Source organism: Pseudopodoces humilis, chromosome 4, assembly GCF_049639895.1.
Source record: "Pseudopodoces humilis isolate 2021_Gansu_Grassland_sample_001 chromosome 4, ASM4963989v1, whole genome shotgun sequence".
In the NCBI taxonomy this organism is placed as follows: domain Eukaryota; kingdom Metazoa; phylum Chordata; class Aves; order Passeriformes; family Paridae; genus Pseudopodoces; species Pseudopodoces humilis.
The window spans coordinates 19,378,998-19,514,399 of NC_142203.1; the positions used below are offsets into that span (position 1 = coordinate 19,378,998).

The 135,402-nt window shown below is 39.2% G+C and overlaps 5 protein-coding genes across 10 annotated transcripts; 3 read left to right on the forward strand and 2 right to left on the reverse strand.

Annotated features, from left to right (window-relative positions):
• Positions 1 to 1,241: 1,241 nt before the first annotated feature.
• On the reverse strand, positions 1,242 to 11,190 carry CDO1 (cysteine dioxygenase type 1). The gene is made up of 5 exons (XM_005528136.3): positions 10,968 to 11,190; positions 8,760 to 8,837; positions 6,691 to 6,848; positions 4,153 to 4,322; positions 1,242 to 2,005 (listed from the first exon to the last, which is right to left on the reverse strand). The coding sequence occupies exons 1-5, from the start codon at positions 11,147 to 11,149 to the stop codon at positions 1,976 to 1,978; spliced, it is 618 nt and encodes a 205-aa protein (XP_005528193.1). The 5' UTR covers positions 11,150 to 11,190; the 3' UTR covers positions 1,242 to 1,975.
• Positions 11,191 to 19,635: 8,445 nt separating this feature from the next.
• ATG12 (autophagy related 12) lies at positions 19,636 to 22,399 on the reverse strand. The gene is made up of 4 exons (XM_005528134.3): positions 22,197 to 22,399; positions 21,921 to 22,057; positions 20,411 to 20,473; positions 19,636 to 20,064 (listed from the first exon to the last, which is right to left on the reverse strand). Exons 1-4 carry the CDS (start codon positions 22,366 to 22,368, stop codon positions 20,005 to 20,007), a joined length of 432 nt encoding a protein of 143 aa, XP_005528191.1. The 5' UTR covers positions 22,369 to 22,399; the 3' UTR covers positions 19,636 to 20,004.
• A 109-nt stretch (positions 22,400 to 22,508) lies between these two features.
• AP3S1 (adaptor related protein complex 3 subunit sigma 1) lies at positions 22,509 to 78,413 on the forward strand. 6 transcript variants are annotated; one of them, XM_088054413.1, is made up of 7 exons: positions 22,511 to 22,746; positions 24,780 to 24,871; positions 27,429 to 27,540; positions 35,816 to 35,887; positions 41,013 to 41,120; positions 44,058 to 44,099; positions 50,222 to 50,340. In XM_088054413.1, the coding sequence occupies exons 1-6, from the start codon at positions 22,678 to 22,680 to the stop codon at positions 44,091 to 44,093; spliced, it is 489 nt and encodes a 162-aa protein (XP_087910539.1). In that variant the 5' UTR covers positions 22,511 to 22,677; the 3' UTR covers positions 44,094 to 44,099; positions 50,222 to 50,340. The 6 variants fall into 6 exon arrangements, with proteins under 6 accessions (XP_087910540.1, XP_087910539.1, XP_014112564.1 ...); XM_014257088.2 differs by lacking the exon at positions 44,058 to 44,099 and adding an exon at positions 78,264 to 78,413 and having other exon boundaries at positions 22,513 to 22,746; positions 50,222 to 50,364; XM_088054414.1 differs by lacking the exon at positions 35,816 to 35,887 and having other exon boundaries at positions 22,509 to 22,746.
• Positions 78,414 to 82,237: 3,824 nt separating this feature from the next.
• Positions 82,238 to 116,221, forward strand: LVRN (laeverin). The gene is made up of 20 exons (XM_005528133.3): positions 82,238 to 82,833; positions 88,265 to 88,407; positions 89,495 to 89,634; positions 91,723 to 91,849; positions 94,020 to 94,174; positions 95,602 to 95,715; positions 97,828 to 97,968; positions 98,277 to 98,342; positions 98,452 to 98,517; positions 99,505 to 99,674; positions 101,075 to 101,151; positions 103,302 to 103,441; positions 105,186 to 105,241; positions 106,556 to 106,709; positions 107,596 to 107,690; positions 108,371 to 108,478; positions 112,225 to 112,395; positions 113,931 to 114,071; positions 115,253 to 115,328; positions 115,988 to 116,221. The coding sequence occupies exons 1-20, from the start codon at positions 82,238 to 82,240 to the stop codon at positions 116,132 to 116,134; spliced, it is 2,883 nt and encodes a 960-aa protein (XP_005528190.2). The 3' UTR covers positions 116,135 to 116,221.
• Positions 116,222 to 125,227: 9,006 nt separating this feature from the next.
• ARL14EPL (ARF like GTPase 14 effector protein like) lies at positions 125,228 to 127,439 on the forward strand. Its single transcript, XM_014257083.2, has 3 exons — positions 125,228 to 125,338; positions 126,719 to 126,858; positions 127,217 to 127,439. Exons 1-3 carry the CDS (start codon positions 125,228 to 125,230, stop codon positions 127,437 to 127,439), a joined length of 474 nt encoding a protein of 157 aa, XP_014112558.2.
• The last annotated feature ends 7,963 nt before the right edge of the window (positions 127,440 to 135,402 follow it).

Genomic DNA, 135,402 nt, shown 5'->3' on the forward strand with positions numbered 1-135,402 from the left:
GGCAGGTTAGCTCCCATATGTTGAGGTGTGGAGGACACAAATACCTGGTAGGCACCTTCTTCTGAAACACTTGAATTCCTGTATTATTCTATGCAGTGTACAATATCATGCTTACTGTGGCTAAATGGTATTTGGGACAATTCATGTAGATTGTTGTTATCACTTCTGCCTGTATTTCCTCTGTCTCACTTACTAGGCATATGAGCGGTTAGCTGGAGTACTATCTGGGGTTCTGTGTGTATGCATCCCAGAACAGCTAGCTGCTCTCATCACTACTGTGCCCTCTTGGCTGTCTCTCTCATTGCCATTCCCCCTGGCCTGACTGAACACGTGGTCTACAAACTATAGAGTTTGCTCTTTAATTCTACCTAGTAAGCAAAAGCCTGATGTAACTGAAATTAGTTAAGTGAATCTGCTAATTTTCTGCAAGAAGGATGAGGAGAACAAGAGGCATTGGGAGCAAACAGAAAGGCAGGACATTTTGTCTAAATGTAAGCCTTTTTTACCATGAGGGTGATAGAACACCAAAAACCCAGAGAGGCTGTAGTGCCTTGGTTCTTGTAGATACTCAAAATCCAACTGGACATAGTCCTGAGCTGTAGGTGACTCTGCACGATCCTGACAGCCAGACTGCCAGCCTCAGCTCATCTCTCATGCTGCCACACTCACAACAAGGCGTAAGTTCATTCAAAAACAGTTACACTGCTCAAACATATTTTAAAAATTTGACATGGTCTCTCTGGAAATGGGGTCACATAAAATAAACATTTCCTGGGCTTGTCAATACAGAGGGAAATATGTGATTCATCTTAACCCAATATGGATACAATTTAAACTGCTGTCTGACTAACCAGCAGTCACCTACCAGACTGGGAGAATTGCTACACATTCCCTGCTTGAGAATATGCTATTAACTGCTTTAAATGAATGGGATAGCCTCCATGCAGGCAGCTTTGCTGATTTTTATGTGTTTAATTGCAGTTAACTCTTTTCAAGATGATTCTTTCCCTGTGACTAAATCTGGAGCATAAAACTAAACATCAGTGCGCTCAGTAACAGAACTCCCCCAAACTTAATTTGAGTCAGGATTCTTTGCATTTTTTACATACTGACAGCTTTTAAAAGTCTTTCCTAATGGTGTATTACTTGGAAAAGGTTTAGAAGTTCATGAGGAATGTGGATTTTGGTAAAGTGTGATGAGTATTTTAGTTACCATGAAAAAAATGCTGAAAACTCTGAAATCTGTGCAGAAATACAGTTTTATTTCAATTTTCTTCTTCATTAGCTACAAAGAATACTTTGGGAACTGGACATTAGCTGAATTCCATATGATTAGTCTTCTTAAAAGTCAAATCTCTGTGCAGTTTTGAAAAATCATCATGCATGAAGCATTTCTCTGTTCTTATTTAAAAGAGGATCTGACAAATTAAATTGTAAAAAAAAAAAAAAAAGATAAAAAATGCACAAAACTATAAAGATGGCCTAAAGCATTAAAACCTAAAAGACTTAATTAAAAAAAAAAGGCACTGCTGTTAGTTGTATCTACTGTACTACCCATAGGTACAAGTGACTGGAAGCGTAGAAGTTTATATATTTACTAATTACATTGAGAGCATACATCCCCATAGGTCTATTGAGAAGAATCAGGTGATGTTTAATAACCCTATTTCTGATATTCAGATGGAAATATCCAAGGTGGAGTTTAAAAGGCGTTAGAATTAGAAAACAAACTAATTAATTCTAACAGAAGCCTAAGAAAAGGCATCTAGCCTCTGAAGCAGGTTATGGCACTAGTTAGCTTACTGTCCCATAACTGACACTTGCTCGAGGAAACTGCGTGCAGTCTGGAGGCTGCCCTAGTGTACTCCAATGTACAAGGAATTGAAATAAATCTGGCTGTCAGCCTTAGCCATGCAAGTCTTCTGTCCCTGGTTAAACATTCAGCAGGTCTTATGCAAATGTGTGCTGATGCTTCTCAGTTGTTCTCCTGCAGCGCTCCTGTAGCCTAAAAGGAAAGAGGAGAGGTTGCTTTAAGGAAAGAGACTGTCACTGCCTATTTTGTGGTCTCCTTGTGGACCTTTGTTCTCAGAATAGCTCAGCATCTAAAAAAACTTGGAGCTTGTATTTTCAGTGCACCTTGCCAGAGTTTTGTAGAAGGCATTATGTGCCTGACAAAGTTACCCTGTCTATGGTGGGTCTGGGGGACAATGAGTAAGCCCAAGGCAGAAGGGACTGCTGAGGAGCACTTCCTCCTCAGGCTATCTTCTCTCTCTGATAGCTTTCTCTACTTCATTTAAGAGAAACTGCTTGAATGTCCAGCTTGGAAGGTAGGCTGCAAAGAGATACTGCCTTCCCCTGCAAAACTCCTGGCAGAAGGAACTGGTATGCTGTGACACCCAAGACAAAATCAGTTTTCTGTCAGTAAACTTTCATTATTTTCATGGTTTGTACTTGAACCATGCAGTTACTCCCATAGGCAAGTCCTTTGACACACATACTATTTTTATTATTAAACCTATATAACTTATTCTGTATTTCCTGGAGAGTACATTAATCAAGACTTCATCATGGCCAGAGGCCAGAAATCTCAAGGGATTTACATGTGTGTTTTACCTATAAAATTATTAAGACAAAGAGGAAGAACTGAATGTGCTTTTGCTAGGCTGATCTTCTCGTGCATAAAAGATACACAAATATGCTTTACACTACTCTCTTGGTATTTGTAAAATATAGATCTCTGCCTCACTATGTCCTTCTGTGATCTGGTAAGCAGAAGAAAGTTTGCTTTTCCAGTCTGTTCTCCAGAAACCAAGTCATTGAGACCAGAAGGTTTTTGTAGCATGAAGTCATTTTAGGCAGCTGAATGGTCCAGACTTGCTATCACCTTCTTCTTTAATGGAATTCCATTTACAGGAATTCATGAAAGAGACCCAGTGATTAAGATTTAGCTCTTTCCTGTAAGCCAGATCCACTTTCCCACAAGTGGTGAAAACACTGCCAGACAGTTACAGGTCAGAGTAAGGAAACACTCCAAGCCAAAACATCTAGTTTCACTTACTATGTTATGTACTTAATATTCAATAAAGACTTAAAACAAAAAGAAAGCAAACAAACACTGAATCCTTGCATTTATTTTGTTCATAATTCTTCCACATTAATTACCCTTTAAAATCTGAACTATAAATTCAAATTTATTTCTCAAGGACTTTTCAAACTTGGGAAGGTCAAAATTTGTGTATCAGCTGTTTGATAATGTGACAGGCTTCAGAGAAATCATTTACATGGTACTTTTTAACTATATAAAACTTTAAATTGATCTGACTAAGGACTCACTCTAGGAAACTCCTGAGCACTGAATTTCTGGCTTCAAGGAAAACAAAAGTGTTCAGTATCAAACAAAATTAAATAGTGTTTGAACATCTGTAGCTGAACATCCAGAATCAGCCCTTTCTCCACAGCTAACTAGTTATGTTTCCCAGTCCATGGAATAGTGCTGAAACCCTATTAACCTCTCCCACATGTCCTAGCTTGGTTGCTCCAAAAATGGTCATAAAATTTCTTTCCTATCCAAATAAAATCTCACACCATTGCCCAGGAATCCAGACAACAGACAATCGACCTACTCTTACCCTCAGAGCAAGTCTCACTTGTGAACATTGTGATTCTGAAGAATTGCATTGATTAAAGAGGTATTTATAATAATAAGCTACAAGGTTTAAAACCTGAAATGTGATCTTTTTTGGCAGAACAGTTTAGACAGGAAATGTTACACCTGACTAATGCTGGCCAAAACAATGTAGCTACTTCACACTTTCCATTGACTAGATTGTATTTACCATAATTTGCTTCCTGAAGGTACTTAACTAGTAGCAGATGTCTCATTAATCCTCTCTGCTCAGAAAGAGAGGTAGGCTACAGAACCGGGAACTTCACACAAGGGAAGTGCAGCTTGACAAATCAAACAGTATTTGGAAACAGGTTTTATCTGATCCCAGACGGGGATGGCCCAGGAAGGGCAGAGGTGCTGACCCTTCTGCCTGTCCTGGGGCAGAGTCACTGTAGCCTGTGCAGGCAGCAGGGCAGCCCCTTGCACCCATCCCCACAGGGCTCAGAGCCCAGGGCCAAGTGGGGAGCGCTTCATCTCCTACTTACGCAGACAGTCCTTTCTCCAAACTGGCTGTAGAAGGTCATTGTGACTTTGTGCTTGTGCCCAGTCCTCTGATCAAAGGTGTTACAGGTATCGAAGGGTGGGCTGTACAAATGCAGGCTAACAGCAGGCTCTGTGTGGCTTATGTTCTCCACACGGTGCAGGCCAATGGAGTCTTCACCAGCAAAGACACAAAATGAGAAGGCATGTTAGCAGGAAGATCCAATGAGATCTCAGTTGCCTGGAAAAAATGCTTTAAAAACTGTAACTCATGAGCAAGTAGGCATGCTCACACTTCTATGGGCAACGAGTAACTCAGTAGAGAGAATTTGACTGTTGTTCCCTAGCACAGATTCTTAAATACACTCGTAATTCAAAAAGCGTTGTTGCCTTCCACAGTCCATGTAATTTCTAGATTATCTGCCACAGGAAAAAGGCCAACAGAAATCCCAAGAAAATTAAGGAAGACCATGCCATAGGTATTTTTCTAGCTCTCATTCCCAAAGAACTTCAAGTGCATTTTCTCTCCTAGGAGAGCTGCAAAGGGGGCAAAAGCTTTTGTGTTGTTAATTCTTTGCAAGTAACAAGGATATCAGTCACATTAAAATAAGTCAGCTATGTGCATTTGGGGCATAGGCTTACAGGCAGAGATATGCTGTCTTCTACTGCAGTCATCTGTTTCCTAATTAATCCTTCCAAGAATATTGGTTTGGAGAACACATTTTTCTCTTGTTTTCTCTTTCCAATAAGGTGACTAATCAATAGTGACTGGCATACTTCCAGTCATGACTGAATAGTAAGCACCATCAAGCTATTACATAACAATGTAAGGTATGAAGAATCAAATCAATGAAACAAACCACGTCCATTCTACACTAAAATGGAGGCTTTGAGTTACTTAAGAGAGACCTTGAATTTAATTTATGACCTTGCTGTAAAAACAACTCAGGCCTTTGTACTTGAATTTGTTATATAATACCTGGACTGGTATTGAGCAACATAGCCATGGTACCCTGAGAGTCATGAGTACACTTATAACTCTGATTGGAAGCCCTAAATGTTGTTAACATACTTTATCTAACTAGAGGATGTAGCAGTTGGGGGGGAAAGTCCTAAATCTGTGCTCATCTAACGGAGAACTCAAATAAACACAGTCTAACCATTATGTATAAGAGCAAACAAGAAGCACACAGTGGTATCATGAAGGCATTTGCTATTGATGCAATTGTGGCAATCAACACACTGTCAATGTTTTCCTTCTGCTTGCTTAACGTGTTAGTTTTAAACCAAAACATCTGTTATGAAACATGGCAGAGATCCAAAAAGCCTCAGTGAAATGGATACCAAACTTGTTTTAAACAACCGAGGAAGCTTGGGATAAGATGCACAGAGTCTGCAATTGTTTGCATTGGAAAGAACTGCCTATGTAGGAAAACCTGACTGAGATGGAGAACCCATGTCTCTGCCATGGGAGCATAGCAGATGTGTCAAGCCACTTCATGCATTTTGTACCCTATCAGTTTAGTGTTTTCATTTAGCATGGCAAAGCTTCAACAGAGGGCTGCAGAACACCAGTCTTTATCCCCAGTACCCTCAAGCCAGCTAAGTTCATAAACAAACCAACATGATGCTCCCTCTAGCTGGGAAGTTCCCAAGGTCAGCCCCACAAGGTGTATTCTCCAGTGTTTAACCCATGACATATGAAGCAGATGACCTGCTTGTCTGCTGCTTCACTCTTGCTCTGTTGAACTCAAGGTGGTCCAGCACAATGTGCAGTGTCTTTCATAGCACCAGCACACATTACACCAGAATGGCAGCTCCAGATTGGTCTCCAGCAAAGCACCAGGTGGTAATAATTACAGATATATGTGATGATGGCATGGATAGATTCGGGTATTTAAAGAATCTTATTGATGGAGTCATAGTCACTCTCAAGACTGTGTATTTTTTTTTTTGTCTACTGGGAATTTCAGTTTTGCTCACAGTGCACTTCAGCACTACAGTCCTTTGTTAATTTGGACAAGAGGTAGCAGTGTTATAGGTTTCTGTTCCTGGCTGGTCATTTTATTTCATAGACAGCTTTTACATTTTCAATATGAATTTTCTATGACTCAGTAAAAGGATTACTTCTTCAGGCACAAAAAAAAAAAAAAAACCAACAAAAAAAAAATGGTGATCAAGCTATCTAAACTTTGCTTCTCTTATTTCTTAAAAAATGCTATTCAAGTACAAGTAATTTCAGATAATCATCAGGGGCACAATAGTAAAGGCTGCTTGGGCTAGAGGAGATACCAAATATATTGGATTTTCAAACAATTGCTACAATGTTTTAAGAGTGAGTGAAAGGCACTTTTTTTGGTGTTCTTTTATTTTACTGAATGTACATACAGGCTTGTGCAGAGTCTAAAGAGTCACATTCTTAAAGTGTGCATAAAGCCATAGGTATTATACTGTTAAAGGTAGGAGACTAATAAGCAGATGAACTTTTCAGTTAGGAATAAGACTCATGGACAATAATTGTCAAAACGAGCTTAATACCTTACCATTAATGTAGGCACATTGATTTTCCCTCAAAACTCGTTCTGATTTCTTAGTCATTTCACCATTTCCTTTTTTCCCAGGCCATTCAAACAGAGTCTCCTTTAGATTTCCCTGGAGGATCTTCATAAAGCAGTGTGAGTCAGTGTGATCATGGATACTGCTATATATGTAAAAAGAATAACCAAACTCAGTGTGATATGCATACTTAATTTCAGTGCAAGACAGACGATGTAGCATATTGTATGGGGACAAAACCTGAGAATGAAATTCCATTGGACAAGGGACATGCATTAAGGGATATCTACTTAAAACTGCTACTACAGAAATATATTGAGATAAGGTCACATACATCAGGATTTGGAGAAAAGTCAGATACTGGTCAACCTATGACTTTGATATGAAGAAATACAAGGAGAGTCTGGAGAAAGGAGTAGGGCTGAAAATTTCTTCAGAATGCAAAAACTCCTCTGGGCCAAGAAACAAAACAATGTTTCTACCACCATCCCAGGCAGAGGGCAGTGTAAGAATTGCATGTGTACCTGTTCTTTGCAAATCCACCATTCTCGCTACCAAAATATGAAGAAACAAGCTAACTCTGCTTAATTTCTATAGCCCCTTTACTGCTGGGATTCACATACATTGTTGAAAAAAAAAAGCTGTACTTCTCACTCTGATAGTACTAAATACAATCAGGTATACTAAGGTGTTAATTTCACTGGCATTTTCATGTATAAAAACTGAACAGAATATGGTAGGACTTGTTTGCTTTCTTGATCTCTCTTCTTGCTCTGAAGCGGGTTTTGTTTGCCACATTTAGAGATTACATATGGTTTAGGTATTTAGTTTAGTATTGGGTTAGTTTGTTTAAGTACAGGGCTAACTGTTCTAGAAGTAAATAGGATCAGGACAAAGGGAGGGCTCTCCACTCATCAGGGGCAAAGGAGAAGGGGGAATTTAACCCTCCAAAGTACAGCACTAATGAGTTTCAATCAAAAACTTGGTACTTTTACATTACTGTTTCTAGCCAACAAACATTAGGATTTCTTGCAAATTGAGATGCTGAGAGAGCAGAGCTTGCTTCAGGCACAGAGCACTTCACAAATGCCACATTGTCATGGTCTTTCCAAAAAACTTGAGAAAATCTGGCCTTCTTGTAGGAAGCAAGAACAACTTGTCTCAGTCTAGCTGTAACAAATACCCACACAACTTAAACACAGTTTAACATAAATTACAGGCTGTGTGGGAATAGCCCAGAAGGAATAGAGGTGGTGAGCTCAGTTCCTATATTGCTCTGAGAATCATGTTATGGCATCCCCTAAAGAATACTGTACATGCCACAAGCAAAAAAACCTGTTCCAACATCTCCTTAAGTTTTCTATTTAGATGTGAGAATATTCAGTCAAAACCTTCATATTTTGCTATTGCATTTTTGCTTTAGCCCACACTTTGTGAAAGACCTCCAAGAGACAGATCCTGCCCTGGCATTGTGTAGGACAACACAACCAAGCGTATGGCACATAACTTAGGAGGCCACATCAGCATTATGATGCATTTTGAGGGAAGAGATGGGATGCAGGAACCTAGAGAAAGCAAAGCAGTTCTGGAGAGGGGCTCCCTCATTATCTGCAGTTCTAATCCAAATCTACTTTTCTCATTGTGCCACAAAGGCAGATTTAAACACCCTGAGAGAGCAAAGACTATTTAAACTGCATGGAGTCCTGCTTCTGAGGTTGGGTGTTTTATGGGTCTGTTGTATGGGACAGGTTGAACAGGGTAATATAAATCACTGTAACTCTGGGACAAAAAACTTTCTCTGACAGTAGAGAAGTGTAGCTTTTGTAGAAAACCAATGCATTTTTAAAAGACTGCTTTAAAAATGGCCATGAAGTACAAACTTGAAAAAGTTACAGCAGATATTCAGGACTGCTGGACTAATAGGAGCTCTGCACTGCTCACTTTCCAGACATCTTCTGATAGCTCCCATAGGACTGATTTCTTTTTCCTCTATTGTATGACAGTGAAAGATATGGGGAATTTATGTTTGCTAAAGTCATAGTCTTTGAATACAAACCTGCCATGACCTTCACCCCAACACAAGATCATCAAGTTGAACTTTCCATTTCCACTGTCCACAAGATTTCTTGTATACCTGAAATACAAAGTGTTTGCTCTTTACTTTACTAATATGTCTATAAAAGAGAAAATTATATGAACATGTACATGAAAAAAGGCTGTGACATACAAAAACTCTTTTTCTTCTGTTTTCTTGAAATCCAAGTTTTAATTAGGAAAAAATGAAATTGTATTTATAAGTTTGCCTTTTTTTGGTTAGAATTCTTTTTCTGGGAAGAAAAATGAATATTTAATATTTTAGAATCATGTTTCTTTTAAATCACATAGGTGACTGGAGTGATTTGGAACTGTGAGTCAGACTAGAATGGTAGACAGGATCAAATCAAAATGGTTATTGAATGAAGTCACTTTAGCAGCTGGCTTATAATTAGAAACAGAGGACTGCAATGAAATAAGAAAAATACATAGTTACATTCTTCTGCAGTTCCTTTTCTGATATTCTTGGCTTTCCTTCTCTTACACAGAACTCATCTGTGTAAAGCCAAAATAACAAAGAATGAAGATGTCAGACTTCCTGTACATGGTCCTTCCACTCTGTTCCTGAAGCTTCCATGTCTTGTATTTTAGCATTTTTGTGTGGATAAAGCACCTGTGAGGGACATTTTGCCAGCATCTACTTTTAAACAAAATTTATTAGAGCAAAATTTCTTTTACAGTAACATCTTATATTTGTTTCCTTTTACTCTCCTATAAGCCTCCCCTGGACTGCTGATCATCTTGTTCTATTGAGAAGTTCAGTAGAGAAGGGATTTGGATTTTGCTGTATTGCTTCCAATAGTGTGACCCTTCTCATCTGCGGCTGATGCTGCGGTACAAGTAGCTCAGCAGACCTAATTTAATTTTAGCTATAGTCATGAGTATTTGCACTTCATCAAGTAAAGAAAATATTTATGACTACCATGGTACACCTCATTCTCACCTGAAAAATGCAAGCAAGGGCACACAGAAAGTGCACTGATATCAATTAAATACTTTCAAATTAGTATTTTACTCAAGCAAGGATGCCCATAGAGAACTACTTTCAAAGCAAACATGTGTATCTGTACACTGTCTCTCACTGCATTCACAACCTGTACATATATTATGTAGACATATGTATTTCTTATGATGTCAGAAATCAAGTAATCAATGCTGGCATTTGACAGAACTTTTCAAGTGCTGTTATTTCTGTACAGGTCTGGCTGGACAAAAAATAATTTATAAATAACTAATAATAAATAGATAAATAAAAGCTTGCCATGCATACTTCCAATGTTAACACACTTTGTTTTACTGATTCGCGGTTTCCTGTATGTTCTGTTACAAATGTCATGATTTATTCTGAATGCAAGATAGTCACAGAGAGGTGAAAGGAGGCTAAAAAAAGTCAAGTTGGAATGACGCTTTCCCAAATGGCACAGTTAAAAGGAAAAGTTTTGGAGTTTGGGGTGATCGAGTTGGTTTTTTTTTAAAGAAAACACTCGAATAAAATGTATTTATCTTGAAATTTAAGACAGCGAACAGACACAACAGTGGCAGAGATAAATCAGGTGCTAGCAGAGCGAGTTAAAACCCTAACAGGTATTTTCCTTCCAGCCGGTGAGCAGCAGAAAGCCTCTATCTGCACTACGCCGGAGCACGGGGCAGGCGGCTCCCGGCCCGCCGATGAGGCACCGGCTCCGCCACAGACACCGAGCACGCCCTGTGCGTGGTCCCTCTGCGCGCCCTCCTCGGCGCCCCGCGCAAAACCCGCTCCGCCGGCGTGCTTCTCTCGCTCTTTCTCCCAACTGTCTTTACGTCTTTAGTCGCTTATGTCGGTGGCTCCGGCACGCTGCTGTGTCTCCCTGGGCCGTCGCAGCGGCCGGAGCGGGAGCGGCGGGGCCGGGGGACCGTGTGGGGGCCGCCGCGTGCCGGCGCCCCGGGGCCGCCATTGGCCGCAGCCGCCCCGCCCGCTCCCCGCCCCCGGCCCCACCGCGGCCCCCCTGCGACCCCCGCCCCCCCGCCGCGCCATTCGGCCCCTCAGCGCCGCCGGAGGGGCTGTCGGCTGGGCCCAGGCGGGGGCGGGAGGGGCTCGCCCTGCGCCTCTGCTGGTCCCAGTCCCCGTCCGCGGCTCTGCCTCGCCGCCGCTTGCGCGGCCGGGGGCTCCCTGCTCCGTGGTGTTCTCTACCTGTACTGGTCGAACTTGGCGTACTGCAGCCACTCCTCGGGGTTGCTCTCGTACGACTCCATCAGCGTTTGGACCTCCTCCACGCTGACTTTGTCCTCGGCGAATATCTGATGGAGGATACGGACCAGCTCCTCCAGGCTCCGCGCCTTCCACGTCTCCGTCTGCACCGGCTGCTCCATCATCGCCGGCCGCTCCCCTGCCGCCGCCAGCCGCTGCCCCTGGCCGGCCCCCGCCGCCTCCCTTTATGCGCCGGGAGGCACGGCGGGAGCCTACCACCGCCTCGGCGGGCGGGCCCGCGGCCAGCTGCCCGTCCCCGTCCCCGTGAGCGCGGCCACCGACCTCGGCGGGCGGGGGCAGCCGGGGGCGGCTGCAGAGGCTCCTCGCACCGCCCGCTGCTGCTGCCCCTCTGGAGCCCGCGCGAAGCGGGGAATGTCGGGCCGGCGGGCGTCTGTCGCTCCGGTATCCCCGGCGGGGGAAAAAGGAGAAGCGGCTATTGCTGCCGGGCGGAAAGCATCTCTCTCGCTCTGCCAAGGGAGCGCGGCCTGCCGCTGCCTCCGTTACTTACTCGTTGGCTTGAAAACATACATCTAAAAGCTCTACTGAAAAGCAAAACAAGACACACAGCTATTTAAAACACACAGAAGATTGCTGCTGGAGATTGCCTACAAACAGCCTGCCCGTTGAAAGTGCTGTTTCTTGAAAGCCAGTGCACTCTGCAGGAACATTTAGGGCTGCCGTAACCATTAGGACTCAGAATGACACCCAGAAACACATGAATAGGACAAGAGACCGTGTTAACACAACAGACTGTCCCTGGGCTCCTCAGCCTATCCAACCTATATACTGGCACCAGAGCAAGCAGATGCCACACCAGCCGTCTTCCTTCCACTTCAGCTGTTAATTCAATGTTTATTAGTCGTGAATTCTGGCAACAGAATTCACTATACACTATAGAACAGTGCTTTAAAAAAATCCATCTATTCTTTTTTAAAAAGAAATAAGGGTTCAGCTCTTTAGGTCTGCCTTATGATTGTGGAAGTAAGCAGCCCGGTGGTGTTGGCTGCTCTAGCTCTGAGGCTTGAAGGTGCTAGCAACACCAGCAGCTTGTGGTTTCCCTTACAGTAACACTGGGGGTGTTTTAGCACACCTGCTTTCTCTTCCCTCTCCCTGACCTGTACATGAAAATACAGGTATGACAAAAAGAAGCACCATTAATAAAGTAGATACAGCTTGAGAGGCTGAATGAATTTCTGGCTTCACTGCAGTAGGGAATACTTTCCCCGTTTTAAATAAGGCTGGAATCTAGCACACTGGAGTGAAACACAAATCAATGCACTGAATGGGTACATTTTCATCCATCACTCCAGAACCTCTCCTGGCACACAGAAAGCAGACCTTGCCTTATCGGTATTTTGTGAAGTACTGTTGCTATGTGTGTGTTTGTGCGTGTGTGTGAGAGAGGGGGACAGAGAACTGCAATGATTTCAAGACTTTTTAAGGTCTGAGAGAACCTAAGTCTCTCCCTAATCTCTTAAACACAACCCTGATCTCAGCACTGCCACTGATCTCAGCAGCCATGCCCAGTCTTCCTGGGCCAAATGCAGGTAATGAACAAACAAATCACCTTCCTTGGTAGCTTTTTCAAAGTCACAAGTAAGAATGACTTCTTAATGAAATTTGCCTCTGGTCTTTTTTACCTATTGGTTTGTATTCTCAAAAGACTGAATGGGAAAGTAGCACCTTTTTTCAGTAGTTACCTGAGTAGTCTTGTACAGCACCATTAAAACTGCTGTAGGTTACAAAGAATTAGAATTATTGTGAAATATCCTGTCATTTATTTCAAAGGCAGAATTCACATTCTTTTGGCAGCTGTTGGAAGCACCGCCCAAAAGAATAAAACATCTCTCAAGAATAAATTGCAAGGATCACGATAATGGGTTGTGAAATGAAGAGTGAGGTAAGTTTTCAAGTATTTTTTTGTCTTACTCTGATATTCACAGGATCTGACAGAAACTAATTTCCAGCAACTATATTTCTCTGCTTATTTGTACACCTGTCCTTGAAAGTATTTTCCCTGGTATTTAAATCCAGGGGAAAAAATACCTTATAATACCTAAATTGTTATACCACTGCCATTAATCCCTGACACCTTAGTACTTTGATTCCTTGGCAACAATGTTGATGAGATCATTAGTTAAAATACTGCTAGTAAAGGTAAAAGGACATTTTATATCTACCTCTATTACAAGTAAGGGATCAGGCCTACTACCTACTACCGTTTCCAACTGCGGCTGTTTATTGCAGTTTATACAGTTATACTTTTCATTTGTTCTTGTTCAAGTGTTTACAGCTTTTAATTTGGAATTGTTCAACATACTTTTTGATCCCCAAAACTTCTACAGGAGGTGACTACTTAACTGCCTGAACACCATTAGGAACAATATTTATGTCTCTCCAACTTGAGCTTTTGTTTATGCCCTGTTGACAAAAATGGCACAAGGGGGGTCTGAGCACGTACAGCAGTTAACTGTCACTGAAAATTCAATATAAAAAAAGAGAACATTGAAATCCACACAGCATGGAAATTGTTTTTACATTCTCAGTTGTGATTCTGCACAAGGAGACTGCAGGACTTTATACACTTTTATTGCTGGAAATCATACACCTGCAAAAATTAACTATTACATGTATTTCTCAAGTATCCTATTAAAAACTTGTCTTGGAGAATAGGAGTTTGGGCTTTAACCACAAAAACTCTGCTTTATATACAAATGCTGAAGTACTCCACTCCCAGAATTATAGGTGTAAGAAAATCAAGCAATCATTTGACATTACATCTAACTCCAACAGACACTTGACAGCTGAAGTGCTCAAGCACTTACTGGCATGTCATCTCCTACTGGGGTGCAGCTCACAAGGTTTCTCTCATGCTTTATTGAGGAAAATCTTCAAGTCAAATGTTCAATGCAATTATCAAACTGCAGCATTAGAGATTTTGCACCATCTACTGGGCCTGTAAATGTAGCTTGTGACAGTACTTTATTTTACATCTTGTAACTCCAAATAAAAATTGTGAGCTATTTGAAGGTGGGATCCAAAGTGTTTGAATGACCAGACTCTTGTGGCAAACAACTATGCTGTCTCTTGGTCTGTTAGCCTGGCCAGGTGATAGCACTTCAACACCATAATGCATACATACACCTCCTCCTTCAGACTGAATGATTTGCAGCCCTTTTACTAAGTCACCTCTTTGTTAAGTCTCTGTTCACATAAGTTTCTGCTGTTTGTAGAGGGCTCTAAAGAGAAAATCCAGAGCTGCAATTGTAGTGGAATTTTTGAGACTACATGACTTCATGTAGACGTGAATCAATGTATCAGTGCAGCTGCTCCTCAGTCATAGAACCTGTGATTGATCACTCAGTACGTGAAACTGCTGCATGCACAGTGATTCTCAAAAAAAGCTTGAGAACAAACTGTATCAAACATCACAGTTGAACACCATCTTCAGACTAAAAACAGGCAGTAAAACCTGAGTGAAATGTGGACACCACATACAAAATCATGGCATACATTGAAAACACCATCAACTACTAAATGGCATGAGCATTGCTGAAGGTAAAAACACTCGAAACAATGCAGTGAAGAGCTGTGTGGCATTAAACCACACAGCACAGAAAGAACTCTTGGAAGAATCAGTCTGATCCATTTCTGGAGGGACATTAGTACACCATGTGTGTGCTATAAATAAATACAAAATATTGAAATTTTCCTCTGTAAGAAAGACACTTAAAAATAAGTTTGCAGGTTTTTTTCAGTTTATGATACTTATATGAGAAAGCCAAAGTGCTGGCTAGCCTCTGCATTAGGAATATTACTGTGTAGTCTTGCTTGGAGGTCTTTTTTCTTTCTTTGAGGTTTCCCATTAAGAGCTCTTTAGGGCTATTAGTTCTGTTACCAAACAGAGTTCAAGGGAAACATTTTTATCCGCTTTAAATCACATACCCATTTTTAAAATTGGAACATGTTAACTTAAACAATTTTTTTTAAGGTTAGGTTCTCAATGCAATTGTATTTTAAGTCTACATTGTGTCTAACTGATAGGTACACATTAGATAAATAATTTACACGTGGAATCACTGCATGGAAAAGTACAGAGGAAGGACTCCAAGACTCCTACACTTCAAAAAATGAAACAAAATGCTCATCATCTGCTTTTAATAAAGAAAGCTATTGATTGAACCAAGACATACAGCTAGTACTTCACCACCATCTATAATCTGCATACTTAACAAAAAATGTTGCTGAATGTGGCTATTGATAGGCTATTGATATATCAATAAATATTGATATATTTAGAGCCTATCAGTTTAGTCATTTACAGATGACTGCATGGAGGCAATGCAAGGGAATGTTTTTTAAAAGTTTCTAGATTGCTCCTGAAGTTTAACTCTTCTCGTTGTGCATAGAAGGGATCAAATCTCACCTGAAATTTCACCTGTGTACCTAGCAACAAGAATCCCAAGGACTGATCCCTGGGAGAGGGGCCAGCTTGCAAAGAACTGATTACATCAATGTTATTTACTTTCTGAACTCCCTAACATGCTGGTCACATCCAAAGTGCCCACTAGAAATGGTACCTTGCCAGCTCCTGAACAGGCCAAAATCTGTGCCAGCAACTGTTCTAACAAGCAACTGTACAGATGACTGAGCTACAGTGTCCCAGAAAATTTCCTGGCACTGCCAAGTTTAGTGACACAGATGTAGTGTGACAGGCATAACATTAAGCCTTTAACATACTCATTTTGGTCTCAGCTAGAAATGTGATTCAACTTTTTTTAACCACCTATTTTAGGATGAAACAATCTTTCAATTAGCTTTTGTTGCTCTAACTCTGACTAAAAGAGGCATCTGACATCTCACAGCATTGTGGCTATTAAAGTAAGAGCAAAGCATGGATTTTTAAGCCGTTTAGCCTTGGAAGCATACTAAATATAGTACTAACAAACTGAAGCATCATCTTTGCAAATAAATAACATATTTTACATGTTTTCTTGTCAAGTGCTTTTCTTCTCTTGATGATCCAATACAAAACAAGGTTGAAAACTCTTATTTTTTAATGCACACTGAATTTTATACCGTCTTGTAACAGTAATAATCCTTATGAAAAACCCTGGAGTTAAAGGAATTTTTGCTCCCCCTTTTTTTTCCTCACTCCCAAGATGAAGATGTTGCAGTATGATAATACCTTGAATAACCTTTGTATAATATTCCTGAAGAGTAACTGAGACTTCAGGGTAGTAAAGAATAATGTAAGCCAAAAAGTTGTGCAAACAGGCAGAATTTGACTTGCCAAATGAGCATGAACAGTAACGACAGGTAAACATAAACTGCTTTGGAGCTGGAAGGAGTTTGAAGAATGGATGTATGGATTTCCAACACCTCCACATGAATTTACTGTGTGTCAGCACATTCAAGATTAAGTTGTGGGGATAATTAACACAGACACAGCTTCCATTAAGGTTTTAACAGTAGTTTTCCCAAGACTTTAAAGTCCTGGAAATGATGGCAATTGCTCAGTATGCACATAGGTGGCACAACTATGTATTTTAAAATTTCACTCTTGAGGTAACTTTAGTTTCATTTAGCTCCTTCAGGTTTCCATGGGCATTTAGGACTAGTTCAAGCTACCAACTACAAATCTAGCACTAATGGTAGTCCCTAAACTATTATAGTAATTAATAAAAATAGTGCCTCACAGTTTAAAGGGTTTGCATCTTGTAATTATTAACTTGAAACAGGGTAACTGAATTTTGCATAGCATTATTTTTTAGTATCAGGATGTTGTGAAGTACTAGGTCTTTCATAAAAACAGTGCGACTTCCCTTTCCAATACTTATTTCTCAGTCTGAGAATTTTTTTCAATTTGCCTTTTCTGTTAATTCAATTACATTAAATCAAGTGAATTAAAGTACGTTACAAATATTGGCAGTTCAGTATAGTGTATCAGTATAGTAAAATATTGGTTGAACACAATACTCTAAATAAATCTAGAATTTTTTTTTTTTTTGTTTATTTTGTACAACTCTCACTGATCTGTACAAGAGTCAGCTCTTACTTTCATACCCTTTTTCTCCAACTCTAGCAACAGAAGTCACTTAAATGACACAGTCACCACTTTTGGTCAATGCACACCAAATGCAGAAAACACAGCTCATGTTATAGTTGGGCATCTGATGTTTCCAATTTACTGGAAATCTTCTCAAAGAGATAAGCATTTCAGGATAATCTCTGATTTTAAAAGCTGTAACTGTCCCTTTTTAAAATAGGAGATTTAACATGTCTTTTGCAAATTCTACAAGCAATGTACTAGGAATCACTTATTTGTTCACCTGACAAATCATCTACTTGACACATTTGCAGTCTAGTTTGTTACTTAAGAATATGAACAAAGAAAATTTTCTGCCACCTAAAGGTCACACTTCAGCTCCAGACAGAAAGAGTCCATGGTCCTTAAAGAGCTACCAGAGGTAAGTACTAACCACCTCCCTGATGGAAGTGGAGTGGTGAAAGGGGAGGAAGTGGCAAAAAGGAGGACTTCTCCCTGTAAAGAAGGTACAGAAGTCCCATAGGGGAATTAGCAGAACTGGAGCTGGCAGTCATTAGAAGTAACAGAATAAAGGCAACCACTTAGGAGCAGTGAGGAAACAGAAAGCAAGGGCTAGATCAGGTAAGTACTTACTGTATACTAATAAACTAGAGACCAGAAAAATTACTTGGGGTTGGAGAAAAATTAAGAGCAGAAAAATGCTGAAGCAAACAATAACAAGTAAGTATTGTTCAGGGAACAAGTGGCATCTTAGATTAATGAATGATTCAAAGCTTCATGATTCGTTTATCCAGGTCCAAAAATGCATGTGGTAAAGAAGGAAATCCAGACCATTACTGTGGTTTTTAGATTATTGGATCATCACATTTTGAGGAAGTGAGGCAAACTATTTTTTAAATTCAACTTCAGAGGATAAAAAATATTTAGATTCAGCATAAATGACATTCTATAATTAGTTGGCAGATAGAACAACCTACAGTTCTTCTTCAAGATCTTAATGTGCTTTTACTTTTTAAAATCAAAACACAACGCCCCCAATACATACACACACACACCCCACAACCTTCTTGCATCACTTCTGAAAAGCACATTTGCAGTTTATCAGTAGTTTCATTTGTTAAGATCAAGTGAGGTGAAAGGCACCAATAGAACATTCTTTTAAGAGAACCAGACTAGTAGCTTATCTTAGGTAAACAACTGTCACACGGGAGAACAAACAACTTATATTTGTAAGGCCAGCATGTGGACATACTACAAAAAAGATTGAAAAAGCCCTCGATAAAACTATGCAAATAACTTTGTCCTTGTGTACCCTCTAGCGGCTGCCCAGGCTGTGCTGGCCCCACAGTAACTAAGCAGGAAATTTCCTCAACCAGACAAAATAAGAGTGCTTCCCTCTGTAACAGGTCTTCTAAATAGATGAAGATTCGTGAGATTAGGGTTCTGAGCAGGCAAAAGTATGAATTATTTGGAGTTTTAAGTTTACAACAAATTCTGCCTTGTTAGTTTAATGAAGTGAACCCAAGTTTTCCACTGATACATCAAGCAGATGATACATCACGCAGCAAGATACATGAAGCTATTTACATAGCAATCATTCAGGGCACGTACCTGCATAACTGTGGTATATGTGCATGCTGCACACAAACTGCAGCAACGTCAGTAAATTAAGCTGGGTATTACTCTTCCAGAAGTCCTCTGAGGTGGGGAAAAAATCCAATACACAGGTTGCAGACACTACCTAAGAGCCATTTCTGTATGGAATGGCAGTTCAATATTATTGAAAAAACCTGCTTTAAACTAGAACTGGCTGTTTTGGCTGTATGTGCTAAACTGGATTATGTCAGAGAGAAAAACTGTCATCCAGCTTAAGAACATTCTGCAAGCACACAACTAATGTTTAATTTGTTTCATCTTAAACAAACATAGAAGACTGTACAACAGACATTTCAAATAACTCCACTAAAAATCTCCATCCCTCACACCCAAACTCCCAATACATAAAAGCAAAGGTCAGCACCCTAGCCAAGGCACCAAGTTCTCTCCATAATGAAAAAAAACTCAACTCAATCCTCACTGCTATGATTTGGCAAAAGAATATAAATTGCATTCTACACAGCTAGTGAAACATGAAAATTAACAACAGTCAGAAAGAGAATATACAGACTTTTTAACACCTCATATATACTTCTTCATGAACTCTAGATGCTACAGCTAGTTGCATCATTCAGTTAAAGATGCAAGTCATTAAATAGCATCAGAAGAAACACCTTAAAAACTGCTAAGTGTTGACCCTTCAAAAAAATCACTACAAAATTTGTGCACGAGGGAAGTATTCTGAGACCTCTCCTGATGCTGTGCCACTATAAACGAGGCACTCACATTGCCAACATAATGAAGGCAAAGGGTAATTAGACTATATACCAATTCCTATATATTACACGAAAAAAAAATCAAAATACTGTCTTGAAATGATATGAGATAATGCACATTCAAGATGAAAATTTCAAAAAGGACAGAACACACAACACCTCAGAAGTAAATGGCATCCCAGGCTACATGTACAACAGACATTACTTTTAATAAAAAGGTTCTCATATCTTCAGTACAGCATATAGTCAGTGCTGTCCAGTCAGTCCTGCAGACAACTGAAACAGTTTCCCTTCAGATACAGCAATTAAGTAGTCAGCAGCAAAAGTGCTGGCTCTACCCTGCATGGCAGATACAGGTGTTTTTTCTGCACCCCAAATGTACATCAGAAAAAAAACCTGATCATACAGCATAGCCAGCTCTTTGTGTATGCTATTCACCTGCATCATATGTTCATAGGCAGCAATGCAAAAATTCCTCTTTCTGTGTGTTTATAGCTTGAGTTTAAGTTAGTTCTCTCTCCATTTTTGAGAACACCTGACCAACTGTGTTGCCAGTCATTCATCCCCAAGCCTGAGTTTTGCAATAATGCAGTACAAGCTTGCCATCACTTCCAAAACACTGCAAGAAAAACAAAAAACAAAAGCTGTTAAAATTATTCATTGGCTAGCATATACATGAAGCAAAACAAAAAGTCTTCCCATCAGATAAATGTGTCATGGAATATTGCCATGAGAAAGCTCCCCATTAAAATGAGAGGTGTGACAATACACTGAAAACAAAGGGATGCATTTCCAGAGGCTGTGTGAACTCTTTGGATCACATTCATACAGATCAGTGAATATCAACTACACTACAGTAAATGCAAACTATTAATGCTAGGGGAAGTAACAGATTTCAAGTGCCTGAGGTGTGCTGGAAAATCCTGCTAAATACATTTGGAAAGGATATTTAAGATGAAAGTTACCTCATAGAGGGTCCCCACTTCTTGGTCTGGAGATGGAGCAAAAGACTGGTTAACATATATGAACTGCAAGAAAATGAGAAAGGAGATGGAGATCTCACATTGATCTCACTGGAAACACAGAAGAAACATTCTGCAGTCAAAAGTTCTATTATAATCTTTAAGCATATAACAGAATACAACCAGCTACTACCACCTCCACTTCAGCATGGAGGGGCAACGTGACCATGAGTCACCTGTCACTCTGTCTGGCCAGCCAGACCAAACCAAAGTAAGCGTGCTGACTTCCTTTTACTGCAAGCTGACCCGTTATTCTCCCATACAGCAGCACAAAGTGAACTCACTGGTTTAGCTCTTGCTCTTATTTCACCCTAACCACTCACACTATTCCAGATTTGCTCAATTATGGCCATCACAGAAATTAGAAACATCTTGTTCTATTTTGAAGCCATCCTCACTTCTTGCTCCAAAAAATGCAATTACACATGTAAGATCTAATCCACAAGGACAAAGAGGTCCTTGGGATCTGCCATGTGAGGCAGCAGTGGGTACTGAGGTACCACATGCTATCTGCAAATAAAAGATATAAAATTCCTAGGTCTTTGTTCTTGAAGTCTAGCCTTAGGCTTCAGCCACACTGGAAGGCTCTGTGCTCCCATTTTTTTTTTGTCCAGAGATAATCATATGATAGTCACTAAATCAAACTGTTGAGAATGTCCTTAGTTAATATTACTTACCAATCTTCTTTGAGATATAAAACCATGGAAAAGCAGACCCTTCATGATTTCCAGGTGAATGAGAAGGCCAGTGCATTTATGCCTATACACTTAAATATGATCCTCCAAACCAAGAACAGAATGGATTCAGCTACAATTTAGTTGACTGCTTTAATGAGTATTGCTTTAACTGTGTATCTTAAAAAAAAATTTTGGACTGTATGGATGTTGAGAGTTCACTGCAGAGCAACAAAATCAGTGCAGTTGTATTTCTAGCTCTTCCAGTGTTATCACGAGGCCGCTTTGGCTAGTCACTTCCGCAGGAAGGAACCCATAAATAACACCAACAATCTGCTCCCCAAGGGCAAACACTTCCCAACTACCCATTTGAAAAGTAAAATCAGTCCTATGACAGTAACTAAATTATTTTAGATGTGAGTTCTAAAGGAAACAGACACTCAGATTCAGAAAGCTGATCCCAAAAATTCTGGTCTGTTTTGCAAATACTGGGGCTCCACATCCAGTTCCTCCAGGTACCTAGTGGCTAGGAATGTTTCCTTTTGGCTGTCCAGGGTGCCCACAGCTCTGTCTGGCAGAGAAATATAGAAAGAAATACAGACCCTGCAAAAATTCCAAAGATCAGTGCCAAGCACACCGCTCTGCTACAGCTCGCTCAATATCACATCCTGAGGTCCACTTGGAATAGTTCTCTCCAAGTGTCATACAGGCAGCTGTAGCTTTGCAGGGTTGACAGCGGGGACCCAGCCCGCAGCCCCCCGCCCGGTGCCCGCCCGTACCAGCTGTTCGGAGGCCATCAGCTTGAGGAACTTCTTGATGAAGTCCACGAGGCCCTGGATGGTCCGGGTCCGCTCCACCGCCCATTTCTTGGTCCTCATGATGGGGGTGTCGCCCACAGCCTTCAGCAGCACGTCAACTGTAGGAAACTGCGCGTCACAGAGGGCCCGCCCCCCGCCGCTCATTGGCCCACACCGTCCGTCCCCGCCGCCCATTGGCCGCCTCGCCTGCCCGTCACCATCCCCGCCCGCCACGGCGGAGGCCTCTCATCCCATTACTTTTCTTTTTAGCGTCTCCCGCGGGCTCCTCGGTGCCTGGCGACCCGGCCGGGGGCGGGCCTGGTTCGGGGGGGCTCGTCGCGGCCCCGCCCTCCGAGGTCTCCTCTCCGCCGTCGCTCCGGCTGGCGCTCTGCACCGCGGCGGGCGGCGGCTGCTCCTCGAGCTCCGCCATAATGCCGGTTCTGCGCGGGCCGCAGGAAGTGACGCCACGCGAGGGGCGGCCTCCCCTCCGCGAAGCGTTTTGTCCCTCGTGGGACACCGCCTTCCCGTCACGTGACGCCCCAGGAGCGTCACGTGCGGCACGAGCCGTCCCGCCGGTCACGTGGTGCGCGCGCTCGGCCGCCACCGGCCCGAGAGTGGGACGGGGGTGGGCAGAGGAAAGGAGGGGGAGAGGAAGAGGAAGGAAAGAGAAGAGGAAAAGGAAGAGGACGGGGACACAGCTCGTCAGGCTGCCGCCTCCACTCCCTGCCGCCGCCCCACCATGATCAAAGCCATCCTTATCTTCAACAATCACGGCAAGCCGCGGCTCTCCAAGTTCTACCAGCGCTATGTACGGACGGGCCGGGGCTCGGCGGGGCGTGCGGGGGCCGTGCGATGGCCGGGCGGCGGGGTTGTACGCGAGGCCCCCCGGCCTGGCCCTGCCGGCTGCGCCGGGGCCAGGGCACCGCCGTGGGGAAAGGGATGGTGCTGAGACCGTGTACGTGAGGCTTCGAAGAAAGCCGATGTTGTTTTCGCTGGGATTTGCTTTTTAGGAGCTCCAAAGGTGAAGGAGGGAGGGAGGGGAACTTGTCCAGCGGCAGGCTTGGCTCTCCCGAGTTGTCGTGTGGACGGGTTGCTCTAAGCTCCGCTGTCCGGCGCGGTGCTGCGTGTCTGTGCTACGGCAGGGCTGGCAGAGTGGGGCAGATGAGTTCTTAAGTAGAACCTTTTATTTTGGAAAGTCTCAGTGTGCTATAAAATTGCAGTTGACATGAAAACGTAGCGAAGTAGAAAAGAGCATTCTTTTACATGGTAGGAGGCAAGCAGCAAAGCAGCTCTGAGAATGCAGCAGAAGCGTTCAGTCTGAATGGAAAGTGCAGTGGAAACTCGTGATTTAGTTCAAGGATAAGAGATTTTAAGATAATGTTTTGAACGTAGTCTATTTCCTAGCAGATCTGCTGGGGTCTGCTTGGGCATTAAAATACGAGGAAACGATTGGTATTTCTTAAAGTTATTTAAGCTAATAACTTTTTTTAGCAGTGCAGTTATTTGGATTTGTATCCCATTTCTTGCAGTTCTGGCTATTACAGGACTCAGAGCACATTGGAAGGGATGTACCTTACTTGCACACCTCAGAGCAGAAATGATGACTCTGACACTTTAGTTTGCACGGCCAGGTTTTGAATTAGATGAGTGTAAGTGATACAGCTCCTTCTTATGTGTGACTGAAAGGGGAAGGAGAGGATCAAATGGCCAGAGGATACCAGATTTTTCTTGTAAAATCATTCTGATGTACTAGTTTCATAACAGGACTTACAACAAATTCTCAATGCTTAATGTAGGGTAACACGTTTATATAAACAGAATGCTTTGAACTTTTGAAAATGTGAATAGCAAATTAAACTAAGAAACTTTCTGCTGCACAGAAACAGGTGCATTTGTATAGACTGTATTTTTATGTATGATATCAATAACACAAATTTGTTTGTAGACCTTTTGAAGCTTATGCATTCTTTAGTGTCAATTGAACCAGTACTGGAGGCAAATCTCTCAGCTTTTTTCTTCAAGGGGATGCATGTCCTGTTTTCTAGAGAGATTAATTTTTTTCAGATCTGTGAAAGAGGTACTTATTTCTTTCATAATACTAATGCTTATAAAATGGGTCTGACTTTTAGCTGATATATATGAGAATGGAAACTGCATAAAATTAAGTTAATAATATTTTGCTGTTAGGTAGAAAATTAATAATTTATGGCAATTAAAATATATGTCATCATTTTGTCTTTCAGAATATAGACGTGTGGCCATAATTTCAAAATTAACTTAAAAATTAAGTTTCTAAAGCGCCAGAAGAATTTATTCTCAGAAGTGGTGTTTCTGATCTGCCAAGAGTTAAGGTTATAGCCTAGGAGAACCTGCTGCTCATGGTGCCCTTGTATTTTAAGCTGGTTTTGGAAGTGTTACATATTGTGGGATTTGTAGCTTCCCTAATACCTTTAAGCTTTGAGGACTTCATTTTACTCATTGTTTATGGGTAAAACTAGTTTCAAAGCATGCCTCTAGCTGTTTAAGCTATATTGGCAATAAAAAAAAAATCAAGCTACTTGAGAACACTTCTGGTTTACTTTAAAAAAACTATTTTTAGGTTAATTTTTTTTACAGAAGTTCCCTTAAAAGATCACTTTTCCACATTTCTCAGTAATACCTTCTTCTGCAACTTGTAAATGATGGCCTTTTGTGTTGAAATGATACAAGTGATAGATGTTAACTGGTAGATTTGAGACTTCAGAAGTAGGTAGTTTGAGAGTGCTGATATGCTTAGAGTTTTACAATCTTGTGTGCTGTGCATTGTCAATGCTTTTTAACAAAGTGTATTTTCTTTCACAGAGTGAAGACACGCAGCAACAAATTATCAGAGAAACTTTCCATTTAGTATCAAAACGTGATGAAAATGTCTGTAATTTTCTAGAAGGAGGACTGTAAGTATCGAGTTTGAAATAAACACCCAATACTGACTTTCAAGTATTAGTACTTCTGATACTACAATTTTTCACAGCTATTATGTAAATGCCATGTCATTTGAGATTTGTTGACACACAAGGAATGATATTCTGCACCAGGTGTACATATTCTTCACTAATGAATCATAGCTTATATGTACCAAAATGTCTTAGGCTATAATTTTTTATTTTTTTTTACATTCTTGTGGCACAAGATATGTGAAATGGCCACAGTGCCGTATCTTGTGCCATGATTGTTTCAGATACAAAGATGGGGAAGGAACAGGCAGATGTTGTTTTGCTATAATCAAGCTAAAGATTTCTGGTCACATTTTAAGAGGCATTGGCATTTTCTGTACCCACTGAATCACAGAATATTCTGAAGGGACCCACAAGGTCTCTGAAGTGAATGGCCCATTCAGGAATCCACAGCCCAGCCTTGGTGTTTTTACCACCATGCTGTGACCAACTGAGAAAAATCTCTAGAAAATCAGTAGAAAAAATCTGTAGAAAAATCTGTAGTAGAAAATTAAATACTTTGGAGCTGTTATTTGGCTTGAATTCCTAAAATTTGAGCAGACAGCCTTTTTATCAGGATTTGCACTTGTTGTATGAACTAGGAAGAAAAAAAATAGGTTTTAAAAGTGCTATTACAGTTTTGACCAAAATATTTTATTAATAAAGGAAAAACAGTGTAGGGGGAAAGTGAGGCTTATGTGTCTCTGTAATACACAAAGTAATATTTTTGATGCACCTTCATTGTTTTTGAAAATCATATTGCTTTAGCTGAAGAAGTTCTGAAATGGAGATGTGTTTGAAGAATTTATTAGCCATCAAGTTAAAAAGCCACTTTCTAGAAGAAGGGGTCGGAAATGATGGAATAAGCTCATGATCTCCAGTCTATGACATAAAGATTGTTACAGTCTGTTAAATATTATATTTATGGGAATTTCTGGTTAGTGAAAGTTGGTCTGCTAAAAGCTAGATTTTCTGTGTGCAGAGTCAATTAAATGCTTAGCTGTACCATATCAGCTAGGATGTCTTATTTCCTCATCAAAATGATTCTGGATTCCTTTTATTACTGTTTTTTAAATTTAAATTATTCTTTTCTGACTCCTGAACTGGTGATTCTATCATTAGGTTCTTGGAGATGATCTCAGGTTGGGAACATTCTAGCTTCAATTCTGTAAGTGAAAGGCAGAAGACATTTGGAGCTTTTTAAAAAATCACAGCTGCTTAACAAGAATAAACTGAGACAGAGAACACAATCCTACTACTCAGTGGAATTTTTTTCAGTATTTTTTTTTTCAGGACAGGGTTCCCTTTATAGTTTGCGTTTTATCCAAAGGCCTCAACAGTTTATGTGTAGAACTATGTGTACTTCAAGTATGAAGTATTTGAAAGAATTGGATAAATAGATCACAAAAGAAGAAACCTTAATTGCTATGTCTTTCCACTGTCCTATTTGCTTGTTACAGTGTTTTCTGATAAATGCAATTCCTACTCTTCAGAAACAAAGGGCTCTTCCCTACCCCCATTCCTGCTCTCTGCCAAGCATTAATGCAGAGCACAATGCTTAAGCAGAAATGACCTTAAAAGATTTTTATTTTTTTTATTTACTTATTTTTTTTAATTGTGTATTCCTACCCTGTGATAAATACAGAAACTAAAGGGATGAGTTATAGTGCACCAAATTCAGTTCTGGTCCAGAATTAAGGGAAAATTGCTATAGTCTTGTCCATGTAGGTTCAACCTAAAAAATACTTTTATTTCTGTAGGAACAGGTGTTTTATAACTCAAAGCAGATGTCAGTGATCTGATGTAGATCTCCTGTGCTTTATGTGCCGTTTTTTGGAAGGCCATAGCAGAAGAGTGGAAGAACCTACCTCTTTAGACTCTTCTCATTCAGTGCCATGATGATTAGTGAGTCCATAAAGATATAATTGCTTCTGTGACTGTAACATTGCATCATTAACTATTGCTTGAAGTATGGTCCTATTTCTCAAGATATCATGAGTGTTAGCATGATTGTTACATGTTCTTGGTTATTAAATGGATCATAAACCTAATTTAAGGCTTTTTATGTAATCCAAATGCCATTCTTCGTTACAGTTTTTTTTCCTCCTGATGCTCCTCTGAGAAGGTGAGGGAAGGATTCATAGGTATACACCGTTAATCCGTAAAGCAGATTAATCCCTGTGCAGTGCCTTCCTGCTAGTGTGGAATGGAAGTACATTTAATATCTGCTTTTTTGTGATCTGTTTGAATAGATTTTAATAAAAAGCTGTGCAGGTTGATGTCATTTTTACCCATATGGATAACAATAACTTGTGCTTGTGTGGTAAATGTAAATTGGTCTGTCTTGTTACTTAATTTTCCATTGGAATTATATCACAAAATAGAAGTTGCAATATAGTTGGATTTGGGAGAACTCCAGCTGTTAATAATAAGCCTCCTATTAACTGGAATAACTGAGGATTTGCTAAGCTTATCCTGAGATGCTACCTAAGTTTTCCATGTTTTATTTCCTCTTTAGATTAATAGGTGGATCCGATAACAAACTAATTTACCGACACTATGCCACCTTGTATTTTGTCTTCTGTGTGGATTCCTCAGAAAGTGAGCTTGGTATTTTAGACCTCATACAAGTAAGTTATTTTTGCTGCTTTGTGTTTTTTTTTGGTTTTGTTTTTGTTTTTTTATTTATTTTTATTCTAAAGAACTGTAATTCAACTTTGAAGTATCTTAGAAATTAAATATTTTGCTTGCATTTTTTTGGAAGTATTTGGAAGGTTGATTTTATACTGTGAACATACTGAGAAATGCTGAGTATTATTTTCAGATTGTTTGTAGTTTTCTGGGCTGTCTTTGAAATAGTAATTTATCAAGTTGACAGGAAAGTGAGGAAACTATTTGGAGCCTCCTGAACAAAAACTATTTTTTGTTTTAGCTTTTCGAGACCTCTTTTGGCTGCAGGTAATAATGGCACAGTTAAAACATTGGCTGTACAAATGTAGATTATGAGAACTTCGACAGGCAATGCTCTGTATGTGTATATATATATATATTTTTATGTATATTAATATATACCCAGACTCACACACGCATGCATGTGTGTATACATATATTCACTATAAATGTATAATACATAAATATGTCCAAAACATCTTTGGATTAAATTTTCCTTGTGGGTTATGATCTTTTGACAGGTATGCCTTAGAAAAGAAGGGCAAATGCTCCCCTAGGTATGTGTTCTGCACCAGGGAAATTGGGATGAGTAGAGTGGGGATTGGTCAGGAGGGAGAAGATCCTTAAGCCTAGGTACTTTATCTCAGTAAGAAAGGCTCAACAGCACAAATGGTTTGATAACTGCTTAATAGAGCAGAGTAAGAAGATGAATGTAGATGGTAAATCTTAAACCCCTTCAGGTGCTGGCCACTTTTATGTAACACCCAATGGAGACCAGGTGGATTTTCCCACAGTGTGCAGGGCAGAGCAGATCCTATGGAGAGAAGCTCTTCTTTTTTTGATTCTTTGAGCTATTATATAATTCCCTCACAGGAAAACAACTTCTGCTAAAGAATATTTTCAGAACTTCCTGCTGCAATTTGAGGTCATGGCTAGGCCGTGCAGGTGGCATGTTCACTGGTACCATGTAGGAGCTGCTTGCTGGCTCCTGTGTTGCAGTGAACTGGCTGAGTTTATCCCTTAGCCGAGGAATTTCTGCAGCACAGCACAGACCTCTGTGTCTATTTAGGTTGTGTTATGTGGATGACTAACCCCTAAACATGCAACCGTCTCTTAGTCAGAATCAGTACAATCCATTCCTACAGTTCATTTTTGCCAAGGATATCATAGGTTATAGATTATCTTAAGAAGATCCAGGCTGCTCAGCCCAGCAGAGCAGACAGGGCCTGTTCAAGATCACTGACTCCTCAAATATAATGTCTTCTGCAAGGCTTCCAGGTATGATTTCCTTCCAACACAGAGACCCATCAGGACCATTGAATTCAGCTCCTGACCTTGCCCAGGACACCCCAAGAATCACGCCATGTACCTTAAAGCATTTTTCAAATGCTTCTTAAACTCAGACAGGCTTGGTGCTGTGACCAGTATTTAAACTGCTAAATATGTCCTTGTCAACCTAGTAACAAATATCTTGTCTGGCAAGATGAACACTCCTAGGTCAAGAGGCCTCTGACTAAATCAGTGATTTTTTTCAACTTAAAACTTGCAAATAAGCAATTTCACTGATGATCATTATTTTCAAACAGAAAATAGTTTCACACCGTGAAGTGATTTATGTCATTCTGTAAAATGGATCTCATATATGTATATTTATACATACTTATAAAACAGTAAGTATGACTTACTGTCAGGCCTTTCAAAAGCTTGCACATCAAGAGAATTGATTTGTTGCATAATGAAATCTGTCCTGAGACATGGGACTGTATCAGTTATTTCACTGTAGAAGCACTGTGAGTCTCTAAAGCCCTACAATTCCCTGCAGACCTTTCATGAAGCTGCATAGCTTCCCACAGACACCTCCTGCTGTTCAGAACAGTTGTTCCAGTGCTGCTCTTCTGGACAGTAGATCCAGAAGAGTGCCTGTGTGTGTAGCAGGGAAGGAAACTCTGTTCTGGATTCTTACATCATCTTTGGTCATGGAACATTCTGCAATATCTGAACAGTGCAGCATTAACAAGGTACACAGTAGCTGTACTTGTTCATAGCAGTTTGTTGTACAGGGTTGCTTAGTTGCCTGTTGCATAGTGTGTCTACTTACTTGGAAGTGCCAAAATATTTATGAACAGAGGAAAGAAGTATATTCACATAGACAGTGCAACCTAAATAGTAATTTCAGGTGTTGAAGCACATTTCTTGAGCTTACTACTACTCATAATTATACAGCCCCCAAAAGTTTTTGAAGTAGAGAATTTAAGCGTTTCTCTAAAATGTTTTGCTTCTTGTACCAAAAATATTTCAATAGATTTTAATCTCCTAGTCTTTGTATTTCACATTTTTTCCGAAAATGCCCTTACATTTAATTACATGTCAACATAACTGTTTAGAGGAAACTGAAATAATAAAAATGCTATTTCCATCTGTAGAAATACTTTGGTTTTCTGACCTGTCTGATTTTGTTTATAAATCATACATTCTCACCACAGTACCTACAGCTGTTGAGGAGTCCAATTTTTCTTAATCATTGCAGTTCAACCATTTGATTATAATATAGAGTATTAGAGATTAATATTCAATATTCAATATTAATTAATATTTAATATTAAATATTTAAAGTATAGATATTAATTAAATATTTTAAATTTCTAGACAGGCTTAGAAGAAGGATCTGTTTAATCTTCTTAGCAGTAGCAGTCAGAATTAAATGGATCTTTTACTGAAAGAGGGCTCTCAGAAAGTTTATTACTTGTCAGTCCCACATGCAGTGTAGACTAACGATATATTCACATGCATATTTAATTGAGAAAATAAGCTTTATTTTTTCCTGAAAAGTGGTGAACCATTTTTGTACATCTTTTTTTATTGTAGTTCAGAGATAATACAGGTAGGAGTAAGACATCTGGACTTTGTTAGGAGTCATACATACAATGAATTGTCTAAGCAAGTGGATATGTAAGGGACCAGTTTATGATGGAAAGTAAACTGGTGAAATTAACCTAGAACTCAGTATAGCAACTTGGAGATTTTTGTCGTGCAAACTGAATAAATATGTAGGAGATTAGATTATATATGGCATTCTGCAGTTCTTTCCAGCAGAAAGTTTTTGTTGTGATCCTTAGGATACTTTCATGAATGCTACTTATCTCCCCATGAGATCCAGAGCTGTTTCACAGGTTAGTCTTGACTCAGGCTTAATGAATATGCTATATGTATTACAAATCCTAGACCCTGCCTGGGGTTTGACACCATCTTCAGCTTGGGTTTCTTTGTTTGAACACCTAAGACAAATTCAGATTATTAATTTTTGACCATTTTCTTCCCTTTTTTTTCTAAATGTAAACACCAGTTTCTTTTTATTATATTTGCTTACTTGGATTAGGAGATTGATCAGCATCTGCAGTGCTTAGGTTTTACAGTCTTCTGGATACAAAAAATTCTTGTCATGCTGTTTTAGCATCTTCGTGTTAGCCTGTGAAGCATAAGGTGGAAGGTTTTAGTGGATGGAAGGAAAATACGTGGGAAAACGCAACTAGCTGCAGACTGCCATAAAGAAGAAATGTGTGTTTTCAGTGGTACTTTAACTATCCTATGGACCTAAGAGCCCTGTGTCAGCTCTAAGAATTTGTGAGTGTCTTGGCCCGTTGCTGTACTTCAAAAACATGAGTCAGCAAGCAGTGAAGTTTGTGAGGTCAGTCTTCTATGGGAAATTCAATAGAGCCTTTCAGTGTAATGGTGTTCAGTGAGATGCACGTGGGAAGCAGTGCAGCTTATGTAACACGTTCTCCTCAGTTCTTAACAATAAAGTATCCTGACCAGAGATGCTTTTGTGCTGATGAAATGGAAAACAGAGAGGCATGTGACGGGGATAAGAGCTCTTCATGGGCAGATTGAATTACTTCTGTCCTCAGTTTTACCATTGCTGTTTGGTAAGCTAAGGAAGAAGGGGATAATCTTGGTATAAATTACTCTTGTTTTTAGTTCATCTTTTGTACTTGCTTTTGTTAGTATTTGACATTATCCATGCTCAGATACATTTAATTGGTTAGATGTTCTGAGTTTTCTGCTGCCCTTGTTATCTTCCTCCAAATGTATGATATATTCCTTTTTTGTTTTATTTGTTTGTTTTAAAAATAAGCCCTTCATTGTAATGGTTGTATGTTTTGACATATGGCTGAGTAGAAGGGGCTCCTGGCTTGCAAATATTCAATAAAAATTTAGTATTTTGTTTCATATAATTTATGCTACCAGTGTGCATCTGTCTTTATTAAAGCATATTTCTTACAAAAGAAAGGATAGGGGTTTTCCTTTTTTTTTCTTTTCACATTTTCTGTTTATATACATGGAGTTGTGCATGTTTTTTTCTTTTTACTGTAAAAGATAGTAATTTCAAAAATGAAGCACAAGGGGGAGCTAGTAATTAATTGTGCATGCACCCTTATTTTCCTGCTATTTCACTAATTTATTTATGTTTACTCTTCCAGTAACATCGCAAAATGCATCTGAACTGATGTATGTGAAGGGTGTGTGTGTCCCAAAACAATTGATGTGTTTTCTCTTCTGGTTATTGATCTACAGGTCTGCAGCATCTGAACTGCTTGCCACAGTGGGCAGTTCATGATTAAATTAAAATTCTGATGGAAGTGACTCTGATTTTATTTACCATTTTAGTTATTGAAGGCATCTTAAAAGAGGTCAAGAAATGTTAGTGTAAAAAATCTAGTTTACCTTTCAGACCAGTGTTTTAAATGACCATTTATAATAGATGTAGACCTTGTCATTTCTGGCATTATTGTAAGTGAGCTCACCATCATGAATGGAAGATGTGGGAAATTTCCGAAGTTTCTATGGGAGATCTGTAGTCAGTTAAAAATCTCTGTGAAGGAATAGTCAAGGCCAGCTGATTTCCCTTAGATTAAAAAATGTTTATTGCACATTACTGGTCATGCATTGTAAGCAGATTTGTGAGTTTATTTAGTGTAAGGGGGGTTGCTGTGTGGTAGAGAGAAGTTTAAAAGTAACCACTCCAGCAGTGAATCAAATGTTGCTATAGAATCTACCTGGAAGAATGTCACAAAAATTAAACTTTTGCGTTGTTGTTGTGTGAGCATGTGTGCTGCTGCTCAATATATGCATCTGGGGGGATGTTTTTAGGATTCTTGAGTTGCCTTTGTTTTTAATGGGTTCCTTTGTTTTCCAAGGAACTAGACAGATGTCGGAGTGTGTGAATCATGTGTGAAGTTGGTGACTTATATGAGGAATAGTGTCAAACTCTTCGCTCTTGTAACTAAAACCATTAGACAAAGGTTGCATTTACACTGTTTCCAATCTTCTTCTTGCAGCTAATATCAAACAGCACTGTCCTTGTAACTGCATTCTCCTAAGGTGCAAGGAAAGTAAGAGAATATCTTTGGTGATTTGTTTTGCTGCACATGGCTGCAAATGTGTAGTTTTTTCTGCTTAACATACAAGTTTTTTTGTTTGCTCACATCTCTTCTTTATAGAAAACTGTTATTATCATAATGAATTAACAACTGGTTGAAGAAAAGATCCCTGCTTTGCTTAGCTTCAGTATAATTTAACAGGAGAATATTCATTTTCTTAGTTAACTTGTCACCAAACCTTATTGTCTTGAGTCTGCCTCTGAATAAGCTCTATGTTCCTAGTTTAAGTGACAGATTTGTATTTTGTTATTAAAGAATAGTGCTTATTCTAAATTCATGGATCATCAGTTAATTTGTAGTTTGACTTCAACATTTTAAAGACTTCAGTAATAGTAGTAATAGTGAAGGCAAGATGTGGTTGCCCTCTCTTTTACAGTGTGAGCAGGATCTGAAGGCCAGCGATTAAGATGTAAAAGTAATCTTTGTTGGTAATGGCTACTGTTGGAGATGGCTAATGTCATGCGTATCTGTTTCACTGGGTCTGTAGATATAAATAAATGTCTGTAGAAGCAGGACTTTAATCCACAAAGAGTGGAGGTGACTGGGGTTACATGCAGGTGGCATCTGGTCAGCAGTGGCGTTCCTCAGGGCTCAGTATTGGGGCCAGGTCTCTTTAATATCTTTATCAGTGATCTAGACGAGGGGTTCAAGTGTTCCTTCATCCAGTTTGCAGATGAGTTTGTGCTGGTTAGAAGTGTTGATCTGCTGGAGGGAATCAGACAGGCTGGAGTGATGGGCCAAGGTCAAATTGTATGACGTTCGACAGAGACAAATGCCCTTGGGTCACAAAAATCCCTCAGTGCTACAGGCTGGGGCAGAGTGGCTGGAAAGCTGCCCAGTGGAAAAGGACCTGGTGGTGCTGGTTGACAGTGTCTGAACATGAGCCAGCTATCCTCAGGCAGCCAGGAAGGCCAATGGCATCTTGGCTTAGATCAGCAATAGTGAGGCCGGTGACTGTCCCTCTGTACTGGGCACTGGTGAGGCCATGCCTCAAATACTGTGTCCAAGTTTGGGCTCCTCAGTACTAGAAAGACATTGAGGGGCTGGAGCAAGCCCAGAGAAAGCCAGTGGAGCCAGTGAAGGGGCACAAGTCTTACAAGGAGTGGCTGGGAGAGCTGCGTATGTTAACCTGGAGAAAAGGACTGCGGGTTCCTAATCTTTCTCTACAGCTATGTGAAAGGGGCTTATAGAAATGCTTCAATCTCTTCTCCCAAGAAAGAAGAAATAGGACAAGAGGAAAGAGCCTTAATTTGTGCTAAGGGAGGTTTAGACTGGCTGTTAGAAAAAGTTTCACTGAAAGGGTTGTCAGACATTGGAATGGGCTGCCCATGTAAGTGGTGGAGTCACCATGCCTAGGGTTTTAAAAACATCTAGATGTGGCACTCAGGGACATAGGTTAGAGCTGGATTTGGCAGTGCTAGCTTACCTGTTCGACTCATCCATCTTTAGGTTTCCAACCTAAACAATTCTGTGATCTGTGTCAGGACATGGTTTCTCATTCCTATTTTTCTGGGCCTAGGCAGTTTGAAATCTGGTGCCTCTCAAATACTAAGATGGGGTTCATAAATCATGTGGAACAGAGAATCAAAATGAGTTTTTTGTCTCCCATATTGCTTCTTTAGGATGTTTGAGTTTAGAATTGAATAAAAAATTGCATACAGTGATATCTTAATAAATAATATTTAATAGATATTGTGACAAAATGGCCTTGAAACATATAAACCTGATTAAAATTTCCAAGAAGCTGCAATTTATTTTCTTGCCATTAATAAAAGATCAATAAATTTTTACATAAATTCTTTTTAACTTTGAAGACCCTAAGCTCAATCTTACATTTAACTTAGAGAGGTCTTGACATAACCTGTGTCCATAGGAGTTATCCATTGGACAGAAGGAACTGTGCATACAGCTGTCTAAGATTGGAGTCTTTGACAGCACTCACCACAAGCACATGGTGATTGGCATTCAGGAACTTCAGGACTGCAAGTACAATCATCATTTCATAATCTGGACTAATTCTGGATTGGGTGCTCTTGGTGTACCAAACTACAAGTATAAATGCCAAAGAATCTGTTTCAGAAACACCTAGAGCAAGGTGATGTACAGGCTGTGTCTGGCAGGGAGCATCAGTGGCTGGAGGTCAGCACTGCTTGGATTTTTCTACTGTATGCTTTTATATTCTGGATTCATAAAGGACTTCTTTGCCTGTTTATAAAGAGCTAGGCTTTTCTAACTTTGTATGGTGATATGCCTGACAGGATCAGGAGGTGTAACATTTAAGACAGATGCCCTTTTCATCCTCTATTCAGTGTGTCTAAGTCAGGTGAAAGCTGCTGTACTGCTGCTGGAAGGATGCTTCTGACAGCAGAGTTAGCAGTCTGGATAACTAGGAGATGTCTACAATGTAGTAATTATTAAAAATAGTGATGGGAAAAACTGAATTTTTTTTTTATTCATGATTGAGTTCTAATGAAATGGGAAAGAGTACTTTGAATTACAACTGAGAAAATTATAGTATAGGTTATGTTACTGGTTTTTCAAGATGTATCTGTTTTTTAAAACAGTGTGCCTTTAAGCAGTTTTAACCTAAATTGGCTTGTGCATACAGTTTTGCCCTCTACATAGATAACATATTTTGACATAATGTTAACCTCATAATTTCTGTAGATGCCTTTAATGCCTTAAGATCTGACCAGTGTTTAATTTCTGTATTTGTTTTTCTCAAGGCTCACACCTAATGGAACTGTAGAGTTTTTGTTAAAGATTGACCTTTGGTGCTTTTTTTCCCTTTTTGCAGGTATTTGTGGAAACACTTGACAAATGTTTTGAAAATGTCTGTGAGCTGGATTTAATCTTCCATGTAGACAAGGTACTGTGATGACATCCTTCATGGATGTGATGACGTCCATATTTTTGTGAATGTTTGGTTCAGCTGATACTTGGTATTAAGCTCTGTCTTACTTTCCAGAGAAGGGTAACAAAGTGATAAAGGGTCTAGAGAGTAAGTCTTGTGAGGTGTGGCTGAGAGAGCTGGGGAGTGTTCAGGCTGGAGAGAGGAGGCTCAGTGGGAGCAGCACTGTCCTCTGCAACCACTTGAAAGGACATTGTAACAGGATGGCGGTTGGTCGCTTCTCCCAAATAAACAGTCAGTCAAGAGGAAACGGCCTCAAGCTGGATACCAGGAAGAATTTCTTCCTTGAAAGAGTTGTCAGGCATTGAAACGGGCTGCCTGGGGAGTGGTGGAGGCATCATAACCAGAAGTGTTCAAGTAACAACTGGAGGCTTAGTGATGTCACTTAATTGACATGATGGTGTTTGGTCAAAGGTTGGACTTGAGGATCTTGGAGGTGTTTTCCAACCTTACTGATTCCATGATTCTGTTATATCCGTGATATCAGTGAAATCTAGATTGTTTCTCCTAAAATATTTCTTCTTTTACTTGAAAGCTGTTAGGGAGCATGCCTTTCTGAGGAACAATGAAATAGTACAGGAGATTTCCATAGTAATACTGTACATAAAATTGTAAAACCTAAGACATCTAAATATTCTTAGAGTAGGAACTGCTTCAAGAAATAATGTGTTCAATTTTGTTCATGGTTAGGTTTATATAACTCAGAACTGAAGCTGTTAATTGTTTTCCAGTTAGGATTGGAAGTTGCCTTTCATATGCTATAATCATGTAATTTAAATGCTGTGTAGATCTTTATATTTAAAATCTCAAATAGGCTTTGTCTTTTTTCAAGCATTTAGAAATAATCTTGTTTGAATATTCCCATCTATAAGAAACAAGTGTTTTACTTATTAATCTAGTTTAGATAAACATCACCTTTAATTTAAAAGGACTTTGATGTTTTTTGATGCGATACATAAAATGCTGGGAATTTAACATACAGAATTTATTCCTTCAGTTGCATTTTGTGCCTACTATTGCTTTCTGCGCAGTCACCTTTCCCCATCTATGAACATCTTGCTGCATCAGCAGCAAAAGATGCCAAAGAAAAGTAAGATAGAAAAAGTCGACTGAAAATAATACCAAGACAGGTATCTGAAAGAACTATTTCAGATTGACTCAGTTTGTTTCAAAATCAGAAAGTTCTTTTGGAAGAAACACTTGCACCTTGACCAGAGAGTGAGATGCAGATTACCTAGAGTGAGTGTATAACCAGTACTTGGGTCGTGAAAAGTCATTAGGTTTTCTAGTAATTTCCATGAGTGAAACATGTAGGATGTTTCCAAATCAGCAGATTAAAGTACAGAAGAGTTTATGAATAGTTTATACATTGGCTTCTGAGCTTAAAGAACGAAAGTACTGCAGTCGTTTTGTGCGAAGGAGCTTGATCTTTAGCTGAAGAATGCTTTGGCTGATACGTACTCCAAGCTGTTGCTCTGTAGCATGTTTCATTAAAGAGTATTGCTTAACATAACTTGACAGACAAAATATTTCTAATAATATGTGGAGAACTTAAGTGCTTCAAAATGTTGAATTTCTCAAAGACTATTTTACTTTAATTGGATACGAGATTATATTCCTCCTTTAAAATTACATATCAAATGGACATTAGAAGTTAACTGTTTCATTTGTTCTACTAAAAATCTAAAAATCTGCTGAGAATCCCATTAAATTATTAAATGACTAGAATATTTAAACTCTGAGGAGAATGGGAACTGTAAATACTAATTAGATAGTTTAGTAAAAATCCATTTTCACAACAGAAGTCAGTGAAACCTTGAGTTAAAAAACTTGGAATGTGACATTAACCAGTACAGTGATTTTTAACTTGAGTGTAAATGAACAAAATAATTCAATATAAAGACATGAACTTCTGTAGTAATGCAAGGCTGCCACCAGCTGTACAGTAGTATTAGTTGTGCAGCTGTGACTAATTTGATGTCCTCTCCATTCTTCCTTTTTTTTTTCCCCCTCCAGTTTAAGTTCAATCAGTATTATTGTAGGTCTGAGTACAAAATAGGAAGATGCATCTGTGAGAATTTAGACTGCTAAATTGTCTTTAAACTGCTGATAAGGTAACCTTGTCAAGAAGCATAATGCACTGAGCCTTCACAGTTAATGTATGAACTTTCTCTTGCCAGATATTTGTGGCCTGGCTTGTTAATATATTGCAAGTGTGCAAAAGGGAAAAACAACAACTGCTCCTGTTTGATCTTGACAGTTATATTGGGTGCTTATTTGTGTGTGCTGTTTGGAGTGAAACCTTTGAAATATTTGTATTTTGTCTGGTCTGGTATTGAGAAAAGTGAGGATTGGCTAAGTTATTTGAATGAGAGCTGTTTTGTGTCTTCACTTCTTGGTGGAGCTGTGGGAGGTTGCTTTCTTGCAATTCTTTTGTGAGAGCTGCCTAAACATTTTTTTCTTGTAAAAAGATGATGTGAAATGTAGAATAGTTAACCTATGTAATCTCAACAGCTGTTGCCTCCTTAGTAACATTTTATGTGGTATTTCTGTAAGGAAATATTTATGTTCATCAGGTATTTATAATCATGCAGGACTCAGCAGTGACTATAGTAACCTGGAGCCAAGACAGATGCTTATTCAAGAATATTGATACAGTATGATAAATTCCTTTGGAGAGTAGAATATAGATGGGAATGAGTGTTCCTAATATGCTGTAGCAGATGAGGACTTGGGGTGTCATTGGAGTGTAGTTTGTACAGGAGAGAATTTAACTTCTCCTTTAAAAGATCATCTGTACTACAAGCAGACAAAAAACTTGATGTAGCTGGAGCAGGACATTTTTACATGTCTTGTGAGGAGGAGGTGCAGGTTTGTTTTAGTCTTGCACTGGTTCCCACACTGAATCCAAGAGTCTAATGCTTTCTGATGGAAAAGGCATCACTGAAAGCTATTATACAACTAAAATAATAGAATGCATTCAGCTAGGGATGTAAGGGAATACTTTTGTGTTTTTTCATGAGTTTTTGGCACCTATTGGAATAGCTCTGGGAGTATCATGATCTCTTGCAAGAGTTTATTATCTAACCAGAACAGTGAACTATCCAGAATCAAATTTCTTGAAGACAAGAAAATGTGTTTGACAAATTTTCTTGAGAGAATTTTTCCTTGATACATTCCTTCCTTGAGACATTCTTCTTCATGGTTTTAGAGAGTGCATCAAACATAAATAGGAAACACTCTTGATTTTTGTAAAAACACTTCAGAATTGTTACTGCAAAACAGCAGTTTCAGGTTTTTTAAAAAGTTGGTGTTCTCAGCAGTCAGATCCCTTTTGGAATATAAGATGTCCATTTGTTGTGCCTTCAGTCCTTCACTTAAGTACTATTTTGAATACACTATTGGCGTGTCTTTTGCACTTCATTGCTACTTAATGTGTTTTTATTTAAGATGCTTTTGTTGTTGTTTCATTAGGAAAATAATCAGTGATTTTTTTAAATAAGAAAAGATAGAGACAGTAATGTGTATTTGTACTTTTAATATATATATTTGCAGTGAATTTGCAATTTGAAAAGAAAAACAGTTACTGTTTATTTTTGTCTTGCTGCTGCTTGCATACAAGCAAATATATATTTAAGAGGAGGGAATCAATGGATTACAATAGTTGCATAACTTACTTAGTCAAAGCAGTGATTTCCTTTCATATGCAGATTACCAATTAAAGTTAATGATATGCTGTTATTAAGAAAACCATGCCCTTTAGAGGAAAAGTGGGGCAACACAGAATAGTCAAGTTTCTTTAAAGCCATCTGTACTTTGAACATTTTTAAATACTGTGTGTTGGACTTCATTATTGCATCCTGAAAGTACAAAAATATTCAGAGAAAGGTAAGAAGCATGACCCAAGGTATAGCTAAAGGAAGAAGTTCAATATTCTAGAGAGGCAAAGGAGTAAGAAGTATATAGAAAGAAAGGTTTTGGAAGAGCCCAAAGGGGCCTGAAGAAGAGCTGTTTTCAGCCTTTCTAGATTCATTAATTTAATATTTGTACAGAAATGCACTTAAAATTTATCAGGGAAACAAATTCAACTTTGTTTTTGAGGTATGGCACAAAACCAAGAACTCTGTTGGATTTTGATGTACTACCTCTGGGTTATTTGAGATTTACTTCTATCCTTGATCCACAGGGAAACTGGGACAATGTCCAAACTAGTAGTTAGAATTACATTTTGAGATACCAGATTCCACATGTTTATTTCTGAAAAGCAGAAAAATGCTCCTTGTCTTCAGATTTAAATAGTAATATGGGATTAAAATATTATACATTGCATAGTAACTCTGGACTTTTACTAGTAAGTGTGCAGACGAATGCCTTTTAAAAAAGAAAAGAAAACCAAAACAAGTCTTTAATACGCTTTGAATGCAGACTCTGAAGCAGTGGTTCATGAACCAGGGCTTTCAAGGGAAGAGACATCCTCAAGTCAGGGCTTCAGGGAAGAGGGATATTTAAACATACCCATTTCAGTGATGTCCTCAGCTGGTTTATGTGCTCCTGCAGTTTGAGTCCTAGCTGTCGGTCTTAGCTGTAGATGCTGAAGACTCCATATTTATCAGGTATCACACAAATGTCAATTTTACTTCTGAGCCAAATCTTGGGATCTGTGCTGGGTGAGCATCAGAATCTCTTTCTTCTCAGTTGTAGTCCAAAGTAGCGTTTAGACATCTACTTGTGAGCAATTTGTTTAGTCTTGCAGGACCTGTTTCCTAGAGGTGTTACTGCTGTTGATGCTACTTCGAACTTTAAAAATTGGATGGAAAATGGGAACAAAGAAAGAGGAATGTGGAAGTTGCTTAGTATTGATGAGTGGTAGAGCAGATGAGTTTGTAACAGAGCTGTGAGCAAAGAAGGTACCGGAGAGAGAAACATGAAATTATGAGCTTTGTTCCCAACTGGCTTTAGATTAAATGCTAACATTAACTGACTTACAGCATACATGTTTCCCTGTATTGAGGTACCTAGACTATCTTTCCAGATTGTATGGAGGATATTTTGCATTTTTGAATTCTCTTTTGGTCTCTTTTAGGTCCATAATATATTGGCTGAAATGGTCATGGGTGGAATGGTTTTGGAGACCAATATGAATGAAATTGTCACTCAGATTGATGCTCAAAATAAACTGGAGAAATCTGAGGTAAGAGTGATGCAGTGTGTAGTTTCTAAACTGAAAAAAGGGTTGTAGTAAATGCATGCTATATAACACTCTTAGTCCGATATAGCAAAATAAATAGTGTAAGCTGCCTGCTTATAGTGCCAAAAATTTGCAGTGTATCTGAGGGTGTTGTACCTCTCATCATAAGTAATAACTGCTTAGTCGCTGCTGATGAGATTTTGCATTTTGTATCTAATAGCATTGTGCACCATTGCTATTAAGATACTTCTGTAGTTCTCTAAGTTTCTCTTGTAGAAAACCTTTTATTTCCAGCCTACTGGTTATGCTGGGCTAGTGACTTCATCAGTTAGATAAAATTAGATAAAGAAACAAAGTGTGTCTTCAAAGACTACATACTTCTATCTGATAGTATGCTTATAAGCACCTGAAATAAATAGCAGCAGTAATACTGCAATACAAGAAAATAAATTGGACTGAAATGAACTAGATAGAATTTAAAGCCCAGTTTTAAACATTTCAAAGTAAATATGAATTAAGAAATTTTGATAATCTGAGCCTTTGGTCTTTAGTGAGTGAGAAAATGATATTGTGTATTTGCCCATAACAGGCTGAGTGAGGGATCACACATGAGTTGTGGGAATCCTTTTTCAATTCAACGGTTATTGAATTTGTGTTTAGTAAAGACATTTAGATCAAGAAAGGATCTTAGAGCTACTTTATATTTGATACAGAATATTACTGTCCCTTTAATGTCACCATATGTGCCTTGTAAGCCAAAACGCTGCTAATAAATGTTAGCTAAGTCTGTGCTGGATTCTAAATGATGAGAGTAATTCCACAGAGTACATCAAACAGTAGTATCCAAGTTTCTGAACAAGCCTTTGCTTGAATTGGAGACTTTCTTAAGGTGAGGTCAGCTGAGTAGACTGAAATCTTCCAGGTGGCATAAATATGAGCTAAACGGCATTTTAGGAGAGGACCTAGAGAACTTCTTCATTCTAACTGAAGTGCAATAAAGAGAGAAATTAATTTTTCAGGGTTTTTTTTTTTTGTGGTACAGCGTGTACTATTCTTCTGATTCTGCAGTCTCAAGCTGTGCCACCTCCATTATTTAAATACATTTAATTGTTTTGCACAACTCCCAAACAATATCTAAGAATAGGACAACAATATGTGAAAAACAAGAAAAAGCTAGGTATGATATTACACAGTACATAGCAATATACATCTGAAAGGATTCTGTGCAGACTTTGAAGATGTCCAAAGTGTTAATTTTAATGTTTTTCTCACACTCAGAATGAAGCACTGATCACAGAGATGAATATTTGGAGTTATTCTCATAAATTTTTACTATGTTTGAATAACTTCTGTATACATACATTTTTCCTTATTTGATAGAAAAGCAGCCGTGTTCCCAAAAAGTGAACTTCCTGAGCAGCTGTGTTCTACCATGTATTGTGTATGTATTGGCTTAATCTGAAAGCATTTAATTATGTAAATTCTGTTACCAAATCAACTTTGGACTAATCTCTGACTAGTCTTCTGAAACACATCAATTCAGTGCACCCAGCAGCAATACTCGCTGTCTTCCATTGTTCATCAGTAAGTCATTCTTTCTGTTAAGAGCTTTTAGTATAAAAGTAGATGGTAGATGATCTGAAAAAAACACATAGAACTTGAAGTATATGCAAAGCAAATAGAAACTTGTTCCTTTACATTCAGCAGTGAATTATAGAAGATAAAGAAGTAGCAGTGATAAATTAAAACACTTGGTGACTGGGATGAAGCAGAACATTTCACAGTCTGCTCACCATAAACACTTTCTTTTTCCTTAGTTCAGTGACTGTTTTCAAATTTAACAGTTACTGTAATGCTGAGATGCATCACAATACCTGGTAGTTATTTCCTTACATGATTAATAATTCGTTTCATGTATATCCACAGAGATTTCCTGATTGCTATTTCTTTTTCTTTTGTCTTCTTTGATAAAGATTGTAAATCTTTCAGTATGTCTTTCCTGAACACATATTTTCAAGACACAAGCAAATCCATGTAAATCAAAATAAGTAATAGCTTAATAAATTTTGAATTCTGGTCACTGAGAAATCAAAACTATTGGATCTTCTTAGTTTCCTTTAATTTAAAAAAAAAAAATAGAAATTATTATTGATGTAGTCCCTAGTTTATAGGAGTGCCACCTGTGCCCACAACACTGTTGTGTTTTAAAGCTTTAGTCCCTTTGGCTTTTAGACCACTATCATACCTCTTGCATTTACAAAGCAACTATCTTAAGGTTAAATTTCCTTTTCTTTTATAGCTGAAACAATGAAGCAAATAAAGCTGTAACTGGGTTATATTTTCAGAAATACTTCAGTTTGTATTTTGCCTATCTGGCTTTCAGTAATATACAAAAATGTAGCTATTTAGTATCAGGTATTTGTTCAGCTTTGCACTAGGTTTCTAAACAGGCTTTCTGTTAGAATTTAGTGAAAAAGACTGAATGTATTTATTAAGTTCACATATATTTGAGCAAAGTTATCAGCTCAAGGAATTTGTTCATATTTTCAACAGAGATTAATTAAACCAGTATAAGGGAGTCCCTAGCTTTGATTTGTGATTCAGCTAATATTGTTTGGATGGGCTGCAAAGGAAACTATTTGTACCCTGAGCAATGTTGTCTTGTATGCCTTATTTCCCTGCCTTTCAGTTTAGTGTTATTCTGTGGGTTTCTGGTCAATCCTAAAACCAAAGAATTATGGTGATAAAGGGAGGGAATTCTTTGGGAGAGGGGTCATGGGGGTTTTATTCAGAGCTTCTGGAAGTATTATAGGTAAACCTGGGCTACCTCTTCTCTATTTGGAGTGTTCAACTGCGTGTGATTTAGACTTTTAAGTTGGGCCTCATTTTTTTCTGAACCTCCTGATCTTTTCTGGCTCTTTCCATTCTTCTCTCTTACAGACCTTTATCTTTCAGTCTCCCAGACAGGACAGGTAGACAAAGGTATTGCTGACTTTTAGAAAAAAATGTACTTTTAACAAAAAGGGAAAGCAAAATGATGTCAAAGGCAATAAATTATGTAGGCCAGACTCAAAAATTATGTGTAAAAATACCCATACTAGTCCTTGTAGCCTACTTTTTGTGCTAGTTTCTTGTAGTTCCCTCATCTTTTTATTGGCTATAGTGTATTTTACTAGCTTTTCATTGACATCATATTTTTTATTTTATTTCTCTTCCTGCATTTTAGAATTTAACTTTTCTTTGATTCATTGTTAACAAGTAAGGGAGTATGAACTTGCATGAATATTAGCCAAAAACCCTGCTAAATTATTGTCAATAAAATATGAACACACAGATAACAAGATCTGATGATATTATACAAATAACTTCTTTGTTGGAAGAATTTTGTCCCTGATAATCTAAAATATGTGAAATGTAAAATGTGAACTCTTTTGCTTCACCATTTAGTATTTCCTGATAAAAGTGATTTTACCTGCTTGCAAAGAGAAGTTCCAAAATAAACTTAATGAAACATTAAAAATCCCACCACCAAAACCAACTGAAATAGTTCTGTATAGAGAGAATGAAATTATCAGTGCAATTTGTAAAGATGATGTAGAAATTCTGAAGTTGATCATCCAGCCTTAAGTATGTTGAACATAGAATGAGAAGGACTGTCAGCATGTACTCAACTTCAGATGTACATTTGCTGTCAGTATAATCTGAATGTTTGGATTTTGCTCTAAGATATCCTGGTAACTGCAGTCCCCGAACATGAATGTTAACAAAGAACAGAAAAAGGAGAAGGAAATTGTATGTTTGAAATTCAGTTTATGGTCAATGTCACCTGGCATTTGTTGTTTGAAACATTTAGTTTAGCTCAATAGTTTGAATGTCAGTCAGTGTTAATGGCAATTCTTCAAAATTAATTTCCACTTGTTTTAAGTCTGTGTACTCAAATTGCAGGTATTTTAAACAGGTGGAATCTTAAGCAGTTGAAACTTATTTAATTTATGAGTAGCTTTGCTCTTTACATTTCATGTGATCTTCCTAGGATATAGTGTACTGCAATACCATTAAGATTTAACTATAACTCCGCAATTGGATTTAGTAACACTGAGTTGTAAAAGCATTAGCTAGAAATAGTTTTTTGGTAACATGCAACATTTTAACCTAAATTTGAGGTATGCTACAGCGCATGAAGAACATCAAGGACGTGGCCTTCCTCTGCCTAGTATGTTAACTAACACTTGTAACATATAGTCTGTGTTTCATTGGTAACACTAGGGAGCTTGAGCTCAGATTTTTGGTTTGTTTTGGTTTTTTGTTTTTCTTTTTCTTTTTGTCCAAAGCTACTTTTCTTTTTCTGTGTTCTGCTCACACATATTGTTTTTATTTTTGGGTCTGGCAATGAAAAACAAACAAAGTAATAATTAATCATTCCCATCCATTACTCCTTTTGTGATTCAAGTGCTTAAAATTTCTAAGAGTATGTCTTAAGTCTTCTTATCTGTTTGGCCTCATTTTGATATACTTGCAGACTTCATTTTGGTTTTTCTCTAATTATGTTCATTTATTTAACCTCATGAGCAGGGGACATGATCATTCCTTTATATTATGTATTGCATCCTTTCATGATTTCATATCCCTGCTGCTTTGAAGTCATACTTGTTCTGAAAAAAAGCATTGCTGTGAAATATCAGCAGCAGAGAGGTCCTAATACCTCTGAAGTATCTGGAAAAGGGTGGCTTATTTTGCAGTGTTAGCCTTCATTATTTTGTTTTCCAGTAGGCTGTGTTTTTTCTATATATTTATTTTAGTGCTAGCTAGCTCTGTGTAGTTATTTGGGATGACAGTTGGAACATTTTTATTTGTATATGCATATTAACAGTTTGTGTGATGTGCAAGACTTTTCCCGAATAATCTGCATTTCTTTTCAAAGAGTGAAACAAGGTTGCTGGGATCACTTTGAAATGAAGTTACCAGTTGGGCTTTCTAAGAAAGGGTGATGATAAGAACAAAGAAAATAGATTTCTATAGTGATTAATTATGACCAAAGTAAATTAATGACAGCTTATGTTTCTCACATGATAGATTAGGACCAGGAGAGTAAAAGTCCTTTTATTAAATGTGTCCATTTCAATCTATGAAATCGTGTCTTTTTTGCATATATAGTATTGCTCTTTAGAAGTATATGAACATGTTTACAAGCATTTTTTGCAATAATGGAACCTAAAATTTTAATATGCAGTATTTCAACATTAAAGCACATCCTTCAACAAGAAATGAAATTTGAGAGTACAAAGGAGCTGCAGCAAAACTGTGTTGTATTGGCTTATTGTTATACCAACTGTATGCAATTCATATTGTCTTTCTGAAATTGCATTTATTATGTCTTAAGAAGTTTTAGTTTCACTTTGCTTCAGTCATTTGCTTGCTGTGATAGACAATTCATCATTCACTGCATGTTTAAAGCTTGCTACATGTTTTGTTTTTTCAAGTGGAACAGTTTTTTCTTTGCACATCACCAATTTACCTGCTGAAATATATGATAAATAAGGCAGGTGTAACTTGTTGAGTATTACAGTGAAAGCAGTATTAATCTGGTGCCTCTAGAAAATGCCTCGAAAGCACATGGGGCTGATAGTATTTACTTGCTGTACTTTTTGTGTTTGTAAATACAGTTCACTTCCAGGAAAAGAAATGGAAGGACTGCCTACTAGTTCACTGCCTAACATGCTAATTAGTTATCCAGCTTTGGAGTTAATGTGCTTTTCAGTCACTTTATCTATTAGACAATTTTTTATGAACTGTTTGCTCTCTTAGAAATGCTGTGTAACTGTATTGTGCTTGGTAGGGTGGACATTAATTGTGCTAAATAACATCCTGCTATGCATTTTATGTATCCACTATTCTACAAACCTGCTTAATACAGAGGATTACAGGAGAAGAGAATGTAATAATTTGAAAATCTCTACTCCTGCATCTGATAGTGAAAGATAATGTCTGTAAAAAAAATAGGTAATCTGATAATCACAGCAGTTTTGTCAGGGATCTTCACTGATTTTGATCCAGAATGGTCCTCATGAAACATGACTCCAAGCTGGGAGCTGTGACTGTGTAGTGGGGTGGAAGGGCAGTGGTCATGTCAATTGTGGTATTTTTAATAATTCTCAATTGTGTCTCCATTGTATCCTATGCCATTGGGGCGGGAGGCAGGGACTGTAGGTCTGTATAAAGAGGATAGTAGCAGGTAGGTAAAAATAATGACCAGTTATACTAAAAATGTTATTTTTCCATTAAGAATAAATAACTTCCCTTAAATTAATGTAAAGAATCTCCATCCAAATCACCCAGAAGACGCCTCTCCTTTGAATTGCCAAGCATGTGCTACCATGTCATTACTTACTATATTTTTCTGATTTCCCTTTCAGTTGTAAATTGTATAATTCATTGCTTTTAATTAGTATTTTCATCTCAATGGAAGACAGTTTACATTGCCCCATTTTGCTTAGTGAATTTTTATTCCATTGCTGCAAATAGAATTTAAAGGATTAAAAGCATTTTTTGTTTTATCCAATATGACTTTGCTGGTAGTTACCTCTTGATTTAAAATTAGTATTTCCAAGTTCTTAGATGTAAAAGGACAGTGTTGGGCATCTTCATGCCATGTATGCTGTTTTTTTAATAAATAGAAAGAAATTGCAAAGTCTAATACTGCTCCTTTAATTTATTGCAGATTCAAGGATGCAGATTTTGGATACTTGCATTTCTTAATATTGCTAGTGTTAGGTCCAGGTTTTCCCCTTTAAGAATATACTGCTATTGAAAAAGCCTCTGAACTGAATGACCTGATAGACTTGGTGATGTTAAAGGAAATGAAGGAAAAAGAGGGTTTAAAAATACTTCTTTGCACCTTTTGAGTTTTAGTTAGTCTGTACTTCTGAGAACTGATGATTTGGGTTATGTCAGGACGAAAGTGAGAGCAAATCTGGTTACATTAGAGATTCAGTTTTCTGAGCTTTTTTCTCTGCCCCCACATTCTTTTCCCAACTTTGGCATGTCTCACAGAGGAGGGTTTGACAGGGAAGATACTGTTAATAGATGACTCAGTTTTCTGGTCTCTGTTTCTTCTTCTGGGAATCATCCCATGACTAAAATATAGGGATTTGAGATGCTTTAGCCTTTCCACATAGATGGTTAGTTCAAAATCAGAAACTTTAATCTGTTTATTTTGGCTTGGGTTATTTTTCTGAAGAGAGAAAGAACAGTAGGTAGGATTTTAAGTGAAAGATCTTACATTAACTTGACTTCATGTTTATTTCTTATAAGAGAGCAGTAAAAGGGAGAAAATATTTTTTTTCATATCCTTCCAGAAGGAGAGTTGGTATCTCTAGATACAGCTCTATGGTTGTGTGTGGGGTGTCTCTCTCCTTTTGTGTAGTAGACCAGATGGACACTGTGGAAGTCAGATATACTCCTCAATAGTTTTGCCCTACACTTGTAATGGATCTCAGTGAAAACCAAGGTTATACTTGGAGTGGTATATACATACCAACACTTTTTAATAATCAAATATGACACAAACTTCTCAAAGTTTTTCTTCCTTCATTTGCTGTATTTCTTGTTCAGAAATACTTTATGTGCAAATAGGCTGGTTTTTTCAGTCTTTGACAAACCTAAAGACCTTCCATTTCTACAGGTTTAGTCTTTTTAAAAAAACAATTCCTAGCATCTTGCTTTGTTTCTCATAGATTGCTCCTTTTTACTGGACCTGCAAGACGCCACACTCAAACTAGTAGTTGTGGAACTCACATGGTGATTTTTATTGATTTTGAATGTTTTTGATCTTACTTTTAAATCATCAAAATAAAAGTTAATTATTTTTACATACTCAGAGGATTTGGAATATGATGTCTTTTTTTCCTAATAAGTGCTCTTCTTTTGAAAATCTTCTGTGCCTTTTTTTTTTCCCTTGCAAAAATAAAAATTATTTTTACTCTTGTGGCAAGCCTGAAGTAAAACCACAGTTCAAATTCTAAATCTACATAGAGAATCTGAACTTTTAGGAGGAACATTTCTGTACCTAAAGTGAATAGCATGCTTTTTTCACAACATCAGTTATAGTAGTAACACTTACTAGTCTTGTTTTAATAGTTCTTAAAATAACAAGGTTTTGAATAGGTGTTTTCAGAAGCAATATGGAAAGATGAATTTTGGTATGTCTTCAGGCCTCTCAGCTGTAAATGGTTAGCATTCCATAATATACCTCAGTGTATGTGTAAACTTGGCAGCTACTTTATCTAAAAGCACAACTAAACACAAGTCAGTAATTCTCTATTGTAAAACTTGCATGTTTATACAGAAACGCTCTAGTTTTGTGTGCAAAGAGACTGCAGTAGAGGGCTTTAATGAAAAATAGGTGCTATTTAATTTTATAGTTTAATTTGGCATAATTTTGTTATGTAATGCTCAAGGGGATGCAGATATGTTAGTTACTGTGGAACAACAGATTATTCTAGTTTTTCCATAGAAATTATCTGTCTGCCTGCTCTTTATCACCCACAAATGCAGGGTGTTTATCCTTTTCATCTTAGTCTAAGCCACCTTGAAATACATGTGTGTATATATATATATATGTATATTTGTATGTGCATATAGATACACACGTGTGTGTGTCCATTGATTTGACTGACATTCAGCGCCTTGTTACTTTGAGGCTACTTCTTCTGAATCTGTAACCAATGTTAGTCAAGTGTGAACCATGTGAACTTTTAGAATAGGTAAGAGGCAAAGGCAGCACATAGGACACTCAACACCTCAAGACTGTCAGTTCTATAACATGCACATTACATGTGCTCAGATAAGCCTCCTGTTCCTTCCTCTCATACTTTTCCATCCATTTGACATTACATGTTTTACCATATAAAAAGGAGTATGTGAACTGTTTTCTCTTTCTGGTTTAATATTTCCAAGTAACCCATTTCATTCCAAACACAATTACCATGTGGTTTTTCTAATTGTGTAACCATGGAAATACTTGAAAAATTAGTTGTGTATATTGCTGGTGAATCTTCTTGTGACAAACTTTGCCTGACTTGCATTTTTCCTCACTTTATATGCAGGCTGGTTTAGCAGGAGCTCCAGCCCGGGCTGTTTCAGCTGTAAAGAATATGAATCTGCCAGAGATCCCAAGAAATATTAATATTGGTGACATCAGTATAAAAGTACCAAACCTACCCACTTTTAAATAACATGGCTACTCCAGGTAATACCAAGGAAGAAATGTAATAGAGATTTACTGCATAATTGTTTACTAAATAAACATGTCTAACTTTTACTGTTCAGATAAAACTCAAGGTACTGCATAGACATAACCTGAAAAATCAGTGTGTGGAGTTGAATGTTGCTTTTGTCTTGTTTGTGAAATTAAAGGAAAGGGGTAGTTCCCACGTGATTTCTAAATTACATTCCTATGCCCTTGCAAGGCATATCACTGTGTCTCAGCTGCTGCAGTATTTTGGGGAAGTATTGAAGATATTCTTTACTTTGTATAAACTATAATGCTGAGGTTTTTTGTATATTCACCAAAGTCTCTAATTAGTGCGTTCTTTACTTCTGTTTGTGATGATTATTTAATACTTAAGTGCAGATGTTGCATGAAAACATTTAACTCATGTTTTGTTTAAATAAAATCATAACAAACTGGACTTCGAAACACCTGTTTTTTGAAGTCTACTGTTTGCAATAAACCATGTTATTTCCTAATCATGGAGCCAATTGACTATATATAAGTACTGTTGTAGCAGACATTGATGTTGTAGTTTAATCTCTGAAGGGCTTACACAGGGGTATTGTGCTGAACATGTTGGCTCTTTACATTTCACACAAAAGCTGATCATTATTATACTAAAGGAAAAAACTGCCTTTACCGAAGATCTGATGACTTTTGTTTACATATACATGTTGATACTTACACAATCTGATAGACTTTTGCTGATGGTCTGACTTTGTTTTGGGGAAAAATGGGCCCTGTGATTGCTCTGTGTTGTGAGAAGCACAAAATGGGCTGAGGAGATTATATTTGGGCAGTTCAAACCTGTACATGAAAGTCTATCAAATAATGTGATAAAGAAAAGCACTCTGGAAAGATAAATGGGGATACTTTAATAGGGCCTCTGTGCCTGGTGACATTTGTGATTCTCTGCATTGAATTGGATTTGAGAGACATATAGAATTGTCAGGACCTCAGAGAAATCTAAGTGCTATCACCTCTGCGTAAGTTGCTCAGCTCTTAAACTCTTCTGTGATTTAAAAAACATAAAAGGGGGATAGTGATTGTTTTTTATAATCATGCTGTTAAGCTCTGTGTGATGTACAAGTATGTTTAAATAAATAATAAAAACATCATTGGGATATTTAAGAATACCTTCAAAGCCTTTTTTTTCTCCAAAAAACTACTTAGTCAATACTGTATATGAAAATGCAATAATATCAAGAACAACAGATTTCAGGACGAGTCTGAGAGGGACTGCACTACTTCAGGGATTTGGATTTGATGTAAACTGAATGTTCTTTTCCTTTAGTTGAATGTTAAGACATAGTCTATAGGATAAGCTTTGAAGCACGTCACGTTTTCTGTTTGATCAACAGTAACTAACATATTTTGGGAGCATTTGAGAGAGAAAAGGAGAAAGAGAAATTACTTTTGAGGTGGAAAATCTGATACAATCCAAGGAATTTTAATGTATTTCTTAAGCGGAGAATAACTACTTCATGTATATTCTTTGTATTACATTTAATAAACATTAAACATTTAAAAAATGCTTTTGAAAACAGAGTTGCTCTCTCCAAACCTCTCAAAAAGAATATTTATTCTTCCAAATCAACTTTCTTAGTTTGAGGCTTCAAAAAATTTCAGGTGCCATTTAAGTAATTAACTGCCTCTTTATCATTTGGACCAAAGAAATTGAGAGAGTAAAACATGCCAGCCATTTTTGTTTTCTCCCTGTGAGGTATTCCTTAGTATTCCCAAATTGGACACCTTAGCTAGTACAAAACTGAAACTTATCATTTCACCTGCCTACTTTTGTTTATCTTCTTAATGCTTGGCACATGCGACATTCAAAGTAAAGATGATGAAAGCTTTTTCATTATTGCCCCTGTGATGATATGGTTAGTTGTCCTGCCAAAGGAGGAATAGGACATTTTGAAACATTTGGTACTCTGACCTGCAGAATGTTCTTTTAGCTATTTGTTAAAGCAACTCAAAATTTCAGAAATTCTTCTGAGTCCTCTATTTTTGTCTCTTTCTTCTCTCTAGTTCTTATTCAGATTTGTAAGCTTATGTAGTTAAAACATTTTTCATTCCTTGCTGATAAATATTTTCTGTATTTATTTGGATGAAATACCCAAAAGAAAGTGTATCTGAGATGCATCTTGACATGAAACATACTTGGGATTACCTTCTCACCTGCCAATAGCCAGCCTGTCTTTTGTTTTAGTGAGCTAGGTCTTCACTTTTAACAATTATATGGCTATTTTAAACTCTTTTGTTTTAGTTTAAGCGGTTTTAATAATGTTGTCTGTGCTGATTTTCTCTGACTTGATGTGTCTTCTTCCAAAAGGCTTTTTCTTTGGACAGCTCTCCTTTAGATACCAGGCTTTTCATGAAGCTTCTCTGTGACTAGCCAGCAAAAATTTAATGTGAGGCTGTAGCTCAGAGCTGGTGCTCTCTTACTCAGGAAATCTTCAGATAAGAAGAAATGCTTTATCAGATTTTTCACACTCCTTTCAAAGAGAAATTCTTATCCATAGAAAGGCCTCAATGGTAGGTAGCACTTTCCCCTTAAGTACACACAGATGCTGTGACCATGTCAGCTTCCTCAGGGTAGCTGAACCTGTCTGCATGCCACCCCTTTGCCAGAGGAGTATCTTTACTTTGCCTGGGGAGGTACTGTACTGCTGGGAAAGGGGATACTTGCTTAGTAGAAATTATGGAGGTAGTATCCTTTTCCTTTACCATCTAAGGCTTGCCTTGTGCTACATTCAGATATTCATGGGCTTGCCACAATATTTATCTGCTTTTGTTCTTCACCTTCATGAGAATGATGTGCCTTTTGAATTCTTTCTCTTATTTCATCAGTTTGCTCTCAGCTGCTGCTTACAATTTAAAATGGAAGCAAAATGTGGGTTCTAGATGATTAAACTCTTGATTGTGAATTTAAATGTTTTTAATGCTTTTATAACAGAAAAAACCCCACCCTTAGCAGATACAGGTGAGAAGATATAGGTGTTCGTGTGTGGGTATTTGTATGTTTATGCATGTATAAATATATAAATATATTTTACATATATGTGTGTGTGTGTGTAGATATATAAATATATATAATATCAGTCTTTTGCAGGTTGTTAAAAAGGGGAGAAGGTCCTCTTGAGTCATCTGTCAGCTGCAAAAGACAGGCAACTAATTTGCCATTCTCCAAATCCATAGGGTCTGCCTTTTAAGTGGTGTTCTTAAGGGTACAGGTACCATGTATAAAGGAATCACTGAAAGACATTTTTCCTAACTCCAGGCCTCTCTTAGAACTGGAAGATGGATTCTTCTAAACAAATAGAAGTGCAGAAAGGATGATATTTCAGTAGGGTGAATGGACATTATCATCTGCCTCCATAGACTTGGAACAGAGCAACTAGTTTTCTTACTGGGGCAGGGGCAGTAAGTACTGCTGAAAAAGCATTTTGGCTCTTTTTTTGTTAGAAGGTAAGTATCTCATGTTGGCAGAGAATGCTGTATGAGATACCGGCAGCACAGACAGTACATGTGCTGTGCCATTGTGTTCCTCTCTCCTCCCTGGACACCACTCTTTTGAATATATTATGGGGAAAAGGGAAAATTTTACATTACAAGTGTTTTCAGAATTCCTCCTCTTATTAAACAGCTGCTGCTGCTGTGATTCATTCTGCTTAGCGTGGGTAGGTGGAGGAAAGTATCATTTGTTGCAAGGAGAAACAGGTTCAACCTAAAAATTCAAATTGGTGCTGCCTTCCTGTGTGCACATTTGACCTTTTCTTTCCAGCAGCGCATTCCAATAAATGCTAAAATTAGCCCTGAGTTTTACTTAGGTCTATGATAGTCAAATGAGAACTTGCTAAAGTTCTAAGGGTTACCTCATGAAACTCCATGATACAGAATTACAGCACATGTGGGGCATACTGAAGGAATTGTCTGCTTATAACTGTTACAGGAAAACAGAGCCTAGGTCTTGCAGAAAATACATTTCTCAAATTTTTCACAGAATATTCATAATTTTTAGGAGGAACAAAGAAAGTGACCAAGTGCTGCCAAAACCTGAATAAAGGTAAATAATTAATTTCACAAAAAGTACTGTTTTGTTATTTGCTGGTAACAATTACTGTAACAAATTATAAATCTTTTTCCACTGAGGGAAATGATCTGTCCTTGCAATTTTTGGTGTTCAGTGATTACCCCAAAATACTCAGTCAGTGCTTTCATTCCATGGGCAAAAGCACAAAGGTAGTCACTCTGCAATGTTAGTTGGTCAGCCAGGTCTCTTGTGTGCTGGTTTTGGTCTCGTGGCACAGTAGGAGTGCAGTCTGACCTGGGAGCAGCCACAGGTCAAGATGTCCTCTCTTTGCACAGAGCAAATATGCCCATGACTGGAATCCTAGGGACATTGGAGTTGATCCAGCATCCATCCCATGAGGCAGACTGACAGGCACACTTGTGACATATTCCACGGCTTTCCTGCCCAGCTGGGCTTTTCTGAGACTCAGCAGCACACACAGACTTCTGGTGTCCCTGTCTATGCTGGCTCTGCTGTACAACCAGCCAGAAGAGCTGCTGGAGGAGTGGAGCAAAGCCCTCTCCAGATTCTTTCTGAGCAGAGAACTATGAGCTTGTTACCAGAGCTGTGTATAGACACAGGCCTGTTAACGACAGCTGTGGGCTGCTTGGATACACACTTCTCTGTAGTCTCCTTGTTTATTGTTAGCTTTCACAGGATTCTTCTTCTCATGAGATTGTTAGGACTCAGCCAGCAGAGCTGGTGTGGGACGTGAGTTGAGTGTCACAGTTTGGGAGTGTGCTGGGTTACTGCATGACCCGTGTGCATGGTAGGATACCTGTGTGATCAGCACTCTTCTTGTGCACCTGAGAAACTTCACTGGTGTAGCCACAGTGTGTGGCACCCACATCTTCCCCTCTAAAGACCCATCCGAACAAGTTTGACCAATCTGCAGAAGAGAGAGAAGCAAAACTAAAATGGACTGTGCATTTGAAGTAGTCATTATAATAATTTTCTCTGCTGATACGTTTCAGAACAGCAAAGATGTTTCACAATTCAACCAACCATCCCATTCCCAAGTGAGGTACTGTTTTACTTCATGTGAGAACTGTTTGGGTCAGAGGACAGAACTCATAGTTCCTTTCTGTTCCTGAGACACTGTGACATGTGTCATTGCTTGCCTGCCTCTCATACAAAATCTCTTTCCACAGGGAGGGCTGTCTGTGTCTGTCTGTCTGTATGTCTTTTCTGTATTTTCAGGAGAGGTACTCCTGCAAAATCCAGCAGGGCACATCCTGGCTGCTGGTCCTCCTCAAGGTGTAGAGCAGTCATTCAAGATGTGACTGGCAGCATGTAAAACATAAACTGAGAGACAGTGAGTTGAGATTTTATGTTAGGAAAGAATTCTTTACTGGATGGGTGGTGAGGCAGTAAAACAGGTTGCCTATAGAAGCTGTGGATGTCCCACCCCTGTAAGTGTGTAAGGCCAAGATGGAAAGAGCTCTGAGCAACCTGGTTTAGTGAAATTTGTCCCTCTCCATGGCAGGGGGGTTGGAACTATAATTGAACATTTAGTGTTCAATCCCAGACATTCAGTGATTCTATGAATATGTTTGTATATAGAATTACGTTAACACAGGCAACTGCATCCTGGCTGAGGTTTCCCTTTCTCTAAAATCTTTTAAATCAAGGACAGGTAAAGGTTGGTTAGAGACAAGCCCTTCTGTCGACCTCCATGCTGGAACTATAGTGCAGGCAAAGGAGGGAGAATGAAAGTTGGTATGAAAGCCTCTTACCAGAGGGTAACTTGAGACTGTAGTATAAAACTGATGGTCTGTGGAAGCCTCATGAGGTGTTAACAATTGTCCTAGGGAGTATGAGGCTACACAAAAGGCCTAATCCAGGTCTTCAGCAAGAGATGCTATCATGGAGATGATCTTCAGGAAAAAAATTGGCAGATAGGAGCAGAGAGAGCATTTTACACTTCAAAGTCAAGCAGGAAATCAGAAGGAAGGAAATAATAAGAATAAATAAGAAATAGTGCTCATCCTTTCCCTCGTGGCATCAGTGTAACAGATTGCAAAAGCTTGCAAGTATTACCCTATTAAATGGGACTCCATGGCCTTGGAAATTTCAGTTCTTACGAATTTTACAGCCCATTTAAGTAGTTTAGTTCCACTATAGTATCTCTTTAGTTTGGTTGCACTTTTCTAAAATACTTAGTAATATACTTAGCAAATATACTTATCCAGAAATACTTATCCAACCATTTTGAGTTGGCACAACACAAGTTACAACCTGTCCCAGCTGTGTCCCCTCCCAGCCTGCTTGGAGTGGGGTGGTGTCAGAAAAGGCCTTGCTTGACACTGCAGTACCTGAAATGGGCGTGCTATCTATGCTGGTTGGTTACAAATCCAAAATACAGCACCATACATGCTGCTATGAAGAAAATTAAATCTGTCCAAACCAATTCCAAGGGAATAGTAAGAGAGATAGTAGGATGAGGGAAGATGATGTGATAGGGTAGTAACTCAATAAGATGTTGCATTGTGCATGAAGTAATTTTTTTAAAATTTATTCTTTCATAAATGTGTATGGTGAAAGGCTTCCTGCTAAATCTCACTTAAGTTTCCCAGGAGGTAAATACCAAAGAGAGGGCTTGGGCAAAAAGAAATTGGTAGTTTGCAGAGCAGCTTAGAAAGGATGCTGCCCAAAAGCCGTAAGAAAAACAAGTGTAGTTAAGGTTGTAAAAGAAGAAGGAGTTGAACGGGTCATTTTATACTCGGGGAATAAAAGTGTGACAGAATTGAGAAATGTAGTGCAAATAACAGTGTCATTAATAGCTAGTTATAATGTATAATAACTGTACTACTGTAATAGTAACATGTAATAGTATCATGTAAAATTTCAGTTTGTAAGAGTATAACACAAAGCCTCCTGATCAAAATCAAGAGTGAAAATAACAGTTTGTTTCACACTTCAGAGTTGTATTTAAAAATTCTTCTCTGACTGTAATGGTGTCTATCATCCACTTGCATTCAGGGTGCACTCTGACAATCATACCTGTTCATAGGAGGACACACTTCTGGAATTTCAAATGTCTCTCCTTGTTCCTCCCACTCATCACTCCTTTCTCACCATTTTTTAGCCAAATGATTCCAAATAAAAGTTTGAATATGGTGGGAGGGCTAGAATTGTTAATGGACATGACAGGGCTTTTGAGTGAATTTTAAAAATGAAGGTGCTTCACTCACTTTCTCCCAAGCTGATCCTCTAAGTTTTACCTTTGTTACCAAAAATGTGGTAAAATAAAAAACTCCTTAACACAAGTAGTATAAAGAATCAGGCATTCCTTATTTGGATGGATACACAGGGGCATAGCTCCTCCAAGATCTGTGTATGCTGGGTACAGGAATGTTTCTGGTTTTATGCTGCATTTTACACACATATTGATTGTCCCAGAAAAAAACATGATAGTCATTTCCCTAAAATGTTTCCCCAGAATGATTAATGTGTTTCCCTTCCCCTTTATGTATGTGTTCTTCTGTCCTGGGGGGTCTCTCTGATGGTCCCTGGTGGTCATAGACCCCACTGTTCCAGGTGACCTGGCTGAGTGGACAGGGCACTGGTGAACTTTCCAGAAGAAAATAGAGATAGTCCATTGCCAGAAGACATGCTAGTGGCTTTTCACTTAGTCTTTTTGTTACATATAAATACTGTGCCAAAGGTTTGGGAGTTCCAGTGACATTTAATGGCTGAAGACCTGTTTAGAACATAGAGTTTCAGCACAGGGCCAGTGCAAATATATTACAATTATTTTCTGTTCCCAAGTTAATTATTAACCATATGTTTTCTTTTCCTTAGCAAAATTGTTCTCTTTTCCCCTCCCTAGCTTCTGAGTTTCAGTATTAAAAAAAGGCTCACTTGGAGTTTTTGTAGAGGTAAGGTTATCATCATCATCATCATCGTCATCATCATCATTATCATTATTACTCTTTTTGATTTAGCAGATGAGGGGTTTGGGGAGGCAGTTTCAGCGGAGCGCTGGTTTACACGTAATCTGATGGACAGCTCGGGTTCACAGCTTTATGTGTGGGAAGACCTTGTAATTCACTTGGTTACAGTACGCATGGGGAGCTGCAGACCCCTCACTTTAGCTGGAGAAGGAACTGCAACTCCAGTGTTTCTGTGCAAGAGACCACTAAACTTCCTTGCTTGACGTCAGGCAAGAGTGGTTTTGACAAATCCAATGATTTAATGGATTCAAATGAAAGAAATAGAAAGCCTGGGAATGTGAATAGAAACTGAAAAAGGGCATTTCTTGGCAAGAAGAGAAAAGGAGTTGAACAAAGTTTGGAAAAAGCAATTTGAGAGAGAGGTGATGGAAAAAGTCACGGGAAGGAGGGAGGCACACAGAAGCCATATGTAGAAATTTCTGAAAATGACTCACAAATGTAGGATGGGAGGGTAGGAATCAAGATGCTACTGGAAGACTTTGGCATAAGGTGAAGTTAGAGAATTGCTGGATGAGAAAATCAGCAGGGGCTGTGGCCTTGCTGCAGAGCCATTTGACTGAATGAACAATATGAATTCCCTTAAGCCTGTGGGAGAAATGTGGGTTCTCTGTTTAGATGGCTCTGAAATGTCTTCTGCAGGTGGACAGACTTTCCATCATAAATGAAATCTTAATACCAAACTCACATTGATTTGATTTTGTGAACACAGAAATATAAAATACATACATACATATGTACATACATATATATATAATCAATTTTTTTCATGATAGAGAATTTGCATGAATTATGCTAAATATATAATATTAAATTATTAATTATATATAAGTATTATTTGTATATAATTGTAGATATAATTATAAATATACATTTAAAATTATATATAATTTTAAATTATTAAATATATATTTGCTAAAGTATACAGGTCCAAATGAAAGCTATACAGCTGCTTAGGCTTGGAGTGAGCACATAAAAGTTGTGTTTTTATTAGTGCATTGTTTTAGTATAAACTTAGAGTTAAATGGTACTGCATGTCACTTTCTGGTTATGGAATTGTTTGGGTGGAGGGACTGGTAGAGAGACAAATGTGAATCAAGGTAGGGCTGTAGGAGTTATTGCTGATGCTTCTGGAGGAAAATGGGATCTGATATATATATGGAAATTCATTAATGTGACATTTCAAAGTTTTGTGGGAGTTGTGTGTGGGACAGGGCTTAGGGGGAAAATGAGATAGATGGGTAAATAGAGAGAAACACAGATAAAAGTACAGTCATTTATTATTCTGTTACTTTTTGGAACTCATAACTGTGAAAGGCACCTTGTCCTAGATGAATAAATCATAGCCTTACTTACATGGCCTTACTTACATGGCAGTTTTGTCAAAATGACTCTGCAGTGGACACAGTGACCAAGAAATAAGCACAATTGTCATAATTAAACTTAATTTATCATGGTTTCTTTGCAGTTTAAAACAAACCTCCTACAAAAAAAAACCCTGAAAAACAGTACCCACACAAAATTTCCATTTTAGGCAGCCATTCTTCACCTTCCTCTGGTTTCTGTTGGACAGAGTCATACAAAAGTAAAGCAGTCAGGAAATTGGAGTTGTAGCTGTCTAAAGTGCACTTCCGGTCTGAAAAATCACATGCCCCTAATTAACAATTAATAGGATACAAAAAAGAACAAACAAAAAAGAAAACAAACAAACAAACAAAAAAAAATCCACGAGAGGTTGTGAGAACCGAGATACTTATATTCCTGGATTTTGTGTTTGAAGTTTGGGTTGTGCTTGAATATGTTCTTAACTGCCACTTTGAGTATGAGAATAATCTTGAAAAGTAGATCTTCAAATGTTTTTGAGTTTGAGGTGGTCTGAGCAGTTGTGACTGGGATGTTTTCAGGTCTGTTAGTGTAGTAGAACACTTGTTGAGCTCTGCCACACTCAAGCAGTCATACCACTTGTAACAACAAGGCAGTGTTACTTCCTATTGTAGAGCTTTGTAGTGACAGCATAAACATCCTCACTTAAAGGAGATTGAGGATTGTGACCTAAACTGTTTCAGCTGTGATGATTAATTAGTGCTGCTAAGAAGGAGGCTGTGCTTGGGGAAATGAAGGATAAGCACACTGTTTTTTGAAGAGGTTGTAGAACTTTGGGCACAAAATTACTCTATTGTGACTCACTGTATTAATTAGAAACACACCATGTTTATTTGTATCCCTAAAACTAATCAGCTAAACTTATTCCTCCTCTAGGAATATTGAGATCCATCTTGTGTTTCAATGGATAACAAACAGAGGCTAGCATTTTTGTGCTCAGCATCATTGTTTATTTAGAAATGTCACAATTCTCTACCACATAGCAATTCCCAAATGCAATCACTTGTAAATCAATACAGAGCAGCTTTTTTATCTGGGGAGAGGGGCATCAATTCAGCAGATTATGAATTTTGCAAAATTAGAGTTCTGTATAAGGTGTTTGGTTGTGACTATAGCAGTTGACGAGTGAATCTGAGCTGACAGGAATTTTTAATGACAGTTTTCACTGCATGCAATTTTTGCTTAAAACCAAAGGAAGTACTGGTAGCACTGGCAGCACTGGTGCATGGACAGCTAAAGCCCAGAAGTACAACAGTAGTTCCAAATTAACAAAATGTCATTATCTACTCTGAACTTCTCACTTCCAGTTTCTTTGCAGGAAATCTTGAAAAATCTTGGGTTTCTCCCTAAATGGCACAGGAATAATTTTCAAAGTGGGTAAGTTTCCAGGCACTCCTCCTAACCTCATCTAAACTGTCTTAAGACACCATCTTCCTTACTAGTTAAATTTGAAAAATACCTGTCAAGTCCTATTCACTAAAGATGAATTGTAGTATTTATTTTTATCAGACATTTCCCTAGTGAAACACAAGTGTGGGAATTCAGGTAAAATGAAGCACCATGAAGACCTAGATTGTGAGGAGGTTCGTGGAGTTTAGCAAGACGTTTCAAAGGTAGCCACATTGAATCAGACTTGCGTAAGAAAGTTCTGTATGGTAAACAGCTTTTCACAATTGAATCCTAATGATATGGAGGTTTACTTCAGGCCTATAGTGCAGGTTTTTTTCCTTCTTTGTATGTCAGCTGATAGAAAACAAAGGTGTGTTTGTACAAGTTTTCACTTTTCAGAATTGTTTCCAGTTTCTGTAATTGAGACTGATCATGTTGGATGTGAGTACATTCCCCATTATATAAATATGTGATTTTGAAATGCAATACATTACAGTGCTTGTTTTATTTTAATATGACTACATAAAAACAGCTTGTTCCCTCAAGACCCAAACAAACAAAATATGTTCTGTATTTACTTCATGGGTTCAACCACAAAAAATTTGACCTTATTTGCTTAGTTTTTTTCTGTCTGAAAACATGCAATATCCAACACATTCATCTACTTTATATCAAAACCACTTTAACAGATGATTTTTTTTTCCCTCAATATGTGATATCTCAAAGTAATAGAAGATGGACATTTTAGTTTACTGTATGGTGCAATAACAAAAATCTAATATTTTCAGAAGGTAGAGAAAATTCTTTGTTTTAAGTGGCACTTAATGTTATATGGGAGAAATATGCCTGTGTTTATAGATGCCATTATTTGTTTATAAGAAACATTTTATCTTTATATAATTCTTCATTTACCTCCCATTTAATTTAAGTTATGAAGGTTGTAGGGAGAGGTTAGAAGCCAGGCTTATAGCATCTGGAGTTTTTTTTTCCTTAGTCTTAAGCACCAGGAAACAGGATCAGGAAATCCAGAGCTCTTACCATAGAGAATGTGTTTTTCAAAAAAAGTCACGCTAGTTTTAACAGAGTTGAACTTTTTGTTTGGGACTGTACTCAGAATTAGTGGAAACAATCAGTGTGTATAGCTGCACACTGGGAAAGAAACCAATATTTGCATTTCTGAGACCAAGCAGTACTGATCAAACCAGCTTCCTTGACGCCCTTGTACCTCTATGCATAGAACTGTGACCAGAACAATGGAAACTGAAGCTAGATCTTGCTTTGAAGACAGGGCAGCTTTATTTAACTGAGTATTTTTTAATGGGACTAAAGGTTTAAGCAAGTTTCATAAAATGTCCTGAAAGTAAGATGAGGGGCTGAACCCTGTGATCAAATTTGCCAGCGTTGCTCCATGCATTTTTGTACTCTTTTGTATTCTTTTGGGACCTCTAATTCTGGAAGCCTCTTTGATACTACAGTTTGCACAAACTCCTCTAAAGAGTGCAAAAATTAGCAAGGACTGGCAGAGAGTGATCTAAACAAGTCTGTTCTCCAGGGTCAACCTCAATGACAAGCTCAGCATCATTTTGAAACCACATACCATATCAAACCACAAAATCCTAACATTCCTAAATGATTCAAAATATGGCTGTGTTTGCAAAGACAAGAAGGTCCACTAGACCATGTTTAAAACACCTAACTACTACTGTCCTAAACCAAGGTTCATGAAATCACTTTGGACCTCTGCTTATGGTGTTCTTTTTTTTAGTTAGAAATTTGTTTGCAAACAGAAAAGTTCTTAGAAGCAATCTAAATTAAAGTTCTTTCTTTACATAGATAAAAATCCCTGCCTGTAATCTGCCCAGCTGTAGATTAATGAACTAATGATATAGGCTCTGTCTTAAGGAATTGCAGCTCTCCATCTGCCTGCTTATTTGGATTGCCTTCAAGATGTCAGAAAGAAATAGTCAAACAAGATTTAGTAAAAGGGGATTGGAGTGTCTTTCTGCCACCTGGATTTCATGGCCCAGCTTCTTCTCCAGTGGATTTAAAGAGCTAGGCTTCTGAGAATCTATCCACCCAAGCAACGCAAGACATGGAAAGGATGGTATCATGGAATGCATGGAATCACTAGGGGGTGCTGAGAAAAGAAACAAGGATTAAGTGTTAAAAAAAAGCACAACAATCAGTGTCTGGGTGGATGTGTCTTCCTGAGCACATAATGACGTCCAGTTAACCTTGTTAACCACTCAGTGGAAAGGTGGCAACATATATGTCACCAGGACAGGTGACTCCTAAAGGTTCTGCATACTCTGAAGCTCCTACTGGCCTGGGGCTTTTAGGGTTCAGTAAGCATCCTAGCCTGGGGTTTGGTCCCTCGTCAAGTCAATTGACAGTTGCAAAGGCAAACAAAACAGATTAGTAGGAGTGTCATATGAATAGTACATTATATTTTGAGAAGCGTAAAGGTGTACTAATATTTCTAGCCCAAAATTAATAGGAATAAATCTAAAACAAATTATTCCAGTTGAAAAAGAAATGCAGACCAAGTGCATGATATTCTCAGTTTTCCTGTTAAATAGAAATAAGTGAATGTCTGCAAAAGGGAGAATAATATCTCTGGGGATTTTTAAGAGTGGGAAGGCTGCTACATTTTGCCATGTAGGGACTTTTTTCAGTTGAAACCTTCTTTATTTGGATTTTTAAAATGTATTTTGCTCCTACTTTCCAACACAGCAGGACACATGTATTGTTTCCTGGAACTGGAATATCACCCATTCTTATCCAGCCAGCTTTAGTTAAGCATTACTTTCAAGCAGCAATATCCCATGACAATTTAATCTCAGGAAATAGAGAACCTGTATGAGAATGCAGTTCCTAAAAGATCTGAAATTGCTATTAGAATAGCAATGTTCCGTGTGCTTGCTGAGACATGGTAAGTAAACCAGCAGGAAAGACAAGCTATTCCATGAGCAGAAGGACTAGTGAAGCCTGATTTCCTCCAAAACCATGCACCCTGACACCCAACACCAAACCAGTTTCCCTTCCAGTATCCCAGGAGATGTGCATCTCAGTAACTTGAGATCTTTCTGTGCTTGCAGTGCTTCCAGTTCGCCACTTGCCTCTATATTCTTGTCTCTTTTCCCACCCTCTGTGTTCACCCTGAAGGGACAAACACTGGCTACAGTTGAGAACACATTAATGAGCCAGGCAATGCCAGGTGCCCAGGGGACAGCCAAAAGCACATGGGATGGATGGCCTGCCACACCATGCCATAGGGAATGGTGTAGAGCAGTTCTCTCAGCAGGAATACTGGATTTCATTTTCTTTCTATGTAGATACAGAACCTGGATAGATAAATGTCTTTGAGATGTCTGGTTTTATCACACAGACTGAAATGGATCAACAGATTCAAAGGTGAGAAGGAGAAACTGGAAAAGCTTTCTTAGATACACTGATAATTTTAGTGTATCTGCCATTTAGCATTGGTAGGCATGGCTTTAGCTATTTGAGACATCTGGATGACATGTAATGATTGTAGTAAGGCAACTCAGATATATAAGTAAACAATTAGTTTACAATACAATTGGGTAATTCAGTGGATATGAAGTTTAGCATGAATACCACCCGGCTGCCCTCTCATGTTGTAGGGGTGGAGGGTTCATCTATAAGTTAGTAAATGGATGCAGTGTCTGCTCTTATTTCCTTAGTCTTAATGATGTGATGTATAAAGAACAAAAGTTGAGCTCTACAGGTTCTCTTCTTTAAGCTTTTGCTCTGTTTAATAGAGCAACGAGATCTATCTGACTTTCCAAAAGACATATTATTTAGAATTGGATAAATGTGTTTAGGGTTTGAAAAGTTATATTTGTTTCCTTCACCCAGCCATGTGAACTGTATTTTAACAAATAAACACAGGTACATGGAGTAGTTTTTAAAAATATTCTAATACATAATGTTTATAGGAGTTACCATGTCATAAGCACATTGCATATATTATGAACACATCTAGGAAAAAGTGTGCTTTAACCCTTACACAAATACTAATCCAGCTTCTTTTATGAATTTATTTCCTTCCATTATATGTAATTTTTCTTTCACTATGTATCCTCACATAAGGCAGTGGTTTATTTTAAGTCCTTTCCAATATTTCTTACTCAGATTTAAACCTTGACTCGTTACATCTTATGTAATACGTATCACTGTAAGTGCTGTAATTTAGTTTCTCTCCAGAGGTCTTTTCATCTTGATCACATTGGGATAGCTTTCTTCATGTGCCTAGGGCAATTATATTAAAGTCTAAAGAACCAAGACTGTATGCTTTGGAAAGTGTCTGTTTTAACTGGATCTGAAAGTATAAGCTATTCCATACATGTAAATGCCATGTAATGGAACCATAAAAATAACTAACTTGAAAGATCCAAAATTGTATATGCTTTTCTTGCAGCTCACAGAATAACTTTTACTAATTGCTGGTACAATTGTTACAAATAAAATATGTTTCTGATTCATTTGCTTACTTTTTTTGGATGACAAAGTTACTTAATAGGCATACCTTTGTTTTCAAAGAGATTAAAAATTCTGAAGAATTATGTACCTGTCTACCTATTTATTGTAAAGAGAATTGAGCATCTATCTGTTTCAGCTGAGATGCTTGATTCACTTTATGAATGCCTACAGCAAAGTTTACTACTTTGTGCAGGTGAAAAATTCTGATTTTTTTTTTCTATTCTTCAACTCCTCTGTTTTATTCTCTTTCTTCTAGTATGGAATACAAAAGGTCCATTTGTCTTTAGCAAATTAATGAATCATCCATTGTGTATTGTGTATGTCTATTGTGCCTTTTTAAAAGCCTGTAATACTTTGCAGTTTTAGTAGCCTCTAGCTGTTGCTTCTAGTCATTATTTTTCAGAATATTTTGTAGCCTTTAGTTATTGTTCCTACTCATTATTACCAGGCCTTACCTGCCTGGAGAAGGGCTCTGTCTCAAAAAGTCACAAAAAGTTCTTCAGAGCTGGATAAATTTTATCACACATGACATCACTCCTTTATAAAGTCTCCTGCTAGGTCCCGTCATTCATGCATGATGGATTGCAGATTGCTCATCAAACTGAGATTCTGTGTTGGCTGCTTGTGCCAGTCTTCTGCCTCTCTTCTCCTGTCTTGGGAGGACTCAGCCTTAGCAATCCTTGAAAAGTGCAAGGCTATGACAGATAAGCCCCAAGACAAAGCAGAAGTGAAAAGGGGCTCCTGAGATGAGTTGCAGAGACAGATGCAGTGTAGAAAGTGTGAAAGTGTAATTCAAGACAACCTTGTGCTGCTTCTCAGTTTTTTATAGGACCTGGAGCATGCCAGTACATCCTCAAACAGTATCTCTGCCTTTCCCTGACCTCTGAGCATACAAAAGGGTTGCTGGCCAGTGAAACTGGCTGTGCTCTACAGCTGTGTAGCTTAGCTGTGTTTTGATGGGTTTGGCTTTGTTGGTTACTGAATAATGACAACAGAATGTAAATCTTGGTCTGTGCTTTCTCCCCAAAGCTCTCTATTCCCAAGATTCCCTGTCTGCATGGTCAAGATCGTGGTCTTACTCTCACTTTCTAACTCAGATAAATTAACCACAGGATCCCTGAACCCAAAGAGATCTCATGTCTTTCCTGGTATTACAGCTGAATTAACCTGATGAGTACATCAGGCATTTTACTGGACCAGTTTTCAGATGTCTTCTAAATCTTCATCTACCCTGTGCTGTCCATTGTAAGCAACAACCATTTAATATGTAGAGAGTCAAATGACAGGTCTTTTTGGATGCTCCTAGGCAGTATATACTGTATAATATTTCTGAGAAGTTTGGGCATGCAGCCAGTTTATTTAAAGGGAACAAACACTAGAGTAAAGGTTTCTCTGTTAAACATTTTAACATGATAAATGCTAAAGTGGTAAAATGCTAAAATGAATTTTTTTTTTTTTTTGGATCAAGTGTCTCTAAACATGTGGTAAAGTCAGCATTGTGCCTCTGCCAGCTACTCTGTTTTTCTTACCATGTACTGGCAAGGAGTCTGTGGCTCTTTCAGTATATCCTGTTCTCAGTCAAAAACAAAAGCTTGCTATGGACTGTACATTGTGCAGAAGCCTTCCCAACCATTCCATAAATCCTTTACCTTTTTTTCACATGCAGATGGTTTACATTTTCTATTCTCTCTTATGTCTGCATTGGATAAAGTTTTTTATCTTACAGTGACTTGAATTGAAAATTAAGGACCCATCCATTACACATACCATTACACCATTATGCCACATTTCTTCATTTGAGAAAGAGTCTGAGGAGAACTCAGTTCTAAGTTTATTACCTTTGCCTTAGAAATCTTAGGACTTTGTAAACCTCTTTGACATGAAGTATTCATTGGAGGCTCTGTAAGAGTTAAGAATCAATAAATTATGTGGGATTCCTTCTGCACTTTCTAGTCAAAAACCTCAGAGGTGGAAGATAGTATTTTCTCGTGATTTTCCCGGGCTCAGAAGAAATTGTAATATTGATGTGGCTCAGAAAAAGATTATTCCCATTTGCTCCTCCCAAAGTGCTTTCTTTGTTTTTATGCTATAACAAGATGAGTGCCTTCAGCTAGTGCTGACAAGAGGAGGGTGTAGGCCCCATGCAAGTTATTAGTTCATTAATTCAGCAGTCTAAACACAAAGTTTAGAAGGCAAAGTCACATCACTTGCAGTAATTTGGCTTTATCCCGGTAATCATTATAAGAAACAGTTTCGTTATGCTAACCCAGAGTTTGGTCCTTGCCAGCCCTTGAAGATCTAGATTTTAACTGGGAAGAGTTTCATGCTAGATTATCACTCAGAAAATGATACTGCACAGGCATTGACAATCTTTACATGGAAGTTAGAGATGCAAATAATTCACTAAATATGGATGGAAAGGAGGAAATTATCATTTTGTCATTGCTTCTCTTTTTCCACTCTAGTTCTTCTTCAAGGGGTTGGGGCTGGGGGGCTGGGGGCCGGGGGATGGTTTATATTCTTTTCCTTTGCTCTCACAGACCATAACATTGGCTCAGCACAGGAGGGGGTGAACAGCTGCATGAAGGCAGGAATAAACAGTCAAGACTGAAGAAGGACAGGAAGTTTTAAAACCAGTGCTGTCACTAGAGACGTGTAAGATGAAATTGCACCTTCCACAGAGCTGAAGATTTGCTGACATACCAGAACTCTCACAGAGACATTCTGTGTATGTGCATATATTCTGTGTATGTGCATGGCCAGAAAGCACAGAGCTGGCTGCAGCAAAAAATCCAACTGGTGAAAAAGTTCCAGCATTTCTATATATTCTTCTTTTCACTTTAGTTGAAGGGTCTTTGCTGAATTCTAAATGCTTCACTCCAAATTCAGAGCTTTGTAGATTTTTTGTGCCTTTTAAAAATAGTTGTAGTGGTTTAGATATATTTTAAGTTTCATTTAATTTAAGTTTCATTAAGTATCATTTTATTATATATCTGTTAAAAATGATTTTATTAGAAGTACTGTAGATATTTTACAAATAAGTATATTAAACTTTATTCAGTAAATTAATTACGGAGGGTAAGAAGTGGTAGTCATTATTCAATTGTTCACCATTTCATAGTATTATTTCATATTTATATTTTAATTCATATTAAAAATGATAATATGACTATATAGAATTAAGACGTGAACAATTTAAAACACATTTCAAAATTTAAACAACCTGAAAATTAGAGTCTTGAATTTTTTTATAATTTTTTTTAACTTTTGAAGTGTTTTGCTCTACATTAAATCAGAAGTATCACTTTAATATTTCTTACCAAAATTAGTGTTTCCTGTGTTTTGCTCAAGATACACACATATTCTACCTCTGCCATGTAGCATTATTTGCCTGGGTAGGTGTTCTAGATAATAGCTGTACCTGTGAACTTCTGTCTGCAGTGGGCAAGAGTAAAGCAAAGGATGCAGCCTTGAGCATGCCACCTCAGTTGTGACAGGCTTTTGAAGAGTAAGTAAAGAAACAACAGAATAAAAAAAAAACTCAGAGGAGAAGAAAAAAACCTGTGATATCAGCATGCTGGATGCAAACCCCTAGTATTATTTTGGTACTTAAGTCTCTGTTACTGATTATTTGGTGCTTAGCTGTTTTTGTGGACCTCAGCAAGCTGAGCACTTGCACAGCTTTTCTTCATTTCACCAGATGGTTCCAGTGAATTTTATGGTCAAGATCTGATTCCTGGGGCTATTAGAGGGACTGGTCCTTTCTCTGTGGTAAGATGCTTACTTAGCTCTACCCATTTTCTGATACTGCAGTCATTTTGCTGTGGTAATCAATTTTACATAGAAGAGGTTAGATTCTTTTGGAAACAACCACAAAAACTTTTTAGGTTAACTAGAGAGAAGTATGTTTGCATGAAGCATTCAGTGTAAAAGTTGTAACATTCGACCTCTAATAGTTTATTTTTTGGTTTTGAGGCAACAATCTTTCTACAAACATTAAATCATGTAATGCAAATAAGGGATCAGTCATTCAGAATTTCCCTTCTTTTTTTCCACCCCTTCTTTTGGAACACTATTGTTCCAGTTCTCTGATTATTTGGACCATTCCTGGAATTCTTGCTTTTAATTTAAAAATTCCAGAAATGTTGTTGTGCAGCTTGTCTGCATCTTTTTTCATAATTGCAAATTAAATAACTTTGCTGACAGAATTTACAATACAGAATAAAAGAATCTCTAACTGTCCTAACCAACTGTGTATGTTCACATTCAGTGTTTTCTTTTGAAAAAAAGCATGTGCATAAGTTGTGGCATTTTGTGAAGGTATCCTGAGATCTAGTTCAGTGTCAGATAGCAGAAAAGTAATAATGTGGATATACTCAGAGCAGCATGATGCCAAACTTTTAAACAGGGATTATGAGAAATGTATGCTCCTTTAGCTGGCCATATATATGTTAGAGACACATGGACACCTTCCTTTTACCTGTAACATTCATACTTCTACATGCCTTCATATCACACTTCTTTCCAGTTCCAAATCTGTCACTTAGTTCCCACCACATGACCTCTTTCCCCTTCTGCAAATTCAGGAAAGCCCTTTTTTGGCACAGCAGTCATGGCAATGGCAAGTGTTGGTGTGACAAACCACTACACTGGTCATGAGCAGTGCCCTCAGATTTCTGCATGTGAGGCATTCATACCTGGCAGGTTAGGTGGTACGTGAGGCAATAGGCTCCTTTTGGTGTCTGTGACCCATTTTCTTCAGACTGATGGTAAGTAGTATTTCACAACGTGGATGATAAAAATTGTGAGTTCCTCTACAGTACTGGATATATAAGCACCACTCTAATGAGATTTCAGGCAAGGAAAACTAATGGATGCAGAAGTGGAAGATGTCTCTCCTAGGAGAACTTTCAGCTTGGCCCTATCTTCCCTATACAGTGGTTCATTGTCTCATTGAGCCCTGAGCTTCTGGGGTAGTGGGGAACCTTCCTGAAGTGACCCTCTCTGATGTTACTTAGAGATACAGCATGGCAACAGAGATATCAATAAACACAGTTGTTAGGCAAAAGAGCTTGTTTGCAGCTTTATGAGGACAGTCATGATGTTAAAATGAAGTTACCATTCCCCATGGTAAAGTCTTTAGCTCTTGCCTACTATGATCACATCACTTTGTTTTAGGGTTGACACAATGAATTTGGGAAGAGTACTGAGATAATTCTTGGGATACACTCCAAGCTTCATTATTTCTGCTACATACCCACAGCAAGGAATCATTAAGATTTTTGAAGCAATCCCTGACTGCCATTTTATGATACAATAAAGTATGTTTATGCAACTGAAGTGTCTATTATGTGAGAGAAGGAAAAGAATGATTAAGCAGTGTAACAAAAGTGGCATACTGCCAGGGCTTTGGCTCACTTGCACTTTTTATAAATATAACTGTGTTAACTAAACTTTGAAATATTTTCTTAGAAAATATTGTCAGTTTGACACATAAAATCCACAGAAAGTGACTGTATGCAGTAGTTCTCATTTTGAGGTGGAGTCCTGAATAGCTGCCTTTGGTTCAAAAAGTTTGTTTGGGGTATTTCCCCTAATATTCTTTTGAAAAACTACTTCTTGTTGTATAAGATTGTCTAGCAAGGGGATTAACCCCATAATATACAGAATGTGATCAGAGGGAAATAAAGAGACTGAGAATGGCGTGAGCCATTATGGTGACAGTAACTTGGTGTGCATTACCATTCAAACAGAATTATTTAAGGGAAAGTTAATTACCAAGGGAAAAGAAGACTTGTACCAGGAGAAGCAGCTACTGAAGAGGTAATGGAAGGGGCAGTGCTCTTTCTTTGTAAGGTGGATTGTCCACTGTGCTCTATATTGCTTTTTACACTTAACAATGTCTTCCTGGCCCAGAGAAGTAGTGGTTAAATACTCTGCACCCATATGATACAAATTAATTGCATTGCTGTCTATATAATTTCTGGACTAGGAGCCACCCACTCTCTTTTTTATTTCTATGACAGCATTGGCCAGGGATTATGATCCAGAGAATTGCAGAAAGATGTTGAGATGAGATCTGCATTTTCCCTTTGTGCTTCCTAAGTCTAAATGCAGTCAAGATGATAGGGGTCAACATTTGAGATTTCCATGTATTTTGAAATAAAGTTGGACAAATTATTGTAAAGGTTTGGGTTCTAATGTATTCTTGTTTGTATCCAGCTTTAAGAAACTGGTCACAGATATCTCTTTGTTCAGCACACAGATATCTGTTTGTCTCAGCCTTCACCTGCACAATACTTGGGGGAAATCTTTGCTGAATATGTTTTAATGTAATCTGTGTGATATAGGGGTATCCCAGTTACATGTTGTGTGTCATCTTTACTTTGAAATGTGTTATCTCTGATCTGACCAAGGTTCAGAAAGGGGAATCAGCAAAATATGTGTAATGTTACTCTGAACAGTGGTTTCTAAAAATTTGCTGCAGTAGAAGGCCAGTGCTGGTGTCATTTTTTGACAACCCTGGAATTATTCTCTTTCCTTTCACAATTCCTTCCAAAATCATTCTGTGTTTTAGTACTTTCACTTTCCTTGTTGCTCTTTCTTCTGCATTTTGTCTTAATTTATGGAAGAATACCCTCAGGGTATTTATAAACTACCTTGGTTCAGGGTAGTTATAAACTACCTTGAGATGAGTAGTTGCTGCTGATGTGTACTCTCTATGCTGAGCTTCATCTTTGTCTATCAATCACAGCAGGAAAAACCTTTCTTGTGAAGTATCTGTTTATAACCTCTAAGGTGCCATCAGCTGAAGCAGAGTATGGAACAGTAGTCAACTGAAGGGGAAAGAGAACACTTTGTTCTGTTAAAGAAAGGAACACTTCAGAGTTCACATTTTACTGGCACATACATTATTTTGTGCACATGGTGAGGGAAGAAGTCATGCAATGAGGGACCAAGGGAATATTAAATGAGTCAACGGATTGAGGAGGTGCTTTAGGAGAGTAATCAAAACCAGGAGAGTTTGTTACTTCAGAAAAGGAAACATTACAAAGAATAGACTGTTCATCCCGGACATCATTTGAAATGTGCATGAAATGGGTGTGGGTTTGGTAATAAAAGCTGAACTTGCTTGAAAATCTTCCAATAGCTTCCCATGAGTTCCCAGAAAAAAGTTATATAAAACTTCTCTTTTATAAATGAGCCCATGATAATCGTGGTATAGTTATGTTGGACATTTTCATGGGCTTTGAGGTTTATCTCTCCTGAAGTGTCAACTTCAGGGGGTGGGGCATGGATCTTGTGGGGTTCCATTTTAAAATCTGATTAAAATAGTAGCTGGGATCATACATCCTTCATTCCTGCCAGAGGTGACCCCTCTGGGAAAGAAATTTAAGATCCATTCATAATGCAAGGGACAGGAAGTGAAAATGTGTGCATGTCCTGTGATCTGTGATGTGTGCAGTGGTCCCTCCAGAACCAGGCGGACTGATGTGAGGACAAGGGTGGTGCACGATGGCTGCGAATGAGATTTAGTGATGTGCTGGTATTTAAGATGACTCCAAGTCAGTATGATACCAGGGCAGTATAGGAATTACAGTGAGCCAAAGAGTTCCTTCAAGATGTGAATGAAACCAGTTTGGAACCACTGTGAGGTAAGAGTATTAAGGACTAAAGTTCACCAGAAAGATGACAAGAGTTTTTCTCTCCAAGTTACCGAGTGTATTATAAATCTACCAGAAGTCACTAGCTAACCCTTTAACAAATAATTCTGGCATGTGAGGTCTAGTCACCGCAGCAGATCATCTCAAAGGCTTTCTAGGCAGTGGGAAGGGAAGAATCTTAGGGCCCCTCTTGAGTGGCTAGCACTACAAAACCATGCTCTTTTGCAGAGTTGGCACTGAGCTTCTCATGGCCTGAAGCTTTGAATACTTTTCCAGGATGTCCTTGCCTTTTCCATGGTATTTGTTTTGGTTTATCTGCCTGCTAGGCTCCCCTATTCCCTTACCTCACTACTAGATTTGCTAATTTCAGTGAAGAATGTGGCTAGCAGCCCAATTCTGTATTTTATCAATGTCATTCTTTCTGTTTCCAGAACAAACTAATAATGTATGTTGCATGCACCCAAACATTCTCAAGTTTAACTTGTCTTAGTTTTCAATCATTCTCAGTTGTGGGTTGGGTTTTTTTTGGCACAGAGACTGTTTCTGTCACCCTTGTACCAAACACAAAGAGTGGGATGCTCCTTTTTGTGACACATCCCTCATAGAGATTTGATAACTTCATGGTTTAGATTGATCATACTGGTACAAGTTCCTCATCTTGGCTTTATAATAAAGCTAGCATTCCTGCAGTTTGGGTCCATGATTCAAAAATTATCCCCTGAATGAACCAGTGGTGTAGCCTGATGCCTTCTAGGTCCTGTGCCTTTCTACCATTTCTCCTCACCTTGCCATCAGCTTGGAGTCGTCTTCTCACTGATCTTCATGTCACTACTGCCATCTTCCTCAGAGGTTCATCCTGACTGTGCTCTCCTAAGACTTTTTCCATATCATCTCAAAAACCACCACAGTACACTTAGGAGTTGCTGGCATGGGTCAGCCTGCAGTCCCACACAACCCTACTAAAACAAAGATCAGAAATACTTCCCAACTTTATTATTATTACTGAGTTGTTCTCAATGGCATCTACTATATCATTAGCCCTGAAAGAAAATCCTGCTTTTGTAGCTCTAGCTTTTCCAACACAGACAAAAGCACTGAAGTGTTGTATTAGGGTTCTTCTTTGTTTGCTTTTTGGGGGTTTTGTTTTGGGTTATTTCCTTGGGGGTTTTTTTGTTTGTTTGTTTAATATAAAGAAATACCCAAAGGCTCACCCATATCCTTTATTCTGTTGTGACCTTCTCTGTATCAAAGACAGTGTCTCGTAGTTAGCAACATTATTAGTTTACACACATTAATTTTAAGTGAAAAATGTATTCATATTCTATTGTGAGTAGGGACGTCCTATTCTGCATCTTATTTTATGACACATTCTTTGTAGAAAACTGATTTGTACAAGAGCTCAGGGTGCATTTCCTCCTCAGGTACATCCATACAAATGATTTATGAGTTATATTTTGTAATTTATTTATTTTGAGCCTCTTCCATGATGCATGTTTTCTCAAGACAGGTCACGTGTCACCAAGTGTAAAGATTTGCCAAAAATATTGTAACTCCTTGCCAGCCAATCACACAGGCTTCAGGAGGGATTTTATTTTAATTGTCTCATTGGATCAGAGCATTTGGAGATAAGATAAGGCAAGATTTAAGGTTTGTCAGACCAAACCTAGCAAGAATAAATGAAGAACTGCAATGGGATTGCAAGGTGCACCACAGCAAGAATTCTAAGCAGGTTCTCTGAGATTCCAGAAGAGCATACTAAGGGGTTAAACTGGAGACCTGCCTTATTCTGTTTATAAATCAGGCTCAAACCTTAGTACATTTCCTCCAAAGGCCTGCCAGAAAGAGGCCCTGGAAAACAGGCTGTCTAGGGTCTGTAGGGATATACAGAGCTCTGGCCAATTTGATCACAAGTTGACACATAGCCACGTTCTGCAGTGAAGCACAGGTTTGTTGGACCAATAAAGAAGGGAGTGTTTTGTGAACTTCTTCAAGAAGTCTATCTTTCAAAATACGATACCTGGAATCTGGGGATAAAAATGATGTGTCAGCTTTATATCTGTTGGAGTCTTGGGTGTTTAAGTCTCTGTCAGCGTGGGAATTCCCACCAGTAATCTTCAAGTCTGACTGGTTTAGTGAAGATTTTAATGGGAAGAAGAGTGTGGAAGAATAACTGTAGTAATTTCTCAGTAATTTTTGAAAATCTGACACATCTCAAAATGTGGCAAACAGTTTATAATCTTAGAGGACAGATTTAAAACAGTATTTTGAAATGTGAAATATATATACTTTTTTGTTGGTTTTTTTTATGATGATGAGCCAGCAGGGCATGCTGTAGATGTGCAATAATAGGGCTCTCTTCAAAGCTAACTCCCACCACAGAAAAATTAAGCAATTTCTTAGGAAAATGGGCTAAGAAAGATTAAGCTGACATTTACAGATATGGTAACCCTAAAGAAGCAAAGCTGTCAGTACAGAGGACCCAGTCCCCAAAGCATGTGTATTTCCAGGGAGTTAACTTTGGATCAGTTGTGATGTCCTGGACCTCTCTCTTCTGTGTCCTGGACTGAATGCCCATCAGTGTCTGGTGTGCACAATGTGCCCCAGGAGAGAGGCTTCAAAAGTCCTGACAAAGACTGGGCATGCCCCACTCTTCTGGACAGCTGGACTGGCTGGCACCAGCCTACTGCAGATGAAGAGGTTATTTCCAGCAGGAACAGCCATGGCTTTCTCTTCTGCTATCCTCCTATCCTAACAGGAAAGGAAGCCAGATGCACTACGGTTCTGCTTATTTCCCTTTCAGCTCCCTCTGCAGCTCTAGGGCTGAAGAAAGCTTTGTGAAGCATTTCCTGTACTTGGCTGTTTCAGTCTTGGGCTTGCATACCATCCAAGAGCCCTCCTTGCAGCCAAAGCAGATGAAATGAGAAGAGACACACGGGTCCTTGATCCAAATCCCTTGGTCCAGCTCCATGGGTGAGAAAAAGTTTACAGTATCCCAATACATCAATTTTTCAAGTTTTACTTGATATTCCTCCTAGAGAGCTGATAAATTTCAGTATGACAAGCACTCGGGGGACAAGTACTGCATTCCTGGTTAAATTCAGTGAAGCTCCCAGAAAAATAATGGGCATCTAAAAGGTTGTAAAATATATAATAAAAAGAGCCAACGATTTTTAAAATTACACCATTCATCATGTTAAGCAATATCAATCTACTAACCACTTCCATGCAGTCAGGTGGGACGCAAGCCTGAAAATGTTGGCATATTTGGAGAAAAGCTGATACCTCTACAAGTTGTTTTTAAGTACAGTAATAATCAGAAAACATTAAACTTCACAAAAGAAGAAGTTAAATGGTTTCTGGAACAAAGTTTCATGGATACACTCATCCTTTTTTTAATTAAAACTGCAACAATTCTCTTTCAAAACTTCATTCCAGAGTGCATTGTTCCAATGGGTTTTTCTCTTGCTAAGCAGACTGATGAAAATGTGATGTTTCCTTGCCATATAATCTCAGTTGCAAGACTTGGTTTATCAGTTCTATAGACTGCCTGCCAAAACTTCAAACCCAACTGATAGTATTCACCAGCTATAAAAAAACCAAACCAACAAACTTATAAAAATGCAGCCTCCTTAATTGTCATCTTCTGCTCATATTCTGGTTAGTGGCTTTCATGTCAGCTGTGTGTACTTCTTTGTTGTGTTCCATACTGTTCTGTGGACCTCTTCATGTTTCCTTGAAATGCTTCCTGTCCCTCCCTGAGGAGGAGGAGGTGCTTTTCCCATGTTTCCTACCTTCAAACAGGGCTGCAGGTCTGGCTGGCTTCTTTGAGCACACTCAGTTCTGTGGAGGGAATCTTCAGCACTGTGACTCTGCTCACAAATTCATCTTTATCCTATTTTACCCACACCATTTAGGGACTACTCTGTTGTCCTCCACAAGCAGAAGTACCCAAAGAAATATGGTTTGCTCCAGTGGCTATTCTTTCTCCATTGGTGAGAGCTGTTGCTCCTACACAGCTTTTGCTCTGCAGATCCAAACCATCCCAGTAGTACATAGATCTACAGAGGCAGTCAGCAAGGCCCTGGTAAACAGCTCACAGCTGGCCCATCAAATGAGAACAGAATTTACAAATTTTTGCATGGTTTTGTTGTCTGCCAGACAGAGGTGGCCTGTCAGTCTGAAACACCAAGGAATATATTTTAATTAAAGCATGGGTTAAAAAACCCCTCCAGTTATATATAGATCACAGATCATTAGCAATAATGGTAGTATTTCAAGCATGCTTCCCTGCATAAAACTTTTTAAATAGATGTATAACTTGTGGTGAAAGGACTTGATCTGCTCATACAGTGACCACCACAAAATGACACTTCACTCAAAACCATTAAGCTGAATTTTCAATTTCATGTTTTTTGATGACATTGAAATGCTTGGTCAAATGTGACCCTTGTGAATTTGAAATCTTCTCCACATTGCCTTTCTGTGTCGCACTGTATGGGCCAATTAAGATAGTCTTGTTGACACAAATACAGATCTATGTTCAGTTGCTACTGTGACAATTTTTAAACTGTATATCCACTCACAGCTCTGTACCAGGAATGAACAAAGTCTCTTGAGGGCAGAAACAGTGGAACACAGTCTGATGGTGGGTTTGGCTTCTGCTTTTTTGTTTGGGTTGCCTGTTTGTTTGCTTTGTGTTTTTGTTGACTTCTTTAGGCTTGTTGATGTTTTTTTTCTTATTAGGGAGAGAAGCAAGTACTTCTTTCAAGTCTGGCTCTAGTTACTTGGTAACAAGTATCAGGAGTGTTGAGTTTGATACTGAAGATACATACTCCATAAAGAATGACATAAAGTATTCATCCTGTAAAGCTCATGCTTTGTTAATCTGTATAAACTTATTTGCAGCTACGCTAACTGTGCATGGTCACCTGTAGCTCACACTTCCTACTTCAGATGGCTGTGAAACATCCTGAATTTGAACCTTCAGAGCAATGGTGAAAGTTTGATCTTCAGCGTCTTCCATGGAGTAGCTCCTGCCACAGATGCTCCCAGGCACTACAGCATTTTTGGCTCTGATACATTATTGTTAAAGAAAGAGAATAAATTATGCAGAACAAATTAGGCTTTGTGAAATGAGCAAACCAAGTTTTTTTTTAAAAACGGGGGGGGGGGGGAGAGTGTTGGGGCTGGATTTTACTGTACACATGGATTCCTCATGCCTAGAAGTTCTGATCATGTAAATGCAGAAGAAATCAGGCACTTTCCCAAAATATGAAGAAGAAACAAGATCAGTTCTATTAAAAACAAAATTTCAGGAGTGCTGATCACCCTCGACTGAAAGCTGGAATTGCCATATAAGTCATCACTCATTCTCATATTAGAATGAACAAACCACTAAGAATGTGATTGAGGGGATCATCTTTCAGCATAAAAATCATTTCACATTGCTTAAACATGTGATTATCCTTTTTTTTTTGGCATTCAGTAGATATGATTTATGATGACATTACAATACTTTTTATGAAAGCAATACTATTAGCCTTAAAATATTGAAAAACTTTAGGGTCACTGTAACATTTTGCTACTTGAAATGTGTCAGATTTCTTGGCCAGCTGCCACAGGTGGTGGAAGTGTTTACCTTACTGCACCTTAATAGACAGTAGATGCCATGCTGTCAGATGTGACCTTTCTCTGTTGTTCAAAATTTAGGGGACACCAATAGTACTTTGAACAGCTGGTTAGGATGGCACAGACCCCATCATCTGAAACAAGATAGTAAAGTTTGTCAGATGTTTTAGTGCTCTGCAAAGCAACACGTCTGACTTCTATTATACCAGGTGGTTTGTTTCTACCTTCAGATATGTATTAAAAGCTTCTTCTGACTTAAATATAAGCCTCCAGTTTCTGTCCAAGGCCAGGATTTGATCTGTGCTATGACCCGAATAAAAAGCTCTGCCTCGCTTGCCATGGTCAGAGTGCCTGGGTCAGTGTGTCTAGGATCTCCTGCATCTTCAGCTCCAGGAGCTGAATAATTCAGATTCATTATGAATTATTATTCATAATAATTCAGATGTCTTAACTTTGCAAAGTTCAGCAGATGGGATGAACTGTAATATTTGCACCAGAAGCTCCTCACATGTTTTGTACTGCATGCAAACTATTTTCCCACTTCTAGCATTCCCTGGTATAAATGTTCCCACCAGGAAGGAAATGACCCATCAGTCACTTTGTGAGATTATAAATTATTTGAGAGGAAAAGGTAGTTAAACAACACTTTTAAAAACATTTAGTGCAAGTCATAACTATTGTGGGTTTATTATGTGTTAATGGAGGAAAGTAGCAGGTTTGAATTCTCCACTGAAAACTAGAGAAAATAAAGTGTGTTTTACAGACGTGAACTGTAAACTTTGAAACATATCCCACACTTTTAATAAGGGCAACCTTCCCATGGGGTCTGCACTACTTATCACTGAAAAGTTCTGCTTCTTTTCACAGATGTGGAATGAAATGCCTCAGTTTTAATTTTACCTGTGCATTGTTTTGAGGAGTTCAGTGGATGAGAATGGCTTTACTGAACAGTGTTGAGGATGAATTTAAAAAAAAAAAAATATTGGCAAATGGGACATGGAAATCCTCCTTAATTTTCTACAGTATCTGTGCTCTTCTTCCCATCATGTCCTTCTCTGCAGTGCTGTCTTTTCTATGCTGGTCTTCCTGGGAGCACATTCTTCTTACATAGTCTCCCTCATGTGTCACTGCTTCTTCTATGGGATGGACCAGCTTTTTGGACTGGCACAACAAACTGTTTCCCAAGTGTACAGTGTCAACAAAAGGAAGAGATATTTTCCTAAACATTTGAATATATTTTCTGTGAAATATTTAAGTGACATGCAGCAGGTCATACTTTTTGGAGGGCAGTAAGCTCAGGGCTGCACGTCTGGCAACCTCCAAGGAGTTGTCTGGAGATTATTATAAAGTCTTAATAGGAGAGAAATTTGATGGATGTGGCAAAATATGCTAGGAGAAAAGGAGGAGGCTGATGATGTGCAAGATGAAGAGTAAAATTTATGAGGCATGTGCAAGGATGTTGGGTTAAATGGACAGAGTGTAAAGGTCTGAACCAGGGAAACAGAAAAAGTCTCTGTGGGATGGGAGGACTTGGGTAAATGAAAACCAGTTGAGAAAAGAAGCATGGAAACAGAAACATGCAAGTCAAGCTGTGTGAAAAAAGAAAAGGCAGGTGAGCCAGCACCAGAAGACAACGTGTTGTGAACCTAATGGGCAACGTCAGCAAAGGCACTGGGACAAGGTGAGGCAAGAAGAGTGGGAGAGGTACAATCTGTGGAACAGGCTGTCAGAGGGTATTCCCCCATCCCTCAAGTGACAGGAAAACAGATTATAATCTTCTGCTGGAACATGAAATTTTCACAGTGCAGTGGCTTAGAGCTGTTCCCTACACCTGGAACAGCCAGCCCAGCTGTACCCAGCATAAGGAAACAATACCTGTGTTCTGTATAGGACAACAGGAAAAGTTATTTCTCTCAATTAACAACTAACTTAGAAGGAGATACAACCTTTGGAGTGAGATCATTGAAGAGAATTTGCTTTTCCTCTGGTGACACAGCAGACTGTAATACCTAATCCAATGCCTCAGTATTGCAAGCAGAGATGTTTGGTGTTGAAGGTGGCTCTTGTGCAGACTGCAAGCCCCAGGAAATTATCTTGGGTTCAAGACAATGTGGGGGGTGTGTGTTGGTTGGAAGTAAATTCAGTAAATTAAAAGGAAAAAAAGGGGAAAAAAAAGGGGGGAAAAAAGGAGAGAGAAACCCAGTTTGTAATCCTGTTTACAAAGTGTCTGAGGCAGTGGCACCCAAGAGCCTCTGTTCCTGGCTTCTGCTCCTGTTAATGCATGGCTCATCTTGATTTTAAAAAGGAGCTGCAACTGAGAAAAAACACCAGGAAATTTTACAAGGTTTCATTTTTCAATCTTGCTGGCAATTCGGCCCCCACTGGCAAACCCTTTGAGTATGTGTTTAAATGGGAACACGGGAGTAATCCTATTGATTTTAATGGGGTGAACTACATATGAACAGGACAGTGATGTTTATAGCCTCAACTGAACAATGCAGGAAACGAGACTCTAAACTATTTATTAAAAACTCACTTTGGTCGTGCCTTTATGTACCAAAGACTTTTCAGACTCGATCATCTAGCATTGTAGATTTCCCTTGAGAACAGATAATGCCCTTACCGCAACACTTGCGCTCCTCAGCGACCCCGCCATTTTCTCATCTTTTCTCCTGACGCAGTGGTAAAAGACATAGAAATATTTGTGCATTTTTGGTTTTGTTGGGTTTTTTTTTTTTTGCGTGGGGAGCCCCCACCACCGGCCCGACGGTCTTCTCTGGTACCAGAGCTTTCTGAGAGAGACAGAGCTCCAGAGCCCGGAGACGCTGCCCTGCACTGAGACACGGCCGGGACCACCGGGGGCCCGTTCCGTCTGTCCGGGCAGCATCGTTATCCCTCATTCTCGGGGGGACCTCGGCATCAAGCATCTCCGGCCCACCCCTCCGCCGGAGCGGACATAAGGAGCGGCTGCTCGGCTGCCCACCGTGGCGTTTGCCCCGCAGGCTGCTGAGGCAGACGGGACGGGGGCAGCCGGCAGCTTCCCCCGGCTAAGGCTACCGCGCCCCGCGCCCCGCACGGGGCCGGTGTCCCCGGCCCGCCCGCCCCGCCGGAGCAGCCCTTGGCGGAGAGCTTTCCCCGGGACGGGGGCGAACCCGACTCCCCTGGCCCGGCTCGTCCCGCCCTCGGGCGCGCCCACTCCCCCGCCCCGTAAGTAGCGGCGGCCGCGGCCGTCGGGGCGCAGAGCGGCGGGGATGGGGACCCGCTCCGGGGGGCTCTACGTGGGGCGGAGGGCGGCGGCGGCGGGGGCCGCGCTGCTGGTAACGCTGCTGGTCGCGCTGCTGGCGCTCCCCGCTCTCTACGGGCGCTGCCGGCACCGGCAGGAGGCGGCGCCGCCGCCCTCGCCCCGCGCCCCCGGCCCCGCCGCCCCTCCGCCGCCCGCTCCTGCTGCTGCCGGCTCCCTTCGCCGCCTGCCCCGCCACCTCCTGCCGCTCCACTACGACCTGGAGCTGTGGCCGCGGGTGCGGCCGGGCCAGGAGGGGCCCTTCGCCTTCAGCGGGCAGGTGACCATCACGGTGCGCTGCCTGCAGGACACGGACGCGGCGGTACTGCACAGCTCTGGGCTGCGGAGCCGCGGCGCCGCCGTGCGCGGGCCCCTGGCCGGGCCGGGCGCCGCCGTGGAGGTGGCGGGGCTGCGGCAGGACGGGGCCGCCGAGGTGGCGGTGCTGGAGCTCCGCGGCCGGCTCCGGGCCGGGCGCCGCTACGTGCTGCAGCTGGGCTTCCAGGGCCCGCTGAAGGAGGACCTCGACGGGCTCTTCCTCACTCGCTACACCGACCGGGGGCAGAGCAGGTAGGCGGCGGCGGCCGCTGCGGGAACCCCGAGCCCTTGAGCCGACGGCAGCGGGGGTGCCGCGGCCTCGGGTCGGGGTGTCCCGTGCCCTGGGGGCTGCGGGAGCTGGTAGCACGCCGGGCGGAGCCGCTCGCTGCCCGGGCCGGGAGAGAGGGCTGCTCCGCATGGCCTCAGCACCTCCCAGGGTGGCTCCAGAGGGGGCGAGCCGCAGACTCTGGGCTGTGCCCAGGCCGGCTGCTCTGCTCTCAGGAGAGGCATCGGCTGCCCTGGCTCTCCGTCGGCAGGTGACTTCACCTGCAGCTCCGGCTGGACATCTTGTGGTATCTCAGTGCCTTTGGCTGCAGCGAGGGGGTCGGGCAGTACCTGTGCCCAGTGCCTGGGAGATGGAGCCCGTCTCAGAACCTTCATCCCGGCCCCACACATGTCCGTGTAGCGCTGACAACTCCCCATCTGCTCAACCTGCGTCTGTAGGGAGCATGTCTTTACCAAGAACCCGGGATTCTGGCTGCGTATTTGAGTTTAGAGACGCTGACCACATGCAATTTCAGAAGCATGGTGGAGTAGGATGGGTGTCTGCTTTAAACAGCTTTAAACCTTTTTTTTGTAGGTGCTATTGCACCTGGACTTGTTCAGCCGCCACCAGACAACCCGTGGTTTGCGTTGTGGATGTTATTTGGATGCTTTCCTTCTCTTTTGAACAGCAAAATCAGTGCTGGGGCAGTGTGAGCTTATCAAGTAGTCAATCATCTAAAACATTTTCACCCTCAAAATAATCTTTTTATTTTTTTTTCTTTTAAATTTCTGGATGTGAAACTTGCTGAAGATAAGTTAATTTTAAGATTAGAATTTAAGTACTTCCACTGGAAGACAAGTTTCTCAAAATAGGAGTTTAAAGAAGTAGCAGATGAATTGCTTGCTTTGAAGCTTTTATTTTTAATAATCAAAGATGTTGTGATTTGCTGAGCAAACACCGAGTCAAAAGGAAACCTGGAGTTAAGATTAGAGTATTCTTGGCACTTGTCTATCAATGAGTCCACTAAACAAATTCTATCTTAGCAGTTCATCGGCTTCTTGTTTGAGCAGGTAAAATGCAGTCACAAGATCCATACATTCAAGCCCCTGTAGAGCACTAGCAGTAAGATGAAATCACTAAATGAAGGCAATAGTTTTAGTTGAGATGGGGGGAGGACTGGGTGGCTCTTCTCAACAAGCTGGCTTTTCAGATGCTTGTGTGAATATTGATACCATTGTCTTCCACATCTGGAAAAATGCAACTTATACATTTATTTATTTTTTTTAAGAAAGAGGTGGTAATTTGGTAAACCTTAGAGAAAAGTGCAGTATGACAATAAGTATTTTAGGAAGCACGTTCTGTTTTTGTTTAATTGCTATTTCTTCATTCACTGATTGTTTTTCACAGGAGTATTTGTGCAATTTAAGGTAAGAAAAATCTAGAACCTTTTATTTATATAGTTTTATAAAAATCCAGATTAGAAAGGATCAAGTAATTAATTACTTAATTCTGTGTCAGTGTGCTTTCTGACACGGTATTAATTCAATTAAGTCCTATCTAAGTGATGTCTAAAGATTTTTGCTTTTTAAGTGTTTTTCATATTTTTGTAGCTTTTTAGATCATTTATATGTGGTTATACAGATCCTGCTCTTTTTGCTACCCTTTATCGTATATTTTAGAGGAATAAGCTAATCTAATACATTCCTGAAATACTGTTTAGTCTTATTTTTAAGTAGAGCACCTAGAAGCAGAATATTTTTTCCAATCAGAATCTGAGAAGACATAATCATAAGTGGGGCAAAGAAGCCCAGGACCAGCTCCAATGGGAGAGTATGCAGGGGAAGAGTTACCTAAGCAACTGCTCTTCTAATTGGGCAATGTTTGTTAGAGATGATAATTTGTTAAACTTAAAAAAATCATAGAAATCCAATACTGGTGTGCCCCCAGCCCATATCTGTGGAGGCACCTGGAAGCTTCCAATAAAGGACTGCTTTTTTATCTTACCATTTTACTTTACCTTACTTTTTATCTTTACTTTACCTTTACATTTATCTTTACCTTACTGTTGCAAGGGGTTTTCATCTTTTGATACCAGGCAGCATAAGAAACACTGAATTAGATGGTGATTTTTTTTTTTTTTTTGATTCAGGCTGTATAAAATTCAGAGTGCCAGGAAAAAAAAGAAAAAAGTTGTTGTCAGCCTTGCTGCAACAGTAGAAAATAAGAAAAAAAAAAAGTTTTTAAATCATTCAAATAATATGTATAATTAAATTTCCGGTTGTTTAGAGGGTTTATGACAAATGTTCCTTTTCATTATTAGCTCATTACAAAGCACTAATGAAATGAGATGGCAGTCTGGTTAAAAAGATGACATTTTGTATATTCAGACATTGGAACAGATAAAAAAATCTACTGAGTGTAGATGCAATGTATTATTTTCTTATTTGTTCCTGCACACATAACTGATATTAGTGAATTATTTAGCATATTTTTCGTGCTTTAAAAAAGGTTTTTTTCTGAATCAAGGCTATGTGATAATATCTTGTTATTTTCACTTCACTAAGATTTAGGTCATCACTTTACCAGCTAACCTTTCCTAACCTGATGGTTTCCAATAACACTGAAGGGGTTTGCATTCTTTTTTTTTTTTTTTTTTTGGAGGAGATACATTTTGAGTGATTTGTAAGATCTGTCCAGGTATTAATAATGGAGGAAGTTGGATTCTTATGAATTACATAGATGAGGAGTGACGTAAAAACTTTCAGTGCCCTTCAGCTGTCAGTAAAAAGCCAATTACTGTTCTGCAAGGAAACTTCCACCTCCAGCAGTCTGTCCTGTAATTTTTCTAAAGTGTCTCGTACCAGTTTTCAGCAGACCCTGGGGTCAGTTTCCTGCAGAGGCTTTCTGACCTCAGCACCTGGCTGAAACCAGCAGCTGTAATAGACAATGTGACATCTGCCTACAGCCACACAGTCCTGTATTTCTTGCACACGCTAGAACCCTTAGTGGTTTTAGTGATTTCTCCTTGAGGAACTGCCAGAGACCTCTCATCTCAGAAAAGTCTGAGCAAGGCAAGCTTTGAGAAGTGACTGAAATGTTTGTTCCATCTGAACTTTCTTTTTTATTGGTCATATTGGTCAGCTAACCCCACTGCTGTTGTGTGAGGTCAGAAAGCTGTTCAGAGAGACAGCTATTTTCAGAAGTCTTAACCTCACCTCTTTGAAAAAAGAATAAACCAAAGCTCCAACTTCACTGAATATCCAACAGGGAAATTTTTTGTTGTCAGTTTGACCATTGATGTCTCTATGTGTTTTTACTGTTGCTGACAATTTGTACTATCCACCTGATCATGTCTTACATGCAAAAGAAAACGCTGAAAAATGGGAGTACTTGTTATGGATAAAGGATACCCCATATCTGCAGTGCTTGCAGGAGCAAAGAAGATGAAGAGGGAAGAAGCTCACACTACTCTAGCTTTACGTGTCTGAAGGGTTTCCTCTTGAAATGGGGAATCAGTATTCTGTATGTAGCTGTGGTAGTCCATACCAGGGCCTGGGTAGGCAGGAAGATACAGAAACCAGTTTTTCTCTTCTTCTCTAGCTCTTCTGGCTCAAACATACACAGTGCAGGGGTCCATCATTCTGCACAGACATCTTCTTGCACTGCCATGAATGAGCTCATGTATGCTGCTTTGGAGTTAGAGGATCCCATAGGCTGTACTATGATGTGCAGGCTTTATGCATGTCACTGTTCACATAAATATTTAAAAATACTTTCAGAATTTTGTTTGAAAGCCTCTCTGCACATGTCCTGTGCATAAAACACTTGACAGGATAGGGTGGAACAGGCATGCCAAAATGTAACTGGGCACAGTATTTGCACTGATTTTGTTAGCTGCTTCTGCACCAATTACTACAGTGTAGCACAGACCTGACACATTCCATGCTGAAGGTATGGCTGCTGTCCTGATGGCTCCTGCCTTCTTTGGGATGGCTCACTGCTAAGAATAAGCGTTTCTGACCCTGGTATATAAACTTATGGGGAACACCTCAACTACAACAGAAAAATATTTTCCCTGTAGCAGTGAGGTCACAGAAGCAGGAGATTATGCCATTCTTGTGTGCCCAGCTGCTGGAACTGCTTAGCTGACAGGTATGGAGATTTGAGGACCATTGCATTTGTATTTTTTCTGATTCTTGGCACAGATGCCCTCATGTGAACAGGTCAGACATACAGGTTGTTGAGAGTTCTGCCACAAGGCATTGATTTACATTCTGCTTTCAGCAAGCATGCGTTGCAGAAGAAGAGTCAGAGATCAGTCCAATGGTAAATTAAGGTTTTAATATTTAACAGCAAATAAGTATTAAGTACAAATAGGTATTTTAGTATTTACTAAGTACAGGTGGATTAGAAGTCAATGCTCTACACTTAAAGTTGTGATTGAATAGAAAGGTTATTGAGGAAGTTTCTTATAAAATAATCTTCAGTGTTGCATGCAGGTAAAAAATATCACCAGCTCATCCATGTCTGGTGCCAGGTAAAAGGTCTTACAGCTTCAAGAGTAACCTTGAGAGGTGTACCTCCTTGAGGGGAGATCACTGCCCTGCAGCCAGGTGCTGTGGAGGGACAGCTCAACAGATATTGCAGTGTAAATGATTGATTTGTAGTCAATTTTTCTGCTATTAATGCAATTCCTGCCGTTTACCAGTCCAGCCCAGTCACCAGTTTTGCTTTTTTTCTGCTGAATTCTCACTGACACAAGAGGATTAACCTTGATTAGAACTACTTGCTAAGCATCTGAGTGGAGCAAAGCTCACTTGGTTGAAATAGGAAGAGTGCATCCAACACAATGTGCCACAGAGATCTGCCTCAAGTGAGGCATAGCTCCTTGGCATAAAGGATCTTTTTGGGTATTGTTCTGGGCTTGCCAGTGCACTGGGACAGCACTGGTGCTGTATTTCCAGGGGTGCTTCTCTGTGGCATTTGTCAGAGTTGTGCAAGTGCAAGCATATGCATTAACAGTTACCACAATATTTTATTAAAATGTATGATTAATTAATAAGAGTGCATGCATTAGGGAGAAGAGCAGGTGTAGAGAGATATGGTTTGCTGTACGCAAAACTTTAATTGACTCTGTTTTTGCAAACAAAATAGAAATGCTCAAATATTTAATCTGGAAAAGGCTGTGAGGAAAAAAAACAAATGCAATTTAAAAGGACTGCTTTTCTCTGCAAACATCTAAACAGAGCTGGCTGTTTGGTATGTGGATTTAGTCATGACTTTAAATAATAGCCAAATCTTTTCCAAATCTGAGTATCTACATGCTTCACTTGCTGCTTTTTTCCAGTTTGTTGTCTCTATGTGATTTTAATCGGCTGTAGCATGCTGGATTAATTTTATTTGTATTTTTTAATACAGTATACTCATTGCATCCCAAATGGAACCAACATATGCCAGGAGAGTTTACCCATGTTTTGATGAACCTGCCATGAAGGCCACATTTAATATCAGAATTATCCATGACCCAAGCTATGTGGCTCTTTCCAACATGCCTGCTATTGGTAGGTAAACAACAAGTTGATGTATGTTTTTTTTCTCCTCCTACATTACTTCTAAAAAAGGGTGCAATTCATCTGAGAAGTTTACATCATCCAAAAAATGTTCTGTTGTCTGTTTGCTGATGTCTTCAAAAGGCACAGAAAATCTGTGTCTATGAACTTAAAAATTTGGGCACCATTATTCATAATTAATGTCTCTGATGCTAACAATTCTGCCAAACCATTTTATCAGTTGTGGTGTGCTCTCCTCTGCCTGCTGGAGGCTGCACAGAGTTTGATTTCTGGCATTTACCGCTTAGTTAGTGTGTTTTGTCTTACTGTGTGGCATCATTTTAAAGGAAAATGGCAGCCCTGGGAATGCAAAGCCTGTATTTGTGACATCAAGGGATTCCTTTAATTCTCAATAGATGCTAAGATATTTATAGCAAACAAAAAAAAATTTTCCAGGCGCATTCTAGCCTCCTGTGTAAGTACAGAACAAGAACTAGAGCACTAAAAGGCTCTTGTTCTGTCCCTTACTGGGATCTCATGTGAGATGTCTGTGGGGTATAAGATTCCAAATAAATTCCCTAAATTAGTATTCCTAGATAAATCCATTGAGTCACTTGCCTCTTTCTTAAAAACACTCTTTTTGCATTTCAATGCCATGAATCTTTATTTTTCAACGAAATAAATTTCAGCCATAAAAGTAAGTTTTATGACGTTTGCATTGAAACTTAGGAATAGGTGGGATTGCTGTGAGAATCACTGGAAGCATTTTTTACCCCAAAGAATCTTGCCTATATCCTCCTTACTTGGAAGGAAGGAAGATTAAGTATTTAGTAATTCTTAGGCAGCCCTGTCCAATATTTTGATCATAACAGGTTGTATGTTTTAGATAGGTAGAATGAGATTAATTATCCCCAGCTCACCCACAATTTAAAATTGATGGAGTCTGGCTGCTCTCCTTCTACCAGGAACATATGAGTTAGTGCAGGAATACACCATATTGAAGAAAGTGGTGAAAAAAAAAACCATGCAGAAAACACAAAAGTCCTTGTTTTTTATGGAAGAACTTAGGTTTGAATATTTCTTTAACTTTTTTTCCTAGATGTATCTGAAGTGAAGGATGAAAATGGAAGCCTGTGGACAGTTACCACATTTAACACTTCACTGAAAATGTCAACTTACTTGACTGCTTTTGTGATTTGTGATTTCGATTATGTCACCAGAACTGAGCGGGGAAATGAGGTAGATATGAGGCTGCCTAACATTGTAGAAATTTACAACAGAAGCTGGCCCTCTGATGCATCCTGTGGTTTGAAGACATCACAGATGTTAACTGTGCTAAATACCGTTCCCAAACTATCTGCTTGTGTTGCAAAACTGCTAACATTTGTCCCATAGATATTTCTGCAAAGCTTTCCTTTGAGACAGTTAGTTTATTGTCTTGTCCTGTTCATCTCACTCAACTGCACAAGTAGGTATGGCCTATGTATGTTAAAATCTAGGAGCAGCTACTCTGCAGAAAGTAGTGGTTATAATTCAAGATCTTCATGCTTTCTTAGGTGTCCTATTTGGAAAACATACCCATTTCCACTGCTGTGACAAACCACTGATGTTCAGTGCCTTGTTCCTCAAGTTCCCCTGAGGAGCCACGGGGTGGCATCAGTAATGCTCCATCATTTGTGCTCCGAGCATTTTGTGTACTAGTAGATTAACCTTCTATTCCACAGTGTGCACATTTTTTAACCACCAAAAGTGAGCCTTTTGGTTTTGAAGTTTCTTCATCTGTGAGTATTCAGTTTTGGTCTTAGACTGAAAGGCCAAGGCTTGTTGAGAGAAGATGTAAACAAATGTACTGCATGGGCAGCAGTTGCTTCACTTTCTTTCTTTCGCTCAAAGTCAACAGGGAAAAGATGCATTGAGTTTTTCCAAAAGAAATAGTAAGTTCAAACATAAGTCTAATAAAAACAGAATTTACTTTATCTCCTTATTAAATGAGGGCACTTCATGGTTAGTTCAGTCTCATCCTACTGGGGAAAGGTGGGACAATGTAAGTGGAGAGTGCAGAGGTTGTCTAACAAGCACAGTGTTGGCTCTTTTTTAAAGGGAAGATTGGATTTGGTGTGTTGGACCTGCCATCTCCTGTGTTGAACTTATTGGATACTTAAAGCTATGGCTGTGGTGGCTTTTTCTTGGGCCCAGTTCCTGGACTGACAGGACTCAGCAGAGCAGAGTATTCAAATGACCTGTTTACAGAGGGAAAAGGGACCACCTGTGTTATGTGAGATTGAGAAGCTATTTCATCCCTTGGTTTTGGACAGAGATGTTCAGCTTATGCCTCCACAGTGAGGAACGTGTTTATTGTGCCTGTTTTGATGTTTGAAACACTCAAAGCTTATACTAGGATGAGGATTTTAAGATGCTAGTTGTGTTTAGATTTTGCAAAATGAAGTGATTGGGTCTTTGAATCTCTTTTGAAGCCTTGGCTGAAAAGAGGGCCTCTTGACTGAATGTGCTTGATTTTTTTTTTTCGTTGTGAATTAAATCCTGATGTTTCCCAATCATGCTCTTAGAGTTTGGCTGTGCAGCTCCTTGTGAGATCATGCATTGCATTTAGATGCAAGAAATGTGAAGGTTTTGAGCTGCTGGGCACCTGGCAGGGAGTGTCTTGTTCAGATACATGATGGAGATATAAACTTTTTCTCAGGGTACTCCATCACTTCTGGGCAAGCAACTGCTCTTTTCAGTAGCAGGATAAAGTTAATGGGCACAGGAGAGGAAAGATTTCTTGCTGCTGTGGTCTTCATTACTCAGAGGTATAAATGTAATCTGCTCAGGTGTCACCTGCCCTCTCCAGCAAAGGGGAGGCCAGTGGTCTAGGAGAAAGTTCAGAAGAAAAGATGTGCATGTTAAGACTGAAAACTCTCTCTCGACATCTATTTCTCTCTCTTCAGGTGGCCTAAACTCAAGCTTGCCACCCAGACACACTCACTAGAATACATTGGTTTAAGATGTGTAATTCTAAATAGTTTTACAATGTTTACCACTTAAGAAAATAAGAGCTATGAGTTCATTTGTTCCTGCAACATACAGTTGCATTCAAATCTTTGTCCTTTTGAAGAACTGGAACTCTCCTAGATTTTAGCAGGATCAGGGTCTGTGCTGCATTTTGTTAGGTCCAGTAAATCTTCAGTTGGATTTTTTTAAATTAGAAGCTTCATTGCATGGTCTGGTGTGGACAGACAGCATTTTTCCAACAATGACTCACAGAAGAGAAGCAAAGAAAATGAAATGTGAGGGTTTTTAAAATAACTCTTCCTTGTTATATTGCAGATACGTATTTGGGCCCGGAAGGAAGCAATTAAAAATGGATATGTTGACTATGCTTTAAATATCACAGGCCCAATATTTTCATTTCTGGAAGATATACTTAATGTCAGCTACCCTCTGCCAAAGACAGGTGAGATGAATTATTTTCTGAAATGGATCAGAAAAGGCTGCTGATGGTGTAATGTTCATAGAAGGTATGGGGCTTTTTTCCGTGATTCTCCTTTTACTGCTTACCACGTTCATGGAATAAACCCCCTGAACTTTAAATCACTGAATTCTCCTTTCTGTCTCATGGCTTTTATTAACCTGCAACTCACCACTCTCACCTTCAAATTCCACTCATTCTTTTAAAGCCTGTTTTCCTAATAAAAGGGTCAGGTGAGACAACAAAGTGGGTGGAAACGAGTAGTTCAGTCATGTGGCTGTCTTTGGGACCATAGACCACAACGTGCAAGGATATTGTAGTTCCTATGTTCTCCTGGTAAATCCATGCTGCCCGTTTGTAGCCTGTGTCCCTGCAAAGCATTCCTTGCTTTCATCAGTACCTCCCTGTCTTGCCTTGGGTGTGTGTGTTCCTGCACCTTCCTCCCTAGAAAAACAGGGAGGATTGCCCTGCAGGAAAACATTGTTTCTGCTTCAAATGGACATTAGGTAAGTTGGTTCAGTCAAACCTCAGTCAAGAAAAATAATGACATTGCGTAGTTTCACTGTACAGTTTGTTTGTTACTTGTACTTGGATTCCCAAGGGTTTCAGCATGAATATTACAGGAAAATGGGGAGAATATTGAGAAGACAGAAAGCAGTTCTTATCTAAAATTAATTTTGGACCTGCCAATGATTTTTGAAGATTGCAGGACTGGGGGAAAGGAATTTCCCTCTTTCTGGACTAAATAATTTGATGGTGTGTCAAATCTGTATTTTGGCATTTGACAGAAATAAATGTTAATCTATGTAAAGTTATTATTGCCCAGTTTATTTTTAATAACTTGCAGAATTACTCACTACACTTTTTTTGGAAAATGCAGTATATGCAGTCTTCACTCTTTAAATTTTCTTGTCTTAGTAATCTTGCAAGCTAGTCAAGGGCTGTATATTATTCTGTTTCATGCTTGTGTTCATGTGTTCAGCAGAAATGTCGATACATTCATTCATTAACATAAAACAACTACACAACAGAAGTAGAGGAATGGTGTTGTAGACTTCCTGTTGGGTCGGATTTCAATTTCAGAGAGGGTTGTAATTATATTACAATCCCCACTGTAATGCCGTGGGACATCCTCTGGATTTCCCAGTGTCTCCCTTTTCAAAGTTTCACTTAAAAAATAGTAAAATTAGACCAACCTTGTAAATCTCCTTGTAAATACAAGAGATTTCTATTGCAAACTCAAAATGTGAAAATCAGAATAAACACATTTAAACCTAGGGACCTTAAGAGTTTTTCTACACCTGATTTTAGTGCAGTTGTAAGTGAGGTCTCTTGCCCCAAGGCTGGATAACAGCTGCCTCACCAGAAGTGAAATACCTTTGCTGTAAAATGGAGGCAATAATCCCAGTTGAGATGCTGCCTACCTGTGATGGGATTAAGCACCATGCTTGCATTAATTGCCTTGCTTTTTGGACTGTAGCTTTCTTGTGGTCAGTGCTTCTAAACATTCTAAACATTCTGCATACCTTTTCCAAATTTTGATCTTTGCTGCTGAGTTTAAACGGTATGTCTTTCCTTGAGACCCTGATGCTTTGTCTGGCTCTCACATTTGAACTGGAAAACTAATGCCTGTGCATAAGGCAAAAGGGGCAGTACAGAGTTGACAGTCTTACCGTGCAGATGAAGAGATGATGTTTCTAAAGCACCTTCCAAACGGGAGTGGGAAAGATACCTCTACTCATGCAGCTGAAAGAGCAAGACTTCTTTTTTATCACTTGCTAGGCTGCAGAAAAAGGTAATAATTATCTTACTCAAACACAGGAGAAACTCACAGAGAAAGTTTTCTGACTGTCAGCAGTGAATATATTGTCTCCTAACTTCCGTTTCATTCAGAAAATCTTTACGTAGAAGTTACAGTACAGATTTAGGCTTTGTGGGAATTAACTTGGCTTCCTGAAAGAATGGCATCATAGGTGAAAAGCATGACAAGAAGAAATTTCAGAGATAATTTGCAAGTGTTGCTGTAATACCACAAAGAAGCACTACAATGGGGTGCTGAGCCAGTGTGAACATTAAAATCATGTGAGCATTTTGTTTATGAAAATGTTTAAGATAACAATTTTTTGTGTGCGTGTGTCTGTTTGAATCAATCTAGATCTGGTCGCACTGCCTGATTTTGGAGCAGCTGGTATGGAAAACTGGGGGCTACTGATTTTCCAAGAAACATCATTGATGAATGTCCCAAGTGATGACTTCACAAGCAGGAAGGCAATGATTGCCTTAATTGTGTCACATGAGCTAGCACACCAGGCATGTGGTAAAAAATTCTGTGCATGTATTTGCCTATGATATTGTTTCCTCACAATTGCTGGTGATGCAGTTACTGATTACTAGAAGTAAAATAATCACTTAACAGTAGAGGGTGTGAGCACTAGAGCACTGAAAGTCTGTTTGATCATACGTTCTGCTGATAAAGCAATGCTAAAAGTAGGTTCTATCATCTTACAGATACTTACAGAGTAAGTATCTGTAAGAGCTTACAGAGCTGATTTGTACAGGACTCATTAGTACAAAACTGTTTAATGGGGTACTTGTTTTTTTTTCTTACTTTTTTTTCTTACTTTTTTTTCTTACTCAGTGCTTGAATGGGAGAATTTACTCTAGGGATGTAGGGATGATGGTACTCTCCATGCAATAAACTTATTACTTTGCTAGGACACTCAAACTGAGTTCATCAGTAACCTTTTGTAGTGGCAGTGCATGTAGATACTGCAAAAGGTATTTGTTTTTCTGCAAGGCACAGCCCATAGCACAATAGAACTAAATTAATGTGAACATACTTTGCACTGCATCTTTGCCCAGCTCTCATAGAGATTTCTGAATTCTTTCTTACTTGATTTGGAATGATAAAACAGTTACACTTCCTTATTGGCAATGTTTGATTTCCTGTTATTTGCCAGAAAAAAGCACAACTATTTTCATAAAGTCAATAAAATTAGCAAAAAAAGGTTGACTTGGCTAGTGCACTTTTATGCCATTCTGAAAAGGTCTGCAACTTTGCAGGCTTTCAGATGAGCAGAGTGTTTTTACTGTAGGCCAATGAAATAAATGTCAGTGCTTAACTAAAATATATTTCACAAAAAACTTGTACTTCTGGTTTTTAAGAATTAGGAAATAAAATATAAATTCAGAAATGATCAGGTTTTTGTTAAGTATTAAATGCCAGATATGATTGCACAACAGCTGTTTTGGAAGTTTTGTACTTGCCATGAGGGCGATTTGCTGGTTTTGGAAATGGTTATTTCCCCAGTTTAGTGTATCATTCCTCTGACAATTTCACTTTGTTAGGAACACAGAAAGATGATTTTGTAATTGCTTGATAAATGTCCTGCTTTTAATCATAACCTGATATAATATTTTAGAAGTTCAACTTATATTGAGAAGTATTTAAAATTAAATATTTTATAAGAATGACATAATGCACTGTGATTGACACTCATGGTATGAAATTGTATATGAAACAATTTAAACATAACTGCTCTGAACCTCTGACTTTTTCTAAAGTACATCCTTTTCTACTGAATTTTCTCTATCTGAAGGAACATTCAGCATTTTATTCAATTTATACGTGGACATTAAATAAAGTTACTTCAGCCTATATATGTGTGTTTAACCTGCAAAAACTGTGAAAACAACACTCCAAGGAGATTTAGAGATATTTTTTCTTTCAATTTAAGTGGTTTGGAAATCTGGTTACAATGAACTGGTGGAATGACCTGTGGCTTAATGAGGGCCTGACATCTTACTTTGAGTACCTGGGAGCTACCTTTGTTGAACCCAAGCTTTCACTGGTAAGTACCAATGCTTACTAGCAAAGTTTCATCATGTACAAAGGAAAGGAAGGTGCTGGAGGTGGGAGTTAATTCAATGGTACTATTATAAACTTCACTCCTGGGAGAAAGACCAGTAGGTCTTGATTCTTTCCTTGTAGGTCTCCGTCTCTGGGGGCACTGTGATCATATCCAGCTCTCTGCAGCTACTGCAGAGAACAGGTGTACAGCTGGGATTCTGCAGTGGCAAAGAGTGGGTGTTTTGCACTAGGTCTGCCATGTAGCAAACCCAGATTTCTCTCCTGGGTCCTGTTGTAGCTGATGGTTTTCCTCCTCACCTGCCAAACTCTTCTAGTTATCGCAGTCCTCAGGGATTGTCTCTCCCAGGCAGAGATTAGGCTGGGTCATTTTTGAGTCTGCTTATCCCACTGGGTCCCTGGATACCTGTTTGTAGATAAGACAAATATAATGCACATAGCTAATCCAACAGCAGGGTAAAATTCCTTCCTATTCTGCCCAGATGGGAATAAACGTAACTCCCTTAGCATATTACAAGACCTCATTCATTGTTAAACTTAGAGACAGGTGATAGGGGCTGCTAATTGCAGCTATGAGATGATCTGCACTTACCTGTGCAATCTTAAATGTCTGTATGTGTTGCCATCAGCTTCTGAAGGAAGAAAGAGCCTTAAATCTGGGCAGTTACTCCAGAGTGCTTTTTATTTGGCTAACTATTTAATGGTTGAAACACCATTTGTCGGTTTCCTTTTTGCATTCACCAAAGCTCTTAATTACATGTTTGATTGGAAACTAGTAAAGGCATGCCAAACAAATTCTGTCAAGAGGATTTCTAGGTCATGGGATATGCTTACCTTCTTCTTTGAACTTCAGCAACAGCTCACTTTATTCTCTGCAATGCAGTGTCTTAATACCACTGAGAAGTGTAAAGGCCTCCAAATTTTAAATTGGAAGTAAAATCTTAACTTCTTTTAAATTTAAACATTTAATTTAGAAGCTTGCCTTTCTGAAAATCAGCAGTTATCATTTGTGTCCATAAAGTAAATTTTAATACTGGGCAATAATTCTGTTTGATACATTTCAGTTAGGTAATGTGCCTTGGGAATGCAGAATTAATCACATAGGTGTAAAAATATAGGTCTTTCTTGCACAGTTTTGTGGGTCATAAATGTTCAGAGTCACAGAATGGCAGAGGTTAGAAGGCACATGTGGAGGTCATCTTGTCCAGCCTCCCTGCACAAGCAGGGCCACACAAGAGCCAATTGCCCAAGATTGTGCCCAGACAGCTTTTGAATGTCTCCAAGGATGGAGGTTCCATAAGCTCTTGGGGCAACCTGTGGAAATGCTCAGTCACCTTCACAGTAAAAAGTTTTTCCTGGTGTTCAGAGAGAACCTCCCATGTTTCAGTGTGTGCCCGTTGCCTCTGGTCCTGTCGCTGGGCACCACCGGAAAAGTCCAGCTCTGTCCTCGAGTATGTACACTGATGAGATCCCTCTGAGCCCTCTCTTCCCAGGATGAGCAGTTCCAGCTCTCTTATCCTATTCTTACATGAGAGGTGCTCCAGTCCCTTCTCTGAGCTCTTGATCACGGTAGGTGATATTTACTCAGGAGACATTTTCTGAGGAGACATTTTCCTTCTGTATTTCTCACTGGGTGACAGCAGCAATGCCACATTGCTAAACCCTGGGACCTTCAGTGGCTTAGGCTTTTGATTATTGCTCAGGGTTGCTGCAGAAGAAATGGGGAATCTAGGAGGAGAATGTTGCCATATTCATGATAGAAGTAAATGAAATACAGGCTTTTAGTTTTCAGTGTTTGTTCATTTGCTACTTAATACAGTTGACTTGTTTTTGCCTGAGGATTACACTGTAACTGGCTGTCGGGCCCAAGCCCACAGTACTTTGAAGATGTAAAATTTTCACTGGTCACTGATGCTGCATGTAGAAAATGTTAGGATCAGGTATATGGTCCCTTGTAGTCCATGAGAAAGTTAGGGAGTGGGGGAGTTTGTTTATAGAAAACTGATTCATAATAGTGCTAATTTCATACACCTCCTTCTCTCGAGAAAATTAGTATCTTCTCTTCAGCGCACTTATTTTTGTCTCCTTCTTGCAGGATAAAATCTTTTATGCTCATATTGTACAACCTATCTTAAGGGAAGACAGTGGAACAGCTCGATCACTGTCACAGAGTGAGGACAAGATCAAAGGGTCATTTTCCTTAATGTCTCTATTTGACAACATCACATACAGCAAGGTAAAAAACCAGAAAATTCTTCCCATTTCTCGCAGATTCTAAGCTAATGGTAGAAGGCAGGTTTGGGAGGGACTGTTGAACAAAACTGTTTTGTCATTTGAAACACGATTCTGCTGCATGCACAAATTTATTGGGTGTTGCAAATCTACTTGGCTATGAAGGAAGTAGTGAAAATGTTTTTAACCTCTGTGAAATATGAAGTGTGCGTGTAGGCCAACTAGCATCTCTGGAATATTTGAAAAAAAAATATTTCAACAATAATTGCAATAATAATTCATTTTTTCTCATATTTTTTTTTTGTATTCCAGGGGGCTTCTGTAACCTGGATGCTTTCTGGTTTCCTGACTGAAAAGTTGTTCATCAGAGCACTTACTGTAAGTTTGAAAAACAGCCCCATTCATCTTGATTTATAAGCTTGAAAATGTCAGTTGTACAAATTGCTTACCTCCACAAATTCTGATGCTTCTCTTTGTTTCTTCACAGTCATATCTGAAAGAATTTTCCTTCTCAAATGCTAATCAAGATGATCTCTGGACCCACATCCAGATGGTACTCATTTTATGCCTCTAGTATTCTTTCTCTGATGTTTGGCACAGTCCAAATTTAAGGCATAAACTATTTGTAGAAGACTGCATTGGAATGTTGCTATCTGTAATGCAGTCTTTTTCCTGCATAAAATTTGGTTTGCTGGTTCTTTCAGCTAATGTCTTCTCAAGTGTTTATTTGGCTGCTTTGCTGAAGCTGAGATCAGTGGGACTGAGTACAAGGAGTAGAGATGAGATAGGAAATCAGGACCAGACAAAGTCTTGGGTTTCATGGTAATTACATAAACCTACATGAAATTGCATAGCCTATTGTTCTGGAGCTTAGGTTTTGCTAGATAAGAGTGTCTGATGCCTTGGGCTTGAAGATCAAAGATGCTGGTGTGTCACAGATCCAGCAAAGTCCATACCCAGGGCAGTAGCTCAGCATTTCACCCTTCAGTGGTTTTGGCAGAGATCTGACTAAGAAAACAAATGCTAATATTAGGTAATTTTTTTAAAAATTCACCTTCCTGGTCCTCTAAAGAAGGCTCCTGTTGTTTCGCAGACTCTGTCTTAAGAATGGGAGTGCTAGAATTTCAGATATGCAAAGCTGTCACATGTTTTAAGCCCGTGAAGACTGTACCAATTGACAGTAGCTGGGACTCCAGCTTAATGTCTTTTTCAATTTGTCTTCACTAATTCAGTTTTCTTATTACGTCACTTAAAAATATTTGTGCTCCATCAGTTCTATTTGAATGAAATTAATTAACCAAGTCTGTCATAGCCATAGAGATGTAAGTGTATTAATACAGGCTTATGCCTGTATTATGTCTTTATTAGAATGTCAGAAAGTTCCCTTGGACTACATAGATTTTTTGCATGAGTCAAAGACCAGCAAGCTGCTAAGAATTATTGTCTCTACTACCTTGGAAACACTCCCAGAGATCCACTGAAGCAATTTCAGTAAGTGCCTGTTCATCATAAGTATTTCTAATTTCTCTTTCTCTTTCAGGTCATAGATGCACAGGATGAAGTTCAGTTGCCAGCACCTGTAAAACAAATAATGGATTCCTGGACATGCCAAAATGGGTTTCCAGTTTTAACAGTAAATCTAACCACTGGAACAATCAGACAGGAACAGTTTTTTAATAAAAACAATAGAAAGAGTACTGATTCTTACAAGTATGTTTAGCTTGTGTTTTTATTGTATGTTTATATGCTGTTTTTTACAGGAAATGCTTCAGTTACAACAACGTGTTTTGACCATCTGATTTTTTAACTTGTGTTTTTTTTCTTGTGACAAGCAGTCAAGTAAAATCTGTTTGAGATTTTGCTGGAGTTTGCAATAGTTCTGCAAATTCTGGTTGTTTTGCCAAGAAGTTGCTTTCCTCTGGAATAGTGAGTTTTCCAGCCACATAATAATAAAGACAGATGTAGGCAGTGAGTGTGTTGCAGGGAGGATTTTTGCCTGGCATTTTCTTCTTTCCTCATCCCTCAGGTCTACAGACTGGGGGCCTGGATGAACCATGCTTAACTTATTTCCTGTGCACATATTCCCAGTCTTTCTGCCTGACAAGGATGAAGGGGTTGCATTTAAATAGTTAAATAGATGACACCCTTTCTCAGAAAGTGATGACACCTGAGCAACAGTTTTAAGTTCTTCTCATTGAGCATTGCTAAGTGCTCAGGGCTTTTGAAAATTTATTTAGATGTCTGAAAAAGCTGCCTTTTGTCACCCACTTTGGAAACTCCTGGTTAGGGTTTGAACATTTATGAAGAAGCAGTTGATATGAGCTGATATGAGGTATGCATGGATGGAGCCCATGAGATGGGTTGTCATATGAGGAAAAAAGTGTAAAGGGAAGCAAAATCCAAAGCAGTTTCTTCTTGGAAATTATTAATACAAACAGACAAAAAGAATTTTGACAAGAACCACAGGATGGTTCTTTGCTCCCTATCTCCAGGAACAACAAAGCATTATTCATTCAATATTCTTGGTTAGCTCAGATGAGGAATTCCAAGTCACAAGTGTGAAGTCCTTTACAGTTAGAAAGCACAAATTACCATGTGAATGTAAGAAAGCCCAGAACACGTATTACAGAATTTTCCAGGCATTTGAATCTTTTGGCCCTTCTATCAGAAAGGAGTTTTACATTCCCTCAGAAAACAAATTACAGTTGTGGGAATGTTGTATTGCTTTCTTGGAACCCTTTTTTGGTAGATGTGCTTCTGAAAAGTAGCTGTAAGGTTCCCAGAAACAGGATGAAGTGTAATAACAGAGAATAAAATCTCTGCCTGGAGAAGGAAAGACAATACAGAAAGACAATGGTATTGAAATACCTAGAACTGAGCAATACTCTTGATATGAATGCCTTTTTAAAGCCTTGCTAAAACTCCCTTTTGGAGAAGGTAAATGCTGATCCAGCAGAAGTACTATTATCTGATGAAGTTGCATGCATCAGAGAGAACAGAAGGTAGATGGATATTTTTTTAAGACGGAACTAATCTGCACTGTAGTTTAGCATCAGCTAAGAGGGATTTTTAAATAAAAGTATTTTAATAATATTCTTTTATTTGTTAAGTAATACCTGGATTATTCCTATTTCTTGGATGAGAAATGGATCATCACAACCCTTAACCTGGCTAGATAAAAGCAGCAGTAAGTAATGTATTTGTTTGCACATTCTAAAACCAAACTGATGGGAACACTCCAAAGTCTTTTAAAAGGAGCTGATATATTTGAATTGAATAGAGAGATAAAACTTTAATACAGAAATGTCTCTGTTTATCCATTGTAATGTTTTTGTGTTAGATAGATTTTTAGGTGGATTTTCAATTAGGTCAATATCTTTTCTATGTTGCATCAAGTTTCAGTGTAAGCTTGAGTTTTTAATAATGTGGTACAACACACATTATGAGTAGAGATTTCCACAGAAATTTTGATTTTATAATTTTTTACACAAATCCAAACTTTTAGGTCCTCATGCTTCTGTAATATTCTCCCCCCAACAGATCTTATTGAGGTTAATGTCAGCTTTTGAGTATAGACAGGATCTCAGCTGTGAAATACCAGAAAATTTATCAGCTCAAGTAGTAGATAGAAGACTAAAATAATTAACACTGGCTGTGGGAAGTGACCCAGCTGTTGTTACACATTAATATCTGTAACAACAGAAAATGAATATTTTCAACAGCATTTAATTTAATTTGATATGTTGTCGCACTATATTAGGAATGGTGAGAAGTATGACGAACTCTCAGCTGTGTTGTCTAAGAGAGTAAAGTTTATTATTCTTGATCCTCTTTTATAGACAGGTTCAAGAAGGTCTGAGAGGTAAAACTCTCATTGGTCATTATAGCAACACATCACCAGCATTGGTCAATTGGAACACCACCCCTTGACTGTTTCTTGCAAGTAAACAACAAGGATCCTAAACAACACCTGCAAAGATTGTTGTCCTTCTCCAAGGACTGTTTGGATTTTTCTTCATGCTTTCTCAGGCCAGAGTGAGAAGCTTGTGTGACTTTGTTTCACACAGGCTCTGTGTTCCTGCTTGCTTTTTTGCATTCAGCATCCACAATATGTTTATGCAAATTAAATTTTAAAAATTATAAAAATAATATAATTTTTAAAGTCCTACAATAGAAAGTGATTTTATGGGCATCTATAACCAAATAAAAAATATGTTCTTTCCCAACTCAGTGCTTTCAAGTAACTTTGGTTTTTTTGAGAAAGAAGTATAATCAATAGAAAGGGGTAATGATTTTGCTTCAGCAAGTCAGCCATGTATCAGGTTTTAGATGAGTCAAAAGAAGATGCAGAGACTAATGCAGTGGAATGCTTAAGAGCAAATCTCCAATATGCTGTGCATATTGCAGCTCCCCACTCTTTGTTTACAGTGATTGAAAGTTACTTTCTCTCTTTTTCAGGCAGTAAGATAGCTTGAGTCATCATTAATTCAACTATATACAGACAGGCAAATAAGAAAAAATGCCTGTATATGCCTCTGAATATGGGATGAATCTCACAGTGCTTGCACTGTCTCAGTCTTCTGTTCAGAGTAAAGCACTGATGGGTGTAGACTGCTCACCAGTATTGACTTACTGTCTTAACAAAGGTTGCCTTCTCAAATCAGGATGTGAAAACAGAATTCTCTTCTGATGAGGCAGCTTAGAGCCTTCAAGGCTGCATTGGCTCCTTCAATGCACAAGAGCCTCTCAGGAGCAGTCAATCAGGCAAGAACATATGAATAAATAAGATGAACTGGAGGAGGAAGCTGTCAGTGAGTGATATAGCTCAAAAGGACTATGGGACTATCTTCTTTAAGATAAGCATTTTTGAATTCTTGTCTCTTGGTCAAACTTAGAATTTTTAATTTTTTTCTTGCTCTGCATTTATCTGAATACTGGTAGGTGGCTGGTTGTTCGGTGAGGTGCTGAGCACTGTGTTTTGGAGCTGGGAGCAGCAGGTGTGCTGTGGAGATAAAAATGGGTCCATGCCCTACAACCGGCATGGGAGGGTATTGCCCCTCATCCTGAGAGTCTGTTCTTGGGTAAACTTGTTGAACTCTCAACAGCTAACGTTGAGCTAAAGGGCTGGAGTGGGTCTTCAGCCTTAGAATCCCAAGTGTTCCTCAGGTGTTCCTCAGTACCTGAGGAATCATTGACTTGTTGAAGTCATTCTGCTGTGCAGAGCAGAGTCTCAAACTTGTGTCTCATATCTCAGAGGACCACCAAGTCCATTGTTTGTAAATGCAAAAGAAGCTTTGTATGGAAAGCAAAATGATACATTATAATGTCACTTTACAGAAATGTTTCCTGAAATGCAAGTATCAGAGTCAGAATATGACTGGATCTTGCTAAATGTAAATTTAAGTGGATACTACAGAGTGAACTATGACGAATTAAACTTGAAGAAATTAACACGCTTGCTTGAAAATGATCCGAAGGTAAGATCGAGTTTGTTTTCTCAAGCTTATGGGCAGACTCTTTCCATGTATCTTTTCATGCATTTTTTACCTGGAATAACATTGATGAAAACCTGGAATAACAAGAAACTTGCCATTGCACCACTAAAGTCACTGGCTTTTTGTAGTGGCAGATGACAGGCCTGAACATTTTCACATAAGCGTGAAAAACAACTTTACATGACATTTTGTCTTCAAATTTGTGTTAATAGCTTGTGGTTCTTCTGCTCTCTTTAAATCTAGCTCAAGGAGCTTTCATCCTCCTTCATTCTCAAAATCGTGAGAAAGTTTTTTATTTCCATGTTTTGTCAAACCACAAAGTTTCTGCCTGTGGAATTAAAAAAAAAAACCAACCTTTTTTTTTGGTGGGTTTTTGTTTGTTTGTTTGTTTGCTTGCTTGTTTGTGGTTTTGTGGATTTTTTTTCTGTTTGTCTGGGGTATTTTTTTTGGTTTTGGATTTTTGTAGATAGTTTTCCTAGAAGTTCCAATCAATTATATTTGAGCTCTTTCAGTCCTCTGTAGACACTGACTTAGAACAGATTTCATGCCACCTTTGACTTGCCACAGCCTGAACTGAAGGTGAAAGTGGTACAGAACAAATGTGGCTCTATATGGGATTGCATGATTTCAGTGTTTCCTAATCCTACAGTGAGCCAGAGGCTGTAGTGATAGTGTCAACTCATTGGTTTTGGTAACAAAAGTGAGAAAATTTAACCTTTTGACCTAATAGTAATGAGTGCAATCTTTATGAAGTCTGGACACAAGGCAAAGCACATTAAACTTTCTTAAGGCAAAGGGGCTTCACTTCTTCTAGGCTCCTTTGTTTCATGGTAAATCTACATCATCGGGAGATTGTGGTCAAACCTGTTCTTTGCTGTAATGCTTCCTGGTAGGAAGTGTTCTTGGTAGCAGCTGTGCAAAACCATCTGTTCCTTGTGGTCACACTGTTTGTAATATTTCTTGGTATCAAGGGGTGGAACAAGAATAAGCAGCTTCTGCCCAGTTCCGCATTCCTCCCTGGTGTGTGTCAGCCCAAGCCACCTGACCTCTGTCTGCTTTCATCATCTGTGTTGAGCTTTGCCCTGTTTTATTCTTCTGGCTGTCAGAGGGAATGTTTGCTCAAGCAGTGACCAAACTTGGTGTGGAACAAGGAGGCGATGAGGAGGAGGACAGCAGTTCTGCCACAAGCTGTAGGCAGAGATAGACCCATGGCTGTGCCTTGGTCACTGATTTCATGGTAGTGTTAGACACTCTGCTATGCACTGAGTATAGATTCTGCATTTAAACTGCAAAAGGAAAAAAATTGCCAAAATTGTGTAACTAGGATATTTTTAGGGAATGTGGCATTTCCATGTTTGCATTTTATTTACAGCATGCGCATAAGAGGGGTCTTGAAATTCTCTGGTTAATGTACTGCAGTTATATGTTTATATACAACATAATATATAACAAGGGCTATAGCAGAGCTATATATGCAGCTCTGTGTATAGATATATTAAAATATATCTGTATCTACATAGATAGATATAGATATATTTAAAAAAAACTCTTTTTTTTCCTCTTTTTTTAAAATTTCCGTTTAAAATTCAGGATTGGTTTCACAATGTTTGTAGGCTGTTCTGAATTAGAAAACCTGTTGGGGATCCTTCTGAAACACTGTAAAGCTTTTTGCAAACTCTTAATGATATGTTGAAATCTGCTAACACAACACAAATACTTTCTGCAGGCTATTCCCGCTGTCAGCAGGTTCCAGCTCATAGACGATGTTTTTGCATTGACAGAGTAAGTATGTTTCCAATATGTTACAGAAATTGACTAAACAATATGATTGCACTCAAGATCTGTACTTCTGCTTTCTTCATTCCTACCCATGTGTGCCTCCTAAGAATTACTGCTTTGACAAAATGGTGGGGTAGTTATTTAATCCCTTCTTCTGCCAGTACTGAGAGATTTACTTCAAAATTTCTTCTGTTACAGCTCCAAGGAAATTATTTTAAATAGTGGCACTGCCATGAGTTCTTCAGGAATTGACCTGTATTTAACAGAAAAAAATATTCCAAATGAAGATTCTAAATCTTCCTTCGTTTATTGTGGGCTATCTCAGCTGTGCTGTACTGCATCACTGAAAACCTCTTCAATTTCTGTAGCTGCGTCATGACTTGGTTGCTCAGGTCTGTGGTGCTGAAGAGGTCAGCGGTGTTGCAGGGAGCTGAGAAGCATTGAGTGTGTCTGTGCCTCACACATACCAGAGGTACCAGAAGCATCAGACACCTGTGATGAGGGTGTCCCTATGACGAGGGACCTCAGGGAGGAGGTGGCCAAAGTGCACTGCCCTGCTTCAGGGCCTGTGGAAGCACCTCTGAGAGGAGGAAGTAAAAATTCTTATTCCTGCTCCCATAAAAATGTCTTTTTTCATAAGAGGGCTCAAAACTAGTAGCCAAGAAGGAATGTAACTCTGAAGTACAGAACTGTGCTGCTATATAAGTACATTTTAAATTTTTTTTTTCTGAAGGACAGGGGCTTGAATTGTAATTTTGTTGTGAAAAAATGAATTCCATGCTTATTCCACACTGAGGGACAGAAATGCCATGCTGAAGTAGTTAATTCCACAAATAGTGTGCCTGTGAATGAAATGTTCTGATTTTTACAATATTACACAAACGAACATACAATGAAAAAAAGTTGTTTCACAATAAAAATAAAGCTGTATTATAGCGAAAACAGTGGGTTTTTGATTTTATTTTTTTTTCCAGTGGGACAGACACACGCTGTCAATGTGTTTGTAGCACATCCTGCAGACACAAGCAGTTACAGTGTGCCTGCTGCCATGTTCACTGCCATGATGGGCCTATTGCTTTGATAGTGGCACAGTGCTCCTTAGTGGATGCTTTGAGAGTTCAGCTCCTAAAATCACCATTTGTTTATATTTCCTTTATTTTTTCCAGTGCCTTTTCTAGGTCACTTCCCACACAGTATCCTGATGTTTTATTGCCCGTTTCATAAATAAGCAGATATGTGTGGTAGGTAATTAATGTGAATAAGTATGCTAAAATGTGTAGGCTTTCTTGTTTTGTTTTGTTGGGTTTTTTTACATAGCTTCGGATATGTTCCAATTGAAACAGCCCTTGAACTAACAAAATACCTTGCCAGAGAGGATGAACTCTTCGTATGGAATATGGTATTGTTAAACCTAATACCTGATCATTTGGAAAGTACACTGAAGAACCATGAGGTATATCCACTTTTAAAGGTATGACCATTTTGTTAGTTACCAAAGATATTAGACCATGCAAATACATTAGTCTAAAACAAATGCTTTTTAGATTCTCAAGGATGTAGTGGTGACTATGATGAATCAGAGGGCTTGTGATTCCTTTTGCATGACTTTATCAAGTCGATTTTTTTTAAATAGGAGGAGGTACTTAATTATAAATATTAGTCAATGATAAGTCTTGTTGAATCTTGTGTTGATCCTTATTGAAAGCAGAAATACATTCACATTCTTTAAATTAAGCTTCATCCTTGTTTTTTTGAAACTGTGAATCTGGAAAATAGAACTATCAATCAGTAGTAGGTGAAAAGACCAACACTATGTATGTATAGAAGGCATAAAGCACATTTGTGCTCTGTGCTTCATACACTGCTTTCCATTCACCTTCATGGAGTGAAAGAAGGAATGTGTTCAGATACTAAATGAAATTATTCTCCCATATTTCACTTATCTGAGATACTGTTTTCACACTTTTTTCCCTTGACTTCCATTTGAAGATTTCACTTATGTTTGAGGTACAATCCCACAGTTCTCTTAAAGTTCTCTTAAATACTAAAAAATAAAGGTGTGTTAAAATAAGCGAGAAGAACAAAGTATTTCCTATTGAGAAGGGGTTTTTCCTGTTTCTCTGAGAATTTGTTGTCTTTCATAATAAGTTCAAAGGTCCTAGTGATGTGAAAGGATAATGTGCCAGTTTGAATTGAAGTACAGGTATATTGCATTTTAGACCCAATTTCTATTTTATTTAATGTCCTGTGTTTCAAGACATTAATAGTGGTAATTTTTTAGGATAAATCTGAGAAAATAAGGAATATCAAAACTTGTATCTAAATGAAAGTAATTTTTCTTTCCCTTCTTTTAAAAGAAATACCTTTTAAAGAGAATGTTGCCAATATACCATTATTATGCAGGTTTTATTCGTCAAAATGCTGATGCTTTGGAAGATGACTATTTTGCTCAGTAAGTATTCTGCTTTTTTTAGGAGTTCTTCTGGTGTGAATGGATCTGATACATTGCAGTTTGGTTGTGTAAATTGAAGTACAAGATACAGGAAAAATTCTCTAACTAATGCGAGTTTAATTGAATTGTTATTTTCCTGTCCTGTAAGTGTGTATTCTTTATGATGACACCACCAGTGAAACTGCAGTGTCAGGATACTACCATAAAGGACGATAGTTTAAGGATCTTAGTGGTAACTCTCATTTGTCAGAGAACAGGCTCAACAGGCTGCTCTGCTAGTTGAAGAAAAACTGACAGCAATAAACTTAAAATATGATTTTTGGATCAATTACTAAAACTTTGAGATACTTAATTTTGCAAAGCCACTGCAGCCACAGGCTTTAACATCAGAGTGATTTGAACTAGATGCAATCAGAACCTTAAAACTTCCAAGAGGAATGTAAACCACACAAAAAACTTACAAAAATACAGTACATTGGTCACCTCATTAATACTCACTAATATTAATGTCTGGAGACCATTATTGTTTGTTTAATTATTTTATTAAAACTCAATTGTTCCTAGTAGATGATGTTGTGGGTTAGCATCATGTTCTGAAACTGTGGTGGTCAGGCACAGTTCAAGTACTCCAAATGTGGTATGCTTATCTTTTATTCTTACTGTTTTAACTTCCCTTCAAGAGTATATTTGGAAAAATTCTTGGCAACAGCGTGCTGGCTGGGCCTCCAGGACTGTTTGGACCTGTCATCTGAACTGTATGCTAAGTGGAGGGACAACCCTGAGTACAAGTAAGAATGGTGATCTGCTCTTAGAGGTGTGCATGTCAAAGGGAGGTGGAAAGTTAAAAGGCTGTTACAAGGGGGAGGCAGAACGAGAAATGCCTCTGTACACTGCTCTTGTTTCTCAGCAGAATGACAGAATTTAAGACAGCTGTGTCTGCCCAACCTCCTCCTCTTCCCCAAATCCCAGCTTTATGATGATTTCATAATTTCTGCTTTTTACATAGACTTTGCAAGCTGGAGGATGCAGATTTTGCCATGAAGACCAAAATCTGGTTAGCCATGTAAAAGGTGAACCTTCTGTTAGTGCTAATATCCCACATGGCCCAATCCCCTCGCTGTAGTACAGCTTTGGGGTTGTCATGTACACCAACTCAGCTTTTAAGCTTCTCTTAACAATACTGAGTGAAGTGATGTTTGCATGATACAGCCATCTGCCCATGGTGAGCCCATCAAGTGGTTTGCATGTTCTGTGTTCCCATAAAGAGGTGTTGGGAACAGCTGCCCATCCTCATTCTGGCACTGGAGCCTGGTGGTCAGGGGTCTGGGCTGTAAGAATGGACTCTGGACTCTACCAGGAAGAGACTTTCTGTATTCAAGTATTTCATCATTAAAAAAAAAATTGCAATGTATTGAAATTCTTATTCTTTTTTCCTCTCTCTTTCTTTTGATGTCTTTCTATGCACTTGTCAAATAGTGTTGGCACTGGTGAGTGAATATTTAAAGTTGTTTTAAAATTTGTTGTAGTCATGATAAATATTTTGTTTTTGTTTGAGGTATGTTGATACATGTAGTTGGCTAAGTAAACTGAACTTGTACTACTATATTTCAGTTTTCTAAAATAAATTCATAGTGATCATCCCCATAAAAGCCAAACTGAGTTTTGCAGTTAGACTAAAAGAATTAAATAGCCTACGTACATTTTGTTCCATTCTAGAGAGAATATTCTTGCAATTCCACACTAAAGGTAATAATGCTGTTCTGAATTGTCAGTCTGCTTTCAAAATAGTCATCTTTCCCTACTAATAACATTTGAGGTGATGGAATACTACATACCTTGTTTGACATGAATAGCTGAAAAGTCTGTGAAATATATTAGATGATTGGGGTTTTTTAAGCTGAATTTGATGAAGAATATTAATTTTGCTGTCCTTCTTGGCACTGAGAAAAGTTCAAATGGATTTTACTGGGATATATGTGTGGAAAAAATGAAACTCTGAATATGGTGAAGTGAAAAAATAATTATGTTTTAAGGAGAAAACCCCATAGAAGATAGGACACTTCTTAGGTTTCAAGTGACAGATTACTGTTCCCATGAATGAAGAGGCTTTACATGTGCTGGGTAGGAAAGGAAACAGACACAATACACTTTTGACCCCTTTAGATGCTCTTATGTTCTCCATGCTGAGAACAAATTTGTAACAGCACACTACAGCTCTTTTGCCAGAGGTGGAACCCAGAAGGATTCTCACACCTATGGAAGGAAGTAATGCATTTCTGTTTCAGATCGGGTGATCAACTTTCAGCTGAACATTTCCAAATTCTTCCTGGAAGAACATAACTGGACTTAATACAGTGCATTTTTATATTTTTTTGTGGAAATAACTAGAGCTATAATCCTCAGCCAATTCCTCATTTTTAGTCTTTTTTCATTGTAAGAGTGTAGTGAAGCTTGCTAAATTAATGTATTCTCCTAGGTGCTGTCACTGGCTTGTCTTTTGAAGGAAGGAGACTGGCCTAGGGGGAGGGACAGCATTTCTGTCCATTATACTTTTTTACTAAAGGTTCACATATATTGCTGCTACCCTCAAAAGTTCAGAGATCACCATGTCATTTCTGGATTGGTTCCAAAAATACAGTGTAAAAAAACTGCCCTGCTTTCCAGCAGCTTTTTTCATCTTCCCCAAGATCCAGGAATGAGGGATCCTGGCAGGCCAGTAATGTCAAATCACATAGCCACACCCAGGGAAAAAAAAAAAAAAAAAAAAAAAAAAGATTAATAAGTCACACTTCTCACTTAATATAACCTCAAGCTCCAAAGTCCCTCTGAACCATACTGGATACCCTCTGGGAAGTACACAACATAAGCCACTTTAGGGCCACCATAGATGTCACCAGCCAGCAAACCGTTCCCCCACAGTAGGCTGCCTGTCCAGCCTTCCTCAAATGTTGAACATCAGAGCTGTAGCCAAATGATGTGCAGAACTTGTCTATTCACACACAACAACTTTACAGTTATTAATGAACATTTTCTTGCAACTACTGGAACAGCTTCAGTAGCGAAATAAATACTTTGTACTTTGGCCAAAATAGCTTTATGCTGTTATCAGCTTACCATGACCTCTTACTGCAACATTATGAAAAGCTTATCAAACAAGTTACTAGACCCTTTAACTCCAATCTGTCAGAGAAGGATTCCTCACAGGACAGTACTTTAGCCTGACAAAACTACCCTACATGTCATTCTTGGTGGTAAATCCCTTATGTCCCAGCAAATATCTAGGTAAATGAACCCAAACTATTTTTTAAGTAAATATAAAAGGTAAACATAAAGTTTTTAAGAAAACATAAAGCCCACACTTTCTATTAGTATGACAGTGAAATCCCCCACCTACAACAGAACTACCAAAATCCCTGCATCTTGTCTTTTCACTAACAAGTGATGTCTGTCATGTAAAACACCAACTCTCTCCCTCTTTCCTACTAATCCTTTGTTTCCAAAATGTATAAATTCCTTTTTTCTACCTTGTACTCTAAAGATTGATGTCATATATCCTTCCTTCTGACTGACTAGCTCTGTTGGCATCATCCTCACTTTCTCTAGGACAGTCCACTGAAACTCAAGAATTTTTCTCAAATTGTATTTAAATTTGCATTTGCTGTTTCCAGCTTTGGCCCTGAAGAATGGCTTTTCTGACCAGAAACTTATCTGTTTTTCAAATTGTATCCCCTGATCAAAGGGAGGATAATTTTTACACCTCTGCTTACAATCTTGGCTTAATGTAGTAATAAGCAGGCTAACAGTGTGACAAAGGAAAGTCAAATGTTTTGCTTGTTGCAATGGCACCCATTCTTCTGTAGGGAATTAGTCCAAAATACCATGAGTTGAAACTGTTTTCACATAGCCTGCATAGTGGAACACTGCTGTCAATGGAAAGTGTTTACAATGTCTTAATGCCGAGGACACATCCTTGCTACAGGAGAAACTTCCTGTTCAGCCTTTGCCTATGGAGCATTGTACTGGTGATGTTTGCTTTTAGTTTCTGTTATGAAATTAATTGCTGTGTTGAGGATCTTCCCTGGGGTGGGAGTAATAGGAGGCTGCCTTTGCATGGAAAAATGTCCTTTCTGTTTCCTTCTGTGCTGCAAATGGCACTTCCTACTGGATGCATTCATAAGAAACTTAGAAAAGGCTTGTCTGGGATGATGCATATATGCATTAGTACACGCATTAATGGTGTGATCTATTTCCTGCGATGGGGAACAGTGGCATTGACACTGTATCTACACAAAATTTTCTGGTCCAACTCCTCTAAAAATGTTGGGGTTTCCATTAAACTGCATGCTTTTAAAATGCTTAAATCATAAATAAAACATTCAGATTTCCTATCCTTATTTACACTACTATTTTATATTTGCATTGTTGTGTATATAAATAAACATTTGGTTTCAGTTATTCAGCATTATTCAGCATTTACAACAGGGTTTGCCTCTACAACAGCACTGTACCTTTAAATCGTATTTTTGCCTTGCAGAATTCCCCTTTTAATTCGAAAAACAGTCTGCTGCTATGGTATTGCAATGGGAAGTGATAAAGAATGGAATTTTGCATGGGAAATGTACAACCATACTGACTCTGTTGAAGAAGATGAAGACATGCTGCTCTATGCCATGAGCTGTGCCAAAGAGTCGTGGTTACTTTACAGGTGACCTTGATCAAAGTAGATCTTTATGTATCTAGAAGTAAATAATTAGAACAAAAATATTAATACAAAGCTGGGGGAGGTTTGCCTGCCACAAAAGCATGCGTCCTGTCAACCACTGGTAAACTTTTCAAGAGTTTTGTTAGGGAGCAAGTATGAAAAATGGGACAAACACAAATAAACAATCCTTCTGCAAATACAACATGTGGGTTATCAGGTCTTAAGTCCTGACTCCACATGGGCCAACCAAAAAGTTAAGACATATATCAAAGAGTCTTGTCTAAATGTGTCCAGAACATAGTTTGGAACACTGTGCTTATTTTCTTTTACTAGCATATGTATCTTCATCAGTAAAAAGATGTTGAATTCTCTAATCAGTCATGTTTGTATTACCTAAAGCATTTGCTAAGGGATGGAATTTTGGCAGTGATGATGGGCTGAAGAATTATCACCTAAACATTCACATAAGCTCCATGGGTCTAAAGGTGTGGAAGCAGCATTTTAGTCCTTCCAACCACTTGCTCTAGTGTGGTGGTCATTGGGAAGACAAAAAAATATGGCTGAGAATGAGACAAGAAATGTTGCAGATGCCCAGCCAGTTATACTAATTTCCCCTTTAACCTATGATGCTTTATTATCTTTTTCTTGGAACAAACTAGCACCATTCCCTGATAAATCAGGGAGTTGTGATGAGCTTCTTCCTCCATGTACTTTAGTAGCTGATAAGCCAGTCTGTTTTTTGAAATGCCATGCAGGGAGTTTTGGGATGAAGAATGTTAAGATTAGCTTTTCCTGGCCCTCACAATTCTTTGTCCATTATGTTTAGTGGTGGCATGCAAAGGGGAGAAACACAACTCTACTGCTCTACCCATAAAGCAGCTGCCTGCAAGACACTATGAGAAAATAGCTCTAAAAGGGCTCATTTGGAAGTAGGAGCATGTAAAGTAAAACACTGGGGCAACAAAGAGAGTAACTGCTTTTCAAGATGTTCAGACACTCACTGCCACTGACATAATTTGAAGACACTTCTTGAAATATTTCTGAAATCCTGTCTTAATCCTCATGAAAATCTTACTGAGTCTTGTTATAGGGGACCCTACAAACAGGTAGTTTTTGTGTAGAAGTGTCTCTCTGCTGGCATACTCTGTAGGCTCCACCGGAGTCGCAGTGAAGTGAATTGCCTGAAGGTGGGGAGCAGTCTGCCCTTCCACAAGCTTGTCTGGTAGGAACAGTTGTCTTTCTGGTGCAGAGATAAGAAATACATCTATGTCTATTTGATATTCTATTACCTCACTTTTTTAAGAGGTGAAGGGTCAGTGTGCAGGAACTAATGTTGAGCTAAAACCCAAGTTTAAGTTAAAACCCAAGCTGAATACACAGCTCAGAGTGAAACCACCTTTGGTATAACCTTCTGCATGCTGGTATTTGTTGAGATAGGAATTTCTGTGAACTGGATTGTATGTCTGGATTGCAATATTGTATATTTCCATTCTAAAATAGCAAGTGACAGGTTCACTTCTTTCCTGCTTTTCTAACAGATACTTGCAATATGGACTTAGTGACACATTATTTTCTTCCAATTGTACTTCAGTCATCATCTCACACGTAGTGACTAAAGATATTGGGTATCGTATAGCCTGGGAATTTGTTACGGAAAATTGGCCACTTTTAAGTCAAGGGTAAGTAACGAGTTTTGGCTTCCTTTAATTTCTGTGGCTCTTTGGCTTCCTTTTCTATCTTTATGTTTGAGCTGTAAAATTCAAGGGTAGATTTTCTTTCAAGAGATGGTTATTTGTAATGATTGATTCAATTAAGTATGCAGAACAGAGTTTTCAGAGGATTCTCTGATCAGGGTTAATGCCAAAGAATAGCTCATCAAACACAGAATGCTTTAAAAATTTGTCTGTTCATGACTGTTTCTGTGCTTTTAAGTAGTCCTGGGAATTCTGACTCTAGAAGTGGCTTTGTCCACTAGGATTTTACAAGTGGGTGTGAATGCCGAAGTAAGATCCTCACCTGTTTTTTCCAAATAGACTATGAAGAGATGGGGTATTAGAGCATGCAGACATGCAAGAGCTGCTAGGACCAGTGTTATTCCCTAACTTAAACCTTAGCCCATCACCAGCCTCCCTGCACTGCTGTAGGTAAACTGCAGGTGATTTTGAGCTAAACAAGTATTTTGATGTCTGTTTGAAGGCTCCCCCTCTCCTTTGCAATTGTGAAAAGCAGCAGGACTGTGACAGAGTACATTCCAGCTGCTCTTGATGGCTGAGGAGGCCATTGTGATCCATTAGTGGCAGCATAACCAAAATCAATAGTTTAGTGTTCAAATGTGCAAATAGTTGTGAATGCTAGAAAAGGCAAGTTGTAGCAGATTTGTGTCATATCAACTTGTTCCCTTACAGAGCTTTTCTGTGTTCTAAATTGATGAGAAATTTGCTGGAAAATTGCCCCTTAATTTTCAAACTAAAAGAATAGCGCAAGTGATTATTTATAAGCTACCCTCAAGATAGCAACAGGAACACCAGCTTGTTAGACACATTACTGGTTAGCCTTTTTAGCTCAGTTTGGCTGTATGGGCTCAGAGAGATTATCTGTTTCATGCAAAGAATTCACATTACCAAAATACAAATACCAGATCTTACTGGGAAGTGAAAATGAAGCGTAATTATTGTATTTCGTGCAGCTCAAACATCTCAATTGAATATTAATGATAGTTCTTTTAAAGAGGGAAAACAGCCCATAGTTGCAAACTTCAGCTTAGTTGGTATTTGCAGCATAGTAAATAATCACTAAATAGTGTGTTTTCAAATGAGATGAAATTCAGTGTATTTGCTACTGTGCTATTTGAATTTTACAGATATGGGCATGAATTATTGCACGATGTACTCAAACTCATGGGAAGATTTGTCAAAACTGATGTACAGATCCAAGAGGTAAACCACTTAGTCTCAACTTCATTGCCATTTTGTAAATAGAACCTCCTATTCTTTAAATTGTTGAACATAATGGTGATGTCTTCTAAACCTTTATGTTTGGAACAGAATCCACACATATTCTTTCTAAACTGTCTCATTTTCCTCTATAAAGTCTGTCTGTAGACAGACAACAACCTCTGCCATGATATTGACTGAAAATGTACCAACATTTGGTCTGCTGGCCTGTTAGGTTGTCATGCTGACATCTGTTTAATTTCTCATGTTGTTCAATCACTGCTTCCCCCAAATATTTATTTACTATTCTTCTTTCCTCTCTTGTCTTTTGCCTATTAGACTCATTAGAAAGATTTCTTGTTCTGTGATTGTAGCACAAGAGGATTCTTCTACCCAACTAGTCCTAGACAGTGTGGTACCACCAGTACCAGTGGAACTGGCTGCATTTGAAAGGATTTTTAGAGGAAGAGCAAAAGGGCACACTCTTGATATGTAAGGAGCTTTCCCACGTTACTGTAAACCAGTAACCTTGCCCCACCCCCTCTTTAGTCTGTCATCTGCCCCTTTTCTGAGCATTTCTGTCTAAAGCATCTTTCAGGCACACAGTTGCTTGCTGCAAGTGAACTTTTGTGTGTACTAAGTTCATGTGTTTATTTCTTCAGCTGCAGGTTTTTTATAATGCTACTTTGGAAGAGGATGAGAGAGAGGCTATTACTATGCTGCTGGAATCTGCAAAACTTGAAAATATTGAAAGGAGAAAACTACTAATCAAAGTTGCCAACTGGTTAGAGAAAAATGTAGATGATTGACTTGGAAAACAATTTTCAGTATATTATATGTGATTCACCATCATATTGGTATTCATTATATCCTGTAATTAAAGGTAAAGCACATTTTTATGAGTCCTGTGGTTGTCTTTCAAATGGAAAGTCTGGATAAAATAATTCACAAGGAAATCAAGGATTTAGGAAAAGAAGTTATCAACATATTTGCATCTTATATCTAAAATAATTTCCTGCTGAATGAGGTCTTAGGGATGCATTTCTAATAATAATCTAACATATAGATACAATCCTGAATCGTTTGGGAGTGTTCTTCTGAATATCCAAATGAAAGGTGTGCTGCATGTTTGTGGCAAAAAAAAACATGAGGAAGCTGAAAAAGTTTATATTCTGTTTTGTTTCATTTGTACAGTAATCTATAACCTGTGTCCACTTCTATTATTTTAAGTTGCAAAGAGGACAATAATTTAGAACAGTTCTGTGAAACATATACTTCAGAATGACTTTAGACTTGTAGGGACGAAAGGACTAAAGAATCCTCAAATCCTCTTAATTTTAATTAAGAAATTAATGCATTATCATTCAAACTTTTTTTTTTTTTTTCCTCAGCAAATCTGTACTTAATATGTCTGCATTTGTGTTTGATTAGGAACTGCTTTTGAAGAGACCCTACTGGTCATCTCCATTTAGCATGTTTCAGCCCCTGGGATGGTCTTGGAGTGTGTGAAGTGGTTTATTTTTGGATAAAATGTGTCTAGGAGATGATGAGCTCCTGATGTGTGATATTTGATGGTCATTTTGTCCATGGCACTGGTGTGCAACTACTCTAAACTAGCCATTCTGGAACATAACAGCTCTAATTGCACTGAGGCACTTGCTGATCATGGAATCACTGAATATGCTGAATTAGAAGGGACCCATCAGAATCATAGAGTCCAGCTCCCTTGCTGTACATACAAGGTGAATCTTCTTGCTTACACTGTCACCTCATTTTGGAGGTGACAGAAAGAATTCAGTCCATTAGTGTTAGCAAACCATATTAGCTTGAGCTTAAAAAAAAAGCATGGGATCCTCAGCCCATGCAAATAGTCTATCTGTAGGGTAACAGTATTGTGACAAAATTACAGTACTGGTGATCAGTTAACGTACTATGGATCAGGAAACACTGTTATGTGGGAATGCAGGAGACAAAATAAGTTAGAACACTGCTCTATGGAAAGACAAGAATAAACTCCAGACATGCTAATACAAAGGATTTTTCACTGGCATCCTCTAAATACATTTGGGAAAAACACTGTCATGATGACTGCACTGAATGTCCTCTGCTCTCCATGGCTGAAAAGAAAAAATCAAACTATTTTTAGACTACTTGAGAAGCCCTTTACTGTATGGGAATTACCAGGTGGTGACAGAAGTTTGTGTTGGAAACTATTACCTCTTAGCATTTGATCTAGTTAAGGATAGTACCAAAGAAAACTGTATGCATTCTTGCAAGTCTTCTTCAACTTGACTGAGAAAGCAGAGGAAATTGTCAAGGCTGTGGTAAATTACAGGGGTTTTATCATAGAACCTATAGGATGGTTTGGAAGTGTCCTTAAAGATGTTCCAATCCCCCTGCCATGGCATGGGACACCTTTCACTGAACTGGGTTGCTCAAAGCACTGTCCAGCCTGGACTTGAACACCTGCAGGGATGGGAAGTCCACAGCCTTCCTGGGGAACCTGTGCCAGTACTGAAGCTGTTTTGCTTCGGCATTTTCTGCGATTTCCACTAGTTAATCACTGGCACTGTATGTCTTATCATGTGGGTTAAGCAAAACTCAAGAAACATCTCATAACTTCACCCTTTGCCCAGTAGGTTTAAACCATTTCTCTCTGACCGTGAGCAATTGCCTTTCTAACCAGTCTTCCATGCTTTTGTCACTTTTTTCTTCATCCTACTGAACAAAACTTTAATTTGAACTACCAATATGTTAAAATCCCTAGAAGAATTTAAAATAAGATATTTTCAAATAAAGGCTCCTGACAAATGTCTGCCTCCAGAACTTCAGTGTAGTTTTCATGGCAGAGGCAGAACGGTGAAGGTGATTGCTAGGCTGAATTGCTGGACTGAGTAGCTGCCTGAGTAGGAGCTGATCTGAATCACTTCCAGAATCCACACATTTGCACTTTGTGGCATGCATCAGTGGCAGCTCTTGCTGCTGTTGGGTACAAGCCGAGCACAGAGGTTTGGAGAGTGGCAACTTGGAATTACAGCAAGGGAAGAAGAGGTGCATGGGAGGAATCCAGGGAAAGCTGCTTTACTGCAGAAAGAATTGGGGTGAAAGAAAGTTCATTGGAAATGAATATGAAGACTTCAGGAAATGAGCTTTAATAGTACTTACGTGGATTGTGTGGGTGTTATGGGACATGTAATTGTGAAGGTGTGCACGTATGGGGAAACTTCCAGTAAAAACAGCTGTGTCATTGATTGATAGGATGTATTCAGTAGGCCCTGAGTAGGTAAAAAAATAAATATGATGTGATAAGACCAGATTTTTGCTTTAAGTCCTGCTCTCTGCCTTGATAGTGTGGAAGTCAAAAAGTTACACCTATTCTGCCCATACTGTAAGTACGTACGGCAGGGCAGCAGACTCGTGAGTTGGCCAAGCCCAGTGGAGAGGGAGGCTTTAGAGCTGTTTAAATCAAGGTTCAGGAGCACCAGACAACTTCTCTGCACCTCCTGGCACATGTGCCCCTTTTCCCTCCTGGCACCACGAGATACCTCTCAAACAAGCGTGGAAAAGGCAGCTGGTTGCGGGGCCTGGGTGGCCAAGGGACAAACCCCATGCCATCTGGATGCACTGATGGTACCTTGATGAGGTGGGTGGAATAGCCTGCTGCTTCTTTCAGAGTTGTTGGAAGTCCCAGAAGTGTGAGAATAGGGTAGTGAAAAGGGATGTGGGCTAATAATACCCCTCCTGGTTATTGCAAAAATTAACCTTGCTCTAGCTGAAGCCAGGACAGGACAAAATGGACTTCACTTGGGGAAAAGGATTTGATCTGTTGCTATTAAAATAGATGCCTAATATTTGTCACCCATTAAAAAAGCCTTCGATATTGAGAAACAAACCCCAAAATTACCCATCCCCCCACCCTTCCTTTTTCCCAGGCTTGCCTTCGTTCCCGACTCTTTCACCTCCGCTCCTTCAGTAGACCAGCGGGAAGCAGGAAAGCGGGTTGAGAGCAGTCCCAAACCACACCTTTCCTCCTTCTTCCTCACTGTTTCTCTGCTCCAGAGCAGGGCCCCTCTTACAGACGGCAGTTCCTGCAGTGAGCATCATCCACCTGCCCGGCCGTGGTGTTCTCCCGGTGCCTCTGCAAGCATCACTTACCCCGGCGCTCGCACCGCGGCTCCTCCCGCCGAGGTTTCCCCTCTGTGCTGTGCTCGCCGTCCCTTTCCTCCGCAGGCTGCCCCCGGGCCGCCGCCCGCCGGGCTGCGGCGGGCAGGGAGCGGCGCTGGGGCCGCCCTCGCAGGGTGCCAGCGCTCGGGGCCACACGGAGCATCGCCAGGAAGGCCAGTGTGGGCTGGGAGGGAGCAGGGGGCAAGCGGGGAGCTCCCGGTGAACCCCCCGCGCCGCAGGGCTCAGGGAGATGGGAATGTGCCGAGGAAGCCCTGTGGGGACGAGGCACAGAGGCGATACGGTCACACCTCTGCGTGGGTCGGTTTGCCCGTGGGAGACGGAGCCTTCCCTGGACAAGGGGAGTTTGCTCTCCCCTTGTGCCTCCAACAAGCCTTGCACGTTCTCTTCTGGCCATCTCGACCACTAAAATCGTCTCCCAGACACTCATGCGCTTCTTCCCCTTCTGTTCCGCTCCTTCCACCCCACCCCGTCCTTCCCAGTGACTGCTGCCGGTTTGAAGGAAGAGGCAGAAAGACCCGATAAACCTGGTTGTTTGGAAAAAAATGAGGGTAATGGGAGGAGGAGGAGGAAAAAGAGGGAGAAAATAATTATAAAATGGGAGGAACAGCACTGTGTCAAAATCTTAACAATGAAATAATAGAGATCCAAAGAATTGTTTGGAATAGGGCAAGAACATCAAATTGTTTACACTGAAAAATTTGCTTTTTTTCCTCTCCAGCTGCCCCATTTGTATCACTATAGGTGCTACTGAGCACACTGCAGGCAGAGTGTGTTGGGGTGTTCGAAGGGCAATTAGCCTAACCAGGAAGCTTAAGAGAAATGTAACACATCTGCTCCCCTGTACCTCCCTCCCCCCAGGTATTGTATTGTATCTACCCACGTGCATTTACACCCGTGCTCATGGTGAGGAAGACTCGTCCCTATAGCAATCCCTAGGAGTTTCGCCTCTGAAATCAGTCTCTCTAAATGTCTCCTAAGATTTTAATCCCCCTACGTTTACGTCCTTGTAGCCTGACACCCAGCCAGCAGTTTTTATGATTGCAGGCTATGTGTTATCCCTTATGCCATAATAAACAAACACAACTCGTGCACAAGCAACTCAGAAAAAGTTCAGGTATATGGCAAAGTGGAAAGAGACATTAAGCATAAGATGGTTTAATTACAATTTTTATACTGATAGAGTTAATCTCTGTTTTCTTCAAGTAGAATACGGAGAAAGAAGAAACTTGGAAAAAATTTTGAGGCTAAACCAGGTTGTACCTTTTTGGTTTGGGCTTGTTGTTACATAAGTACCTGGGAGACTGATGTTATTTTTCCCTTGAGTGATTTCTGGTTTATTTTCACAACAAAACCCCCAAAAAGCCCTCTCTGAAGCAAAATGAAGACATGTAGCAGCATTTGCATCACCTAGCTAATATCTGCTTCTTGAATGATGCATCAGCTTTTGGGTTTAAAATCTTTGGAGGGAAAGAAAAATACAGTAAATAAAAAATCTACTTGACTCTGGGTTATAAAACATCTCAGAGAATGGGTGGATACAGCTGATTAAGATAAAAAAAACATGTTGGGCTATTTATCTAAGCCACAAAAGGAGAATTTATTAGACTTCACAGTTTCAGATGCTTACTAGGATTTAGCTGTGTTCTAGAGAAGAATAATGAAAGCCATCAGTGATTACAGCATGCTGAAAACTGGCATCTGGAAGTATCAGGAGAAGGCTGAGTTGTCTGCACTAGTGCAACAAATAAACTTGAAAAGCAGCAGGCTGAAACATGAGGTTGCACTTCAGTAATTGGGGTATATATTTGTTTTTGTCTTCTGGAAACAGTGAATAGAATTAATAGAATAGAGTGGAATAGAATTATTTTGTCTAAAATGGTAAAATATTTCCTTTCTACATCCATGTCCTAAAAATATATCACTTTTTAACATTTTTAAAATAAAAAATACTGTAGTTCCTTACAAGGTATTTTTCTTTAATTACCTTTGAGAAAAAACCAAAAACCAAACAACTAAGAAATACATGCTGTGTTGTTCACAGAGGCAAATGAGTAATTAGAACTCTCATGCAGTTTATCCAAATTCTCTATTCCCACTCTTTGTGCTAAGTACTATATAAAAGCCACAATTAATGAGACAGAGTGTGAGGTCCTTTAAGACAGTTACCTGCACTGTCTTCACCCTGTTTCTCTGGGGATCACTATTTTGATTATTTGTCTTCTGTTTCAGTCTCGCTGGGGCTGATGTCATACTTCCACTATCCAGGAGGAATTGTGCAGCATTAAATCCAGGCTGTGCCATTCCCTTCAACTCTTTGGTAAGACCCTCCTTGCTCTCTTGCTGTCTGCTCAGAACACCCTTCAGAACCACAGGTTTTCAGAAGGTAGGTAAGTACCTGGCAGATCTCTTCTGCCTATTGCATGACAACCAGAAGTTGCACATGATTTTATAATTAACTGTTTAAGTTCAGCTATAGGACCCCTCTTTTCCAGATACAGCAGAAAGTGTCTGGGTTTGTGGGGGAGAACTCATGAGGCTTTGTGTTATTTTACTTGGAGAAGGATTTATTTGCTCCTCCAGACCCCTGTTAAAGAATGGGCCATTGCGCTGTCACCATGTTTGTCAGGGTTCTGGTAAACCAGCTAAGTTACAAGAGATGAGATCTATTTCTTCATCTGGTCTATTCCCTACCTGGCTTCAAGATTATCCTCTGAACACACATGCACATTTGTGGCTGCGAGAGAAGGCACAGAATAGACCGCCAAGAGGTCTTTCCCCAGCTTTACAGTTCAGTCCATAGCTGATCTGAGAAAGATTAATTTATTCCCATTCTTAATTTGGCTGGCATCAGATGTCCTATAGAAATTCCAAGATGTGTACTTGAATGTGCCACAAAATTGTCTTCTGGTTCCTGAGCCCACAGATATCTCTGCAGAGCTAGGCTGTGAAGAATGTGGGACTATTGCATTAGGTCTGTCTAATCCGTGTGTGCATAGGGGGATTAAAGCCATAGGGGCAGCATCTCATCTTGCCCTGGTGAAGGTAATGAACATGCTCACGTATCTCAGCCAGAATGTCTCCAATAAACAAATAAAACTTGAAAACAATGGGGATTCACTCTGTCAAACCCTGCAGACACTAGCTTTAGGCTGCTGAGATCAAATGGGCTGAAGTATCTGGAATTCTGGTCACCACATTTCACACCAGCTGAAACATTTAGCTGTGTCATCTGCATGGATCATAAACAGAAATATTAAATTCTTGAAAAAACAGATACAGGAAAATGTTTTTTATGAGAATAATAAACAAATGTAATTCCTTCCAAATCCCAACAACTTCTGAAACTGTCTTCTGAGCAGAAACATCAGTGCCACAAATAAGACTTATATATATATGAGTGTTATAATATAACACAGCCTCTGATTTTCTTCCTCCCTTACTCTGCTTTTAGCCTGGTCAACTGTTTCAAGGCTCTGTGCTCAAATTGCCAGTTCTTAGGCATACCCTGTAGCCACAATGGGATGTTCAGCTGTGAGTGATCACCTCCAGAAAAGTACTTGCTGTGTTAAAAAGTATGGGAGAGCCCAGGTTTTGGTGTAGGAAGAGAGCAATTGGTGGTAATCCTCAGAGCTGAAATTTTTATGGAAAAGACCAGTGTTCAATATGTTGCCCTGGATTATCACTATAGTCAAACTAAAAATAGTAAAAGAAAAAAAAAATCAGTTTTAGTACCAAGAATATTTTCCTTTGTATAATTAGGTTCTGCAGACTTCATAGTGGATGTCTGTGTCTCCCTCATTTCCATCTCTTCTCAGAACACACTGTGGAGGAAAATCAGTCCTGCTCACTTTTCTAGTCACGTTCTGATTAATTTTTTTTGTTATCTCTCCTGGCAATTAAAATTCAACATTATATATTAAAGTATATGTATGTGGAGACAGAAATCTGCTACATCCTCTGTGTACTATATTTTTCTGAGGTGCAAGGGCATTTGAAACACTGTGGAACAAGATGCTTGTTCTTTTGTGTTACCATTTAAAATGAGGCCTCTTATTTTGTACATGTGGTTCTAGATAACTTTTAGGATTTAGTTGTCAAAGCAGTCAAATTTTTACACCACCCCAGGACACATGGAAACTCTGCATGCTTACACTGATAGCTGCTGATGGCTTTTCTGCTCCTGAACCTGGTATACTGTGAAAAAACAGACATGGATGACAATCATGCATATTCATTAAATGCTTTAACAATGTTAAGATGTATAGCTGGACTCAAGCGGAAATGTAGGAAGCAAATCCTTACAAGGACTCCAACTTGAGTGCAAATGAAGAGCAATATTCACCTTCCTTATAGTGCTGCTCTTCTTTATTTGTCTTTATTTGTTTGTGGACCCCTAACAAATTTCCAGTAGGAAAATAGGCTCCCCCAACCAGTAAATGTAATTGTCTGGTAATATAATTCCTTTTTTAACCCTAAAATGATACTCAAGACTCAGAGCCAAAACAGTTGCTGTCAAGCCTCCCATTGTGAACAGTGTCACACCTGTCATTCTTCAGGTTACTGAAGAGAACAGGAAACCCCCTCTGAAACAGGCTGAAAGCTGTTTCACCTCTCTAAAAGACATCCTCTTCCGGTAATACAAAGTCACTCCCTTCTGGTTCCTATTCTCACTTTGACTGTCACCCTGCAGGAAGTGGCTGCAAGAGAGGAAACCTAAGGCTTGGAGTCCTGCTTGTCTGGCTGGTCTTTCGGCAGTGGTGAAATGAAGATCTTCTCTGGGACAGGGTTAGGGCAGGAGTCCTGAAGTACAGGGGTAAAATGATAGAGGCCACTGTGCTCCCTTTCAGAGGTGATGGGAGAGACTGGACAGTGCTTGGGGGGGAGGGCTGGAGGAACTCCAGAAATCTTAAATTCTTTCTGGTTGTGTTGGGGGTTAAAGTCTGAGGCACTGGTACTGTATATATTGCATTAAAAATTTTAACTAAGTATCTGCACAAGGTTCATAAGAGGTAGCTAATATTCATCCTAAACCTATGTTGAGGCAGAGAGGTGATAGATGGCGTTTGTAGGATAGACTCACAGAACCCACAGACCTCCCTGTGTACTTTGTTAGCAGAGTGAGCGATGCCCTTTTTTCTATTAAACCTAAAAGGTCCACATTTTATTTAATTTAAATAATAATAATAATAATAATAATAATAATAATAATAATAATAATAATAATAATAATAATAATAATAATAAAAATTCTTTCACAAAGGAGTGAGAATCAAAAGGCCAGGAGCTTAGGTTTATTCCGTTGGCTGGAATCTCCGGGAAGAACACCGTGGATCCGTAGGGAATGTCGGCGACACGGCTCGGGCAGCAGCGCCGCCTGCGGGCTGCCGCGGGGACTGCGTGCCCACCTCGGAGCCACGCGTGGCTGCAGCGCTCCCGAGCTCTGTGCCCCTTAAACATCAGAGCTTTTCCGACGTGTGCTTGGCGAATTAGGGAGTGGTTTCGGTCATGCAGCTTTTGTATATGCTCGTGATATTATTTTAATACAGTTTTAAAATCAAGCCTGTTACTGAGCCACGTTTTGTTCTGCATTTGCTGCTAAGGATCTATAAAAGCCTTGTGTGGATTTCACCTACTTGTCTTAAAACTTTAAATTACAAGTCTGTTTATATCGTTGTATATGTTTAACAAATATGAGCATTTTTCACAAGGGTGGTCAAATGAGTGATGTCGTGGAAGAAAACTGCAAGGAAAGCAGTGCTTCCCAGGAAACTTCTGCAGAAAAAAATGTGTCTCCTGCTGAGGACTGCTCAATAGGACACAAACAATTGGTATGAATTCTCCAATACTATTTTATTATCAAGATACTTACAATTACCTTCAATTTCTTCAGTCATTACAAAAATAAAGAGCTGGAGTCAAGAGAGAAATATCAGTAACAACAGTGAAATGGATTAAGTTTGCAGTACAGTGATTTAGAGGGCTAAAAGCAATTCTAAGGAAGTAGGGAAATAGAATAGTAGTCTTAGAGGATGGACTATCATCATACCTTATTATTCTTTTACAACTTAAAATTTCATTATATATGATCATGAATGGTGATGATGCTGGAAATCTACCCCTAAGTTCAAAGCAGACATGTCTGAGTAAGGTACATGAGATTGCCCTGTATATTTTCAGGAGGATGCAGCTGAAGATGCACAGCATCAACCAGCTTGTAAAAAAGTGTAATCAAGTGCATGGATATTTCTGAATCACTGTACCAGCAGGCTGGGCTGAACCACCACTGCCTTGCCCTGAGAAACACTGAAAGCACTCAAATGTATGTGGAAAATCATTGTGGACTCTGAAAGGAATGACGCCTTCCAGGGAAGCTAAGAGATGGCAAGGCAGTTCCATTTACATAACAGGAGAAAAAGATTTGTATGTATTTTTGTGCCTTTACACAATGAATGACAAGTGTATGGTGAAAGTTCATAGTCATTGTCCAAAGGGACATTGTTTGACATGATGCTTATGTTTGTTTGCAGTGACTTCAGAAATATCTGTTGACATACATGGACTATGTGGAATAGTAATACACAGAGATAATGTTTTAGCTTCCAAAAGTATTCAGCTGTTTTAGTTAATTGCAAACATGAATTCTTTAAAATTGGCAGAAAAATGCATCCTCCTCTTTCTCAGAAAGTGTGTGCTGCTTTGTTTTTGTCTGTGTGTTGAGGTTTTTTTCTCATATTTCTCACTTGTGCAAATACTTCCTTACTGTATTAGTTGCTCCTTCAGACATTTTTCTTGTCCTCAGATTGTTTGGACAAAGATAGTTTCTAGGCATCTGAGCGAACAGTGAAAATAAGAGTGAATACATTTGAGATGCTTATAACCATAGTATTTGTTTTTACATTTTAGATGAAGCTGAGGGACAAAACACATAATTCTGCCTCTCACATGGCAACTTGCAAACCCCATGCCACTGTACCAGAGTCATGTGTTCAGAGTAATGGTTGCCCCATCTCTGGTCAGGATACACAGTCGGTAAAAGGAATACTTGATTAATAGTTAGACAAGCAAATATTTTAAACTATCAACTTGATCTTATAAGTTATCAGGAATATAAATTTTAATGTCATTCAAAAGCCAGTGAGGACACTTGGCTGCTAATAAATGCATTTTCCAATTGTACTAATTACAAACTTTCTGTTGTTTATTTATAGCAAAAACTCGAGAAACAATTAAAATGCTTAACCTTTCAAAATCCAGGACCTCAGGTAGCTGACTTCAATCCTGAAACTAGACAGCAGAAAAAGAAAGCATGCATGTCACAGATGAAACAAAATTTTTTGTATGAGTCCAAGTAAGATCTCTAATTTATTACCCAATTTACTTTAAAAAATGGCTGGTAGGCTGCTCACTGAATATAAATAAATTAATAAAAGCATTGTATTTTGCAGAGTGATTTCTAATTACCCTTGAAAACCATGTTGGAAAAGCAAGATTTTTTTCTGTGTGACTTTAAGGGAATTTTGATATAGTATGGCACACATTAATTTTTTAGTACCAATGGCTGTTGCAATTAGGATATAGTGTTGATATTTAATTTTTCTGTGAGTTTGTTAAAGACTAAATACTTGTACAGATATTTTCTACATGTGTTTGGTTTAGTCTCTGAATGTGCTGAAGCATTGTCTGACAATTTTTGTTCTCTTTCACAGGTTTACAAAGAAGTATGACAAACATGGCAGACTGCTTTGTAATGACATAGATTTATGTGATTGCCTGGAAATGGACTGCCTGGGTTGCTTCTATCCTTGTCCCAAATGCAATTCAAACAAATGTGGACCAGAATGTCGCTGCAATAGAAAATGGGTTTATGACACGATTGAGACTGAAGCTGGGGATGTGATCAGTGCACTACCATTTTTTGTCCCTGACTGATTATGTTCTGTTAGTTTTTGTGTCTGAACATTGTTCCTTTTTTCTTCATGTTTTATTGAAGTAAATCTTGGTTTTATGAATTGTCTCTAGTGAAGTACCTGGCAGTGGTACTTGTGCTTCTTTATTGCTGCCTACCTAGCAAACTTTACCATTTCCCGTAAAGTAAAAGTGTGTATTTCATTCTTCTTTATCCTTGTGAGCCTTGCTAAGGCGCCTAGTCAATCCTTTCTAAACCTTGACTTTCTAAAATTGAAGGTGTCTGAACTGTTATGGGAAGATAATTTTCTTACCCTGAGAAGCTGAACTGCATTACTTGTAATGGGGGTTTTTCGCCAATTTCTCTGCTTGTTCATTTACTCAGATGTGTGACACAGCTCCTTCTTTTGTGTAGGCTTGTCATAAGAGCCTTTTCATCCTGGTGCATTCATTCCATTTGAGATAACACTGTCCTTTGAAACTGGGTCACTCTTTTTCACGTTCATCTGTATATTAAACAAAGGAGAGTGGAAACAACTCGCAGCAGTTCTTTCTTGCTGCCCAGGCTGAAAAACTGAAACCAACATGTTCAGTCAGCACTATTTTTTTATAGTGGCACATTGAATGTCCACCAGTCATCAATTATATGGCTAAACAGACTGGATATTTTCCCTTCTGGACAGAAAAATCTCTTTAGTTCCAGAAGTTTCCTTGTCATGTAAGACATGACAGATTTTAAATACACTAACTTGCACCCAGTCTTCTTATGAAATAGGTATTCTCACTAATGATAGGCATCCACTTGCTTTCTGAGGAGGGAGGGTTCCTCTGGATCTTGAAGGCAAGAAGGCTGCAGATGGTTTCAGTGGATTTCCAGGAGCATGCTGCTAGTAGGGGAATCATTCCTTGGACCTACTGCTTGTTTGTTTTTGAGGAGACTCTCCCAGCTTTGAATATGGCACCACTTTTCTCCCTTACCACAGGCCATTCTCTGTGACAAAGACCTACTGCTCCAATACAAAAATATCTCCCAATACAAGAAACTTGGGAACAGATCCCAAGAATGTCTTAACACCAAAATCTCCTTCTGACTTGCTACCTTGGAAAGATTTCTTGTTCCTCTCAATTGATGACACCTTAAGCTTGTATCATGCAGGCGGCATGGGCAACAAGCTGGAGGAGATGGAAGCCATTGTGCAGGGGGAATGCTGTGACACTGTCACCATCAGTGAAACATGGTGGGACAACTTGCACAAATGGAGTGCTGTGATAGATTGCTGAAAACTTTTCGGAAGGGATGGGTGGGGGAGGAGAGGTGGGGAGGTAGCCATGTATGTTAGGAAGAGTTTCAGTTGTCTCAAGCTTAATGATTGTAAAAATAGGGTTGAGTGTTTCTGGGCAAGGATCAGAGGGAAGGACAACAAGGCAGATATCCTGGTAGGAATCTGTTGCAGACCACCAACCAGGATGGAGAGGCAGATGAGATATTCTATAAGCAGTCACAATTGCTTGCCCTTCTTCTCAAGGGGGTTTTCAGCTTTCCAGATGCCTACTGTTGATACAATATAGCAGAGAGGGAAAAAGAGTCAGGGAAGTTCCTGGAGTATATGTAAGACCATTTTCTGACACAGCAAGTCACCCAAGGGGAGGCACCTGTTAAGCCAGTTCTTTGTGAAAAGAAAAGAACCAGAGGGTGGTATGATGGTCTGAGGCAATCTTGAGCACAGCGTTCATGAAATGATAGAATTTTCAATTCTCAGAGAAAAAAGCAAGGGGATCAGCATAACTGCCATCTTGGATTTAGGAAGGTCTGTCAAGGGGCCTGGCTGTCAAAATCACTTAGGAAGCAGTCCTGAATGGCAAAGGAGACCAGGTTTTTCAAGAAGGAAGTCTTCAAGGTGCAGCCTGTCCTCAGGTGCCAAAAGACAAGTTGATATGGAAGAAGGCCATTATAGATGAACAGAGAGCTTTGGCTGGGTAAAGAAAATATATCACCTTTGGAAGAAGGGGAAGGCAATTTAGGAGGACCACAAGAATGTGGTGAGGTTATGCAGAAAAAGAAATAGAAGGGACAAAGCCCAGAAATTAATCTGGCTACTGCTGTAAAAGACAACATAAATGTTTTTATGAATTCAACAAATGTTTTCATAAATACATGGAAAAATGTTTGGAGATGCATTATGACAAAAGATGAGGAAAAAGCAGAGGTACTTAGTGCCATCTTTGCCTCTGTCTTTAATAGCAAGACAGATTTTTGTTTGGATATCCAGCCTCATGATCTGGAAGACAGGGATGTGTCTCTAGTGGACACAAAATAGGAGCATGGATTCAATTACAGCAGGCAGAAGAAGGCTTTATTTCAGTTTTTTTCAGCCCCTTTTGTGAAGTGCTCCAATACAAGTTTAACCTGATTGGTAAAGAGGACCTCTCTTGACCCGTTGGTGAGACAAGAGGAAACACTCAAGACATCTGTACAATATTGTTTTGGGAACCAAAAACCTATTTACAAAAACAGTCCTTGAGAGAGAAATGTTCCCAAAAGCCTTTCCCTTGGGAACAGATCAGCCACTGACAGGCTGAAAACTCTCTCAGACTCAAAAAAATCATGTCCACAGGGATGGGGATCAGAATGAAGCCTGCATATTAAAGAGGGCAATGACCACTGGCCTGTTACACCACTTTGACAAACACAAGTTCATGGGGCTGGCTAGGATCCACTGAAAGTTACTGAGGGAACTCAGCAAAGCTCACCAAACTACTTATCATCATGTACCAGCAGTCCTGAATAACTAATGAGGTCCCAGATGACAGCAGGTTAGCAAATATTTTGCCAATCTACAGGAAAGGTTAGAAGGAGGATTCAGGGAATTCTAGACCTGTCAGTCTGGCCTCAGTGCCAGAGAGGGTCATGAAGCATGTGCTCTCACTTGGCATGTAGGGGGGCAGCTAGGGGATCAGGCACAGCCAGTCTGTGTTTAGGAAAGGCAGGTCCTGCTTGACTAACTTGATCTTCCTTTGTGACAGGATAACCCTGCCTAAAGGATAAGACTATGGATGTCTATACCTATACTTCAGTAAAGCCTTTGACACTGTTCCCCACAGCACTCTCCTGGAGAAACTGACTGCTCATGGCTTGGACAGGGGCAACTGGCCCTGGGTTAGAATCTGTCTGGATGGCCAGGTCCAGAGAGTGAATGGAATTACATCTAGCTGGAGGCTGGGCAGCAGTATTGTTTCCCATGGCGCAGTGTTGGGGCCAGTCCTGTTAAATAACAGGTTTGTGTGCCTCCTCAGTCAGCTCTGAGATGACACTGAGTTGGGTGGAAGCACTGATTTTCTGGAAGGTAGGAAAGCTCTGCAGAGGGATCTGCACATGATGGATTGATGGGCCACAGCCAATTGGGTGAGATTCAACAAGGTGAGGTGCTGGCTCCTTGGGCCACAACAACCTCATGCAGGAGTTGGAGAAGAGTGGCTGGAGAGATACATAGAGGAAAAGGACCTGGGGGTGCTGGTCATCAGCAGGTGAACATAAGCCACATTTTTATATAAAAATTGTTATGGGATTCCTGTCCAAATGGGGACTTAACATTAGATAACTTAAGTAAACCACAAGGTATTCAGCTTTCCTTCAGAGGTTTAAAAACTATGAAGAGCAGTCAGTCCTGGGAAAAGTCAGATCTGTTATAGAAAGTCTACATATTTCAGTTACAAGACCACTAAACTGTTCCTCCTGGCATAAAATGAACTTCTGCATATGGCAAAGTGCCAATCAATCCCACTGCATCATTAAAACATTTTTTTAAAAATAAATAATTTTTGAATTCTGTTTCTGACAATTTTCATTATCCTTTTAAATACCTCCTATAGGACCACATTTGAACTTTGTCTATTGTTGTGGTTTTAAAGCAGCAACTAAAAATTCACTAGAAAACTTACTTATTTCTTGCTGTGAGATATGGATTAGAACAAGAGCAAAAGAGGCTTAAAACTTAAAAGGAATAAAGAAAGCTTATTAACAGAACTATAAGAATAAGAAAAGCAGGATAAAACTTCCAGAAAACCCTTTTTTTCCCCACTACCCAACCATTCTCTTGTTCACATGATCACATAGAGACAAAAAAACTTTGGTGTTTACAACAGTCCCAATTCTTGCTATAGTCTTTCCGTCAGTCTTTGTAGAGAAACACACTTCTTGTCTTCTTTTGCTAATCTATGGAGTTCTTCACAAGAAAGCTATTTCTGTTATAGCTTTCTATTTCTCTGATGCCAGGTGACCGGAAATCCTATCATCAGAATTCACTCCTCCCATTTCACATCACTCTGAGGGGTCAAATGAGTCTAGGGATGCCATTTTTAAGGATGAGTTATTCAAAGGCAAAAGTTCTCTTCATTTGTCTCTGTGAGCCTCCCTGGAAACAGAAGTTTTCTCTTTGCCTCTACAAAGCTACAAATCTTCAACTATTACTTCTCCCTCTCTGTTCCAGCACCTCACTGTATCCCAATAACTTTATTTTTTGTTCAAAATCCACACTTTGAACTACTCTATTCTTCCCAATATACTCTGTCATGAATTAAAGGAGTTTTTTCAGAACACTATTGTCCATCTCCATAACTTTACAGAAAAATATTTCAGCTTATAAAGCATCTCCTTATTCTCTACCTCTTCTGAAGCTTAATTCTTTTCTTTACCATCCCTAATAGTTTATAAAGTCTCTTTACATGTTGATTACTCTCTTTTTCTCTCTCTAGAAATAAAGGATTAATCTGCAAGTCTCATCTGGGTAATGAAAAGGTTAAAATCTTGCCCAGGCTTTGTAGATGGTTCTGTGACCTCTGCTGGAGCAGCAGCTGGAGTTGTCTGCGATGGAAGATTCTTCATGGCTGCTCTGGAGAGTGTGGTCACTATCTCAGCCCGCCGCAGGTCAAGAGCTTTTTTTCTTTCTTTACTCGGCAGTCTCTGGTGAATTCAGTCACAGCAAAAAAACTGCAGCCGAGCCAGGGACCGGCCTGGCCCGGCCAGAGCCCGGAGCAAGCCCCGCAGGCCCCATCTCCCGGCCGGGAGCTGCGGCAGGCCCAGCCCAGCCCCCGCCCGGGCCGCATGGCCGGGGCAGAGAACGGGAGGCCAGCTGGAGCTCTGTTACCTTTCACAGCCAGGAAACAAAGAGACAAAGAAATTCCCAGGCTTCGGTCTTAAGGTGGTGTTCACAGGTTGATCTCACTTTTCAATGGTTAAAACTGCTGTCAGTTCTTAGAAATGGCCAGCTGTTGGCCGGGAGAAAAACTCCCGTCAGCCTCCAGCAGTTTTAACTTCTTTAGGTGTTTCTCTTTGTTTTCTTAAATGCCAATCTGCCACATCTATATTCATCCATACTACGGTAAATACAGATTTGACTCACCTTAGGGCAAAAAACAACAGATGGACTAAAGAAATATAGACCAATACTTTCTGAATAAATATTCAAATATTCTTAAATACATATTTGCACCGAATGCATTACAGCTGCTACAGCTCTTTTGAGCTGGCATGGCAGGATGGGGTGATGAAGGGAGAGCAGTGGATGTTGTCTACCTCAGCTTCAGCAAGGCTTTTGACATTGTCTCCCACATCATCCTTGTAGGTAAGCTCAGGAAATGTGGGTTAAATAAATAGACAGTGAGATGGATCAAAAACTGGCTGAATGGCAGAGCTCAGACGATCATAATCAGCAGAGTAGAATCCAGGTGGAGGCCTGTAGTCAGTGGCCTTCCCCAGGGATCTGTACTGGGTCCAGGTGTACTCAGCTTGTTTGTCAATGACCTGGATGAAGGGATCGAATGCACCAGCAGCAAGTTTGCTGATGATACAAAACTGGGGGGAGTGGCTGATCCACCTGAAGGCTGTGCTGACATTCAGAAGGATTTTAACTGGAGAGCTGGGCAGAGAGAAGCTGTATAGGTTCACTAAAGGCACGTGTAAAGTGTTGCACCTGGCGGGGAACAACCCCAAGTACCAGCACAGGCTGGGAGCTGACCTGCTAAAAAGCACTGACTCTTTATGTCTGTGAGTGTATGCTATACCAAACATGGGAGAAATACTGCTCTCCTAGATTTTTAACTGCTTAAACTGTTTAACTTAAGTTGTAAGTTATGTTAAATGCTGTTAAGTTGAATTTCTGTTTTAAATGCTATTAAGTGCTGTTGGGCCTTTGGGCTGTATTCCTTCTTATTCTTTCCCTTTCTATCCACAGTGTGCCTTGGTCATCTAGTAAGTAGTAGAGAGGACCTATAGAAGCTCTTATATTAAGCCTGTCTTTACTGATACTTTTGCCAGTGATTCTTTAAACAATCTTAAAACACTCATCCATGGTATGGGTGCAAGTGCAAACCAATAACAGACGAATGGATGTTTAAGAAGTCACAAGTTTTTTAGTAACCAAAGAGGTATTAGGATAAAAGAAATTTGTATAACAGTGCATTTGACAGCACCTTGTCAGGTTAGCTTCATTATTTTTTGTTTTATTTATTGCTTTATTTATTGTTTATTGGTGCTCTCTTTCCTGTGTTTCTTCAGTGAGGGTCTGCATACAAAGTCATATAGGGTAGAAAAAGCCTCCAGGGCCCACGAGTCAACCTCCTATGTGAAGCAAGTCCAGCCTGGAGCAGGTTGCCTAGCTGAGTTCTTAATATTCATTCTCCTGATTATTCATTTTAAGTATTCATTTGATGCAGCAATGTGTGAAAGAAAACACTTTAAAAGAGGTCCAGATTGCAAAACCAGAGAATTGGCAGCAATCCTGAGCAGCAAATCTAATACCTGTATCAACTGGAACTTTATGAAATAAGTAAGGAATTGTCTAGACTTCCAGCTACCCTTGCTTATTTTGCCTGAACAAACTTTATACAATTCTGCTCTTGGGGAAGATTTCCTAGAACAAAAAGATATGTTGTTTTTTTGTTTTTTTTTTTAATGTGGAGCAAAATGCTCATTTTTCTTTTCCAGCCATGTAAATTTCTTGCAAGAATATTGTTTCTTTCATGTTTTATAAGAGCACAGAAAACCAGATGAAATAGTTAAATATAATTGTATTTCATCCCAGAACAATGGCTTGAAAAATGTAATGGCTGTTCATAACAGTGACTGTGGGTCCAACTTCTGGTTGTTATAAATACATATTGTGATATTGGCTTTTCACAAGTATTAAGGTGAATATTATATGTTATATGTTAGAATAGCTTTTGCTATGTCTTTTTCTTTTTTTCTCCTGCTGGTAGCTAAAAAGTTTTTAGGCACAGGTCAAGAAGAATTTTGGATATTAGGGCTATGTCTGTGCAAAGCAAGATAACCTCCAGTGACCAGGTGATGGGGGCCAGACTGCTATCAACATTGACCGCCTGTAGAAGAAAGAACCCCAGCCCAAATAGAAAGATGATAAAGAGAAATCAAACTCTAAGAGTGCATGCTCTAAAAAGGTGGGCCCAAGGAGTGGCCATGCAAAATACTTATTTGAAAAGTCTGAATATGCATTAAACCCCTACAGCATAATGGGATAAAAGGAATGTTCCAAAGGCACCAGGTGTGCCCTTGGCAGAGAGCCAAGCACCTGGCCGTTTTAACCCTTTGCTTTATTATCTTTGTCTCCTATTGCCTTTTTGTTTATATTAAACCTTTTAAAATTTATTAGGAGAATGAACCTCGTTTTTCACACAGTAAAAGTTTGTATCGGTTTAAAACAATTTAAAAAGTGGACACTCTGAAATGGATTACCTCCCCTTATAGTTTAAATCAGCCCCTTTCTGCCATAAGGAGAAATGAATATGAGTAGATCTAAGTGGAAAAAATAACGGTTTACAAACATGTGAGACAGCAACATGCAAAAATTAACAATAAATAACCACTAGGTACAAATTTCTAAGTCTCACTGGCCCTCCAGGAAAAAAGAGAAACTTAAAATGGTGGAGTGCCCACGCCTCCAGGATGGCGGTCCCACCCCCCACAGCAAGCAAT

Excerpts from the sequence above, each read along its gene's own strand:
- CDO1 (XM_005528136.3), bottom strand. The coding sequence starts at position 11,149 with ATGATGGAGCAGCCGGTGCAGACGGAGACGTGGAAGGCGCGGAGCCTG. Across the intron at positions 8,838-10,967 it reads GCCAAGTTCGACCAGTACAG|GTATACAAGAAATCTTGTGG; the intron begins GTAGAGAACACC and ends TTTGTATTTCAG. Across the intron at positions 6,849-8,759 it reads TGGGGTGAAGGTCATGGCAG|CAGTATCCATGATCACACTG; the intron begins GTTTGTATTCAA and ends TTACATATATAG.
- ATG12 (XM_005528134.3), bottom strand. The coding sequence starts at position 22,368 with ATGGCGGAGCTCGAGGAGCAGCCGCCGCCCGCCGCGGTGCAGAGCGCC. Across the intron at positions 22,058-22,196 it reads GGGAGACGCTAAAAAGAAAA|TTGACGTGCTGCTGAAGGCT; the intron begins GTAATGGGATGA and ends AGTTTCCTACAG. Across the intron at positions 20,474-21,920 it reads TGATGGCCTCCGAACAGCTG|TTCATATATGTTAACCAGTC; the intron begins GTACGGGCGGGC and ends ATTTTCTTGCAG.
- AP3S1 (XM_014257088.2), top strand. The coding sequence starts at position 22,678 with ATGATCAAAGCCATCCTTATCTTCAACAATCACGGCAAGCCGCGGCTC. Across the intron at positions 35,888-41,012 it reads TAATCTTCCATGTAGACAAG|GTCCATAATATATTGGCTGA; the intron begins GTACTGTGATGA and ends GGTCTCTTTTAG. Across the intron at positions 41,121-50,221 it reads ATAAACTGGAGAAATCTGAG|GCTGGTTTAGCAGGAGCTCC; the intron begins GTAAGAGTGATG and ends CTTTATATGCAG.
- LVRN (XM_005528133.3), top strand. The coding sequence starts at position 82,238 with ATGGGGACCCGCTCCGGGGGGCTCTACGTGGGGCGGAGGGCGGCGGCG. Across the intron at positions 112,396-113,930 it reads GAGTCGTGGTTACTTTACAG|ATACTTGCAATATGGACTTA; the intron begins GTGACCTTGATC and ends CTTTTCTAACAG. Across the intron at positions 114,072-115,252 it reads TGGCCACTTTTAAGTCAAGG|ATATGGGCATGAATTATTGC; the intron begins GTAAGTAACGAG and ends TGAATTTTACAG.
- ARL14EPL (XM_014257083.2), top strand. The coding sequence starts at position 125,228 with ATGAGTGATGTCGTGGAAGAAAACTGCAAGGAAAGCAGTGCTTCCCAG. Across the intron at positions 125,339-126,718 it reads CAATAGGACACAAACAATTG|CAAAAACTCGAGAAACAATT; the intron begins GTATGAATTCTC and ends GTTTATTTATAG. Across the intron at positions 126,859-127,216 it reads AATTTTTTGTATGAGTCCAA|GTTTACAAAGAAGTATGACA; the intron begins GTAAGATCTCTA and ends TCTCTTTCACAG.